The sequence below is a fragment of the Pleurodeles waltl genome, chromosome 5 (assembly GCF_031143425.1).
Source record: "Pleurodeles waltl isolate 20211129_DDA chromosome 5, aPleWal1.hap1.20221129, whole genome shotgun sequence".
Lineage (NCBI taxonomy): Eukaryota > Metazoa > Chordata > Amphibia > Caudata > Salamandridae > Pleurodeles > Pleurodeles waltl.
In genome coordinates this window covers 1,519,138,964-1,519,283,142 of record NC_090444.1, presented here as the reverse complement: position 1 = coordinate 1,519,283,142, position 144,179 = coordinate 1,519,138,964, and positions in this window count along the sequence as shown.

Below are 144,179 nucleotides of genomic sequence, written 5' to 3'. Positions count from 1 at the left end.
AGTTAGAAATGAGGTCTCTGGTTGACAGCCAGTTTGCACTCTGTCTACACAGGGATCCTCACTATAATCAGGCTAAGAGAGTTACACTCCTAAGACAACCCCTGCTCACCCCTTTAGTAGCTTGGCATAAGCAGTCAAGCTTATCTCAAAGTCAATGTGTAAAGTATTTATACCAACACACACAGTAATACATTGAAAACACTACAAAGTGGACACCACACCAGTTTAGAAAAATAGGAAATATTTATCTAAGTCATACAAAAGCAAAATGGCAAAAATCCAACATACACAAGTAAAGTTATGAGTTTTCAAAAAATAGAATCTTACTCCATAGCAATCAATGGAAACATTTTTGTTACACAAAGTACCTGGTTTGCATAAAAAATAAAGCAGCATGAGTGAGAGTGGGTTGAAAAAGTCAGCGATGTGTCGAATCCTTACACGCAAGTGAGACCATGTATTATTTCTTCTCCGGTCGGTAGGCAATGCGTCCTTTTTCTCTCCAGGAAGAGAGTGAATTTCCACATGGGGTACATTTGATGTGCACAGGTTCACATTGATTATGACGCCAAGCAATGGTGGTTGCAAAATCTGGCTGCACGCTGTGTGAGGTTTGCATCATTTTCAGGAGCCGCAAGTGGGTATTGCAGTGTTTCTCTGGCCGTGAATCAGGCGATGCATCAATTTCCCAGCTGCGATGCAGGTGGTGCATCGATTTCAGCTGCAAGGTGGGTGGCGTGTCATTTTTACAGCCACATTGCAGGTGGTGCATTGACATTTTCCCAGCACAGCCTCCTGTGCATGGATTTCAGTCTTTGTTCTACCAGCTTTACTTTGCAAGGGCCTAGGGACTGAATAGGGCAGTACTTGGCAGGGTAGGAGTCTCAGCAGAGAGTTCAGATGCTGGAAGAGGAAGTCTTTGATGGCCCTGTGACTTCAAAACAGGAGGCAAGCTCAGTTTAAGCCCTTGGAGACACTTCACAAGCAGGAATATACCACAAATTCCAGTCTTTGTCCTCTTTAAGGCAGAAGCAGCAACTGCAGGCCAACCCAGCAAAGGACAGACACAGGCAAAGGGGCAGTGCTCCTCCTCCAGCTCTTCAGCTCTTCTCCTTGGCAGACGTTCTCCTTGGTTCTAGAGGTATTCTAAAAATCTGGGGGTTTAGGTCCACTACTTATTCCCCTTCCTGTCTTTGAAGTAGGCAAACTTCAAAGGAAAGTCTCTGTTGTTCACAGGATCCTGCCTTGCCCAGGCCTGGCTTTAGATTCACACCAGGGGGTTGTAGACTGCATTGTGTGAGATCAGGCACAGTCCATTCAGGTGTAAGTGACCATTCTTCCCTCTACACTAGCATTAATGGCCCATCAGGATATGCAGACGACACCCCAGCTCCCTTTGTGTCACTGTTTAGTGGAGATTAACAAATAACCTAACTGTCAATCTCACCCAGACAGGAAATACACAAGCAGGCAGAGTCACAGATTGGTTTAAGTAAGAAAATGCCCACCTTCTGAAAGTGGCATTTTCAAACTGAAAATTTGAAAGCCAACTTTACCAAAATATGTATTTATAAATTGTGAGTTCCGAGACCCCAAACTCCTGATCTCAATCTGCTCCCAAATGGAAACTGCACTTGAAAGATATTTATGCCTTGCACCAGTGAAAACCGAATTTGGCAGTATTTCACTATCAGGACATGTAAAAACATACCAGCACATGTCCTACCTTTAGCATGCACTTCACCCTGCCTGTGGGGCTACCTGGGGCCTACCTTAGGGGTGCCATACATGTATAAAAAGGGAAGGTTTGGGCCTAGGAAATGGGTTCACTTGCCAGGTCAAACTGGCAGTTTAAAAACTGCACATACAGACACTGCAGTGGCAGGTCTTAGCCTTGTTCACAGGGCTACTCATGTGGGTGGCACAACCAGTGCTGCAGACCCACTAGTAGCATTTAATTTACAGGCCGTGGGCACCTCTAGTGCGCTTTACACAGGACTTACTAGTAAATCAAATATTCCAATCAGGGTTAAACCAATCACCAATACAATTTACACAGAGAGAATATGCAATTTGGCACTGGTTAGCAGTGGCAAAGTGTCCAGAGTCCTAAAGCCAACACAAACTAGTCAGAAAAAATAGGAGGAAGGGGGCAAAAAGGTTCAGGATGACCCTGCAAAAAGGGCCAGATCCAAGAACCATCTTCAGTTCAGTAAGTTCAAGAGATCAGACCTGCTAAGTGACCTTCCACCTACATCATATTCTGTGCATGGACACATTAAAAGAGTGTACCATTTGATGAGAAGATGTGTAAAGGTTTTGGATCATGCATATGTAGAGAGAGATTTGTGTGAATTTGGTTGGGAAGATATTGATGGGGTGCTAAAACCTATGAAATTTCTAAAGCCTCTACCCACACAACTTACAAGTACATGTACATGCAAAACCTGTGCTACAAAAAGATGTCCCTGTCAATATGCTCTTCTCAAATGTTCCACATTCTGCAAATGTACCACAAGCGACTGACAAAACAAATAACTAAATAAGTAAAGTGAACTGTGAAAATATCTCTACAACAGGAGTTACAAACATTATTTTTCATATTCAGATCATAAACATTGTTTGGTGTATGCACAAGAGGATTAAATGCATTATTATTTGTTTCATTTCTATGTATGACTCTTCTTTCTCTATTATATCCGCCATTTTGGAAAATAGTGGAAGGGTTGCTCTCAGGAGTTATTTTCTGCCTCTATAGGACTACTTGACCCCCAAAATCTATGTGTTGACATCTAAATGAAGGATATATGTCTCATGGTTCCTGAAGTGCAGCACATCCACCATTTTTTAAAATGTCATCCAGAAAAATTCAGCTCGTATTACCAATATCTACCAAAGCTAAATTACTTCCCTAATGATCCAAAAATAAAAATCAACAATGAAAATCTCTGAACAACAATTTTTTTACTGAGGTACATCAGGGGGGCCGAGAATATTACGGTTAACTGTTTCACACAGGTTATGGTATGACCCAACTTTTTTGAAAAGTGTTTGAAGTTTATCCTTAGTGGTCAGGTATGAATCACAATTTTAGTCCAAGTGCATGCCTACTGATAACCAGGAACATGTAGTTGGACGCTTTGCTCAGATATGGATGACTTGCTTATGTATGCATTAGATGTTTGTAAAATGTAACTTCTGTGTTTAAATTTGACATAGTTGGGCTCCTGAGAAATTTTCCCACTAAAAGTGAGTATATTCCACTGGTTTTCTGTGCATTTCTTTTATATTTAAACCAAAACATACACATCCATAAAAACCTTCTCACAAGTTTACCCACCCCTAGTGGAATATTTGTGAGCCTATTGCATCACTGTTAAACGCAACGGTAGCATGAACCTTGAACTCATATCTATGAGCCCACACAAAGCCACTTTCTGTGGCTTTGAATGTCCTCCTAGCTATAGAGTAAAGCAAGGCAGCACAAATTGTTGCGTTGCCTTATTCTGCGCAAAGGGAGATATATCTTGGACATTGCGGTGGGTGTGCTCACACAACCCCCATGGACTTTGATGCATCCCCAGATTTACAAGAGCTTGTACTCCCCCACAGGTGAGGCACAACAAGGAGAAATATCTTTGTTTCTCCTCATTTGTCATTTTTCTATGTGTGCTGCATTTTGCAGCACACATTGAAAGAGGAAAAATCCTCTCAGGATTGTTTTTGTGTAGGAACGTTCTATTTCCAGCACAAAAACGATCCTGCCTACAATGCAGACACCCTTACATCATGGTGCAAGGGAGCCTGTATTGGCACTAGGCTGCCAAAACAGTACCAGTGTAGTGTGAAAGGTCAGGAATTTGCTTTATGCCATAAATATGGCACATTCCTGCTCTTTCCCTTTAATGCAGGGCAGTACAGTGCAGCAAGGTGACTTGTTGAGCTGCCGTGTACCAAAAGCCCATAAATATGGGTCCTAGTTTTCATATCTAGATTATGCATAAAAGTGCATATATTGTTTCCGTTATTCCCGGTTGATTTGAATGATGTCTCACTGATGCAACAGCTGTATCATTTTATCTGGAATGGAGAATGATTGTGGTATGTTTTGGTTCAGCATGGATAATACAATACACGTCCACTTGCTAATATACTCTACATAGATATTGGCAAATGATTTGGCAAAAACTAGACATTGAGGTCGATTGATAAATTTTTTCATTTTTTTATTGTCAGCATTAATCTCAGATTTGAAATAATGTCAGGAGATAGGACTGTCTTGAACAATTGCGGGTCTCATCTCCACTGTAAATATTAAAAGTTTTGACATTCTCCACAATTTCCTTTTGTCCTCATGACCAAGAACTTTCTATAGTCTTCATCAGAAACATGCAGGTAGGGCGCCCCTGAAAAAAGAGAATTCTCCAGGATACTTCTTCAAAAAGCACTTACACATAATGACCTTAACATTTGGATTAATATTCATTTTTCCTATTTCAGTATGTCCCTTTCAGTACTCTCCTTCTCTTTTCCATCACTGTAAACATTTCCAACATCCAACTTGCCAAAAGGCAGTGGAACTGTTGGTCATGCTAATTATTCACTAATTATTGGTATCTTTCATTGACAACCAGCTTGGCAAATGGCCCTTACTCCTACTTGCACCAGTTCCCACTTTGGCAGTTTATACATGGGTCTAAGGGGGAGGGTGACCACTGTTCAAGCAATAGGGTAGACCACATAGTCACATGTCAGGGTGGGCCACATAATTTAGTAAATTAACCAATGCTTAACCCTGGGTAGCTTGGTACACAAAACAGTCAGACTTAACTTTAGAGGCAATGTGCAAAGTATTTATGGAGTGCACAAACAGTTATAAAGTGAACACACAACACAAATTAAATCCCACACCAATTCAAAAAACAGAATAATCATTAAGAAATTATTTGACACCAAAACGAAAATAAATCGGATCAGTAGAACCAGAGTTATGAATTTTTTAAACATTTTTAGTAAAGACTAGTGCCTAAAAGGTCACAGTGGACTGGTCTGTGCTTCCCTTCAGACTAAGAAGAAAATTGAAGAAAATGTTTTGAGAAGGTAAAGTTCACCAGGGCAAGGCTGCAGGCGGTGACCAAGGAAGGAGTGTGGTCACCAGGGAGCCACTGGACGGAGTTGCGGTGAAGATTTTTGCTTTTGTACTCAGTCACTTTTTTGAAAGTCTAAAATCTCCTGCAAGACAAAGCAGAAGGCTGTACCTCTGTTCCTTTGGCAATGGATGGCTGAACAAGATATGCTGCTGTGGAGAATACGTAGCAGGAGCTGTGTGAATTCAGGCCAACCTGCGATGCACCTTTAGTGGGCAGACAAACAGGATGGTCCCTGTCTTTTCTTGCGTCCAGGACTGGAGGGTCATCACTTGGGAGCTCGGGACTCACTCGGGCTGGGTCCAGGTGAGAGTTCAGGATGGTAGGAACCTTTTATGCCTGTGGCCCTGAATAGGAGGCCAGCAAACCTTGGAGTCACTCTGGTAGTCCAGGGTTCAGGTGAAGAAGCAGGGACTTAAGCATCAGGGCAGACCTCTAAGGGTTCAAGACATGCTTTAGGCAGCAAATATTCCCTCCAGGTGCAGCAAAGCAGACTTGTGGCATACGCAGCAGACCACAACTGCAGGCAGTTCTTCCGCAGGTCTAGAAAGTGAGCTGAAGAGTGAGCCTGAAGGTCCCTTTTTAATACCTGGTGCCTTCTTTAAAGTAGGAGAAGTTTCAAGAGATTTCTCTTCGAAGGACTATTTGAATTTCCTGACTCCCTTACCCCTGGTTCAGGCTGGCTACAGGGTCAATAAAGTGGTTGCAAGTCATTTTTGTGAAGACACAGCACAGCCCATAAACTTGTGAGTGGGGCTATGCCGAGTTCTGCCCCCATCCTGCCAGCAGATGACATATTCAGGCACACCAAATGCCTCAATTGTGTGACTGTCTGGTAGGAATTCACAAAGTCTACCTGCCATATACACGCAGTCATGTGACCTAGGACAGGCTGCAGGCACCAAATAGTTTAGGGCAGAAAATGGCAACTTTCTAAAAGTGACATTTTCAAAATTGCAACTTCAAATCCGACTTTCACATTAAAGATAATTTTTAATTACAATTTCTCAGACACCAAACATGAAATATTTACCTGTTCCCAGTCAAGAGTTAGCACTTACTAACTGTAATAAAGTAACCCAATTTAATTTTTTGGGACAGGTAGGCCTCACAGTAGTGAAAAACAAATTTAGGCATTTCTTACTTCCAGTGAAGTGAGGTCCTCTTAGACCTAAGTGGGTTTCCCATTTTTAGCTTTGTTCTGTATTTCATCTTTTACATGTTTTAGCTGCAGTGCTTTGCAGTTACATTCTACACACTTTGCTTGCGTGATATTATTCTAGTATTAAATTGTACAAGTTGTTTGTTTTAGTTAGCTTTTTCTTGACATTAAATCAATACATTCTGGTCAAGGCTAGGAACACAGTACATGATATCCTACTGCTTGCATCGCCTGTTCAGAGACAGCTTCCAATCCAGTATCTTTCGAGTCCGGTGATGTGGGGTTTATGTTTTCTCCGTGGGACAGTGGCAGTAGTGATGGCAGGTGTTGTCCAGTTGTGTCCAGTTAAAGACAGGGGTGGAACACAGAAAAAATTTGAGTTTTCGCCCCTTCCCCACCTCCCAATCCGCCAACTCAGAAGTGGAGGTTGGACCACCATTTTTTGCTTGGCGGTACGGTGTATCCAAATCTGCGTGGTGGAAAGAGTGACAGGGTAACAATCAATGCTATCAAATTACCCACCAGATGGGAGGAAATTTCTTCTGGATTGTTCAAAAATCAAACCAGCTTTAAGCACTGACCCCTAGATAAATATAGAATACTTACTATGTCCTTATCACTTGGCATGGTATACTAAATAGATGTCTGTGCTAAATGGGATAATGTTTTTGCTGCAACAGATACCATAACCCATGCTACCCCATCGCTCCCTGATGTGCTAAAAGTGATACAAAACAAATATGGGACTGCCTCCGCCGTGAACTTGGGAATTAAACTAATAGGCAACCTTGCCACAGTGTCCTCAAGTTTTTTAGGAAATGTTAAAGGGAAAGCAGCAACACTGGCAATTCGCCAATGTCTCACACAGAAGCATGAGTTACCAAAACCTATTTTAGAAACATATACATCTATAGTTCTTGATAACTTGGGGGTCAGACCAAATAAGCCACAACTTGAAGCTAGTTCTGAGAAGGACAGTACCAAGCAAGGACAAGAGTGTTCTAAGAAATGCTGAGATAACAAAGAAACAATAAAGAAAAAACAAAATCTCACGGACAGTCTCCACAACAGGAGAACTTCAAAAATATATGAAACCATGATACTTTACAACAACCTGACAGGTGTCAGTATACTGATAGAGTCCCTTCTTATTCCTTTCTGGACTCATCTGACAAACATTCTGAGAGAGCGGGGTGGTCATAGAGCAGACAAGAAGAATATGTGGAATCAAAAAAGGACCTACAATACTCACCTCACATCATCATAAAAAAGAAAGAGAAACTTCCATAACAGAAAATGCAATCATTGGAAAAAGGCCCTTTCTGAAGGGTCAACCCTAAAATTTTTGCCTTCTTCCTCCTCTTTTTCTGACCTTATTGTTGTTGGCTCTAGTACTCTGAGAATTTTACCACATCAATGCTGACCAGTGCTAAAGTGCATGCGCTTCTCCCCTAATCTAGGTGACATTGGTGTAAACACAATTGGCATATTTAATTTACTTATAAGTCCCTTGCATAGTGGTATACCATATACCCAGGGCCTGTAAATTAAGTGCTACTAACGGGCCTGTAGCACAGATTGTGCCACCCACACTACTAGGCTCTGAAACCTGTGTCACACCTGCCATTGCAGAGCCTGTGTTTGCAGATTCACTGCCACATTGACCTGGCATTTTAAAGCCACTTGCCAAGCCTTAAACTCCCCTTTTCTTAGATGTGTCACCCCTAAGGTAGGCCCTAAGTAGCCCATAGGGCATGGTGCTATGTAACTAAAAGGTAGAACTTAGTCTTAGGTTGTACATGTCCTGGTAAGGAAAAACTCCCACAGTCTTTTTTCACCACTATGGAGCGTGCTCCGTTTATAGATTAACTTTGGGAATTCCTTAAAAAAAATGTAAGGTGTAATTCATGATTAGAAAGGAGTTGTTGTATCATGTTTTATATCTTTGAAATGGTGATAATAAATCCTCTTTACTCGTAAAGTTAGATTTAACATTACTATTAATTTTAGAAAGTGGACATTTCTCTGCTCTTACAGCTTTATGGGACTGCAACCTGTCTCCAAAACACGTCTGGGGTGGATGAAAGGTACACTTGTCCATTCCCTCTAGACAGCCACAAACACAGGAAGGTTTGGTGTGTCTGAGTGCTCATCTGCATTTTGATGTCTCTTCCTGGGCAGGAAGGGTGAGAGGGGATGACATTCACACCTGAGTAGCCAATACTTGTCCACAAAGGGTTGACTACCCCTCACTGATATTCTGGAGCCAGCACTGAGAAAGAAAAGACACTTGTGTACTTCAAAGACTGTTCTGTGAAGTCACAACCACTTCAAAGGTTCTTTTGGGTACAATTACTGGGTCTCTGCCCCCACCAAATGAGATACTTCTGCACCTACAACTGTACTCTGTCAGACGACCTGCTGTGCTGCATCAAGGACTGTCACTATGCTGGACTGCTGTTTTTGGAAGGACTACTGCCCTGCTGCCTGCTGCTTTTTGACATTTCTGAGGGACAGCTAGACTCTGCCTTGCACCACAAAGTGATTAAGGGCTTGTTGGTTTGCCTCCTGTTGCTAGAAACTTAGAGATGGTAAAGTGACTACCTCAGCTTCTGTGCCTCCTTCACCGAAAATAGACTCAGGTACTTGCATCAGTGAAATCGATCCGTCCCCTGATTGCTGGAAGTGGCCACCAATGCATCAACTCTGTTGCAGGAGTAAAAGCAGCAAATTGCACTTGGGGCCTAAGCAGCACCTCAGGAACCGCTGCATCAATGGACATATCCCCTGCTCACTGGAACCAGCACCCAGAGCATCGACGCAGCACTGAAACCACAACAACGCTGCTATCACTGAAGGAAGATTGTAGGAGGCTGGCCTTGTTTATAGTGGGTACCTTGGGTACTTACACCTTATACCAGGTCCAGTTATCCCTTGTAGTAAAATGTAGTAGTGTTCTAGCAGCTTAGGCTGATAGAAGTAGCTATAGCAGAGCAGCTTAGGCTGAACTAGGAGACAATCAAAGCTCATGCAATACCACTTATAGTTACAAAGTATTTATACACAAAAAAAGACAATACTCAGTGTTACCAAAATAAAGGTATTTATTTGGGTGACACAGTACTAAAAATATCTTAGAGGCAATACTCCTTCTGTAGGTAAGTATTATACACGCTATATACACTAGACACCAAAAGTAGACACGTAATAGTCATAGAATCACTGGGAGAGTAAGAATACTGGAAAGGTAAGTAAATTACCCCACCCCAGAACCCAGAAAAGCAGGAGTAAAGTACTGCAAGTTTCCTTAGGACACACTACACCTCGTTTTTGGGATTTTGCAGCAGCCAACCAAGTCTGCAAATTATTATTATTGGACCTGAAGACCTGCAAAGGAAGGGGACCAAGTCCAGAAGTCAAAAGAAGTTCCAGGAAGGCCAGGAGCCCCTGCCAACCCAGAAGAGGGTGCAAAAGAAAAGTCCTTGGTTAGTCGTAGACTGCAGAATCGCACCCGAGGAAGAGGCTAGTGGGTTCCTGCATGATGCAAAATATGTCCCATGGCATGAAGATCGTTGCAGATGAGATTTCGTGTTGGAAGTCCCCAACAAGCCTTGTCTACGCCAAAAGTGCATTTTGAGTCAAAATGGCAGTGGATAGACCCAGGAGGGACCTGGTGGCCTCAACTCTGTGTGAGGAGGAAGAGGGGTCTCTCAGCACTTTAGAGAGCCCTCAGGATACCATCAAGCACCCCCAGAAGTCACAGGATCCGAGTTCAAAGGAGGTGCAAAACACGGTTGATGCAGCACAACAAAAGAAGGTCCCACGCCACCGGAGAACAACTCAGCGAGTTGTGCGTCACAGGATGGAGTGCTGGGGACCTGGGCGAGGCTTTGCATGAATGAATTTTACAAAGAGTGCACAGAGGCCTCAGGAGGCGAAGAAGATGCAGTACACAGGGGTACCATCATTCTCGGAAAAGGCAAGGTCTTACCTCCTCCAAAGTTTGTCAGCAGGACCTCAGGATAGTCTATGTCAATGATGTCCACCCTCTGTGTCCTTAGGAGCATGCTCATCGTGGTGAGAGGAGTCTCAGGGTACTGGTCGTCATCTTGGAAGATTGTGATAGACTGTCCACAATCCATATACATTCATATATTATTAACCTCAAGCAATGTAGGTTCTCATAATTTTATATAATGAAAATATTTATTTCAAAAATTGGTGACAATGATAAATAACATGCAACACTAAACCCCTACAGTAGACAACCAATCAACATAAAAGACATAATGTAAATAGATACAATAAAAGTCCATAATCTAACACAGAAATAAACTATGTAGCATTGGCTGATGTTACATGTGGATTCGACAAAATATCATCCGGTCCTTTGACTCATAGTTTATTTCTATGTTAAATTATGGACTTTTATTGTATCTATTTACATTATGTCTTTTATGTTGATTGGTTGTCTACTGTAGGGGTTTAGTGTTGTATGTTATTTATCATTACAGTAACACAGGAATCATGGCATGCTCACCTAAAAGTATGTATAATAACCCTTTATTAATAGAAGAAGTGGGTGAAGCAATTCATGAAGATTTGTATGTAGAACTGCAATTAGTTCACAAACAGATGTATTATTTATTAGCAGATACTAAGAGACATATTTATGAAAAAGTGGGGCAGAGCAGCACAGCAAGTCACCTTGCTGTGCTGCACTGCAGTATTGGGAAAGGGTAAGTATTATCCATATCTAAGACAATACGGTGCATTCGCATAATGGGCTGTCCAGCACCAACGCAGGCACCCTTGCACCATACTATCACTGTTGATCACCAATGTTACAAATGGGGTCGCTAGTTGGCAGGGGTGTGCACCCAGTCCAAGTAGGCGCTACCAATCTATACAGGTTAAGTCAGATTTTCACTCCAATGAGTAGAAGTTGAGATATGAATTTTTTAACAATAAAAGAGTTCTAGTTAGTGCTTAGAAGCAAATAGCATTTTAGGGGTCATTTGAGGTCTCAATGGACGGGGGCAAAGTCAACAGCTCAAGCTGACCACAATGGAGCTTGGGCTGGGTGCAGGAGCCACGCAGTCTGGGAACAGAGTACCTTGATCCTGGTTGCAAGCAAGAGATGCAGGGCTGACGATTTGGTAGATGTGTAAATGTCACTCCTGTAGTTGAGAGATGTGTTGATTTTTCCCACTCATTGATGACGATGTGCTGGTTTCAGAAGACGACAGTCGAAGCTGCGATGCATTGATTCTGAAGCCAATGAGCTGGGTTTCTCCTTGCTGTTGAAGGGATGCGTTAATCGTTGTTGGAAAGTAGCCTCTTTCTAGCATCGTTACCCCACTTTTGGCCTGTTTGTGAGTGTGTGTCAGTGTGTTTTTACTGTGTCACTGAGATCCTGCTAGCCAGGACCCCAGTGCTCATAGTTTGTGGTCTAATGAGTATGCCTGTGTAGTGCCTAAGTGTATCACTGAGGATGTGCTAACCAGAACCTAAGTGCTTATGCTCTCTCTGCTTTTAAATTTGTCACTGTAGCCCAGTGACTTCATTTACCAATTTCAATTGGCATACTGGACCCCCCTTATAAGTCCCTAGTATATGGTACCTAAGGTCCCAGGGCATTGGGGTTCCAGGAGATCCCTATGGGCTGCAGCATTGATTTTGCCACCCATAGGGAGGTCAGACAATTCTTACACAGGACTGCCACTGCTGCCTGAGTGAAATAACATCCACGTTATTTCACAGCCATTTTACACAGCACTTAAGTAACTTATAAGTCACCTATATGTCTAACCCTCAACTAGTGAAGGTTAGGTGCAAAGTTACTAAGTGTGAGGGCACCCTTGCACTAGCCAAGGTGCCCCCACATAGTTCAGGGCAATTTCCCCAGACTTTGTGTGTGCTGGGACACCATTACACGCATGCACTACATATAGGTCAATACCTATATGTAGCTTCACAATGGTAACTCCGAACATGGCCATGTAACGTGTCTAAGATCATGGAATTGTCCCACCATGCCAAATATGGTATTGGGTGCCAATCCCATGTATCCCCGGGGCTCCAGCATGGACCATGGTACTGCCAAACTAGCTCTTTGGGGGTTTCACTGCAGCTACCGCTGCTGCCATACCACAGACAGGCTTCTATCCTCCTGGGGTCTGGGCAGCCCAGTCCCAGGAAGGCAGAACAAAAGATTTCCTCTGAGAGAGGGTGTTACACCCTCTCCCTTTGGAAATAGGTGTTAGGGGTCTGAGAGGAGTAGCCTCTCCTGGCCTCTGGGAATGCTTTGAAGGGCACAGATGGTGCCCTCCTTGCATAAACCAGTCTACACTGGTTCAGGGATCCCCCAGCCCCTGCTCTGGTGTGAAACTGGACAAAGGAAAGGGGAGTGACCACTCCCCTGTCCATCACCACCCCAGGGGTGGTGCCCAGAGCTCTTCCAGTGTGTCCCAGACCTCTGCCATCTTGAATGCACAGGTGTGAGGGCACAATGGAGGCCTCTGAGTGGCCAGTGCCAGCAGGTGACGTCAGAGACCCCTCTTGATAGGTGCTTACCTGGTTAGGTGGCCAATCCTACTCTGAGGGCTATTTAGGGTCTCTCCTGTGGGTTTCTCGCCAGATAACTAATACAAGAGCTCACCAGAGTTCCTCTGCATCTCTCTCTTCAACTTCTGCCAAGGATCGACCGCTGACTGCTCCAGGACGGCTGCAAAACCACAACAAAGTAGCAAGATGACTACCACAAACATTGTAGTGCCTAATCCTGCTGGCATTCTTGACTGTTTCCTGGTGGTGAATGCTCTGATGGCTGTCTGCCTTCACCCTGCACTGGAAGCCAAGAAGAAATCTCCAGTGGGTCGACGGAATCTTCCCCCTGCTAACGCAGGCACCAAACTTCTGCATCACCGGTCCTCTGGGTCCCCTCTCATCCTGATGAGCGTGGTCCCTGGAACACAGGAGCTGGATCCAAGTTACCCCGACAGTCCAGTGGTCCTTCTGTCCAAATTTGGTGGAGGTAAGTCCTTGCCTCCCCACGCCAGACAGTAATCCTGTGTACTGCATGATCTGCAGCTTCTAGAGCTTCTTGGTTCTTTTGTAAGGAATCCTTCATGCACAGCACAGCCCAGGTCCCAGCACTCCGTCCTGCATTGCTCAACTCGCTGAGTTGACCACCGGCTTCGTGGGACCCTCTTTTGTTGTGTTGAGATGACCACTGTGCTCAGATTTCTTGAACGCCTGCTCAAGTGCTTCTGCTGCCTGCTCCTGTCTGGGCCCTTTTTGTTGCTGAGCGCCCCCTCTGTCTCCTCCTCCAAGGGGCGACCACCTGGTCCTTCCTGGGCCCAGGCAGCGCCCATTATCTTCAGCTGCAACTCTTGCAGCTAGCAAGGCTTGTTTGCGGTCTTTCTGCATGGAATCAACTCTGCATCCTCCAGCCTGCCGTGGGACATCTTCTGACCAAAAGAGAAGTTCCTGCCAACTTCCGTTGTTGCATAATCTGTGGCTTCTTCCACCCAGAGGTAGCCCTTTTGCACCTTCATCCGGGGTTTAGTGGGCTCCTGTCCCCCCTGGACACTTGAGTGACTCTTGGACTCGGTCCCCTTTCTTTGCAGGTCCTCAGGTCCAGAAATCCATCTTCAGTGCTTTGCAGTCAGTTGTTACCTTTGCAGAACCCCTTATCTAGACTTTACTGTCTTTCTGGGGTGGTAGGGTAACTTTACTCCTACTTTTTAGGGTCTTGGGGTGGGGTCTCTTGGACACCCATTGTGTTTTCTGACACTCCCAGCAAGCCTCTACACACTACACTAGGCCTGGGGTCCATTTGTGGTTCGTATTCCACTTTTGGAGTATATGGTTTGTGTTGCCATTAGGCCTATTGTGTCCTATTGCATCCTATTGTATTCTACAGTGTTTGCACTACTTTTCTGTTTACTTACCTGATTTTGGTTTGTGTGTATATTTTGTGTATTTTACTTAGCTCCTAAGGGAGTATATCCTCTGAGATACTTTTGGCATATTGTCACTAAAATAAAGTACCTTTATTTTTAGTAACTCTGAGTATTGTGTTTCTTATGATATAGTGCTATATGATATGAGTGGTATAGTAGGAGCTTTGCATGTCTCCTAGTTCAGCCTAAACTGCTCTGCTATAGGTACCTCTAGCAGCCTAAGCCTAAGCTGCTAGAACACTAGTAATCTATTAATAAGTGATAACTGGACCTGCCGCAAGGTGTAAGTACCATCAGGTACCCACTATAAGCCAGGCCAGCCTCCAGCTAAAAGTAATGTCTTCATTGCCAAGTATGTCAAACAATGTCTTACAATAATAGACCCTATTCCTATTGAGATTGCACATATTGAACAAATACCATGGGATCAATTAATTATAGAGTTGCTCCCCCTGTATAATCTTGGAAGTTCACTAGGGTATTTTGTGAGTGCATCCACAGAGGCTGCGAAAGTATGTCCTTATATCAACAGTTAAGAATCCAAGTTTCATATGTTATTTCTGTAAATATTCATTTTTGTGGGTTCTAATGCCCTTTCTCCTTCTCTGGGCCTTACGACTCCGCTTAGACTAGTATTATCTACATTTCCTGAATCTCAAGCCCTCCAGTGCTGGAAGTACGGCATGAATGTTGTTTTGTCACGCCTTCATCACTGCGCATTATACTCACACTTTAGCCATCTGAAGGAAATAGGATCTTGCTTCCTCTGGTAACCCCAACCTACTCTCGTGATCTCATGCAGATTAACATAGCAAGCATACTGGTAAACTCATTTTCCAATGTATATTAACCCTACCTAAATACAACCTATTGATCATGCCAGTTTAATCAATAATGCCTGGCAGCATAAATGTGTAACTGATTCTGCTGTTTCTGTTGTCTAAGTGGAAGATTGCAACCACGAAGGAAATCACATCTGGTTAACACCATAATCACAAGCCTAAATCCTGCTGGTATACTCATGATATCATCATTCCAGGAAGATGAAAAAAAAACTGCATGTCTGTAATCCGCCAATAAAATCAACAGACCCCCTCAGTGTGAACAGAGCCATCCGCCATGTAATGCTGTGCTACCAATGTATTTAGTTCGACAAATTATGTATTAAGATATCCTTAGTATAAAAACGCATACCTACTTTACTGAAAATAGAAAAGAATCGTTATCATGCCTGATGCAACGAGATAGATTGGTCATATATATTTCTTCACAAACGTCTGCCTGTGAGCTCAGAATTTTTCTCGGGGCCCACTATAGCTTGTATGGAGTAGATGGATGAATACTTTTGACGATTATTTAACGCTGCACCGCAATAAATAATTTAGATATGGAGATCTCTTTGACATCAACGTCCACAATAGAATCTCAAGCTAAATTAGCTAAATATTCGGATTTTATCATATTGTTGCAGTCATTTACTAGTTACTGGCTTTCTCAATGTAACGTAGGACTATCACATCGGTAGAACTCTTCAGCAATTAAAAACATCATCCAGCAATTTTTAACAAGATGTAAGAAATACTTACCTTTCACGATATTTGAACCAGGATGTCGGGTTTGAGATAGGTATTTCATTAAACATTCGTAAGGCCTCTAACTTTTAACAGTGACATTTCACTTTGGTTAGAATGTTTGCCTAGCAACCATTTCTGACCCCACAGAATCAAACCGTGGATGCAGAGCCTTACAAAGAGGTCTCTGAAGCGTGTTTACTGAGGACGCCCTGGTCTTCCTAACACCCAATTCTTCCTCTTGGGACACTGTGGGGGCAAGCTTCTACTTCCACATGCCTCCCTGAAAACTACGGGTCTCCTGCGTGTGCCATGGTCCCTTGAGGCCCTAATATAAAATATTAGAATTATTTTTTTTCACCCTGTGCCGGGGCCCATGGGGTGTACTACTGCTCTTTCAGCAGCAGTAGTAGTAGTAGTACTGCTGAAGGAGCCCAATGGGTGTACTCTTTTTTTCCTTATAAGAGCCAACGCACTCATGGAGGACTTGTGCACTTTTAATCACAGACCATGTAACAGTCCATAGGGCCATGAAGTCCTGCAGCTTCACTACAGTCCGGCACTCAGATTCTTGTTACCAGGTGGCAACGGTTTTAGAAATTGGGTTTCAGTTTGGCAGAGGTACACACCCTGTCCATGCAGGGACCCCAGTCCTAGTCAGGGTGAGTCACCAACCCACCCTAAATTAACCTGTGCTCACCCCCTGGTAGCTTGGCTCAGAGCAGTCAGGCTTAACTTAAGAGGCAATGTGTAAAGTATTTGTGCAAGACCTCAAACAGTAAAAACAGTGAAAACTCTACACAAAATGATACCACACGTAGTTAGAATCAAAGAGCTTAATGGAATGAACAAAACAAGATCAAAACAAGAAAAATCCAATTATTAGTACCTCGAGATATGTATTCTTCAAGAATAAACTGAAAAATGTAGTGCTCAAAAGCATAAGGAACCAATTGGGGCTATCTGGTCACGCTGGATCAGGTCAAACCTGAAAAGTCAGGCCAACAGCGATGAAGCATAGATCGGATACACTGTCCAGCCTTGCCTCACTAAATCAGTACCTTGGTTCATGGTTGCATCGACATCAAGAGCAAGATGTGAGGAGTGAAGGAGGCGATGCATTGGTGCCGATTCCTGATGATGTAGGCAAAGTGTTGGCTTCAAGCTGCGCAAAGTGGGAGCTGCATCGGGAATGGAGGTGATGCCTTGCGCAGTTGGTGATGTGATGTCCCCTATCCTTACAGCAGCAGTGATGCACTGGCGTCAATGGCAATGCAGTGTCCTCGATTCTTGCAGCAATGGTGATGCATCTGCATTGATGGAGATGTGCCAGTTGTGGCAGTGCACAGCCTTGATGCGTGAATTCTGAACAGAAGCAGCACCTTATACCCACTTCCAAGGGCCCAAGACTGGACTGGCACCACTTGGCAGGGCACGACTCTCAGACAGCACAGTCCAGGTGTTGTAGGTGAACAGTTGGAAGTCTTTTGTGTCCCTGAGACTTCAGAAGAACAGGAGGCAAGCCAGTCCTTCTCACTCAGGCAAAGAAGGCAGCAGGCAGCAGGTCGGCACAGCAAGAAAGCAGTCTTCCAGATCAGCAGTACAGCAGAGTAGCAGTCCTATTAGCAATACTCGTTTGTCCTGGCAGATTATCCACAGGTCGTAGGGAGTTGGTAGGGTCAGAAGTCCAGCTCTTATAGCCAGTGGTGTCTTTGAAGTGTAAGAACTTTCAAAGATGGGATTTAAGGTGAACAGAGGTCCTCCCTTTCTGCCATGGCTTCAATCTCACTACAGGGGTATACAATTCTTTTTGTGGAGAAATGACAGCATATTTGGGTGCAAGTGTGAGGCTGTGGCCAACACTCCCTCCCATCCTGCCCAGGATGGCCCAATAGGATGTTGATGGCCCATCAGACAAACCCAAGCTTGCTTTGTGTGTGGCTGTCTTGAGGAAATGCACAAGCCTGGCTGTCATCCTACCCCAGACATGTTTTGGAAACAGGCTGTATACACACACAGTTAAGAGAAGGAAAATGCCAACTTTCTAATAGTGGCATTTTCAAAATTGTACCATTAAATCCAATGTTACCATTAAGAGGATTTATCATTACAATTCCATAGGTACTATCCCTTCCCAATCAGGAATTACAGCATATGAAATGTAAAAATGAATTCCCATTGTTATCCTACTGGAGGGGTAGGCCTCACAGTAGTTGTAGGAAAGTACCATCTTGCCTGGCATGTTACCCCCATTTTTACATGTATGTAAGTTTGTTTTTGCCTGCTCCAATGGGATCCTGCTAGCCAAGACCACAGTGCTCATAGTGTGTGGCCTGAATGTGTATACCTGTGTAGTGACTAACTGTGTCACTGAGGCTCTGCTAATCAGAACCTCAGTGCGAATATGGCCATGTAACATGTATAAGATCATGGAATTGTTCCAAGATGCCAAATCTGGCATTGGGGAGCCAATTCATGCACCCCCGGGCCTCCACTGTGGACCCCGGGTACTGCCAAACCAGTCTCTGGGGTGTTCTCTGCAGCTACTGCTGCTGCCACCTCACAGACAGGGTTCTGGCCTCCTGGGCAGCCCAGTCCCAGGAAGGCATAACAAAGCATTTCTTCTGAGAGAGGGTGTTACAGCCTCTCCCTTTGGAAATAGGTGTTAAAGGCTGGGACGGGGTAGCCTCCCCCAGCCTCTGGAAATGCTTTGAAGGGCACAGATGGTGCCCTCCTTGCATACACCAGTCTACACCGGTTTAGGGAACCCCTAGTCCCTGCTCTGGCGCGAAACTGGACAAAGGAAAGGGGAGTGACCACTCCCATGTCAATCACCACCCCAAGGGTGGTATTCAGAGCTCCTCCAGTGTGTCCTAGACCTCTGCCATCTTGTTTTCAGAGGTGTGAGGGAACTCTGGAGGCCTCTGAGTGGCCAGTGCCAGCAGGTGACGTCAAAGACCCCTCCTGATAGATGCTTACCTGATTAGGTGGCCAATCCTCCTCTGAGGTCTATTTAGGGTCTCTCCAGTGGGCTTTTCCTCAGATAATGACTCGCAAGAAGTCACCAGAGTTCCTCTGCACCTCTCTCTTCGACTTCTGCAAAGGATCAACTGCTGACTGCTCCAGGACGCCTGCAAAACTGCAAGAAAGTAGCAAGAAGACTACCAGCGACATTGTAGCACCTAATCCTGCCGGATTTCTTGACTGTTTCCTGGTGGTGCATGCTTTGGGGGCTGCCTGACTTCATCCTGCACTGGAAGCCACGCTGAAATCTCCGTGGGTCGACAGAATCTTCCCCCTGCTTCAGCAGGCACCAAACTTCAGCTTCACCGCTACTCTGGGACCCCGCTCATCCTGACGAGCGTGGCCCCTGGAACACAGGTGGTGGACCCAAGTGACCCAGACTGTCCAGTGGTCCAACTGTCCAATTTTGGAGGAGGTAAGTCCTTGCATCCCCTCTCGAGACAGTAATCCTGTGCACAGCATGAACTGCAGCTACAAGGGCTTCTGTGCACATTTCCAAGAAATCCTGCATGCACAGCTGAGCCTAGGTCCCCAGCAATCTGTCCTGTGATGCCAGCTCCCTGAGTTGATCTCCGGTGTTGTGGGACCTCCTTTTGCAGTGTTGAGACGACCACCATGTTCAGTCTTCCTGAACCCATGTCCAAGGACTTCTGCCGGTGCTTCCTGCTAGTGCGTGGGCTCTCTACATTGCTGAGGGACCCCTCTGTCTCCTCTCCCATGTGGCGACATCCTGCTCCTTCCTGGGCCCAGGCAGCACCATTTTTCTCTAACTGCAACTCTTGCAGCTGGCAAGGCTTGTTTGCAGTATTTTGCCAAGGAAGTAACTCTGCATCCTCCAGCTCTCCGTGGGATATCTTCTGCATGAAGGAGAAGTTCCTAGCACCTTCCGTTGTTGCAGAATCTTCAGCTTCTTCCATCTGGAGGCAGCCATTTTGCACCTTCATCTAGGGTTTAGTGGACTCCTGCCCCCCGGACACTTTTGCAACTCTTGGACTTGGTCCCCTTCCTTTGCAGGTCCTCAGGTCCAGGAATCCATCTTCAGTGCTTTGCAGTCTGTTGTGGTCTTTGCAAAATCCCTTATCACGACTTTAGTATGTTTCTCAGGAAATAGTAGCATTTTACTCCTACTTTCCAGGGTCTTGGGGTGGGGTATCTTGGACACCCTTAGTATTTTCCTACACTCCCAGTGACCCGCTACACACTACACTAGCCTAGGGGTCCATTTGTATTTTGCATTCCACTTTTTTAGTATATGGTTTGTGTTTCCCCAGGCCTATTGCATCCTACTGTATTCTACAGTGTTTGCACTACTTTCTGATTGTGTTACTTACCTGATTTTGGTTTGTGTGTGTATTTTGTGTATTTTACTTACCTCCTAAGGGAGTATATCCTCTGAGATATTTTTGGCACATTGTCACTAAAGTACCTTTATTTTTAGTAATTCTAAGCATTGTCTTTCTTGTGATATAGTACCTATATGATATAAGTGGTATAGTAGGAGCTTTGCATGTTTCCTTGATCAGCCTAAGCTGCTCTGCTATAGCTACCTCTAACAGCCTTAGCTGCTAGAACACTACTAATCTAATAATAAGGGAAAACTGGACCTGGCATAAGGTGTAAGTACCATTGGTACCCATTATAAGCTAGGCCAGCCTCCTACAGTAGTGAAAAAGAAATTCTACAGTTTTTCACAACCAGGACATATAAAGCTGAAAATTATTTGTCCTGTCTTTTATTTACTCAGCAAACTGCCCTATGGGATACCTAGGGCCTACATTAGGGGTGACATATATTTAGTAAAAGGAGAGGTTAAGGCTTCACAAGGGGTTTTAAATGGCACGTTGACATGACATTGTGACACTGCATTCACAATGCAAATGGCAGGCCCAGGGCATGTTTTTAAGTGCTACTTAAGTGGGTGGAACCAGCAGTGCTGCAGACCCACTAATAGCATTTAATTTACATCCCCTGGTCACATGTAGTCCATTTTTAAGAGGAACTTGCAAGTAACCTAAATATACCAATTAGATATGTACTAATGAAACCATGTTTTAGGGAGAGAGCACATGCACTTTAGCACTGGTCTGCAGTGGTAAAGTGCCCAGGGTCCTAAGGCCAACAAAACTAAATCATCAATAATGTCAGGTAAGCATGCAAAAAAGTTGGGGTAGACCACTTTAACCGCTCCAGTGCGGGCGTCAGCCACTGACAAACGCCCGCACTACCTCCCTGGTGCGGGCCATGACCAGTGGCTGACACCAGGGAGGGGGTTAAAATGCATTGAAGGATTTTTTTCGAATTAAAAACCCCCTGTGAGACATGGAAGATCTTCTGTGTCTCCCCCACCCGCCCCTTTGTGATCTCAGCACACCGCAAGGCGCGCTGATGTCACTATCTGTTTTCCTGACCGGAGCAGGAAGCGGTCTTGCAGCCGCTTCCTGCTCCAGTCAGGAAAGCAGGCCCAAACAGTCCTTCCCAGCATTTGGGAAGGACTCATTTGAAAGGGGAGATTCTCCCCTTTCAAACAAGTCCTTGCTGAATGGGTTTCCTGGCCCTTCAGCCCAGGAAACCCTCACTAGACACCAGGGTATTCGCTTGGGGGGGTTGGCCCCCTTGGAAAACGGGCAGGCCACTCCCCCAGGGCAATTTTTTTTTTTAATGGTAGGTTTACCCCTGGTGGGAGGCATGATTGTGCCCAATCACGCCCCCCCAGGAGTGTAAAAAATAAATTATCCCCCCCCCCAAAAAAAATATGATGAAATTGACCAGGGGTCGCCCTTGAGCAGGGCAACCCCCTTTGGGGGCAATAATATTTTTAACAGCTGAATGGTTTCCCTGGGGGCCACTATGGCCCCCAAGGAAACCATACAGCTGAAAAAAAAATATATAGATCTATATATGCATATATATATCTATATATAGATGTATCTATGTATTTATATCTATCTATAAAGACGGATATATCTATATATAGATACGTATATTTATACAGATATGTTTATAGTTAGATCTATGTGTGTGTGTGCATATATATATATATATATATAGCAGTTACTTTTGTCAACGCGTGTGTGGTTTCCCTGGGGGCTGTTTCACTGCCAATTTGACTTGGCATTTAAAAGTACTTGCCAAGCCTTAAACTCCCCTTTTTCTACATAGAAGTCACCCCTAAGGTAGGCCATGGGTAATCCATAGGGCAGGGTGCTATGTAGGGAGAAGGCAAGACATGTACCTGTGTAGTGTATATGTCCTGGGAGTGTGAAACTCCTAGATGCATTTTACACTGCTGGGAGGCCTCCTCCTTTCATAGGATAGCATTAGGGCTACCCTCATATACTGTTTGAGTGGTAGATTTTGATCTGAGAGGTCATATTTAGTATGGCCAGAATGGTAAAACAAAATCCTGCTGACTGGTGAAGTTGGATTTAATATTACTATTTTAGAAATGCCACTTTTAGAAAGTGAGCATTTCTTTGCACTTAAATCCTTCTCTGCCTTACAATCCATGTCTGGTTGAGTTAGTTGACAGCTCCCATGTTCATTTCACTCAGACAACCTCACACACAGGATGCTCAGTCACACCTGCAGACATCTGCATACTGAATGGATCTTCCTGGGCTGGGAGGGTGGAGGGTCTGACAAATACATGTCAAAGGACAGTGGCCGGCCCTCAAACAATGGATTGCCAACCCCCCTACTGGGACCCTGGCAGACAGGATGGAACTGAAAGGGAACATGTGCACTTCTAAGCCACTCTTTGAAGTCTACTCCACTTCAAAGGCACATTTGGGTATGTGAACAGGGTCTCTGACTTACCAACTCAGACACCTCTGGACAAGATACCACTTTGGGAAGAAACTCTGAACCAGAACCTGCAATCTGCCAAGAGAACCTGCCTGGCTGCCCAAAGGACTCACCTGATTGCTTTGCTGAAAAGGACTGCTGACTTGCTGTTGCCCTGCAGCCCTCTGGCTCTGCTGAGAAGTGCTCTCCAAGAGTTTGGATTAAGCTTCCCTCCTGTTTTCTGAAGTCTCATGGCCAAAAGACTTCATCTCTGCAAAGAACTCCTTGTGCTGTGATATTTCGATGCACAGCCTGCCAGAAACGACACACAGCCTGCATGGCTGTGAGAAAATCACTGCACGCTGAACCCGAACGAAGCAGCCTGGCTCCCCGAGTGGAGATCGGCGCAGTGCAAGCATTGAGATCGGAACTTCGACGCACGGCCCACTGGATCAACGCATAGCCGAGATGGAACGACACTGCCCAACTTCCTGCAAGAAGAATCGACACAGCGTCTGCCATGCGACAAAAATTTCCTGGCATCGCCCACCGGATCGACACAACTCCTGTGACTTCGTCCTGCACACCTAGGTTTTCTCTGCACCGTCCCCAGGGCATCCAAATATCCCACAACCCAAAGAGGATCGAAGTCTGCGTGCCGGAAATAGACGCAAGGCCCATGCTGCACGAAAAATATTAACACATCGTCTGTGTGCACCCGGAGAAACTGACGCACACCTCCCCGTTTTCCATGCATCTCCTCCTCTGCAGTCCCTCGTGGAAAATTTAGACGCAAACCAGGTACTTTGTGCTTGCAAGAGACACATTGCTTTTAAGAACTTAAGACTCTTTTTATCATTCTCTAAAGTGATATTTCAACGTGTACTTCAAATCTTGATAGTTTTGACCTTACTTTAGCCAGAAAAATATTCTATATTTTTCTAAACCTGTGTGGTGTAATTTTATGGTATTTATACTCTGTTATTGCATGATTTATTGCAGAAATACTGTTACACATTGCCTTCTAAGTTAAGCATGACTTCTCTGTGCCAATCTACCAGACAGTGGCCCACAGGATAATGTGGATTGTGTGTGACTTACCATGACTAGAGAGAGGGTCCTTGCTTGGACAGGGGGTAACCTGACTGCCAACCAAAGACCCCATTTCTAACACCTACCAAACCCAGACATTTCTTGAAATGAAACATCCGGAGGAGCCCACGGAGGTGCGACATGTGGATTTCCCAATGTTTTCTTACCCAGAATACCCTGCAAAGCCGAAATGTTGAATACAAACTCAATTTTGTCTTGCATTCTGTCACACAAACTACAGGAGTATGCTGGAATCCACAAAATTCCTGCAACTCAATGTTTCCCCACATGTCCTGATAAAAACGCTACCCCACTTGAGTGCCTGTACCTAGTGTCTGAGTCAGGAATGGATCACCCCAGGGTCAACAGTTGCCCTCATGTAAGGGCCAACATTCACTGTTGTGTGGTCTATACCTGACACAAGCACTAGGCCTACCAACACAAGTGAGGTACTGTTTTTATCGGGAGACTTAGAGAAATGCTGGGTGGAAGGAAATTTGTGGCTCTTCTCAGATTCCAGAACTTTCTATCACCGAAATGTGAGGAAAAAGTTTTTTTTTTTCAATATTGAGGTTTCCAAAGATTTTGGGTAACAGAACCTGTTAAGAGCACAACAATGTACCCCATCCTGGGTTCCTGTAGGTGTCTAGTTTTAAGAAATGCACAGGTTTAGTAGGTTTTCCTCGGTATGGACTTAGCTAGAGACCAAAATCCACAGCTAGGTACTTTCCAAAAAACAAGTCAGTTTTCAATGTAAAAATTTGATGTTTCCATGTTGCGTTTTGGGGCGTTTCCTGCTGCAGGCACTAGGCCTACCAACACAAGTGAGGTACCATATTTATTGGGAGACTTGGGGGAATGCTGGGTGGAAGGAAATTTGTGGCACCTCTCAGATTCCAGAACTTTCCATCACCGAAATGTGAGGGAAAAGTGTTTTATTTGCCAAATTTTTAGGTTTACAAAGGATTGTGTGTAACAGAACCTGGTGAGAGCCCCACAGGTCACCCCATCCTGGATTCCCCTAGGTGTCTAGTTTTCATAAATGCACAGGTTTGGTAGGACCACAGCTAGGCACTTTTAAAAAAACACGTCAGATTTCAATGTAAAAATGTGATGTGTCCATGTTGCATTTCCTGTCGTGGGCACTAGGCCCACACACACAAGTGAGGTACCATTTTTATCAGGAGAATAGGGGGGATACAGAATAGCAGAACAAATGTTATTGTCCCTTGTCTTTCTCTACATTGTTTGTTTCCAAATGTAAGACAGTGTGTAAAAAAGAAGTCTATTTGAGAAATGCCCTGTAATTCACATGCTAGTATGGGGACCCGCAATTCAGAGATGTGTAAATAACCACTGATTCTCAACATGCCCATTTTGGAAATATAAAGGTTTCCTTGATACCTATTTTTCAATCTTTATATTTCACCAATGAATTGCTGAATACCAGGTATACAATGAAAACCCATTGCAAGGTGCAGCTCATTTATTGGCTCTGGGTACCTATGGTTTTTGATTAACCTACAAGCCCTATATATCACCACAACCAGAGGATCCCAGCACACGTAACGGTTAGTTGCTTTAAAAAATCTGCCATAGGTGGAAACAGTTATAGAAGAAAACGTGGCTGGAAATGGCTCTTTTTTCACCTCAATTTCAATATATTTTTATTTTATCTGTTACTTTCTGTAGGAACACCTTGACGGATCTACACAAATGACCCCTTGCTGAATTCAGGATTTTGTCTACTTTTCTGAAATGTTTAGCTGTCTGGGACCAGCATTGGTTTCACACTCATTTCTGTCACTAACTGGAAGGAGGCTGAAAGCACACAAAACATCAAAAATTGGGTATGTCCCAGTAAAATGACAAAATTGTGTTGAAAACTGTGGTTTTCTGATTCAAGTCTACCTGTTCCCAAAAGCTAGGATGGTGATTTTAGCACTGCAAACCCTTTGTTGATGCCATTTTAAGGGAAAAAAGACATGCTTTCTTCAGCAGCCCTTTTTTACAATTTTTCTGAGCAAAAATGAATTTATTGCTGCATTTTGGCTAATTTCTTGGCCTCCTCCAGAGGAACCCACAAACTCTGGATACCTTTAGAATCTTTAGGATGTTGGAAAAAAAGGACGCAAATTTGGTGTGGATAGCTTATGTGGACAAAAAGTTATGGAGGCTTAAGTGCAAAGTATCAAATAGCCAAAAAAGGGCTCAGCACTGGGGGGGAAGCCCCAGCAGCTAAGGGGTTAAGGCTGTCAGGTATAACAGACAGCAGCTGCCTCCCATTCTCACTGACCCACCCACACTTGTGTTGTGATCGTGATAACCAAGACACTTGCGAAGCAGCATGGGAGTGGCATTCCTGGGGAAGATCCTTACCATTCTTTAGGGTCTTTTCTGGGCCAAAAGTAGGATCTTCTTCCTTCCTGAAAATTTACATTTGCCCTGCCACTGAGGCTATCATTTGAAATTCAGCACATTCACACCCAGACCCTATAGGAGATGTAATCGAAAAGGCACAATTTTCCTTAGTGTGGGATTGTGATGCTGTTATTTCAGTCTGCTGAGTGAGTCTAGCCATCCAGAAACTCGTGCACCTATGGCTGAAAGCATCAGAGCAGTGAATTCCAAACTCAATAATTTCGCCCTTACTGGATCATTTGTATGGTTTAGTGGTATTATGCTCCTGACGTGGAGCTCCAAACAGCAGATCCAACTCCAAGAATTGTCTGGCCCCAAGGACCTGATCACAATTTTCTTCAGCCTTTCAGTAGCATCTTACATTTCTGTTTCTTCCTCCTTTCAGCAGTAGCTTAACAGCATGGTCTGGATGTACCCTCCTGTCCAGCAGTGGTGGTGTTATGACCTGGGATCTTACTGGAAGTAGTACACCTAATTATCATGCTACTCTAGGATCAGTGGACTGCATTCCTCCAACTAATATTATCTGGGTCATTGATGGATCCTAAAAAGGAGCCAAACTCTGCTCCCGGCTTGTCAATTAGTACTTAGGAGTCACCAAGATGAGGAATGTAACTTGCAACATGTCATGAGCCTTTGTTCAAACTGAGCAAGACCATTATTGGTTAAACCTCCAATAGCATTCTTTGTGTATCAGATACTATTTGACTAAAGATTTCCCTGATTGCTTTGATGATAGTGTGGATCTCTTGCTACTTTACTATAAGAGAGGCTAAAAGTCCAAATGTATCCTCAATTTCACATCTCTTCCCCTTAATGTGTTTAGCCTATTGACCTACCCTATTAGCCTCGATTTCCTTTGTACATACATTCCCTGCAGACAATGGCTGATTCTCTGATTTCAAATTGGCAACATAAACCTATTCCAGATCCTGCATCTTAAGTTGAAGGGTGTGATTCATAAATTACTACCATAAAAGTGATACTTCAACAAATCCAAGAGCAAATGTCAGCTGTAAATTCCAGATAACATCTCTGATTGTGTTCCAAAAGCAGGTCATGGAAAGTATGATCTGGAATGTTGAGTAATAGCTGTGGTTAACAACTATTCTTCTTTGGTGGTTGACAGGGAGACCTGTGGACTCATTGAATTCACTGTTTAAAGAATTAAAATCTGGTAGCGTTTTTCATATATGGAATGAAATTAGCAAATCCAGGATGGAACCCTCTGCCCCCTCCTGAATTTAAAATATGCTCAGATAGTTGCATTATTAAGGACTGTCAAAGTCTTCTAGCTTGGAATTAATGGTTTAATTGCTTTCCTTATTACTTTATCTTCTTTGTAGTCTGGGAAGATGGTGTATTGTGTCAACTAGATGTTTTCTTTGCTCTGTAACCCTGGAATTTACAGCTGACATTTGCTCTTGGATTTGGGGCATGTATATTAAAGTGACTGAATCAAATCAATCAAATCATTAACATTTATAAAGCGCGCTACTCACCCGTGCGGGTCTCAAGGCGCTGGGGGGAAAAAGGGGGTTATCGCTGCTCGAACAGCCAGGTCTTTAGGAGTCTCCAGAAAGCGGAGTGGTCCTGGGTGGTCCTGAGGCTGGTGGGGAGGGAGTTCCAGGTCTTGGCCGCCAGGAAGGAGAAAGATCTCCCACCTGCCGTGGAGCGGCGGATGCGAGGGACAGCAGCGAGTGCGAGGCCAGAGGAGCGGAGGAGGCGGGTGGGGACGTAGAAGCTGAGGCGTCTGTTGAGGTATTCCGGTCCCTTGTCGTGGAGGGCTTTGTGTGCGTGGGTGAGAAGTCGGAAGGTGATCCTTTTGCTGACTGGGAGCCAATGCAGGTGTCTCAGGTGTGCGGAGATGTGGCTGCTGCGGGGTATGTCGAGGATGAGGCGGGCCGAGGCGTTTTGAATGCATTGCAGGCGATTTTGGAGTTTGGCTGTGGTCCCGGCGTAGAGGGTGTTGCCATAGTCCAGGCGGCTCGTGACGAGGGCGTGGGTCACGGTTTTTCTGGTGTCGGCGGGGATCCAGCGGAAGATCTTGCGGAGCATGCGGAGGGTGAGGAAGCAGGCGGAGGACACAGCGTTGACTTGCTTGGTCATGGTGAGAAGAGGGTCCAAGATGAAGCCGAGGTTGCGGGCGTGGTCTGTGGGGGTCGGTGCGGTGCCGAGGGCCGTGGGCCACCAGGAGTCGTCCCAGGCGGACGGGGTGTTGCCGAGGATGAGGACTTCCGTTTTTTCAGAGTTCAGCTTTAGGCGGCTGAGCCTCATCCAATCTGCGACGTCCTTCATACCCTCTTGTAGGTTGGTCTTGGCGCTGGCGGGGTCCTTGGTGAGGGAGAGTATAAGTTGGGTGTCGTCGGCGTAGGAGGTGATGATGATGTCGTGCTTGCGTACGATGTTGGCGAGGGGGCTCATGTAGACATTGAAGAGTGTCGGGCTGAGTGATGAGCCTTGGGGTACGCTGCAGATGATCTCGGTGTGTTCTGAGCGAAACAGAGGGAGGTAAACTCTTTGGGAACGGTTTGAGAGGAAGGAGGCGATCCAGTCGAGGGCCTGGCCTTGGATTCCGGTGGAGCAGAGGCGGGTGATTAGGGTGCGGTGACAGACGGTGTCAAAGGCAGCCGAAAGGTCGAGCAGAATGAGGGCGACTGTTTCACCGTTGTCCATCAGGGTTCTGATGTCGTCAGTGACTGAAATGAGGGCGGTTTCAGTGCTGTGGTTGGTTCGGAATCCGGTTTGTGAGGGGTCGAGCAGGTTGTTGTCTTCCAGGAAGGTGGTCAGCTGTTTGTTGACGGTCTTCTCTATTACTTTGGCTGGGAAAGGCAGAAGAGAGATGGGGCGGAAGTTTTTCAGGTCGCTCGGGTCAGCCGTAGGTTTCTTTAGTAGGGCGTTGACTTTGGCGTGTTTCCAGCATTCGGGGAAGGTAGCAGAAGAAAAAGAAGAGTTGATGACGGTCTGGAGGTGCGGGGCGATGATGTCGTCGGCTTTGTTAAAGATGAAGTGCGGGCAGGGGTCCGAAGGGGCGCCGGAGTGGATAGAGTTCATGATGGATTTGGTTTCTTCCGTGTTGATGTGGGACCAGTTGTTGAGGGTGATGGCCGTGGATGCCGGTTCGGTGGTGTTTGGTTGGGTCTGGTGTCCGAAGCTGTCGTGGAGGTCGCTAATCTTGCGATGGAAGAAAGTGGCGAGGGATTCGCACAGATCCTGTGAGGGCGTGACGGCGTTGGCGTTGGCGCTGGGGTTGGAGAACTCCTTGAAGATGCTGAAGAGTTCTCTGCTGTTGTGTCTGTTTTTTTCCAGTCTGACGGTGAAGAAGTTCCTTTTGGCAGCGCGGATCAGGTGGTGGTGTTCGCGGGTAGCGTTCTTGAGGGCGGTCATGTTGTCAGCGGTGCGGTCTTTGCGCCAGGCTCTCTCAAGGGCGTGACAAGTTTTCTTAGATTCTTTGAGGGTGTCAGAGAACCAGAGAGGTTTTTTGGTGTTGGTCTGTCGATGCGTGCGTTTGAGGGGAGCAAGGATGTCTGCGCAGTTGGAGATCCAGTTTGTGAGGTTGAGGGCTGCATCGTTGGGGTCGGTGGTGAGGGTGGGTTGGTTGGCGGCGAGTGCGGAGAAGAGTTGCTCTTCGGGGATCTTGTTCCACTGTCGACGAGGGATGGGTTGGGTGCGGAGGTGGCAGGTCTCGCGTCGGAATGTGAAGTGGACGCAGCTGTGGTCGGTCCAGTGTAGGGCGGAGGCGTGGCTGAAGAAGACGTGTTTGCTGGCGGAGAAGATGGGGTCAAGCGTGTGTCCGGCGATGTTGGTGGCGATGTCTGAATAGCAGAGATAGTTTTTTTCTAGCCTCCTCTTAGGTAGGGTAATCAGTTAAATGACAGTGTTTAAATCAGAAGTAATTGTTAGCTGATGAAAGAGTCTCTGATTATCTTATAGTGCATCCAGATTTTCAACTGAAGTATTTTAGACCATTGATGCTAGAGTGAATAAAATTGTCCGAGAAGTGCTCTCATTTACGGTGCCCCTGTCATCATTACCTCTCTCTTTCTCTGAAACTTATTAAATAGTGCAGAGCATGTCATTTATTGAAGATGGAAAAGCTTGTAGGCAATGAATATCATCAGGGGGACAATCTTGTGCATTTGCACTTGCAGCTTTACTTGTTTTTCTATTAAATGGTCTATTGCCCTCCCAGGCGGCACTTGATGACTTAGTTATTGCTTCATTTAACTTGGGCAGTAATTTCAGATTGGGCTTCATATTATGTTGTTTTTTCTAAATAGAACAGCATCAATCTGAACACATGTTTGAATCAGTGGTACACTCCTTACAGTATTATAGATGTTTACAGTACATCTTGGTCTCCTTAACAATCTAGCCTTGGCATTAAGTGTGCATGAGAAGACCATTTGAATTATCGCCCAGAGTGATTATTAAAGTTGTACTAATAGCTGTCTGAAAAAGTAATTTTTTGCCTCTATGATGTTCATATACTTTAATCCTAATCAAATATGGATGTAGTTTTATAGTAGGTTAAAGCTTCCTGTGGCACTGAGTAGCTCTATTAGGCCCAGAAACCATAACGCCTGAAGGCTCCTAGTAGCACAACCTCAATTTCTAACCTGGCACGTGGAAGAAGGATTTTGGGAGAATAATGAGCCTAGTATTGTAAGTATAAATGGTATCTTATCCTCAAACACGACTAGCACTTTAAAGGGAAGATGATCTATCACCTGCTCATTAGATAACATTTTTGTGAAAGTAATAAGTTTCTGTCATCTGGTGAAGCTCCATTGACTTGTATTGTGGAAAACATAGATATATAGTGGTCTCATTTTAATCTTTTGCTGTGCTACTTCCTATTTTGCTTTAAATGCTAAACGCACTTTAGGCTTCCCAATGTGCTGTGTTTTATTTTTAACAACTGGGATGCGGGGCTCGGAATTTGAGTCATGATACTCACATCTCCTAGCTGTTGCTGCAGTAAGTATTGCAGTCTTTTCTGGGTTAATCAGCGTCTCTTTGACAATGCTCTCTGCCTATTGTGCTCCTTTGGCTCCTCAGACACTTTAAAAAGAAAATTGTTCCCAGAGTGTTCACTGATTCGTAATTCACCCCAACTTTTGTGGAAAGGTGGGAACCAGAATGCCGTAGGTGTTGGAAACTGTTAGCACTGTCAATACAGTTATTTTTATGTATCCCGATACCACTTGCCAATGAAATTGCCTTTTTAGCACCTGTTTCTACAGCAGAAATACTTTTATGATGACTAACTCTGACAACATTACTGTTAGTAACACTACTAACAACACGGGCAAAAAATGTGTAGCACTAGTACCTTTTATTTCTGACTGACTTTGTGTAACTGCAGTGTAAATACTGGCCTTCGCTATGGTGACGTGAACTCAACAGGAGTTTCTGTAGGGCTCTGTATTGGCTTCGACAATGTTCACTTAGTCCTCTGTGAAAGAAAGCATCTTGCTTAAGTGAAAGATGGGCTAGCTGGATCTGTCACATCCGCTGGCTGAGCACATTTTAATGAATATACTGATTGTGAAACACAAATTGGTATGAGTGATGGATCTTTTTGCTGCATTGACTGTGATGAATCTGATGCTAGGCAGCAAAGATAGCTGTGATCCCCACCACTACTACTGCTGTAATTCAGTAACGCTTGTAAGTTCCTCCAGAGCTCTTCTGATCTGTGTGTCTTCTATCTCCTCACTTAGGAGGCCTCAACAACTGTTACATACTTGGGAAAGACATCAGGAAAGAAGACCCTATTTAGTGTCCCACTTACCCATAGATGATCCCCTTGCTGACTAATGGAGCACAATGCAGTTGTGCCTGCCACAGACTATGATTCTACCAGCGGTAGGTGCCTCAAATCTCAAGGGTAGGGGCGGATGGGGGAAGGAAAGTGGGGAATAAAAAAAAAAAACAAAAAAAAAACCTTACCTTTTTCAGCCGCCTCCTGCTGCTTTTGTCTTCTTCCCTTGATGTGGTGTCCCAGCATTCACTGGGACACCAGCACAGGCTCCTCAGCAATCCTGGCGCTTCATTCATGCTAAAGCTAGCAGAAAGCAGCGTCAGGATTGGCCTGAGAGGCTTGGACTGCAGCTCAGACACAACACTGGGGTCTGTGCAATTTCTCCAGCCCGGCTGCTCAACACAGCCGCGCTGGAGAAACCTAAGTGTGCATGTGTGTTTGGCTGGCCTTCCGTGGCCCAGCCCACCCCTCCCTTCACATGCTGCTGGCTGAGCTAGCATCTGAAAGATAAAATGATAATGCAATATTGTTTTATCTTTCAGATCCTGTCTTAGCCAGGGGGGCGACGCTCCTTCGCCATTGTGAATTAGCTGCCCCTGGATGCCACAGACTATGAAGTGGCAGCCCCACCTCAAATGGGGGTGTAATATAATAGACATGTTATGCTTAAAGAGACTGAAGTCTCATTTACAGTTTGTTGGATGTGGGACATCTGCTAAAAAAGGGTCAGATGCCCCATCAGCTAAAACTACATCCCCTCCACTCTAATTAGAATCGGGAAATACCCATGTTTATGATGGAGGAGCCAATGCTGCCTCTGGTGGCAGAAAAAAGAGACTCAGGCTATTGAGCCATTGGTTAATGTACTTCAGTCTATTTGGCCTATTTAGAGCAGGTTCTCCCGAGTAAATGTTTCCTGTTCGGAATCACCGAGGGTGCCGCTGTGGTCCCAAACAAGAAACTAAGGAAATTACACTCATGCACTTTGAGAAAAATTCTACTGTGGCAGGAACATTTATTTTTTGTTTCTCAATAACATACTTCAGCTGTAGGAGTTTGTTTTTGAAAAACAAAATCTACGCTGAGTAGTTACATTAAATATAGTTCTCAATCAGCAAAGTATTGGTGCTTTTAGTGGAGCTACCCTTATGGTGCCTCTGCTGAAGACAGACATCGCTGCCAACCTGGTCACTAAATGTAGCAGTTGGTCTTCCGTCAGGCCAGTGGGATACATCCTGCCATTTCCATGGCCATACGATGGATTGACCGTCCATCATACTCTAAATTAGGCTCTTATTCATTAAGGTGAGCACCCTGATAGCAATACATAAGTAAATGTACAGCATACTTAGTGAAACTAGCCAATCCTGAAATACTGCTTCTAAAAAAGCAGTCTCGTTATTGTCCATCACTTCACATGCTAAATATAATAGTTGTAAAAGCGATGCCTCATTCTTACCTTAGAATAAAATACAAAAACAATCAGATTCCTCAATTTATAGGCACTAAGAGAAACTATATAAACTAAACTAATTCTATAAAAACTCCATGTCCGTTACGTTCCGTTGCTTTAGAAAAAGCTAGATCACTACTTGGACAACATACCAATGTCAACTCTAGGAGTCTTTATTCTAATGCAAACTGTTAAAGGAACACTTACAAAGGCAATGTTTCGAGATAGAATAGGATGTCAGAGGAATTCTTCAAAGCGTTCAATAAATCCTTTCAATCAGTTCAGTACCAAGTATTGTAAACCCTAATTTCAGATGGCAAGAAATCGATTACATTTGTGGCAGAAGTTATGACAATTTCAGAAATCGTGCCAGTAATGTACATTGTTCAGCACAATCTCCCCCAAAAAAGCAATGCAGTCAGTTCATTGTACAGTGGATAATATTTTCACATTTCTTCACTTCAAAATCACCTCTAGATTTTACTGCTATTATTTTTTTTATTTCCTGCAACTCCCTCGTAGAAACTAGTCATATGTAATGACCGAAAATATACTTGAAAGGGGCATGCCGAAAAAACACACAATTTGACAAATATCTTGATCTCGAACCGGGGCCAGGGGAGATAGAAATATTTCGCAGGCTCATAGAGCAGTGCTACCGCAGAGGTTATAGAGGCCTTGCCGGCTTAAACAATAGGTCACATCAATCTTACATGACAGGATCTCAGACAACATTAATTACTTGAATATCAACCTTAAGTGTATGAAATGCAATCATTTGGTTCCAAAACATAAGCTTGTTGATTAACGACAATACATCATATTCTGCTGGGGGTCAAACACATTGTTATCATTTTGATAAAATAAATTCCACTTCCCCCAAAAGAAGGTTAACAGTTGTATACAAAACAATATATTTGTCCTGAAATACAAATCCCTCATTTTGAAACAAATGTACTGTTTTGTTTACTGTAGGAAATGACCATATTTTGCATGGTATTATCCCATATTTTTGCCTTCTGTTGCTCAACCTGTTTTTGTTGGCCATTAATCTCTGTGCACTTTACCCCTCTCAACCAATGGTAAGGTATTTGTGTTCTCGTTTTAAAACAAGATAAAATGAACATAGACCTCATTCCCACATGTAATTTGCTTTTAAGTCCATACTGTACTACTTGTACCTGGGCTACTATATTAAATGCTACTTATAGACTGTATCACTCATTGTGCCACCCACTGAAATAGCCCTGTCCAGCTCGTCTCCAAGCCTGCCACTGTAGCCTGGGTGTGCATTTTTAAAGTGCCCTTTGGCAGGCCTAAACTTTCCTTTTTAATGTCTGTAGGTCACTCCCACGGGAGGCCTTACTGCCCAATAAGGCATGGTGCATGGTATTTAAACGTGGGATATGTAGACATTATTGTTTTACTTGCCCTGGCAGTGGAAAGAAGTGACGTTATTTTTTCACTGTGGCAAGGCTGGCACTCCCACAGCAAAACCATGAGTTACATTTTACTTTCAATTTGGAAGCAACTAAAAAAACGATTAAGTGACTCACTTTTATGGTCATTTAATATTCAACCTAATGGTAAAGATACATTTTATACTACTATTAAGGAAAATGCACTCTTAGAAAGTCATTTGACTATTGATGGTTGCCCCTCTGGTGAGATGTTGTGAGATGTGTATTGGTATCAAACAGTGGACAAATGGGTCTGGATGTTGGGAGGGACTTTACCCTCCTTGACAAGATGGCCATAGGGCTGAGCCCTGCCCTTTCCTGAGCTTCAATACCACCACACTTGACCAACTGCTACACTGGATCCAACGACGAGCCGCCTTCAATTGACTCTAGGACTCTGCTCTTCAACACCCTACTGTCACTGAGCCCTGCTTCAGATCGAGCTTGTAACCTGCTCCGCAGATGACACATCAATGATTACTTTTTTCTCCAGAAAACTTTCTGATTTAGAAAGTAAACTTTCCACTGGGATGAACTGGTTCCTGTTTCCTGTGAGGGGTCTATTTCAGTCAGTCATAACTTTGCACCAGCAGATGTAGTGATACTAGATACATGCAGTTTTGGCACATAGCACATTTTGGTGCAATCTTTATTTGAAACCTGAAAACCCATATCTCCAGCTCTACCTAATGGAGTTTTGTCATTTTTATGTAATGTCATTTATTTAAATATTCTCTATGTTTCTAAATTGTTCTATTATTTGTCTTTTGTTGTTTTCCCACTTTATCACTGTTTGAGTACTGCATAGATGCTTTGCACATTGCCTCTACTCTCAGTTTAGCTGCTCTTTGCTAGAGCTACCATGGGGGTGAGCATAGGTTTATCTAGTTACTTCTGTGATTCACTTTGACAAGGGTAGAGATTATTGATTGAGGTGGTTACTCAACCCCCTGAAGTAATGCTCCAATTTAATACATCTGCAAACAAAGAAAGATTTTGTAGCTCTGGGGCAATGATATTCACATTTTAAACTCGAAGCTTTTTCACTGCCAGAACACTGTCCTTCATCATTGATACATCATAAAACAAGTTTGTACCTAAAATACAGCAATAACATAGATCATTAAATAAGGAATATCACTAACTATGTTATTGTTTTTTTTTTATTCCTTTATTTTAATTTGTTTGGTGAGAAAGTCAATCAATTGTGCTAACTTGTTTTTCTACCTCTCAGTTCTTTAAGGGGGCTTAAGGAAAGTAAAACAATGTGGTAAATATTTGCTTGAAGCACAAAATGCACTAAAGCAGAAGCAAACATAAAAAATGACAGAGAGGGGAAGACTTGCAACAGGAAAAGTTTCCCCACTGAGAAGCAGATTACAATGGGGGCTGATTAAGAAAAATACAGTAGTGTAAATGGGTGTTTATGCTTAATATCATTTAAAACCATTTACTCTGGCTGCCTGGAAGCTTGCCTGTTTAAGAAAAAGGCATTGGCACATTTAGTAAACATACGTGTTTCATCGAAGCAGCCTGAGAGTGTTTGACCATTCCCCACTCATGCCAAGTGGCAGGACCTCTGATCCTCCACCCATTGAAACCCAAGTCAGAACTCTGCCACACCCTTCCACGCTTTAATCTCTCTACGCCTTCCCCATGCTGAAGCCGGCTTCCCTGGCCTACAATGAAGGTGCACTGCATATCATTTCACCAGCACCTCTTCCAGCATATAACCCCTCTCTCCCTCCATCTCACCACATACACATGGACTATGTCCATTCCACCTTGGTCGGTGCTGTGCTCAACAATTACTCAACACAGAATCAAAGTTTGGGACCCTATGTGCAACCTCTCGCTGGACCTTCTGTTCCTCACAAAGGCCTGAATAAAACCCATCTCCAATCTGGACATCACAACAGCCATCCCTCTCAGCTACATAATTACTAGTCAGGACAGAACCAACAAATCTGGAGGAAGAATCACTAGCAACTAAAATAAAAACAACTTTTCTCCCTCACCTTGGCAAACTCCAACAACCACGTGGGTTTGAAACTCATCATCTCCAACAACATCACCTTGGAAGAAGCCTTTCTCTAGTGACCTCCTGGACCAAAAGTTGACATTGGAAACACCAGCTAAGGAACCATTACCCCCTCATACTCAACCACAGTGCCTTCATCCTTTGTGATCTCAATTTCTGCACCGAGGACCACATTGACTTGAACACCAGCAACCTCCTAGAAAAGCTGAACACATTTGGATTTATCCAATGAGTGAAGGACCCCACACTCACCACTGAAAATATCCTCAACCCTTTCACCACATTTTCCACTACTACTGTAGACAATACCACCCCTTTACCTGAACCTATCACTTCGTTGTCCGATTCACCCTACACCTAACCCACCATTGGGAATCACACTTACAAGGACCACCAGAGCCAACTGGAACTCTGAATCTGAGAACCTGGATCACAGAACTCCAAACCCACTGCCCAATGAACAAAGACATCCTCACACAATCTATCACCAACTTCAGCAACTAGATCACCTCAATGCTGTGACTCTCTGTAGGAAAGTACCCTGTTTTTAGCATGTTACCCTCAATTTCTGCCTGATGTCAGTGTGTTTGACTGTGCCACTGGGATCCTGCCAACCAGGACCCCAGTGCTTATTCTCTTGCTCCTCTCAATTGTGTCACTGCATTCTGGTAACCCAGTATTTCAGCCCAAATTGCCATACTGGTCACCCCTTATAAGTCCCTAGTATATGGTACCTAGGTACCTAGGGCATTGGGGTTACAGGGGATCACTATGGGCTGCAGCATTACTTTTGCCACCCATAGGGAGTCCATGCAAAGGATTGTACAGGACTGCCATTGCAGCCTGTGTGAAATGGTGCATGCACCCTTTCACAGCCATTTACACTGCACCAGGTCACTCATAAGTCACCCATATACCCAGCCTTTCAGCCCTAAAGGCTGGGTGTAGAGTACCTGTGTGCGAGGGCACCTTGGCACTAGCAGATGTGCTCCCACATCATCCAAGACCATTTTCCCGGACTTCATGAGTGCGGGGATGCCATTTTATGCATGCACTGGACATAGGTCAATACCTATGTCCACCTTCACAATGGTAACTCCGAATATAGCCATGTAAGGTGTCTAACATCTTGGAATTATACCCCAATGCTGATTCTAACATTGGTTGTATAATTCCATGCACACTGGAGGCTCCACAGTGGACTCCCAGTACTGCCATATCAGCCTTCTGAGGTTTTCCAGGCAGCCCCAGCTGCTGCCACCTCACAAGACAGGTTTCGGCCCTCCTGTTGCTCAAGCAGCTCAAGACCAGGAAGGCAGAACAAAGCATTTCCTTTGGCAGAGGGGTGTTACACACCTCTCCTTTTGGAAATAGGAGTTACAGGCATGGGGGTATCCTCCCAGAGCATCTGGAAATGCTTGTTCAGAGACCCCCAGTCCCTCCTCTGGCATGAAGCTGGACAAAGGAAAGGGGAGTGACTACTCCCCTCTCCATCACCACCCCGGGGGTGGTGCCCAGAGCTCCTCCAGGATGTCCCTGGGTTTTGCCATCTTGGATGCCAAGGGGGTGGGGCACTCTGGGAGCATCTAAGTGGCCAGTGCCAGCAGGTGACGTCAGAGCCCTCCCCCGACAGGTGCTTACCTGTGTAGCTGACCAATCCCCCTTTCAGGACTATTTAGGGTCTCTCCTCTGTCTGTTTCCTCAGATTCAAATTGCAAGACTCCAGAGGGAATTCTCGACATCCTTTACTTCATCTTCTACTGACAAAACTGCATCTGGACCCTCCAGGAACTCTTCAAACTGCAAAAAAGAAGCAAGACAACTTCTGCAACATTGTATCTTCATCTCCTGCCAGCAATTGCAACTGTTTCCAGGTCATACATTCTCTGAGGACTGCCTGTCTACAGCCTGTTCCAGAAGAACAAAGGAATCTCTCTTGAAGTGAAGGAGTCACTTCCGTGCTTCAGCAGGCACCCCTATACAGCGAGGACCAGTGGCTTGGGTTCCTTCTCCAGAAGAAATCTGTGGATCCAGCATCACAGGTGGTGGACTGAAGTGGTCTAGATGGTCCTGACATCCTACTATCCAACTTTGGTTGAGGTAAGACCTTGCCTCCACACGCAAGACAGTACCCCCATGCACGTGTGTTTTGCAGTTGCCAAGGCTTGTTGGCATTCTTCCACAAAGTTCTTCATGCACCGTGCATCTATGGCCCCCAGCACTCCTTCCTGCAACGCACAGCCTCCTGCGAGGTTCCCCTGCGACATGGGAATCCTTTGTATAGCGGTGTATGAGTCTCTATTTGCACCTTCTTTGTCCCTGTGCTGTGGGACTCCTGGGCTTGCTGTCTGGTCTTCTGAGTTGCTGAGAGCCCCCTTTGTGTCCCCCTTCTGGGTAGAGGCCACCAGGTCCCTCCTGGTCCCAGGTAGCACCATTTTTCTCTAAACGCAAGCTTTGCGTGTGTCAAGGCTTGTTAGAGGAATCCAGCGACACAAACTAGACTGCAATCATCCAACTGGTGTGGGACATCATCAGCCTCAACCAGGAACCTACATCCATCTTCTTGGGTGCAGTACTGAATGTTGTTCTTCACCTGTGGTTCTTCTTTTACACTTTCATCCTGGTTAGCAGGGGCTCCTGTTCTCCCTGGACTCTTCAGTGCTTCTTGTTCTTGGTCCCTTTCTTCTACAGGTCTTCAGTTCCAGGAATCCATCATTGGTGTCTTGCAGTCCCTTCTGGTTCTTGCATAATCTTCAATCACATGTTCTTGTGTGTTGTAGGAAACCTACTGTGATTTACTCCTGCTTTCCTCTGGGGTGGGTTCTTGTAGGAGGCTGGCCTGGCTTATAGTGGGTACCTGAAGGTACTTACTCCTTGTGCCAGGTCCAGTTATCGCTCATTAGTAGATTAATAGTGTTCTAGCAGTTTAGGCTGATAGATGTAGCTATAGCGGAGCAGCTTAGGCTGAACTAGGAGACATGCAAAGCTTCTACTATACCACTTATATCACCTAGCACTATATCATAAGAAACACAATACTAAGAGTTACTAAAAATAAAGGTACTTTATTTTAGTGACAATGTGGCAAAAATATCTCAGAAGATATACTCCCTTAGGATGTAAGTAAAGTACACAAAATATAAACACAAACCAAAATCAGGTAAGTAAACAGTTAGAAAAATAGTGCAAACATTGTAGAATACAATAGGATGCAATAGGCCTAGGGGCAACACAAACCATATACTCTGAAAGTGGAATGCGAACCACGAATAGACCCCTAGGCTAGTGTAGTGTGTAGAGGGTCGCTAGGAGTGTAAGAAAACACTAAGGGTGTCCAAGATACCCCATCCCAAGACCCTGAAAAGTAGGAGTAAAGTGATACTACTTCCCCAGAAACACACTAAACTCGTGATAGAGGATTCTGCAAAGACCACAACAGACTGCAAAGCACTGAAGACCGATTCCTGGACCTGAGGACCTGCAAGAGAAGGGGACCAAGTCCAAGAGTCGCAAAAGTGTCCAGGGGGGCAAGAGCCCACTAAACCCCGGATAAAGGTGCAAAAGGGCTGCCTCCGGATAGAAGAAGCTGAAGATTCTGCAACAACGAAAGGTGCTAGGAACTTGTCCTTTGTGCAGAAGATGTCCCACAGAGTCCTGAAGGATGCAGAGTGGTTTCTTTTGAGAAAGACCGCAAACAAGCCTTGCTAGCTGCAAAGGTCGCGGTTGAAGAAGGAGGTCGCCACTTGGAAGAGGAGCCAGAGGGGGCCCTCAGCAACACAGAGATCCCACGCACAAGAAGGCAACACCCACAGAAGTACTTGAACACGGGTTCAAGAAAACTGAGCACGGTGGTCGCCTCAACACTACAAAAGAGGGCCCACTAAGCCGATGGTCAACTCAGCGAGTTGAGCAGTGCAGGACAGAGTGCTGGGAACCTGGGCTAGGCTGTGCACAAAGGATTCCTTGCAAAAGTGCACAGAAGCCCTAGCAGCTGCAGTTCACGTGGTGCACAGGATTACTGTCTGGAGAGGGGAGGCACGGACTTACCTCCTCCAAATTTGGACAGTTGGACCACTGGACAGTCTGGGTCACGTGGGTCCACCACCTGTGTTCCAGTGGCCACGCTTTTCAGGATGAGAGAGGTCCCAGAGTACCAGTGACGCTGAAGTTTGGTGCCTGCTGGAGCAGGGGGAAGATTCTGTCGACCCACTGGAGATTTCTTCTTGGCTTCCAGTGCCGGGTGAAGGCAGACAACCCCCAGAGCATGCACCACCAAGAAACAGTCAAGAAAGCCAGCAGGATTAGGCGCTACAATGTCGCTGGTAGTCTTCTTGCTACTTTGTTGCAGTTTTGCAGGCATCCTGGAGCAGTCAGCGGTCGATCCTTGGCAGACGTCAAAGAGGGAAGTGCAGAGGAACTCTGGTGAATTCTTGCAAGTCGTTAGATGAGGAAAAGCCCACAGGAGTGACCCTAAATAGTCCTCAGAGGAGGATTGGCCACCCAGTGAGGTAAGCACCTATCAGGAGGGGTCTCTGACATCACCTGCTGGCACTGTCTACTCAGAGGCCTCCATTGTGCCCTCACACCTCTGGATTCAAGATGTCAGAGTTCTGGGACACACTGGAGAAGCTCTGGGCACCACCCCTGGGGTGGTGATGGACAGGGGAGTGGTCACTCCCCTTTCCTTTGTCCAGTTTTGCGCCAGAGCAGGGACTAGGGGTCCCTGAACAAGTGTAGACTGGCTTATGCAAGGAGGGCACCATCTTGCTCTTCAAAGCATTTCCAGAGGCTCTGGGATGCTATCCCTTCCATGCCTGTAACTTCTGTTTCCAAAGGGAGAGGGTGTAACACCCCCCTCCCAAAGGAAATGCTTTGTTCTGACTTCCTGGGCTCGAACTGCTTGAGCAACAGGAGGACAGAAACCTGTCTTGTGAGTTGGCAGCAGCTGGGGCTGCCTGGAAAACCTCAGAAGGCTGATATGGCAGTATAGGGGGCCCACTGTGGAGCCCCCAGAGTGCATGGAATTATACAACCAATGTTAGAATCAGCATTTGGATATAATTCCAAGATGTTAGACACCTTACATGGCCATATTCGGAGTTACCATTGTGAAGCTGGACATCAATATTTACCTATGTCCAGTGCACGCATAAAATGGCGTCCCTGCAATCACAAAGTCGGGGGAAATGGTCCTTGACAACGTGGGAGTACCTCTGCTAGTGCAGGGGTGCCCTCGCACACAGGTACTCTGCACCCAGCCTTCAGGGCTGGAAGGTCTGGTATATGGGTGACTTATAAGTGACCTGGTGCAGTGTAAATGGCTGTAAAAGGGTGCATTCATCATTTCACACAGGCTGCAATGGCAGTGCTGTAGAAGCCTTTGAATGGGATCTCTATGGATGGCAAAAGTAATGATGCAGCCCATAAGGATTCCCTGGAACCACAATGTGCTGGGTACCTAGGTACCATATACTAGGGACTTCTAAGGGGTGACCAGTATGCCAATTTGGGCTGAAATACTGACTTTTTTACTTATGCAGTGTCATCCCCAATCTTTTTGCCTCCTGCCTCCTATTTTTTCTGACCTGTTGCTGTTGGCTTTTGAACTCTGAGCACTTTTCCACTGCTAACCAGTGCTAAAGTGCATATACTCTCTGTGTAATATTGTATGTAACTGGTTTATCCATGATTGGCATATTTGATTTACTAGTAAGTCCCTAGCAAAAAGCACTAGAGGTGCCAGGGCCTGAAATCAAATGCTACTAGTGGGCCTGCAGCACTGGTTCTGCCACCCACATAAGTAGCTCTGTAATCATGCCTCAGACCCGCCACTGCAGTGTCAGTGTGTGCAGTTTTAACTGTAAATTCGACTAGGCAAGTGTACCCACTTGCCAGGCCTATACCTTCCCTTTTCTTACATTTCAGACACCCCTAAGGTAGGCCCTAGGTAGCCCCAAGGGCAGGGTGCAGTGTATGGTTAAGGAAGGGCGTATAGTAATGTGTTTTGTATGTCCTGACAGTGAAATATTGCTAAATTCGTTTTTCAGTGTTGCAAGGCCTGTCCCTCTCATAGGTTAACATGGGGGCTACCTTTAAATCTGATTAAAGTGTACGTTCCCTTTGGGAGCGGATGGACATGTGGAGTTTGGGGTCTCAGCTCACAATTTAAAAATGCATCTTTTAGGAAAGTTGATCTTAAGAATGTGTGTTTGAAAATGCCACTTTTCAAAAGTGAGCATTTTCTTGCTTATACCATTTCTGTGACTCTGCGTGTTTGTGGATTCCCTGTCTGGGTCAATTTGACAGTGGGCTGGTTGCATCTCACACTAGACAGTGACACAAAGGGAGCTGGGGTGTAGTCTGCAATTCCTGATGAGCCATCTGTGCTAGGAGGGAGGTGAGGAGTGTTCACTTACACCTGAAAGGGCTGTGCCTGTCCTCACACAATGCAGTCTCTGAGCCCCTGGTGAGTGTCTGGGGCTTGGCCTGGGAAAGGCAGGATTTCACATTCAAAAGGGACATTACTTTCAAGTAGGCCTACTTCAAAGGAGAAATTGGGTATGAGAAGGGCAAACAAAACCACAGACTTTAGATCACTTCTGGAAATCAAGAGGAACCTGTGCCTGGAGAAGAGCTGAAGAGCTGAGGAGAAGTGCTGCCCTGCCTGTGACTATTCCGTGTGGAGCTATTCTGCAGTTGCTGCTTCTGCCTGTGCAAGGGGACAAAGACTGAACTTTGTGGTACATTCCTGCTTGAGTGTTATTGTAGGCGTCAGTCACTTGGTTCTGATGACCAACTAGGTGTTTCTCTGGGGCTACCATTTTTTCCATCACCATTGTGACACTGGCACTTGTGTCCCTGTAGGCCTCAACCTGAACACCATAGATTAGGGGTTGTGCCTTGAACCAATCCATGTTAAAGGGGCAAGCAATAAGGGTGGCAAGGTCAATGCCACCATCTGAGACTAAAACAGCCTCAGTGGCTTTTCTAACTAAACCAACCCCCACTACATTACCCAAAGTGAGCCCAGCCACACCCTTGGACTGGTTATTTCTAGTGTTTTTCCCTCCACCACTGCTATTACTGGGGACACTAGTGGAAGCAGTGGGGTTGTGGTGGTGGGAGCTTTGGTGTTTTTCTTGGGCAAGTGGGGCCACTTGCCCAATGGCTTTTGCTCTTACACATGTAACACCAAGGATTTGTATTCTGTTGGTTGGAAGAGGATTTATACCCACCCCAGAGGACTTTTGTGGGCCTGATGAAGACTCTTGCTTTTTATCTTTGTCCCCACCTTTGTCATGTGACTTACCATCCATCTTCTTATCTTTGTCCCCCCCAGTATGAGCTTTTCTGCTCCCCCTTGTTCTGACCCATTTGTCTGCCTTCTTTCCCACTTCTTGGGGAGAGGTCAGATCTGAGTCTACCAAATACTGGTGCAACAAATCAGACACACAGTTGTTAAGACTATGCTCCCTCAGAATTAAATTATAAAGACACTCATAGTCAGACACTTTGCTGCCATGTAACCATCCTTCTAAACCCTTCACGGAACAATCCACAAAGTCTATCCAATCTTGTGAAGACTCTTTTCTGGTCTCTCTGAATTTTATTCTAGCTGTGTGCTGCCGCTGATTTGGTGCCTGGAGGAAGGGGCGGGCTTTGAGCCCCTTTAAACTTTTACCGGGCTCCCGCTTTGCGGGACGCGCTGGGACCGCTGTGTGCTGCCGCTGATTTGGTGCCTGGATGAAGGGGCGGGCTTTGAGCCCCTTTAAACTTTGACCGCGCTCCCGCCTCGCGGGACGCGCTGGGACCGCTGTGTGCTGCCGCTGATTTGGTGCCTGGAGGAAGGGGCGGGCTTTGAGCCCCTTTAAACTTTTACCGCGCTCCTGTGTCGCGGGCCGCGCGCGGGCCTGTCCTTCGCCCGTCATCGGCAGGAAGAGGCTGGGCTGGGCCCCCCCCCTAACATTCCATTTATTTTTCATCTGGTGGTAAAACTCTCTTGGAATCTGTTAAAGAAGGCGTGGGTGATCAATATTCAAAATGGGAAAAAGAAAGATTAATCCCCAAAAGGGGGAAGGTGGGTCTAGCTCCTTAGCTCATTCTTCTATTACTAGCTATCTATCTTCTGTAATTGGGGCTATTGAATCCGAACTGGAGCAAGTTGAAGAAAGGATTGGGGCTATTCAGGCTCAGCAGCCCCCATTGGAACCTATCTTTTATATAACTACTAATTCAAAGGAGGGGTCATCTTTTCTGGCCTCGTCTATTAACATAACACAATCTGCTCACTGCAATATGCTCCCACCAGTCTTACCTAAACCCCCTGTTCAAAGTGTTAATTCTTCCTTGGAACGCTCCACGGCGCTGTCCCACCCATTGAAGAAGAAGAGAACGGGTGAAAAGACCAAGAATATAATAAAGATGTCAGGCTTGAAAAAGAGAACACATATTTCACCGGCAATTAGCCCCAATGAATCAGTTGTTCTGGTTACAACAAATGAACATCCCAAAGCAATGATGTTTATAGCGACCCTTTTGGTGTAATAGACTCTATACTCATATCTTTTTGTTCTACTCTAGAGGAGAAACTTATTACCATGATTTCTAAAAAACTTGATTGTTTTTGTAACAACGTGCTTAGTACTTTTGCTCAGTTGCCATATTCAGGAGCATTAAGTAAGGGAAAGGTACCGAGCCGGGATGTGGTAATAAAGGAAAACCTACTACCTATACTGACACCTCAAGACGTCGGCACACTCACTGCCAGACCTTTGGCTATATCTGACCAAGGTAATGCTATGATTAAGTTGCCGCCAGTAATTCCAAAAGAAGCTACCCCTCCTGGCTCAAACCGCCCACTATTAAATAAATCCATTAATCAAACAGATGTATTGCATTTACCTCCTGACTGCATACCCTATGTTTTGGTGTTATCAAATGTACCGCCTTTAGACAGTAACAAAAAAGAAGACACCCAAACTTTGATTAGGAAGTCTGTTCATTGGTTGAAATCTAAATTCAAAGTTAAATATCACCCAAATAATAAGATTCTTATGGCACGTAGAGTGAAGCAGGTGGGCCACCAAAGAAATATGGACGACGGAGATTGTGTTGTAATACATTTTGCCAACCCGTGCTCAGTTGATTACCTTTTGGCAAATTTAGATTGTTCTAATTTTCTACATAAAGTGATTCAAATCCACTCGCTATGTCATTTTTAAGACCATTCCCTTTTTCCACAATGTTCTAGTGCTGTCTCTAGCTATCATAGCTTAGCTCCAGTTAGGCGAGCTGCGCAAATAAATGTTCCCATCAGCAATTGTCCTTTGCCCTTTAATTCTCTCGACGAGAATGATTGACTTGAGGTTATCGCAAGTCCAGGTCCCAAAAATTTGTCGAGATTAATGACTGATGATGATCATGATGAATTTATCCAGGAAGTAAGAGTGAACATTTTTGATACCTCCCACTTAAATAATATTGATAGACTGGTGCTACACCCAGGATCAAAGCCATTATCTTTGATTAGCTGGAATATTGCAGGGTCTGATCTAAAATAAATAATCTGGACTGTTAGAGTTTCATATTATCTTTTGACATAATTTGCTTACAGGAAACTTGGACCCAAGATACGTTCTTTCTGGATGGGTATACAACTCTTTACCAGCCGGCAGTAACTTCTACAATGGGAAGAGCACGCGGAGGTCTTTTAATGCTTGTACCTTTACGACTACCATCACTGAAGGCCTCCTTAATTTGGTCCTCTCCTTATTTTATGATTGTTTTATTATCTATTAGGGGGTGTAAAGGTACTTTGATTTAAAAAAATTATAACAATGTTCTACGCGGTCTCCTAAATGGAACGTTAGAGGATGTTGTGGATTTTATTGACTCTTCTACTGAATTGCAGGATGAAGATTTAGTAGTCTTATGGGTCGGTGATTTTAATACTCCTTTATGTTGTCAGGAAAATTTAGAACTGTGTGCTATTCCTACTGAAGGCAGAGAATCGTTAACTCATTTTACTCACTCACCTGAAGGAGAAGCTCTGAACTCCTTTTTATGTAACTTTGATCTGGTTCATGTCAGGGAGAAAGTGGCACTAGATTCTCTAAATGTTCCAACGTTTACAGGGATTGCGAAGGGGAGCACTGTCGATTTTATTCTTATTGGCTCTCCAGATTACCATTTAATCTGTGATTTTAAGATAATTCCTCACTGTGCCAGTGACCACAATCCCTTGTGTATTAACCGAGACCTAATTATAGATCAGGTACCCAGGGATAAGGGATTGAGAAGAAATACTACCTTTCATACAAATTCTGGCCTACGTCTGAATTGGGATAAAATAAACCCAATGACTTTTAATCAAGAAATTATAACATCTAGATTTGACTCCATTAACATATGTTTATCTCAGCAGTCTGACCATGATCATATTGTTCAAGAATTTGAAATATTAAGTAATGCTATTTCGCATGCCCTTGTGGTGGACAGGCCTACTATGGATTTGCCCGTTTATAAATGGTTCGATTCTGCATGTTCAATTGCTCATAAAAAACTAAAAGATGCCCTCAAATCAGTTTCTTTCTCCTGTCACTTAATTAAATCAGCTAGGGCTGAGTATAAGGCCACCTTGGAAAAAAGAAAATCAGAGATAAGGTCTAAGGCATGGGAAGAGCTACAGGCTGCGTCCGATCTGAAGGATTCCTCAAAATTCTGGCATGTGGTCAATCATTCCTATTTCTCGGACAGTAATACTAAGGTTTATGATTGTCTTATTGCTGAAGAAGTTTGGTTGAACCACTTTAGGAAAGTATTTGACCCAAATAATGACTCTCTGACTAAGGAGGAAAATATCAATAATCGGACTAATATAGACCCCAACATAAACACCCTAGCTATTTCATTTGATCTATATGAGATCCTTGGAGCCATAAATCGTTCAAAACAAGGCAAGGCTTTCAGCCCTGACGGTGTCCCCATTGATATCTTTAAATATATGCCTAATCTTTGGGCCCCCCTAGTCACAAACGTTTTAAGAAGTGCTGCTAAAAGTAATATACCTCCTTCTTGGAAACTGGCAATTATTATCCCTATATTTAAAAAGGGCAATAGACAAGACCCCTCATGTTACAGACCAATATCTTTGATTGACTCCACGGCCAAGATTCTGGGCAGTGTGATTTTATCTCGTCTGGAGGATTGGGTGCTACAGACTCAGATTCTATCGCCAATTCAATTTGGCTTTCGACCCGGTTTGGGTACAGTTGAGCAAGTATTAAACTTGCATCTCATTCTTAACAAATATGTAATTGCCAAAAGGGAGCCAATTCATATGGCTTTTATTGACTTATCCAGTGCTTTTGACTTGGTAAATAGGGAGAAGTTGTGGCAAATCATGGAAACCCTGGGATGCGATGTGACTCTCTTGGATCTTATAAAGCGCCTTCATATTGTCTCATATGGACTCAGTTCAGTTTGGCCCATCGGGACAGAGAACCGCCCCCATTTCCTCTTTTAGGGGAGTGAGACAGGGATTTATACTGGCACCTTTTCTTTTTTTTATATATATTAATGGGCTTTATGATTTTTTGATAAAAAATGGGAAGGATGTGCCAAAGATGGGCCAGAGATTGCTCCCAGTTTTATTATATGCAGACGATGCTGTATTTATTGCACACACTGCAAATGGTTCACAAGGGCTGCTGGATCTTTTTTTTAACTTTATGTTGGACCTAGATTTGAAAGTTAATTATTCTAAGACATTTGTTATGACATGTGGCCCCCGAAATACAAAATCCCAAAAAAATTCTATGGGGGGCAATATTATTAATAATGTGAGGGATTTCTGCTACCTAGGTATGCATATAAGTTCCTCTATGCTTTGGAATACTCATCTTATATTTAAGACCCAACAAATGGCAAGGAATACGGAAGTGATTTTTCGTTTTACTCGTAAACTGGGCCATAGACCGTCTTCTCAGATTATGACACTATATAACTCCAAGTGTATCTCTGCAGCCCTATATGGGGCTGGAGTCTGGGGCTACATTAAAGTACCCACTCTCCAATGCACTGAGAATAGATTTATGCGCAGACTATTGATGGTACCTAAGTGCATAGCAAATATCATTATTCACGAGGAGGTGGGTCAATGCTTTTTAGAGGATACAGTCTCTATTGCCCCCCTTCTGCTGTGGATTAGATGTTGGACAAACCCAACGGCAAGTCTTGTGCAGAAATGTATTACTGAATGCACACAGTTGGCTAACTCGAACAGGTTTCCCTGTCTCTCGTATTTGCAAATATCATTTGACAAGCTGGGGCTTAGGTATATGTATGAAGAACCACAACTGCTAACCACAACTGCAAAGTCCTTGCTGAAAGAACGTCACTCTGAGCATACTTTGCACATAAGACTCCATAGCTGTCTGAATCTGAATCTCTAGATCCTTATATCCAGATTGTTACGGCCTTACATATTGAACCCTATTTGACTTGGTTTTCTTGCCCAAAAATATATTCTCTTTTAATCTTCTTTAAACTAAATTTGATTCATTTTAAGGTGGCCTTTCCCAAGCAGTGTATCTGGCAAAAAGATTGACCACCTTGCCCATGTGATGGTAGCTCAAAGCAAAGTTCTTCTCACTTTTTTCTCTTTTGCTCCCTTTACGCCACCCATAGAAATACTTTTATCTTACCTATTTTACGCACATTAAGACCGATCCATTATAAGGAAGCTTTGATATACTTCCTGAAACTACTAAATGTCAAAATTTGTTCTCAGGTTTTACATTTTATTAGATCATCTATTGCTATTAGGAATCGGTATTAATATTATGTAACTTATTAATCTCACCTATGTTGACTTTTAAAACCTCATTTATGTCCAAAATGTTATACTTTATATATGTGGTTTAGGATAGTTTTATTCCATAGGAAGTAAGGGTTTTATCACATTTTAGGGTATTTAAACAGATTATGGTATTATATTGCATGACATTAGTAATTGATCTGATAAGAACATTGGAATATCTGTGAAAGAGGAAGTTGGATTAGATTACTTTACACTCTTTTTGTAGCATATGTAAGATGTGTTTTATTCTTTTTCCTGTCTGTCTGTTCATTTGAAAATGTGATCTTAATTTGTACTCTTATGGCAATCGCCAAACAAAGATCTTTGACTGACTGACTGACTGACTGCAACCATCCATCCGACGTGGGATATATTCTGCACCAACCAGGAACCCGCATCTGTCTTCTTGGGTGCAATACTGACTGTTCTTCATCACCAGTGGTTCTTCTTTTGCACGTTCATATGGTTTTGCAGGGGCTCCTGTTCTCCCTGGACTCTTCAGTACTTCTTGGAGTTGGCCCATTCTTCCACAGGTCTTCAGGTCCAGGAATCCATCATCAGTATCTTGCAGTCTCTTATGGTTCTTGCATAATCTGATATCACGTGTTCTTGTGTGTTCTAGGAAACTTACTGTGATTTGCTCCTGCTTTCCTGGGGTTTGGGGTGGGTTCTATTACTTACCTTTGGTGTTTTCTTACACTCCCAGCACCCCTCTACACACTCCAATTGCCTAGGTGGGAGACCGACTTTAGCATTCCTCTATTTTAGTATGTGGTTTGTGTTCTCCCTAGGCCCATTGTGATTTTCACTATGCGCACTGTTTTCCCACTGTTTTTACAGCTATTACTGCATTCTAGTGGCCATACTGTGTATATTACTTACCACCTAAGGAAGGATAGTCTCCAAGGTATTTTGGGCATTTGTGTTGAGGTACTAGAGATTTTCATTCTCAGGGTAATATAACAAAGAACTTGGCAAAGAAGCTGAAATATGAAAAGACATCTTTATTAAACTCAAATGAGTGAGACTACGTCTCCCAGAAGCTGACCTATAGCAACTGAAAGAGGCAGTCTCCCGAAATGGTCTTAGCTCAGACCTTTTATATCATTTATTATGCCCTAGGCATGCAAGGGGGCTGTACCAGTCACATTCCTAAACAAATGAGAAAAGCTAGAGAGGCAACATGTGAGTAGCCTTTGGGGTTTTCACAGGATTACAGTTGACCATTCACATATTTCACTACAAACGACAAAAATAGAGCCATGATGATGTTCCCACACTTCAGCTAGGACAGCCTCCAATTATTTACCCACGAGGGTTCAGATATCAGCTGACCCCAATAAAACCGGGCACCTCCTCCTCGTAAAGCAAGCCATAAAGCAGGAAACAGGGACAGGTGTGTGTAAGATTAGGCATGGTTTGTGTGTGATGAAAGGTTTATGATGTGTTGTGCCTTGATACTAATCTCATTCGGCCACTGGGAAAGAAACTGGCCGAACAGGTTTGGCTTCAGGCAGTGGAGTCAGCTTGCCCAGGTCACAGAGGAGTCAGCAAAGATGTACGTGTCCTTCAGACTCGTTTTCAGCATTAGACATTGGCCTATGTGAGGGCAATCATAAAATGGCTGTCGTTTAAATGGAACAATATGCAGTATCATATACAAGGTCATTCCATTGATGAAACGCGATAAAAACACCCGTGCATATCGTATTTGCCATTTGCGGCTCTCTGATACTAAAATCGGCATGATAGGGCCATGCCTCCAGTGTGGTTCCGAAATTTAAAGTACCACAGACCCTCCTTTTGCCCTTACATAGGCAACAACTATACTCATACTAATCTGAGTCCGGGTCTATATTCATAAGGCCATGGGGATGTTGCTGGAGCAAAATTCTAGTACTTGGTAACTCTCTTCTGGACAGGTCTCCTCGAACATGAAGTATCACAAAAGGCCACATGTGGCAGGACAAAATAAGGAATACCTCTATCTGCAGTAGGTGGCATAAGATCACACACCCAATAATTAGTGATGTTCACTACTAACTAGTGTTGATGCAGAAGCTGTACAAAAGAATTGCTTACGAATTCTGATCTTCTAACCTGCTCATGTTCAGGAAAAGGGTGAAAAGAGTGCAAAGAAACAATAGTAGGAAAAGACATAGGTTGGGAAGTGGGTGCAGAAGTCAATTGAGTAGAGAAAAACAATCCCACCCATAAATGACAACGTCATGTTTAAAAGACACTAGAAAACACGTTATTAAGAACATATAGACAACGGGAGAAAGTAGTGACCACTATTACAAATGAAATAATAATTTTTCACAACCCTAACCAAAAAGCAAATCCTAAAATTATCTAGTAACATTTTTAGGGCTCCTCTGCATTTCAGTAATTTTTGTATGTTCAGGTGGAACAGTGGTGACTCTCATCAATGCTCTAAGGTGAAAAGGGGGTACTCTTTACACAGAAAATGGACTTTATTCTGCTTTTACTAAACAGAATAGTACTTTAAAACAATGCCAGCAAAACAATCAGTCTCCTAACACCTAGTCTATACAATCAAACGGAAACCTCTTGTGAAACCAACTATGCCCAGAGTCCGTTCAAAAAGCCTCTCTGGCAGGCTTCTATTGTCCATCAAATTTTCTTTTGTTGTTTTCTTTTGCATGGGCCTCTCAATTCAGGCCTCTTCGTGAGAAAAGTACTGCTTAGTTGGAGTGTCCTCCTGGCAAACACCCACAGCTCACTCGAAAGTCTCAATGTTTTAAAGCAATGCACCAGTGTCTCTCCTCTGTGGCAGACACTACAAACAATGTGCTCTTCATTGATCAAGGGCACAAATCATCTCGTGCAGACCCAAGCACCATTAATTGGGAAATAGCTCAAGCTCAGCAGCACTTTCAGACTCCAACACTCATTATTTAGTGTCAGAGGACGCTCAAGCTGCTCTTTCATGGGCACCGCAATATAGTGCCTTTTTCCAAACTTGAAATCTCCGGTGCACTGCCCTTCTTCCGTTGGAGCAAAGAAAAGGGGGTGTGTGGCCAAAACTCAGGCTAAGGAGCTCAAGGGATTGCACACTGTCAGAGGTTACCAGCAAATGACAGGTAGAGTAATGAAACCTCTAAACAGCTCTGCCATCAACAACAGGAATCCTTCTCTTTAGCTCTTTTACACTGAAACTTTGGTTTTGTGATGTCCAACGCCGTCTGATGGAGCAAGTACGATACCATGCGCTGGCGATCGTTGTCCAGCTTTGCTACTTTCTGGGTGCTGAGACTCTAGGGCCAAGACGTCCGTCTTTCATCTGTAGCTGTCACTGATGGGAATTAGGCTTAAATCAATGTCCTGCAGGTTATTATGATATTATGACTTGATACCCGCAGAATCTAGTGACGTAGGAAAGGTGCCACAGTTGTTAGTTTCCTTCAATTTAGTACAAAAACAGTTCATGGTTTTTAACAAGGGGACTGCAAGTAGGTGGTCTGCAATCTTCAAAGGAGAAGCCATACACCATGGGCATAAAATACAAAGACAAAGGCAGAAGGGCAAAACAGGGTCTCTAGCATCTTTAATTGGGTTCTTTCCATTATTCTCTGCCATCTATAGCTACATGAGAATTCTATCTGAATGGTTTTCCTCACACAGTGGCATTGTCTAATGGGGTAAACACATATTTTCCTCAATGATTAAGTCTAGGTGTTCCTCCTTATCTTAGAACATCTCAATAGAGAAATCACATGATACCGATTATCAGGGACATGTAGAAACCTTCCTTTAAAAACTGTGCATCAGGTGGACTATGCAATACACAGGCTAATAGTCAAATGTGCAAACAAAAAGACAAGAACTAGAGGGTCCTGATATTTGCATGATTAGGACACATCTGATCCCACCAAAAATTAAAGTAGCAGGAACAGAAGGGAACCGAAAACCAAATTAAAATAGACATTGAAAATGTGTAATGTTCAAAAAGGTAAACATAAGATATCTCCTATTGAGATGGAAAACTTGTCTTACTATAATATTGAGTCAGTTAACCAGTCTATCGCTACCCTGACAGTCAGGCTGGAAAACATTGAAGCAGGCCTCAGGCAAATTCTTGAAAAACAGTCTGGTCATACCGAAGGGAATTATACATAACATGGGGGTCCCTGGTACATCACTGCAGTCTGGAAATGTGAACCTGAACAATACATCAATAATAATAAAAGGACTGACTGGTGAAAGGAATTCGAAAAAGAGAAATGGGACTAGGACATAGCTAAAATCTCAATAACTAAGCATGATGCGACATTGGTCAGGGGAAGTAACAAAAGAAAAAATCTATAGGAAGAACAAAAAATTATTTGGGTGATAGTCAGGCATGTGACACAACACCGAGAGTACGGGTGATACACAAAGGCCAAAGTTACACAAATTGTAACTCTACCGTTGGCGACTACACCATATACGGTACTCCTAGCTAATGTTTCAGTTCCTTCTTCAGGAAAAAATGAAAACCTGGTTTTCTTTTAAGGAACAAAAGCCATATGCTACTTAGGAAACAGAACATCATTAACTAATGTAATATAGAAATTAGGCCACCTTGAGTCACAGATCTATAATTTCATCCTTAGGTCCAATCAAGGCTACATAAATGTAGGGCTGCCTGTTCCTTTAAGGGAAGGGGTAGTAACGTGACTAACTGCAGGTGACACACTTTGATCCTGTATATCTCTTTTTATTTTCCTTCAAAACCATTATAGCCAAATAGACATGCACTGGTGAAGTGTTGTCTCTTATGTTCACAGCATGAAATATCATTATCTGTGGAATTTAGTAACCAGAACAAGTTCAACCAACTGTTGCATAGCGATGGGCATCGTCATGACTATCCCCTCACAACACAGGGGAGCTTGTAATATTATCAAAAGCAGCAACAAACAAACAAAAAACAAATAAAAAATAATAAAAACGCACAAAACGGCAAGCCATCAGATATACTTGCTGTGTATCAAGCACAAAAAGCATAGACAAAACAATAGCATGTGTGAATAAGCGGTGACACACAACACCATGTCATGTACTTTATGCACTGTAAACCTGCAGCCCAAAACCCAATATTTGGGCCTGTTTAATTTGTCAGGTTTAAAATCCTTACCCTCCTTTTGACAGTAGATCACCAGGCAATGGAAATCTGCTGTCAATTATAACTTTACTGTTTCTCTTCTAACATACAGGACCGGCAAGAACAATTCATGATAGGACCAAATACACGAAAATAAATTTCCATTACTTAACTGTTACTCTCTTGTCAGTTACTTCGCAACATCAAGCCACCTTAGTTTTACCTTTCTAAAAGTAAAAATTGTTACACTGACACTCCATATTAATTTGGCACCTACAATTTCCACTGTGAAAAATAAGTCTTAATTGGCAAATCGTTCTCATTAAGGCATGTAGCCTTCAAAATTTTAGAAAAGGGCTGCATCTTATTTTCTGTCTAAGACTTAATGCAACACTTTGTTTTCTGTCAAATAAAAGCAACTAGCAGGCATCATTTTAATTTTTTAGAGCGGAGACACAAATGTATCAGTTCTGCAGAGCATTTAACATGATGTTGGGACCTTCGAAGAAACCCCCTTTTTTTTATATTTTCCCTTTGGAATTAAGTTCTTTAATTGTATTGATGTTCTTCTGGAGAAACCAGAAATCCCACTTTTAGAGGCCTGTAGGGTCATTCTGCATTTCACAGAGACAAGGCCCTAATTTAAAAGGTCACAAGTGTCAACATGACAGCCTCCTCCATTGTTCATGGGAAAACTAAAGATAGCATCTCAGCAGCGTGACTTGAGCCAGCCTCTGTAGCTCTCCTAGCTTCTGCCACTCTGAATCTGTCAAAGACAGTAGGCCTTCCTATTTTCCTTCTAACCTGCAATAATTCACTCAATTTAAAAAAAAAAAAATTCCTTTTTAGGCGCTAAAAAAATTTATCTCTATTTCCAGATTATTAAACTACATTTACTGTGAATAATTCACAAACCTTAATAACACACATACCAGTTGTTAGAATAAATGCTTGTTGCAATCCCATGCAATGGTACGTATTTCATCAACCTCGAATGAATGAACGTCTCAGTAGGCCCAGCTGAAGTTAGAACCTTCAACCTTGATATTAAAACAAGCCTTTGTACTGGCACATTGACTCATTGAATCATAAGAAGGCACAACCTGCAAAAATATATCAAACCTAAATGTATGCATTTACTGAAGCCTGAGACACTTTAAAAAGTACTCTGAATGAAAGAAAATGCAGTTTAAACAGTGCTTTTGCCCAAAATCGACTTTGATATTTTAGGCATTAAAAAATCAATATCCTACAATTTTCTTGCATAATATGCATTACCAGAATGTCTATTACACAATCCATGAGTCAGCCATTGAAAATATTAACTTATACTTTATAGAAATGAGCTTGTTTGCTCCTGCGCCAAGGGAAAATTGCACATACAAATGTCATTTTAGCGGTGCAACATAACTTAAATTAAATTTTAATGCTAGGAGGTCATAGTATAGGTATTAAGCTTTATAAATATTAAAAAAAGATTTTGAAAGGCACTTATTTTTTTAAATAATTTTTCCATAATTAATAATTTCCTTTAAAAAAAATAAAAACAATTATTCTTTTTTTGTGATAATTCCACATATAAAAGCAAGCTGCATCCCTTGCCTATTATTTGGGATACATTAACTCACAAACCTAAGCGCATAAGCCTAACTTGAAATGCGTCACATTTTTGCGCCACTTTCATTTAAAAGGAAGGTTATGCAAAATTCCACCCGTGTTTAACTGGGAAAGTGCTGGCTGAATTGAACATTCCTATCAAATATACTGCAATTGAAAAGTTTGCCTGTGAACATCTAATACAATGCATCTAAGAAAAATGCTGTAAATGTTTTTTTTTTTTTGCAAAAATAGATAATTTCGGTTTTTTTTTGGGGCCCTATTTATATCTATTGAATGTGTTTTCTAATTTATTATGCATTTAACGGCAGTTTTGTATATGTGCACAATTGCTCATTCTATAAATTAAAGAGCAACATATAGCTATGTTAGCACATCACATGGTTCATTTCTGGATTTTTTCTAAGTTTCTACTTAATATTAATTAACCAACATTTTACTTAACAAAGTGAAAACATCAAGAAGACCCACAAACACACATTGAGCTCATTTCAGATATAAACAGAAAACACTCAGGACACACAATACAGCGCGCTTTAGCCATTTTTCATAAATAGCGCCATCGCAATTTACTTACAGAACCGTTTGCAGATCCTAGTTGTAAGTCATATTTACAAGAGAAAAGAAAACTTTTCTCAATAGTGTTCCAAAAAACTGCAAAAACAGCCTCACGGACATTTATTTCCAAGAATAGCGGACCCATACTTTATTAAACGTGATGGGGCCCACGCCGTGTTTAAAATAGAAGTCATAAGTTGGAGTTCCAATCGGAGGTATCAGACATGAATCCTCCAATCGGGAATCCCTGTTGCCACCAAAACCCAAACCAAGTACCAAATTTGCTACAATTAGGCATCTTCGCTCACTAACCGAGCTTCAAACTTCAAGGGGCTATCTCTATCGATACACTCGCAAATGTACGAGACCCTCGGTTTTTGAAAATTGCAATTTTCAAATAAAACTAAGGACCAATACTAAGAACCAAGAACCAAAAACTAAGAACCAAAGGACCAAAGAACTAAGGACTGGGAGCGACCCACTTATACTTCAACTAAAGCAGATGGAGAAAAAGTCTCTTCATTACCTGCCTACACAAATTGCAATTCGCGTATACAAACCTATACAAACCTATCAAAGCTATACCAAACAAATAGTTGTCCAAATTCTAATTGCCAAGTTCTAAATGACCTAACAGTCTTTTTTTTTTACTTACGCCAAAAAGGTTCTCAGTCAGGGGTGACATCATGTGGAGGATCAAAATCAGGAAGATCAGAAATATACTGGGCTGCATAATCAAAGAATCTCCAGAATCCCTGCGCACAGAGTACCTTCTTGGTAGAATCCTGTTCTGTCCTCCTCAGTAGATTTCAGTCTCCTGACAAGATCACTCCCACAGAAAGTCACTTCTCTGATGAGCCCCACGTTGGGCACCATTTTAAGTACTAGAGATTTTCATTCTCAGGGTAATATAACAAAGAACTTGGCAAAGAAGCTGAAATATGAAAAGACATCTTTATTAAACTCAAATGAGTGAGACTACGTCTCCCAGAAGCTGACCTATAGCAACTAAAAGAGGCAGTCTCCCGAAATGGTCTTAGCTCAGACCTTTAATATCATTTATTATGCCCTAGGCATGCAAGGGGGCTGTACCAGTCACATTCCTAAACAAATGAGAAAAGCTAGAGAGGCAACATGTGAGTAGCCTTTGGGGTTTTAACAGGATTACAGTTGACCATTCACATATTTCACTACAAACGACAAAAACAGAGCCATGATGATGTTCCCACACTTCAGCTAGGACAGCCTCCAATTATTTACCCACGAAGGTTCAGATATCAGCAGACCCCAATAAAACCGGGCACCTCCTCCTCGTAAAGCAAGCCATAAAGCAGGAAACAGGGACAGGTTATTTGTAAGATTAGGCATGGTTTGTGTGTGATGAAAGGTTTGTGATGTGTTGTGCCTTGATACTAATCTCATTCGGCCACTGGGAAAGAAACTGGCCGAACAGGTTTGGCTTCAGGCAGTGGAGTCAGCTTGCCCAGGTCACAGAGGAGTCAGCAAAGATGTAGGTGTCCTTCAGACTCGTTTTCAGCATTAGACATTGGCCTATGTGAGGGCAATCATAAAATGGCTGTCGTTTAAATGGAACAATATGCAGTATCATATACAAGGTCATTCCATTGATAAAACGCGATAAAAACACTCGTACATATCGTATTTGCCATTTGCGGCTCTCTGATACTAAAATCGGCATGATAGGGCCATGTCTCCAGTGTGGTTCCGAAATTTAAAGTACCACAGTGTCACCAAAGTAAAGTTCCTTTCTTTTTGTAACAATGAGTATTTTCTTTCGAGTGTGTAAGTACTGTGTCATTACAGTGGTATTGCATGAGCTTTGCATGACTCCTAGTTAGGCCTTGGCTGCTCGCCCACACTACCCCTAGAGCGCCTGGCTTCTAGACATTGGCTACATTTCACTAATAAGGGATAACTGGACCTTTTATAAGGTGTAAGTACCTTTGGTACCAACTACAAACCAGGCCAGCCTCCTACACTCTCATTCTTCTCGCCAGTCCTCATCCAATATCTCCACAAAACTGGACGAAGTGGACCTGCACTTCGATCTTGTACGTCTATGACACCCAGATATCCCTCTCCCTGTATGAGTATACATCAAACACCCAAACAAAATTAATTGGCTGTGTTTCAGAAGTCATTTACTAGATGAAGACTAACAGCTTTAAGCCCAACTCAGACAAAATGGACGTAATACTCTACAGGAACTACACCCTACTCTGGTCATTGGCCTGGTTGCTTCAGAACTAGGATCAGCACTGATCCAGTTGATCCAAGCTAGAGACATATGAATCATGATTGACAATAAAATATTGATGACCAATCAGGTTAACTTAATTGCCTCCTCCTGTTTCCACAAGTTCAAGTTTCTAAAGAGCATTTTCAAATGGCTACCACTCAACAGACATCAAACAATCAACCAAGCCCTAATCATCAGCCAGCTGGAGTTCAAAAAGATATTTTACATCAGAATCATTGAACAGCTCACCAAGAGATTCCAGGTTATCCAGAACTCAGTGATCAGACACACTCTTAGACTTCCACCCTGCACCCACAAACCCACACCTGAAAGACTTCCATTGGCTCTCTATTCTACTGTTTCAAATTACTCACACACACTTACGAAGCACTGCACAACCAAGGACCTGCACACCTGAACAGCCACATCAGCTTCCATACCCCTACCAGATATTTTCATTCCTTCAGGATGCCGCTTGCCCTTGTGCCCTGCATATGAAGGGCCAGAGACTGCATCTGTGCCTTTTCATACGTAGCTCTTAAAGCCTGGAATGATATCCCCTGCACATTAGAGCCACCAGCTCAGTCCTCGAATTTTGGAAAAACAATGAAAACCTGACTTCTTAAATAGGCAACAGCAAGGGCAGCACTCCTTTCTCTAGGCACCATCCAGAGTGATGTGCTCACATTGCAAATAGCATAACATAACCTATCATAACATAACATAAAAACATAAAATAGCATAACATATTAAGGTATATTAATGTTTTGTATCCTATTTTACAGAGATTTAAAATAATTGCATGTAGGTGTGTGTATTCATTATATATACATATATATATATATATATATATATATATATATATATATATATGCACACACACATGAATTTTCATATCTTGGCATCATTTAATATATGGCACCAGGGGCGCAACTAGAGCTGAACTTCGGGGAGGGCTAACACACCTTGCAGTAGGGTAGGGCAAACACACCAAGGGATGGGACAGCGCAAACATGCCAAGCAATTGTAGTGGGGGGCACACACATTGCCAATCTCATAAAGTTTCAGAATGCATTCATTCATCCACTGCAAAGTCATTCTTGCATTTACCCACTTACCCCTCTGCAATTATACAGACACAAACTCAGCAAGCAAGTACAGAATAAATTGAATAACTGTAACAATGATGATCAGCCCTGTATGACTGGCTGGGGAGCTGCCAAACACCCCAATACCTGTCAGTTACAGTAACCTGGAGATTCTGCACAACAAATAACCTGCTTTAGAAATCTATTGGCTTTAACATATGATCCTCACAATAGGTGAGGCCTATTGCATCTGCTGCATTTTTGCATAGTAAACAGATTGAACCAAAGGCACTGAGCATTACTTTTTAAATGAACCAAACAGGCCTACAACCTTTATCATTGACCTTCTAACAAGGCAGCCCTCAGCAAAATCAACAATCGCTATAAAATAAATGTTGGCAAAACTCCTCTTAGGAAGGACTAACAACAGTTCAAATGTTCTACCCAGTGGATAATTCATGGGGGAAACCAATATAAAAACCCTTGTATACTAAGGTAACTTGGGAGATTCGTTGTAACAAACTTCCATTCTACAGCCTTCAGCACAGTACAATAACAGTTCACCCCAAAGGCCTATTTACTTTAATAAAAACATTTAGCAATAGGTAAGTCAGGTCTTCTTCTTTTGCAACAAATGTAACATATGCTTTCAAAATAAGTAGGGTAGACATACTGTCTTTAATGTAACTTAATAAACAAATCAGATCAGATCATTTCTCAATGAAACAGTCAAGCCTATAGCCTTTATCGCTGGCTTCTCACCATGACCAACTCAGACCTAATGCATTAAGTGCAAGCTTTCCCATAAAGGAATCATCAGGCACAAAGCTGTAAGAGTAAGAAAATGTACTACAATATTCAACCTATCCCAAAAGGGCTTATCAGGAATTGTAACAGTTCACATTTTCTACTGCCAATATGTGACAGAGGGAGTAACCAACACCAAAATGCTTTTCTATGATAGTAATCTGTGAGATTCCTTGTAACAATATATTTGAATTACCTATATACAGTCTTTAACACAGTGCAAAGCCAATTCACCCTTAAAGGCCCATTGGTTTTAATATGTGTGTTTCAGAATAAATCTATTAGGTCTACAGACTTTTTTATCTTTTCATAATAAACAAATTAGATCTATGGCATCTGACATAAATTGTCCCAATGAACCAGCCAAGCCTATAGACTTCATCATTGGTTTGTCACCATAATCAACTGAGGTCTCTTTTTTTATGCATAGACAGGCAACGATCAAGTATGCAGCCATAAGAGTGGCCTAGCAAGGATTATCACATTACAAATCTTCAACCACGTGTTTGTCAGAGGAGATAACCAATGCTGAAAATCTTGATTACTAATATTACCTTTGAGACTACATTTAACTGCATATCTATTTATAGCCTTTAATAATGCACCCAAATGGCAACCCACCCTTAAATGCCTATTGGTGTGAACAAACACTTTTTACAATACATTTGGCAGGCCTACTTCTTTTCTCATAATTTTTCAAATCACCAAATCAGAAATATGGCATCTGACATTAGTGTTCCCAAAGAACCAATCAGGTCTATAGCCTTTATCACTAGCTGGTCAGCAAACCTTGCTCAGCCCTACTGAATTCTGCATAAAGGTTGTCATAAGGCAACCCTCAGGCATAAAGTCAGAAAATTATAAATATTCACAAAACAATATTGATCTCCTACCTACTAGGCATATTAGGGTCATTAAAGTATAACTCTACTTATGGGATTTGACAAAGTGGGGAGCCAACACCGGAAACCTTGCCTGCTACAGTAATCTGTAAGAATCCATGTAACGCAGTACATGTTTGTAGGCACTTTAACAAAGTGTAAGTACAAACCATCGTAATCCAATCATCCTTAGAGGCCTATTGGTTCAAACATATTATTTTCACAATAAATAAATTAGGCCTACTGCGATTTGTCAGAAATGCTCATAATACAAAGGTTAGGACTAAGGCCTCCACTATACCTTTTTCAATTACCTAATCTATATATAATAAAAATAATTTCTCCTCTGGGTGTTGTCCACCTATTTTCTCACCAAGGTACTGCTCCTCTGTTGTGTTGGTGCTATTATGTCACCAAGGTACTCCAATCACTCCCTGTCTCCAAAGTGCAATGAAAGGCTCCCAACTCCCCATTATGCTATTCACACTTTCTCTTAGAGTGTATCCCTCTCAGTGTGCTGTTTTTAAACTCTCTCTCACTGTTACTCACTAACTCTGGGAGTTTCCTCCATTGGGGTGCTGGTCTCTTTTTTTCAGAAAGTGCTTTTCTGTCACACTCATGGTAGGTGACTCGCTCCTTTCTGATGTTGACCCCTATTAAGTGTGATTGCCCACTCCCTGGCTACTACATATGACTCCCCATTGGGGTGTCATTCCCTCCTTTCCTGGTGCTGTCTTGTTATTCTGAGCGGGCTGCTATCTTTCTGGATACTCCCTCCCACCAGGATATGTTCTTTCCTCTGGATTCCCCACTGTCCCTCACGAAAACACACATACTCTTGAGGTGCTGCTCTCACTCTGTGCCCTTACTTCAAGTACTTCTTTCTAAGAGCATTATTACCCTCTCTGCTGTTATTTCCCAGTCACTGCCTATTCCCTGTGAACCTTTAGTGCCGGTGCTGATGTATTTTTATGATACTGCCCTCTCTTTGGATACCACCTTATTTCTTCTGCCTTTCAACTGCTCTCCCATCAGCCTGCTCCTCCATCACTGTACTGTTCTGTCTTTCTTATGAATGTGCTGTTCTTTCTGGGGATGCAATCAACTCCCCTCTCTGTATGCAGCTTTCTTGAAGTGTGCTGCTCCAAAACACTGATAGTACCCTCAATGCACTACTCTACCTCTTAAATGTCGGTGCAGACTTCCTGTGATGCCCATCTGAGGATATTGCTCAGGCTTTCTGCTTAGGGTACGACTCTCTTTGTCCACTGCCCTCTCCTGTACTACAGATCATAGAGCTATTTCCTCTCTCTGAAACCCCTCAGTATGCTGTTCTGACTTCTCCTTTTGTGTGCTGCCTTCTCTCAGGGTACTTCCCCCTTCCTATGAAATACCTCTCTGGAAGCAACTGTCTGATGGTGCTTCTCCACCATAGGGACAGTCCTCAATGCGCTGTTGTCACTCAAGGTGTGATTCTCAAGGTGCTGCTGTCCTCTCCCTTTTTTGCTATTTGTCAGAATGCTTCCACCTCCCTCTGTCTTCTTATCAGGATGACCCACTTGCTCAGTGTCCTATGCCCTCTGCTACCTCGCAGATTACTGTTGTTTCCATCTACAACCCTTAGGTCACTGTTCCACTCAAGATGCTGCTGATCTCTTATTATCCACTTTAACCTTGTTTGTCCACTAGTCACACTCTTTCACACAGTTTCACTTTCATGGAATGGGCTTTGTGTCACAAAGCTGTCACTGTTCTGCCCATGTGTCTAACAAGAAGGACAAATGTGTTGTTACTATGAGCCATTCCTAATTGTAATTAGGCTTTTATTTGTGAAATATAGCATGTGATTTACAGAAATCTAACATGTTCTTTTTTTACATTCTATATGTTATTCAGTTTATTTTATGTGTTGGTTTTAGTCTTGCAACTCTCCACCCATTAGGACCATCTTCCTCTTTCAATCCATTGGCTCTGTCTCTCCACCCATTTCTGGACTGTGTACCTCATTCTACTGTTCCATTTGCTATTAACTCATGGCATTCTCTCTTGTCTATCCCTTGTCTCTCCCCTCATCCATTGTTCTTGCTTGCCCATTCAACCATTCACCTTGCCAAACATGCATCCCTTTGTCCTTGCCTCTTCACTTTCCATTTTGGCCAGTCTCCCCCTCCATACCTTGATCTTGTGTCTGAAAGTATTTATTTGCCTGGGTCTCAACACCAGTTATCCTCAGGTTCTCCACTGATCCATGTCTCGCTACACATCACATGCCATGATTCACACCCCTTCTGTCTTCCTTTAGCCCACACTTTGGCTCTGTTTTCCCACCCATACATTCAGTATATCATCTATACATTCCCTAAACCTGGGCTCTCCACTGGTTGCTGGTAACTCCTTGCAGCCAATGGCCCTCTGTCTTCATCTCTCCACTCCCCCAACCTTCCCTTGCCCTGACCTTCCCTTGCCTCTACACACCCCATGGTCCTCCATCTATTAAGGTCCTTCGCCCTGCCCTTGCCTCTAACCATTCCATGCTCCCTCAGCCACACCATTCCTCGGTTTCCTTACTGTCCCCTTTTCCTCCACCCACCCACTGGCCTGGTATTTTGAGACCATGCACATTTTAAATTACAGACATAGCTGATTTTGTTGCCAAGTTTTAGAAACTTGCACAGCAATGTCTGCTATTGAATAACAAGATAGTCTGTGATTTAGATCCCCTACAGGAAAGTACGTTTAGCTCCAGAGGGAGCACAGTTAGTTAATGTGTTAGCTGTGGCGATCAACATCTAGCCTGCTGGTTATGTTTACATCCTGTCAAGAATGGCCTGGCTAAGTATTTCATCCTTCTGAGGTCAAGAAAGCGAGCCTGAGATATGTAGGGTAATAAATCCATCTGCATAAACTTGAAATATATTGCACTGCATTCGCTCAAGGCCCCCAGTTCCATCTCTGCTGCCCCACAGTGGACAGGGTTTTCCCTTTGACCATCTGCAGGCCTCCTGGCAAGACTGGTCTACCAAATGTACTTAATTCCCCTTTCCTCACTACTTTCACTCCTCACCTCCTCATTCAGTTTCTCTACCCAACACAGCAACTTTTAGGCTCCCACTACACTTTAGATAATGTTCTCTGGTGTGGGCTGAGCCAGTTGCTTATTAAAATACATTGCGCCTCAGGTCATACTTCCAGCCCCTCCCATCAGGCAGCCAACTTTGGTTCCTTAGCTGGTTACTGGGCTCCTAATAGTGAGCTGAAATAGGTGTGCTCATTTTCTTTACTAATCTTGCTGGCACCACTGACCATTTAAATGGTGCCCGAAGCTGAGGATGTGTATTGAAGGCTATGAATGCGGGGCAGTGGCAACAGCAGGGATTCTGGGAGTAGAAACTGGTTTCCAGAATCTTCCACCCTGGTCATTCCTTGTTGTTCCCCTGTTGGATAAACCATCTTCCCAATCCTTGCCCATGTTGCACGGTGACCTAATTGAGGTCAAATTTGTATCCACAAGGAGAAATTGCAGCCTTTCTGTAGCCCAGTCTGAAGAATGCACGGGGGTGGCTGAAGCACTTGAGGGATGATGGTGAGGAATTGGCAGGAGGATTTTTTCCACCAGAAATACTGTGGCTGAAGGTGAGTAACTTTTTGTTCTCATGAATATATTTTACTGAATAGTTCTTGCCTTCAGGATGGGCCCCAAAGCTATGATAATAAGACCCAGATTTATGCTGACCTTGCACGGTTCCAATATCAAATTAGAGTCATTTTTTTATGCTAATATGGCATTGGAAGGGGAAAAATGCTCTGCCACTTTGTAATCGCTTGCTCCACATTATGGCTGCGCCAGGCATAATGTATGCACAAAGGCGTTCTGGTGCTAGGGGGGGCCGTAAAAATGGCGCAAAGGAATCTATGACATTCCATTGTGCCATTTTTTGGCATTTTTTTATGCCTGCTAAGTGCAGGCATTAAAAAGAGACTCCCATTGAATACAATGGGCCTCAGGGTGCTTGGCAGGATCAGCATAATATTTTTTTATGCTAATCCTGCGAAGTGCCGGACTAGCACCACGGTGCCACCATGGTGACATTAGGGGGCGCTAAAGGGCGTAAATCTGCCACTAAGTTCATCACCTCTAGCTTCGGTAAATGCCATGAAAGCAGTCACAACCCTAATGGAGTGGCCACAAATACCCTCTGGAGGGTCTTCCTTTGCCAAGACATAGCACTTCATGATACACCTACATACTCATACCATTCCCATAAATCACAATTTTTCCTTCAGTCTTACCTCTCCTTACAATCCCACAATATTTAATCTTTTCTTCCCTATTTATATTTCCTTTTTTCATCTTAATTCAAACTAGCTCTCATTAACTTATTCCACCACTGGAAACTGAAGGAAATACGTCACTTTCTTTAGAGCATAAGACTAACCTAACAGCTAACAAATTTATAACAATAATTACCAGGCACTAGATAAACTACTAACGCTCGGGTATGAAGCAGCGTGCTACCCACCATTAAGTGCTTCGGTGCCTCGGTAGGGGTAGCGAGCTCTGTAACAATGCACTTACAATAACACTGTGGTGCAAATGATTAATCTATTACTTTGATTTAGATATCCAACATTAAATGAAATCAGAAAAATGGTTATGTGCTGAATAAAAAATATATATTTTCCACTTCATAAGCACATGGTGCGATTTACGACCGTATATCAGGCTCTCTCAATTAGTGTATTCGACACAGACCTATTTATATGAGAAGTTAAGAGAAATCTCCTAAATGTCAAAAAATAGCTGAGCACGTAAACGTCCTAGAACATGTTATAACTTATTTCGCTGTTCTCTGAGACCTTGCTTGTGAAACTAAAGCTTCCATTAAAATATCTCGCGTTTTAAGAAACAGAAAGAAAGTGAATGTCTATATTATGTTTCTTTTTCATTACCCTTTAGCTGGATGCTTCAGGACTGTGGCAGCACTGTAAAATATCGAAACATTTATACTGATTGACAGTAAAAGGTTTCTATTGTCGTGGTGAGAAACGTTGTTCTACCAATGTAAAACTTCTGAACACTCAGACTCTTCATCTGGGAACAACACTTGTAAACACTTTTAAAAATGAATGCACTTTCTACGGAATTGCTTGATGAAAAGATGCCCGTATTTTTCAGTGCACAGTTCGATAGTACACTTGAAACTGTGATTTATGTGCAAAACTGAATGTCCACTATCTCTAGTTCTGTGCGGAAAACTAGAAATGTAGCTAAACAAAATAATGAATCTATATGAATTGGAGCATTCCTAAAGCATGTCCTTCAAATACACGTCTTTGCTTTAATTTAATGTAATTTATTTTGCCTTTGTTTTGGTGATTGACTTAAATTCAGTTATTTTTCTGTTGCCACTTGATATTGATTGTAATTACTTATTTCCACTGCTTATCATTTTTATGTAAATGTAGGAGGCTGGCCTGGGTTATAATGGGTACTTGATGGTACTTACACCTTCAGACAGGTCTAGTTATCCCTTATTAGTAGATTAGTAGTGTTCTAGCAGCTTAGACTGATAGAGGTAGCTATAGCAGAGCAGCTTAGGCTGAACTAGGAGACATTCAAACCTCCTACTATACCACTTATATCATATAGTACTATATCATAAGAATCACAATACTCAGAGTACTAAAAATAAAGGTACTTTATTTTAGTGGCAATGTGCCAAAAATATCTCAGAGGATATACTCCCTTAGGAGGTAAGTAAAATACACAAAATATACACACAAACCAGAATCAGGTAAGTAAACAGTTAGAAAAGTAGTGCAAACACTGTAGAATACAATAGGATGCACTAGGCCTAGGGGCAACACCAACCATATACCTAGAAAGTGGAATGTGAACCACTTAGGGACCCCAGGCCTAGTGTAGTGTGTAGAGGGTTGTTGGGAGTGTAAGAAAACACTAAGGGTGTCCAAGATACCCCACCCCAAGACCGTGAAAAGTAGGAGTAAAGTGACCCTACTTCCCCAGAAACACACTAAAGTCATGATAGGAGATTCTGCTAAGACCACAACTGACTGCAAAGCACTGAAGACGGATTCCTAGACATGAGCACCTGCAAAGGAAGGGACCAAGTCAAACCCCGGATGAAAGTGCAAAATGGCTGCCTTTGGGTGGAAGAAGCTGAAGATTCTGCAACAACGGAAGATGCCAGGGACTTCTCCTTTGTGCAGAAGATGTACCACGGAATGCTGGAAGATGCAGAGTTGTTTCTATGTAGAAAGACCGCAAACAAGCCTTGCTATCTGCAAACATTGGGGTTGAAGAAAATAGGAGGTGCCCGGGCCCAGGAAGCACCAGGAGATCGCCCCTTGGAGGAGGAGACAGGGGAGGCGCTCAGGAACACAGAGAGCCCATGCAGAAGCAGGCAGCACCCACAGAAGTACTTGAACATGGGCTCAAGAAAACTGAGCATGGCAGTCGTCTCAGCACTATAAAAGACGGTCCCACGAAGACGGTGCTCAACTCACAGAGTTGAGCAATGTAGGACAGAGTGCTGGTGACCTGGGCTGTGCTGTGTATGAAGGATTCCTTGCAAAAGTGCACAAAAGCCCCAGCAGCTGCAGTTCAGGCAGTACACAGGATTACTGTCCTCCACCAAATTTGGACAGATGGACCATTGGACTGTTGGGATCACTAGGCTCCAGCACCTGTGTTCCAGGGACCACGCTCGTCACGATGAGAGGGGACCCAGAGGACCATTGAAGCTGAAGTTTGGTGCTGTCAGGAGGTCCAAGTTCTCTGGATCTGCACGATGCTGATAAGGGTCCCACTTCCAGGCAACACCAAAGTCAGATGCCGTTATGGCGCTGAACTTTAGAGGGGCCCGGCCGGGGGACAGGGTAGCCGGGAAGGTACAGCCAGGAGGGAGATCTGGAAAGGAAAAGTTTAATACAGCACATGCAGTAAATGATATACAACAATAATTCACTGTCTCCCAAAGATATCACTAATCTCTATTTCTACCAGAAGAAACAAAATTCTGCATGACTCTTACTCCAGAGATCCAAAACGCAGTATATCAAAGTATGTCGCAAATATCTTGCCTCTTATAATTATAATATTGACTTTTCTTCTGAATTGATCTTACTCAGATCTCAACAAGAAAATGTTAAACCAAGCACAATGTCACTTTCTTCTGCTAATGAATATCATAGAAGCTCAAATAACCTTATGACTTGAAATCAGCGCTTTCACAACGTAAGAAAATTACACCATAGTCTAAACGAAATACACATAAGAAATTGTGTAGCAACTTTAGCAGAAAATGTAACAGAGAATATGGGTACTTTGCGTTACACAGAATAAGCGGAATATACACAAGCAATTGTGTATTCAACTTCAAAGGCAAATGCTGCAAGGAAAATGGTTATTTTGAGTCACACAGAAAATAACTGCCAAAAGAAACAATGTTGTAAAGCAACTTGTTCGGAACGTTGCTTAATCTAAAAAAACTCCGATTTCGGAGTTCGCTGAGAGGGCAAGAATGCCCCAAAGGAAAGTTCTTACTGCCGCGAGCCAGCCGCGAGCAAATGAAGACAGACTCCAGAAACCTCAGGCAGAGACGCGAAAGGGACCCACTCTCCAAAGACGCTCAGAATAGGAAGCGTCAGTTAACCAGGTGTGGCAGGTATTTATAACCTGACCACACCCAAAGTAGTTTTTGGCAGAGGAGGCTGGGAAATGAAGTCTTGCTTGACTTCCCCGTTTCCATGCCCATTGCAACGTGCATGTTCAAACAATGAGAGTGCAGATGTCTTGCTCTAATGTTCACGAGGGCAAATGTTCACGAAGGCAACGGAACCACCAATGGCCCAAGTGTCTGGACAGATGACTTTTACCACACAATGTGCGTGGTTTTACAGAGATGGTGGCTTCAACATATGGGCAATTGCGCCCGCGCACTACTGCAGTCCTGACAGTACACCCTCTCCCCAGGCGTGGGTGCGGACCTGGTTTGTTGGGATAACGAAGATGAAATTGACGTATTAACCGTGGGGCATGAATTTGTGAAGCAGGTTCCCAAGAGTCCTCTTCGGGACCATAGCCTTTCCATGCTACTAAATACCATAAAGAATTGCCACGGAATCGAGAATCTCGAATGGACCGTACTTCATATTCCCATTGATCCTGAACAAGAATTGGCGGTGGACATGTGTTACACTTTGCAATAGCAGGTTTAAGTGATGAAGTGTGAAAAACAGGATAATTCTGTAAGGACGGGGGTAACTTCAATTTGTATGTTACGGGGTTGAGGCATCGAAGAATTTCATAGGGCCCTATGATTTTTGGATGAAACACACTTTTATCTTTAAAAGTCAAATTTTTTGTGGACAACCATACCATGTCTTTCACTTTGTATTCTGGGCCGGGCTGGTGTTTTTTGTCATATTGTTTTTTGTATCTTACCTTGGCTTGGTGAAGATTTTTCTGAAGTTGTAAATAGACCTTTTTTAAATGTGATAGCATCCCCTGTAATGCAGGTATTTCTGGTGTGGAACTTGGTAAATCAACAGGTAAGATGCGTGGGTGTAGACCATAAAGACCATAGAATGGAGTGTTTTTTGTCGAGGGATGACAAGAATTATTATAGGCTAACTCGGCAAGCCAGAGAAGTGTTGGCCAAGAAGAAGGATCTTCTGCTGCGTAACAGCATAGGTATTGTTTTAAAGTCTGGTTTGATCTTTCGGTCTGTCCATCAGTTTGTGGATGTTAACTTGTAGATAGATTAGAATCAATATGTAGGGCCTGGCACAATTTCTGCCAGAAATGTGCCGAGAACTGAAATCCTCTATCGGACAGTATAACCTTTGGAAGACCATGGAGACGTACAATATTTTGCAAAATGAGATTAACTAGGACACTTGATGTGGGAAGTCCGTTGCAGGCTATAAAATGAGCATATTTAGTGAGACTGTCTACGACTACTAATACTGTGTTTACCCGGTCGACTTCAGGGAGACCATAAGTGAAGTCCATTGAAATATGTTACCATGGGTAATCAGGAGTTGGTAAAGGTATTAATAGCTCTTTTGGTTTCAAATGAGAGCTTTTACAACATGTGCAAGTCTCACATAAATTGTCATTTGTTTAATATCTTTGGTAAAACTGGGCCACCAAAAATATCTCTTCATAAGTTCCAATGTTTTTTGAGGTCCTGGGTGGCCTGCTACTGGATGTGTGTGCAACCATTGTAACGCTGTGCGTTGTAACTCTTTCGTGGGTAAAAAGATTTTAGAATTATAAAAGGGTAATCCTTGTCGTATTGAGTAATCAGTGCCTTTTTTAAGCCAAATTGGCCACTCTGTGGCGTGGAAATGAGTACAAATGGAATCAAGGAATTTGTCTGCTGCTATTAAACATATAGCTTTGGAAGGATTAATGATTGACATTGGCTGAGGTTTTTCGTGCACTAATGTAGAATCTTGTCTTGTTAAAGCATCAGCTTTTTTGTTATCACTGCCTGGTCTAAAAGTAACAACAAAATCGAATTCTGCAAAAAATAACATCCATCGTAATTGTCTTGGGGTTAAAACTCTAGCTGAACTCATGAATTGTAAGTTTCTGTGGTCTCAATAGACTGTGATTTGTTGGACTGTTCCGGACAAATAATGTCTCCATTCTTTGAATGCTTCACGGATTGCCAATAGTTATTTTTCTGCGATTGTATAATTTTGTTCTGCAGTGTTAAGTTTTTTGGACATATAGGCCATGGGATGTAATTGACCTGTAGTAGGATGTCGTTGTGAAAGAATGGCCCCAATTGCCACATCGGAAGCATCCGCTTCTACAATAAATGGATCTGAAATTCGTGGATGAGCTAGGATAGGGGCAGTGGTAAAAGCTTGTTTTAACATCTGAAAGGCTTCTTCAGTTTGTGATGACCAAATAAAAGGGGTATTTTTGCGAAGTAATTTCAAAATGGGAGCCACTTTTTGGGAAAAATGATCAATAAAACGCCGATAAAAAATTGGCGAAACCCAGGAAACACTGGACATCTCAAACAGATTTAGGTGTGGGCCAATCAATAACAGTTTGGATTTTTCGGTCGGTCATTTCCATCCCCTTGGGTGTTAAAGTGACGCCCAAAAACTCCACTTCTTCTGTATGAAACTCACATTTACTAAGTTTACAGTAAAGGTGATGTTTTCGTAGAGTACCTTTTTCACATGTTCTTCATGGACTTCTTTTGCACTGGAATAGAGTACAATATCATCAATGTAGACAATGACAAATAGATCTAGATATTCTCTTAAAATGTAATTGAGAAAATATTGAAATGCAGCAGGAGCGCTACAGAGGCCGAAAGACATTACTTGATATTCAAACAAGCCATAGCGGGTTTTGAAGGCTGTTTTCCATTCGTCTCCTTCTCGTATACGGACCAAATGATATGCCCCTCGAAGATCAAGTTTCATATAAATGACAGCGTCCTTTACTTGATCCAATAGTACGGGAATCAAAGGCAAAGGATATTTATTTTTTATTGTGATTTTATTCAGTGCTCTATAATCAATGCAATGTCTCGATTCTACATTGGCCTTGGAAATGAAGAACAGGGGGGAGGCTGCTGGAGATCGTGATGCTCTAATTAACTTGTATTTTAAACATTGGTCAAGATATTCCAGTAAATATTGATTTTCTTTTTCAGAAAGGGTGTAGATTCTACAATTAGGGATCACAGATCCAGGTGTCAAATCAATTTGGCAATCATAAGGACGATGGGGTGGTAGTGTACTAGCTGCTTGCTCACTAAATACATCTGCACATGTGGCATATTGGGAAGGCAATGTTATCATTTTTTCTGCAGCTGTAGCTATCTGTTGAATAACCTGTTTAGTGGTAAGACAAGTGGTGGAGCAGTAGGACGATGAGAAGGTTAGAGTCTCCTTTTTCCAATCTATGTGTGGGTTATGTATTTTTAACCAAGGCATACCCAAAATGAAACCATATTGGGGGGCTTTAATAACATCAAACTGTATTTGTTCTAAGTGTTGATGGCCATTAGAATTATAACATGACAGTTGGATTGACGAAGTGTGAGAGGTGATTGGACCTCCAGCAAGTTCACTGCCATCTACAGCCTGTACAATTTAAGGTATTACCCTTTTTTTACAAATGAGATGTAATCAGTGTGCAGTTTGGGAATCTACAAAATTTCCAGTGGCTCCTGAATCTATTAGAGCAAAAGCCTTCTGCCATTTATCCATAATTAAAAGCTGTACTGGAATACAAAAATGTCTATGGTGTTGATTTGAACAGGAATGTACAGAAGGGATTATAAGAACACCCAAGGGATTCCCTTCTCTATCTCTTTGGTTTACTAGTTTTCCTCAACATTTCCTACCGAAGCAACTTGACTTTTGGTATTAGAAAAATAATCTGTTTTGTTTTTGGGTTTGACTGAACAATCCCTTACGAAATGTTCCTTCTTTCCACAATATAAACACAGACCTTTACGACGTCTTTGTTCTTTTTCTTCTTTGGTTAATGGTTGGCGAAGTGTACCAATTTCCATAGGTTCACTAACAATATCCGAGGAGGTGGAGGAAAGAGAGGGGCAATATCTATCCTGACCCCAAGTACCACGTTCAGGTCTTTTCTTATCTTCTTTTCTTTCAGAAAGTCTATGATCAAGGCTTAGAGTTATATTTATCAGATCTGTGCATGTTTTAGGTTGAGGATCGATTTGAACCAAAACATCTTTTAGTTCCTCCTTAAGGCCTTGATAAAAAAGTGCGGCTCTTTTTGCCTCGGGCCAAGCTCTCTCAACCACCAAACGATTGAGTTGTGAGAGATAAGAAATAAGGTCTTTGTTTCCTTGACGTAGTTCCAATAGTTCTTTATCAGCTGACATGGTAACTTCTCATCATCAGTCAAACACCTTCTCAAATTCGTCAACAAATCGACGCCAATTGTAAAGCAAAGGACTATCATGTCTCACTAGGGAAACTGCCCAATTGGCCGCGTCTCCTGACAAGTAAGAAATTAAAAAGGCAATCCTGGACTGTGGGTCAGGGAAAGCAGCCGGACGACAAGTGAAATGTAACTCCACTTGGGTAAGAAATATGTGGACTTTGTTGGCATCTCCAGAAAATCTCTCAGGAGCAGCCAACGGTATCTGCGTAGGAACAGTGACAGATACATTGGTGGGAGATGGGGGTAAACGCGACAAAGGTGCACCTCCAGGACCGTCCACCTTAGTTTGAAAGTGAGTGACTTTAGTAACTAAAGCTGCAGTTTAATTCCTAGAATCCTGTAGTTCTTTTTGTAATTGCGTTAATGCCTGCATCACTGTATCTAGGGTAGCCATCTTGCCAGCTATCGTGCAGATCAAGATAAGAGAAAACTCGTGGGCTTCCTATTCTGTCAGGAGGTCCAGTTCTCGGGATCTGCACGATGCTGATAAGGGTCCCACTTCCAGGCAACACCAAAGTCAAATGCCATTATGGCGCTGAACTTTAGAAGGGCCCGGCCGGGGGAAGGGATAGTCGGGAAGGTACAGCCAGGAGGGAGATCTGGAAAGAAAAAGGTTAATACAGCACATGCAGTAAATGATATACAACAATAATTCACTGTCTCCCAGAGATCTCACTAATCTCTATTTCTGCCAGAAGAAACAAAATTCTGCATGACTCTTACTCCAGAGATCCAAAACGCAGTATATCAAAATATGTCACAAATATCTTGCCTCTTATAATTATAGTATTGACTTTTCTTCTGAATTGAACTTACTCAGATCTCAACAAGAAAATGTTAAACCAAGCACAATGTCACTTTCTTCTGCTAATGAATATCATAGAAACTCAAATAACGTTATGACTTGAAATCAGCGCTTTCACAACGTAAGAAAATTACACCATAGTCTAAACGAAATACAGATAAGCAATTGTGTAGCCAACTTTAGCAGAAAATGTCACAGAGAATATGGGTACTTTGAGTTACACAGAATAAGCGGAATAAACACAAGCAATCTTACAAGGAAAATGGTTATTGTGAGTCACACGGAAAATAACTGCCAAAAGAAACAATGTTGCAAAACAACTTGTTTGGAACTTTCTTAATCTAAATAAACTCCGATTACGGAGTTCACTGAGAGGGCAAGAATGCAAATGAAGACAGACTCCAGAAACCTCAGGCAGAGACGCGAAAGGGACCCGCTCTCCAAAGACGCTCAGAATAGGAAGCGTTGGTTAACGGGGTGTGGCAGGTATTTATAACCTGACCACACCCAAAGTAGTTTTCGGCAGAGGAGGCTGGGAAATGAAATCTTTCTTCACTTCCCCGTTTCCATGCCCATTGCAACGTGCATGTTCAAACAATGAGAGTTCAGATGTCTTGCTCTAATGTTCACGAGGGCAAATGTTCACGAAGGCAACGGAACCACCAATGGCCCAAGTGTCTGGGCAGATGACTTTTACCACACAATGTGCATGGTTTTACAGAGATGGTGGCTTCAACATATGGGCAATTGCGCCCGCGCGCTACTGGAGTCCTGACAGGTGCCTGCTTTAGCAGGGGGAAGATTCCATCGACCCATGGGAGATTTCTTGTTGGCTTCCAGGGCAGGGTGAAGGCAGACAGCCCCCAGAGCATGCACCACCAGGAAGCAGTCGAGAAAGCTGGCAGGATTAGGCGCTACAATGTCGCTGGTAGTTTTTTTGCTACTTTGTTGCAGTTTTGCAGTCGTCCTGGAGAAGTCAGCGGTCGATCCTTGGCAGAAGTTGAAGAGGGAGATGCAGAGGAACTCTGGTGAGCTCTTGCATTCGTTATCTGAAGAGAAGCCCACAGGAGCCCACCATCTGTGCCCTTCAAAGCATTTCCAGAGGCCAGGAGAGGCTACTCCTCTCAGGCCCTTAACACCTATTTCCAAAGGGAGAGGGTGTAACACCCTCTCTTAGAGGAAATCCTTTGTTCTGCCTTCCTGGGACTGGGCTATCAAGACCCCAGGAGGGCAGTAGCCTGTCTGTGGGTTGGCAGCAGCGGTAGCTGCAGTGAAAACCCCAGAGAGCTGGTTTGGCAGTACCTGGGGTCCATGCTGGAGCCTCGGGAATGCGTGGGAGTGGCACCCCAATTCCATATTTGGCATGGGGGGACAATTCCATGATCTTAGACATGTTAGATGGCCATATTCAGAGTTACCATTGTGAAGCTACATATAGGTATTGACCTATATGTAATGTACATGTGTAATGGTATCCCCACACTCACAAAGTCTGGGGAAATTGCCCTGAACTATGTGGGGGCACCTTAGCTAGTGGCAGGGTGCCCTCACACTTAGTAACTTTGCATCTAACCTTCCCCAAGTGAGGGTTCGTCATTTAGGTGACGTATAAGTTACTCAAGTGCAGTGTAAAATGGGTGTGAAATAACGTGGATGTTATTTCACTCAGGCTGAAGTGGCAGTCCTGTGTAAGAATTGTCTGAGCTCCCTATGGGTGGCAAAAGAAATGCTGCAGCCCATAGAGATCTCCTGGAACCCCAATACCCTAGGTACCTAGGTACCAAATACTAGGGAATTATAAGAGTGTGCCAGTGTGCCAATTAGAATTGGTAAAAATTGACTCTAGCCTGCAGTGACAATTTTAAAGGCAGAGAGAGTATAAGCACTGAGGTTCTGATTAGCAGAGCCTCAGTGACACAGTTAGGCACCACACAGGAAACACATTAAGGCCACAACTAGGAGCGCTGGGGTCCTGGCTAGCAGGATCCCAGTGAGACAGACAACAACAAACTGACACACAAGTAGAAAATGGGGTTAACATGCCAGGCAAGATGGTAGTTCAATACAACCCCCCCCCCCCAAACGAGGGGCAATAAGGCTAACCTTGCCCAGATGAGTCTTCATTGTCTAAGTGGAAATATGTGGAGAGTCCATCTGCATTGGAGTGGGTACTCCCAGGTCTATGTTCCACTGTATAGTCCATTCCCTGTAGGGAGATGGACCATCTCAACAATTTAGTGTTTTCACCTTTCATTTGTTTAAGCCATAATATAGGTTTGTGGTCTGTCTGAACAATAAAGTGAGTACCAAACAGGTATGGTCTCAACTTTTTCAGTGCCCAGACCACAGCAAAGGCCTCCCTCTCTATAGAAGACCAACGCTTTTCCCTAGGAGTCAACCTCCTGTTGATAAAAGCAACAGGTTGATCCTGGCCCTCAGTGTTAAGCTGTTATAGAACTACCCCTACCCCTAATTCAGAAGCATCAGTCTGGACTATGAATTTCTTGGAGTAACAAGGGCTTTTTAGGACAGGTGCAGAGCGCATGGTCTGTTTTAGCTCATCAAAAGCCTTTTGACAGCTAGCTGTCCACAATACCTTTTTAGGCATCTTCTTACTAGTGAGGTCATTAAGAGGGGCTGCAATGGAGCCATAATTCTTGATGAACGTCCTATAGTACCCTATGAGGCCTAGAAAGGCTCTCACCTGTGTTTGAGTTGGAGGGTGAGCCCATTCCATAATGGTCTGGATCTTCCCCTGTAGTGGTGCAATCTGTTCCCCACCTAGCAGGTGGCCCAGATAAACCACTTTCCCCTGCCCTATCTGGCACTTTGAAGCCTTGATAGTGAGGCCTGCCTTTTGCAGGGCCTCCAAAACTTTCCATAGGTAGACCAGGTGCTCATCTTAGGTGGAGCTAAAGACAGCTATTTCATCTAGATATGCTGCACTAAAAGCTTCCAAACCTTGCAGGACTGTGTTCACCAAACTCTGAAAAGTGGCAGGTGCATTCTTCAAACCAAAGGGCATAACGTTGGACTGAGAGTGCCCTCCAATGGTGGAAAATACAGTTTTAGGTTTAGAATCTTCTGGTAATTTAATCTGCCAACACCCTGCAGTAGCCAGTGTATCTATTAGCCCATCTGCCCTGAGTATAGGGTGAGCATCAGTTTTGGTTACTTGATTGAGACCTCGGTAGTCAACACAAAACCTCATTTCTCTTCTACCATCTTTACTGTGAGGTTTTGGGACAAGCCCCACTGGGCAAGCCCATGGGCTTTCTGAAGGCTCAATCACTCCTAAGTCCAGCATTTTTTGTACCTCTTGTTTCATGCAATGTCTGACATGGTCAGGCTGCCTATAAATCTTACTTTTGAAGGGTAAACTGTCTCCAGTATTGATTGTTTGCTCACACCAGGTAGTGGTACCTGGTATCAGTGAGAAGAGGTCAGAGAATTAGCCTAGGAGATTTATGCAGTTTTCCTTCTGCTCAGCAGTAAGGCAATCTGCAAGCACCACGCCCTCCACTAAGCCATCAGCTTCAGTGGTGGAGAGGAGATCAGGGAGAGGGTCACTCTCTTCTTCCTGCCCCTCATCAGTTGCCATGAGCAGGGTTGTCAGCCCTGTCATAGTAGGGTTTTAGGCGATTGACATGGAGCACCCTACGGGGACTCCTGGCAGTGCCAAGGTCTACCAAACAGGTAACCTCGCACTTCTTTTCAACAATAAGATGGGGTCCACTCTACTTGTCCTGGAGTGCTCTTGGGGCCACAGGCTCCAATACCCACACCTACAGTCCTGGGTGGTACTGGGGCAGGGCAGCCCTCTAGTCATGCCATTGCTTTTGGCGCTCTTGCCTGGCCTGAAGGTTCTTACTTGCTTTTTTCATGTACTCAGCCATTCTGGAACTTAGGCTAAGTACATAGTCCACAATGTCTTGCTTTTGAGCTTTTAAAGGTTGTTCCCAACCGCCCTTCACAAGTGCAAGGGGACCTCTCACAGGGTACCTAAAGAGAAGCTCAATTGGGCTAAAGCCCACTCCTTTTTGGGGTACCTCCCTATAAGCAAAAAGGAGACATGGCAACAGGACATCTCATCTCCTTCTGAGATTTCAGGGAGTCCCATAATCATACCTTTAAGAGTTTTATTAAACCTCTCAACCAGACCATTTGTCTGTGGATGATAAGGAGTAGTGAACTTATAAGTTACATTACACTCCTTCCACGTAGCTTTGAGGTATGCAGACATGAAGTTACTACCTCTGTCTGACACCACTTCGTTAGGTAAGACCACTCTGGAAAAGATTCCTAAGAGGGCCTTTGCCACTGCAGGAGCTGTAGTGGTCCTTAAGGGAATTGCTTCAGGATACCTAGTGACACGGTTCACTACCACAAGGATATATCTATTGCCTGAAGCTGATGGAGGGTCAAGGGGGCCAACTATGTTAACCTCTACCCTTTCAAAGGGCACCCCAACCACAGGAAGTGGAATTAAGGAGGCCTTAGGCTTGCCACTAGTCTTGCCACTGGCTTGGCAGGTCACACAGGAGCGGCACAACTCCTTAGTGTCCTCTGACATGTGAGGCCAGTGAAACAATGGGACAAGCCTGTCCCAAGTTTTACTCTGGCACAAATGCCCATCCAAAGGAATGTCATGTGCCAAGGTCAGAAGAACCTCCCTATACTGCAAAGGGATAGCCAATCTCCTGGCAGCTCCAGGTTTAGGGTCCCTTGACTCAGTTTAAAGGAGGCTATCTTCCCATTAGACTTTATGGCTATCAGTAACATCCCCATTCTGCTGTTTGACAGATTGCTGTGTTAAACCCTTTGTGTGGTACAGGTCTGATGTGCCACACTCAGATCTTCCCTAGCAGGCCTCCCTGCACCTAAAAGCTCAGCAGTGTCTGCTGCCAGCTTATCTGGTGTAGTTTCTGCACAGGGAGAGGATTCCTCTTCCTCAAAAGAGGAATCTTCTGGAGAGGGAGGGATAGTGGGCAAGGATTTACCCTTTCTACCCCTAGCTTTTGGGAGCACTTGATCCATTGTTTCAGGATCCAAGCTTCCCTGTCCTCTTTGCTTCTGGGCCTGAGCCCTTGTGAGAGCAAAGATATGCCCTGGAATGCCCAGCATTGCTGCATGAGCCTCCAACTCCAATTCAGCCCAAGCTGATGTCTCTGAATCAGTGCCTAGTAAGCAGTCTAAAGGTAAATCAGTGGCTACCACAACTTTCTTTATACCAGTAACCCCCCTCCCCCCTAACCCCCCAGTTGAGATTCACAGCAACCATGGGGTGGCTAAGAGCGTTATTATGAGCATCAGTCACTTGGTACTGCTGACCAAGTCGGTGTTGATCAGGGTAAACCAGTTTTTCAATCACCATAGTGATACTGGCTCCTGTATCCCTGTAGGTTTCAACCTCAACACCATTTCTTAAGGGAAGTTCCTTATACTTACCCATATTAAGGGGACAAGCAACCAAGGTGGCAAAGTCAATACCACCATCAGAGACTAAAACAGCCTCTGTGGTCTCCCTAACAAGACCAACCCCAACTACATTACTAATGGTGAGCCCAGCTGCACCCTTTGATGGGCTATTTGTAGTAGACTTCACACCACCACTGCTATTACTAGTGGCACTAAATGACGCAGTTGGGGTTGTGGTAGTGGGAGCCTTGGTGTTTTTCTTTGGGCAGGTGGAATCACTTGCCCAATGGCCTTTACTTTTATATAAATAACACCATGGCTTCTTTTGATTGTTGGTAGAGGATTTAGACCCACCACCCCCAGAGGATTGTTGTGGGCCTGATGAAGACTCAGAATGTTTTTTAGTTTTGTCCCCACCCTTGTCAGAAGACTTACCATCCTTCTTCTTGCCATCCTTGTCACCACCTGTATGAACTTTTCTGTTTACTCTTGTTCTGACTCTTCTTTCCCAATTCTTGGGGAGAGGTCAGATCTGAGTCTACCAAGTACTGATGTAACAAGTCAGACACACAATTATTCAAAATATGCTCTCTCAGGATTAGATTATACAGGCTTTCATACTCAGTCACCTTACTGCCATGTAACCAACCCTCCAAGGCCTTCACTGAATAGTCTATATAGTCTGTCCAGTCTTGGGAGGACTCTTTTCTGTTATCTCTGAACTTAATCCTGTATTGTTCAGTGGTGAAGCCAAATCCATCTAAGAGTGCATCCTTCAATACTTTGTAGTTTTTGGCATCACTTTCTCTGACTGTAAGAGCCTTTCCCTACCCTTACCAGTGAAAGCTAGCCACAAGATAGCAGCCCACTGCCTTTGCGGGACCAACTGTACCATACAAGCCCTCTCAAGTGCAGCAAACCAATTGTTAATGTCACCCCCTCCTTGTAAGGAGGGACTATCTGATGCAGGTTCCTAGAATCTTGTTCTCTTACAGGATTACTATTTAAGACACTGCTTCTGCCACCATTGGGAACTCACCCCAACCTCTGCCTTTCCCACTCTACATCTAGGGATTCCCTTTCTAAGGCCAACTGCTTCTGTCTCAGCTTCAGTATGGCCTCTTCCAGCCTCAGCATTCTGGGTTTCCTATCTAGGGTGTCATTCTCAGAGTGGGATGCTTGGAAATCCTGAGACACAGAGGAAATGTGGGAATTGGCAGAAGTGGACCTGTCTCTTACTGGCTGGACTCTAGTTACCTGGCCTTTTGGAGTGAAAGGTGCCCTATTAGTGTGTGACCCCCTCCCACTACCAGTGTCACTAGGTGGCCTGTTAGCTGGCAGGTCTTTGGATGAACCCTCAATTACCAAACATTACCAAGCAGGGGATGTGAGGTGTTGCAACGCAAGGACTGAGGCAAGTTGTGGCATGCCATGTCCGATTTGAGGTAACCCTCAGTTGGACAATGAAGAATGCTCTCTGATGCCAGCCAAGGGCCCAGGACCTTGCAGGAACCTCGTAGGGATCAGGACTCACTCCAGCACTGTCCAGCAGCGGGGCAAAGGCAGGTTGAGTTGAATACGGTCAGCTGGACAGATGCAGGATACATTTCTGGAAATTGTTGTGTCCCTGTAGCTTAGAAAGGAGGCCAGCCAGTAAGCCCTTGGAGTCACTCTGGTGGTTCTGGTTGCAAGGGAAAAGGTCCAGTCTTGCTTCCACAGGCAGAAGGACAGACATTCCAGTGAGAGGGCAGCAAAGCAGTCCTTCCTCTGATTCTTTTACAGGTCTGAAGTGATCAGATGAGTGTCTTATGATGTCCAATATTTATACGTGGTACCAACCTTTGAAGTGGGGGTATTCCTTATACTACCCCACATATTGCTCTAGAAACCTCTTGCCCTTCCCTATCAAGGCACTTAGAAGTCTAAGGTAATCAAAGCCTAGTGTCAGGTTCCTTTGTCTGTTCAGGAGGCAAAGCCTTTTGAAATGTTAGTGAGGCTGGGCACAGATCTGACCTCAACCATCTAGGCAGGATGATCCATCCTGTCCACACCTAATCACTTTTTGTGTCAGTAGAAGAAATATACAAACTCCAGCAGCAGAGCTATTCAGTCATGTGACTTAGAATAGTGGCAGAGGGCACATTTCATTAGGACAAGAGCATTCCAACTTTCTAAAAGTGGCATTTTCAGAATTGTGACTAAAAATATGATTCTACCATTGAAGAGGATTTTAAATTAATTTGAGTGTAAACATTATTTTCATATCTGTTCCCCCACTTAGTTATCACCTATTCAGTGTAATAATGGAATCTAATGTTATCCTATGCTAGAGATAGGCTGTGAAATACTGAACTTTAGTAGTTTTTCACTAAAAGGAAGGTTTAGATCCGGTAAAAAGGCTTATCTTGTGTGGGTGGCACAATGAGCGTTGCAAGCCCACTAGTAGCATTTATTTACAGGCCCTGCGTACATGTAGTACCATTTACTAGTGACAAACAAGTAAATTAAAAATGCCAATTAGGTGTAGCCCACCTGTACATGTTTTGGATAGACAGGACAGGCACTTTAGCACTGGTTAACAGTGGTAAAATCCACAGAGTCCTAAAGCCAACAAAAAAGAATTCGGCAAACAGTAGGGCTGAAAACAAAATGCTTCAGTATTACCACCGGGGGGCATCAGATCTAACAGTTACAAATCAAACAAATGCACTTTAGAACGTTAAGATCCAATTATGTCAAAGACATACTGTAGGAAAGTACAATCTTGCCTGGCATGTTACCCTCATTTTTACTTGTGTGTCAGTTTGTTTTTGCCTGTCTCACTGGGATCCTGCTAGCCAGGACCCCAGTGCTCATAGTTGTGGCCTGAATGTGTTCGCTGTGTGGTGCCTAACTGTGTCATTGAGGCTCTGCTAATCAGAACCTCAGTGCTTATTATCTCTCTCTACTTTTAAAATTGTCACTGCAGGCTAGTGACCATTTTTACCAATTCTAATTGGCACACTGGAATACTCTTGTTATTCCCTAGTATATGGTACCTAGGTACCCAGGGTATTGGGGTTCCAGGAGATCCCTATGGGCTGCAGCATTTCTTTTGCCACCCAAAGGAGCTCAGACAAACTCTTCCACAGGCCTGCCATTGCAGCCTGCATGAAATAGTGCACACACCATTTCACAGCCATTTTCATTGCACTTAAGTAACTTATAAGTCACCTATATGTCTAAACCTGCACTTGTTGAAGGTTAGATGCAAAGTTACTAAGAGTGAGGGTACCCTTCTGTAGGAGGCTGGACTGGCTTGTAGTGAGTACCAAGGGGTACTTACACCTTGCACCAGGCCCAGGTATCCCTTATTAGTGTATAGGGGTGTCTAGCAGCTTAGGCTGATAGAAAAGGTAGCTTAGCAGAGCAGCTTAGGCTGAACTAGGAGACGAGTGAAGCTCCTACAGTACCACTAGTGTCATATGCACAATATCATAAGAAAACACAATACACAGATATAATAAAAATAGAGATACTTTATTTTTATGACAATATGCCAAAAGTATCTCAGTGAGTACCCTCAGTATGAGGATAGCAAATATACACAAGATATATGTACACAATACCAAAATATGCAGTAATAGCAATAGAAAACAGTGCAAACAATGTATAGTCACAATAGAATGCAATGGGGGCACATAGGGATAGGGGCAACACAAACCATATACTCTAGAAGTGGAATGCGAACCACGAATGGACCCCAAACCTATGTGACCTTGTAGAGGGTCGCTGGGACTGTAAGAAAACAGTGAGGGTTAGAAAAATAGCCCACCCCAAGACCCTGAAAAGTGGGTGCAAAGTGCACCTAAGTTCCCCAAGGAGCACAGAAGTTGTGATAGGGGAATTCTGCAGGAAAGACCAATACCAGCAATGCAACAACGATGGATTTCCAGACGAGGGTACCTGTGGAACAAGGGGACCAAGTCCAAAAGTCACGATCAAGTCGGGAGTGGGCAGATGCCCAGGAAATGCCAGCTGTGGATGCAAAGAAGCTGCCACCAGATGGTAGAAGCTGAGGATTCTGCACGAACGACAAGGGCTAGAAACTTCCCCTTTGGAGGATGGATATCCCACGTCATGAAGAGTTGTGCAGAAGTATTTTTCCACAGAAAGACCGCAAACAAACCTTGCTAGCTGCAAAGCTCGCGGTTAGGGTTTTTGGATGCTGCTGTGGCCCAGGAGGGACAAGGATGTCACTAATTGCGTCAGAGGACAGAGGGGGTGCCCAGCAAGACAAGGAGCCCTCTCAGAAGCAGGCAGCATCCGCAAAAGTGCCGGAACAGGCACTACAAAGTGGAGTGAAACGGTGCTCACCCGGAGTTGCACAGGAGAGTCCCACGCCGCCGGAGGACAACTCAGGAGGTCGTGCAGTGCAGGTTAGAGTGCCGTGGACCCAGGCTTGGCTGTGCACAACGGAAATCTTTGTGGAGTGCACAGGAGCCGGAGTAGCTGCAAAACACGCGGTTCGCAGCAATGCAGTCTGGCGTGGGGAGGCAAGGACTTACCTCCACCAAACTTGGACTGAAGAGTCACTGGACTGTGGGAGTCACTTGGACAGAGTTGCTGAGTTCAAGGGACCCGTCGCTCGTCGTGCTGAGAGGAGACCCTGACGACCGGTGATGCAGTTCTTTGGTGCCTGCGGTTGCAGGGGGAAGATTCCGTCGACCCACGGGAGATTTCTTCGGAGATTCTAGTGCAGAGAGGAGGCAGACTACCCCCACAGCATGCACCACCAGGAAAACAGTCGAGAAGGCGGCTGGATCAGCGTTACAATGTCGCAGTAGTCGTCGTTGCTACTTTGTTGCAGTTTTGCAGGCTTCCAGGGCGGTCAGCAGTCGATTCCTTGGCAGAAGGTGAAGAGAGAGATGCAGAGGAACTCTGATGAGCTCTTGCATTCGTTATCTAAGAAATTCCCCAAAGCAGAGACCCTAAATAGCCAGAAAAGAGGGTTTGGCTACTTAGCAGAGAGGATAGGCTAGCAACACCTGAAGGAGCCTATCAGAAGGAGTCTCTGACGTCACCTGCTGGCCCTGGCCACTCAGAGCAGTCCAGTGTGCCAGCAGCACCTCTGTTTCCAAGATGGCAGAGGTCTGGAGCACACTGGAGGAGCTCCGGGTACCTCCCAGGGGAGGTGTAGGTCAGGGGAGTGGTCACTCCCCTTTCCTTTGTCCAGTTTCACGCCAGAGCAGGGCTGAGGGGTCCCTGAACCGGTGTAGACTGGCTTATGCAGAAATGGGCACCATCTGTGCCCATGAAAGCATTTCCAGAGGCTGGGGGAGGTTACTCCTCCCCTGCCTTAGCACCTTATTCCAAAGGGAGAGGGTGTAACACCCTCTCTCTGAGGAAGTCCTTTGTTCTGCCTTCCTGGGCCAAGCCTGGCTGGACCCCAGGAGGGCAGAAACATTTCTGAGGGGTTGGCAGCAGCAGCAGCTGCAGTGAAACCCCTGAAAAGGCAGTTTGGCAGTACCCGGGTCTGTGCTAGGGACCCGGGGAATCATGGGATTGTCCCCCCAATACCAGGATGGCATTGGTGGGGCAATTCCATGATCTTAGACATGTTACATGGCCATATTCGGAGTTACCATTGTGAAGCTACACATAGGTAGTGACCTATATGTAGTGCACGCGTATTAAGGTGTCCCCGCACTCACAAAGTCCGGGGAATTGGCCCTGAACCATGTGGGGGCACCTTGGCTAGTGCCAGGGTGCCCTCACACTAAGTAACTTAGCACCCAACCTTTACCAGGTAAAGGTTAGACATATAGGTGACTTATAAGTTACTTAAGTGCAGTGTAAAATGGCTGTGAAATAACGTGGACGTTATTTCACTCAGGCTGCAGTGGCAGGCCTGTGTAAGAATTGTCAGAGCTCTCTATGGGTGGCAAAAGAAATGCTGCAGCCTATAGGGATCTCCTGGAACCCCAATACCCTGGGTACCTCAGTACCATATACTAGGGATTTATAAGGGTGTTCCAGTAAGCCAATGTAAATTGGTACAGTTGGTCACTAGCCTGTTAGTGACAATTTGGAAAGAAATGAGAGAGCATAACCACTGAGGTTCTGATTAGCAGAGCCTCAGTGAGACAGTTAGTCATAACACAGGTAACACACACAGTGCACACTTATGAGCACTGGGGCCCTGGCTGGCAGGGTCCCAGTGACACATACAACTAAAACAACATATATACAGTGAAATATGGGGGTAACATGCCAGGCAAGATGGTACTTTCCTACACCTTGCATTAGCAAAGGTGCCCCCACATAGTTCAGGGCAATTTCCCTGGACTTTGTGAGTGCGGGGACACCATTACACGCGTACACTACATACAGATCAATACCTACATGTAGCTTCACAATGGTAACTCTGAATATGGCCATGTAACATGTCTAAGATCATGGAATTGTCCCCCCATGCCAAATCTGGTATTGGAGTGCCACTCCCATGCATCACAGGAGCTCCAGCATGGACCCCGGATACTGCCAAACCAGCTCTCTGGGGTTTTCACTGCAGCCTCTGCTGCTGCCAATCCCACAGACAGGCTTCTGCCCTCCTGGGGTCTGGGTAGCCCAGTCCCGGGAAGGCAGAACAAAGGATTTCCTCTGAGAGAGGGTGTTACACCCTCTCCCTTTGGAAATAGGTGTTAAGGGCCTGAGAGGAATAGCCTCTCCTGGCCTCTGGAAATGCTTTGAAGGGCACAGATGGTGCCCTCCTTGCATAAACCTGTCTACACTGGTTCAGGGTTCCCCCAGTCCCTGCTCTGGTGCAAAACTGGACAAAGCAAAGGGGAGTGACCACTCCCCTGTCCATCACCACCCAAGGGGTGGTGCCCAGAGCTCCTCCAGTGTGTCCCAGACCTCTGCCATCTTGAATGCAGACAATGGTGGCCTCTGAGTTGCCAGTGCCAGCAGGTGATGTCAGAGACCCCTCCTGATAGGTGCTTAACTGACTAGGTGGCTAATCCTCCTCTAAGGGCAATTTAGGGTATCTGCTGTGGGCTTCTCTTCTGATAACGAATGCAAGAGCTCATCAGAGTTCCTCTGCATCTCCCTCTTCAACTTCTGCCAAGGACCGACTGCTGACTGCTCCAGGACGCCTGCAAAACTGCAAGAAAGTAGCAAGAAGACTACCAGCGACATTGTAGCGCCTAATCCTGCCAGCTTTCTCGACTGCTTCCTGGTGGTGCATGCTCTGGTTGGCTGTCTGCCTTCACCCTGCACTGGAAGCCAAGAAGAAATCTCCTGTGGGTCAACGGAATCTTCCCCCTGCTAATGCAGGCACCAAACTTCTGCTTCACTGGTCCTCTGGGTCCCCTCTCATCGTAACAAGCGTGGTCACTAGAACACAGGAGCTGGATCCAAGTGACCCAGACAGTCCAGTGCTCCATCTGTCCAAATTTGGTGGAGGTAAGTCCTTGCCTCCCCATGCCAGACAGTAATCCTGTGTACTGCGTGAGCTGCAGCTGCTAGGTCTTCTGTGCACTTTTGCAAGGAATCCTTCATGCAAAGCATAGCCCAGGTCCCCAGCACACTGTCCTGCATTGCCCAACTCGCTGAGTTGAGCACCGTCTTCGTGGGACACTCTTTAATAGTGCTGAGACGACTGCCATGCTCAGTTTTCTTGAACCCATGTTCAAGTACTTCTGTGGGTGCTGCCTGCTTTTGCATGGGCTCTCTGTGTTGCTGAGTGCCTCCCCTGTCTCCTTCCCCAAGGGGCGACCTCCTGGTCCTTCCGGGGCCAGAGCACCTCCCATTTTCTTGAATCCCAATGCTTGCAGCTAGCAAGGCTTGTTTGCGATCTTTCTGTGTAGAAACAACTCTGCATCCTCCAGCACGCTGTGGGACATCTTCTGTGCAAAAGAGAAGTTTCTGGCTTCTTCTGTTGTTGAAGAATCTTCAGCTTCTTCCACCCGTAGGCAGCCATTTTGCACCTTAATCCGGGGTTTAGTGGGCTCCTGCCCCCCATGGACACTTTCGTGACTCTTGGACTTGGTCCCGTTCCTTTACAGGTCCTCAGGTCCAGGAATCTGTCTTCAGTGCTTTGTAGTCAGTTGTGGTCTTTGCAGAATCTCCTATCACGACTTTAGTGTGTTACTGGGGAACTAGGGGAAATTTACTCCTACTTTTCAGGGTCTTGGGGTGGAGTATCTTGGACACCATTAGTGTTTTCTTACACTCCAAGCAACCCTCTACACACTACACTAGGCCTGGAGTCCCTAAGTGGTTCGCATTCCACTTTCTTAGTATATTGTTTGTGTTGCCCCTAGGCCTATTGCATCCTATTGTATTCTACAGTGTTTGCACTACTTTTCTAACTGTTTACTTACCTGATTTTGGTTTGTGTGTATATTTTGTGTATTTTACTTACCTCCTAAGGGAGTATATCCTCTGAGATATTTTTCGCACATTTTCACTAAAATAAAGTACCTTTATTTTTAGTAAGTCTGAGTATTGTGATTCTTATGATATAGTGCTATATGATACAAGTGGTATGGTAGGAGCTTTGCATGTCTCCTAGTTCAGCCCAAGCTGCTCTGCTATAGCAGCCTCTATCAGCCTAAGCTGCTAGAACACTACTAATCTGCTAATAAGGGATAACTGGACCTGGCACAAGGTGTAAGTACCATTAGGTACCCACTATAAGCCAGGCCAGACTCCTACACCCTCTCATCCCAATTTCTTATAGTAATGTTTAAAATTAATGTTCATTGTATGTTGTTAAACTTCTTAGTTGTTCTTAACTATTTTTTTTCCTAACACAGACTTTCTGGCCCTCAGGTGTATCTGAAAAGTCAGTGAGGCTACCACAATCAAATTTGTCCCCTGTATGATTTGTTTCTCCAGTAAAATCTTGAAAATGTGCCATAAACGGTTGTTTCAACTCTCCATATGAAGAATAGTTCAATTAATTGGTACAAAATACCCCTTGTTGGCATGTTTTGTTTTCAAGAGAAAAAACATAAAACTTTTGACAACTATATTTTCAGTATTTAATTGCAGAATAGCATGTACTAAATGAAAAGAGATGTTCAGTATTTAATTGAAGAATAGTCTGTAATTGACAAAAAGTAGTTGTTTTTTTTGTATGGAAGACTATGTACCAGGCTTCTACAATGAATAGCTCATGAGCTAATGGTAGCTTTCCAGCTACCTTTAAATAGCTCTTCTGTGTTCAGCATAGTCAACTCAATTAGAAGCTTGAGCTTGGTTGAATTATTAAGGGTATACCAGAATTAAAAAGCAGGTATTTGAAACAAAAATGTGTGTATTTTCACCACTCATAAGCTAATGTTTGTAGAAAAACGGTTGAGTTTACCAAAATACCTTAAACACTCATATGAGAGTTAAAAATCAAACAATGTTGGGAAAACGTAATACTAGTATTATTATTTGGTGCCCGGGGCATTGCAGCTGTGGTTGTTATGTATTCCCCATGCAGAGGCATTCCACATTGACAAAGCATGTTTACCTCACTGCTAGCAACCATACCTGATGCACTGAAGTGACCACAGCTGGTAATCTTTCCATATGGAGGCCAGAAATGTATTCTTGTTTGTTGTGGTAACTATTACATCTCTAATAATATTACTAGCTTCAGAGGATTTTTATTGAACATAAGTAGCCCCTTTTACAGAAAAGGTTGGAGACCCCTGCTCTACACACTTACCAAATTCAAAACGCAATTGCTTGGAGCAGTCAAAACAAGGTTTTCATTGTAATTGTTGATTAGCGTGTGCTGATCCAGCAAGTGTGTCTGGTCTTAAAATACCCAAAGGATATCCTGCAATCGCAGACGATTGTGTGCTTTCTTCCTGCCTTTCTCTTGATCACAGAATTCTGAACATGGAAGGCAGGTAAGGAGGCCTGGTCAATGCTCTTACAACAAAAGAGAATGAACAAGACAAGATGGGTGCAAACTAATACTAGTAGCGAGGTCAACTGATGCGATTAGTGAGGTCAACTTTCACCCTTATATTTGGTCAAGGATAGCAATGAAGACCCAGGCTAGGGGGAAAAGGGAGCAAGGGGATGGAAAGAGAGACACTCAAGCAGGTTGGGCAGTGAAACATCCAAGCTAGATTTCTGAGCACAGTTTCAAGTCAGACTTATCAAGTTATGTCTTCATCAACAGGTGAGAGAACATAAATTACTAGGAGGTCTACACATCGAAGGAAATGTGTGATACAAATATCACAGAATATGACTTACCCCGTGCAAGCGATTGTACACTGTAACTTGCCTACGAAGTACCAGGGATCCAGCACAGGAGCCGAAAAGAAAAGAAGCAGTCAAAACTCAGTGTTTCCAGGTGTAGGAGGCTGGTCTGGCTTGTAGTGGGTACCAAGGGGTACTTACACTCTGTACCAGGTCCAGTTATCCCTTATTAGTGTAGAGGAGGTGTCTAGCAGCTTAGGCTGATAGAAAAGGTAGCTTAGCAGAGCACCTTAGGCTGAACTAGGAGACGTGTGAAGCTCCTACTATACCACTGGTGTCATATGCACAATATCATAAGAAAACACAATACACAGATATACTAAAAATAAAGGTACTTTATTTTTATGACAATATGCCAAAAGTATCTTAGTGAGTACCCTCAGTATGAGGATAGCAAATATACACAAGATATATGTACACAATACCAAAAATATGCAGTAATAGCAATAGAAGGCAATGCAAGCAATGTACAGTCACAATAGATTGCAATGAGAGCACATAGGTATAGGGGCAACTCAAACCATATACTCCAAAACTGGAATGCGAATAACGTATGGACCCCAAACCTATGTGAGCTTGTAGAGGGTCGCTGGGACTGTAAGAAAACAGTGAGGGTTGGAAAAATAGCCCACCCCAAGACCCTGAAAAGTAGGTGTAAAGTGCACCTAAGTTCCCCAGAGAGCACAGAAGTCGTGATAGGGGAATTCTGCAAGGAAGACCAACACCAGCAATGCAACAACAATGGATTTCCAGACGAGAGTACCTGTGGAACAAGGGGACAAAGTCCAAGAGTCACACTCAAGTCGTGAGTGGGCAGATGCCCAAGAAATGCCAGCTGAGGGTGCAAAGAAGCTGCCACCGGATGGTAGAAACTGTGGATTCTGCAAGAACGAAGAGGACTAGGAACTTCCCCTTTAGAGGATGGATGTCCCACGTTTTGAAGAAGCTTGCAGAGGTGTTTCCGTGCAGAAAGACAGCAAACAAGCCTTGCTAGCTGCAAGGGTCGCGGTTAGGGTTTTTGGATGGTGCTGTGGCCCAGGAGGGACCAGGATATCACCAATTACGTGAGGAGACAGAGGGTGTGCCCAGCAAGACAAGGAGCCCACTCAGAAGCAAGCAGCACCCGCAGAAGTGCCAGAACAGGCACTACGAAGAAGAGTGAACCGGAGCTCACCCGAAGTCCCAAAAGAAGGTCCCACGACGCCGGAGGACAACTCAGGAGGTCGTGCACTGCAGGTTAGAGTGTCGGGACCCAGGCTTGGCTGTGCACAAAGAAAATCCTGGAAGAGTGCACAGGAGCCGGAGCAGCTGCAAATCATGCGGTATCCAGCAATGCAGTCTAGCTTGGGGAGGCAAGGACTTACCTCCACCAAACTTGGACTGAAGAGTCACTGGACTGTGGGAGTCACTTGGACAGAGTTGCTGAGTTCCAGGGATCACGCTCGTCGTGCTGAGAGGGGACCCAGAGGACCAGTGATGCAGTCTTTTGGTGCCTGCGGTTGCAGGGGGAAGATTCCGTCGACCCACGGGAGATTTCTTCGGAGCTTCTAGTGCAGAGAGGAGGCAGACTACCCCCACAGCATGCACCACCAGGAAAACAGTCGAGAAGGCCGCAGGATCAGTGATACAAGGTTGCAGTAGTCGTCTTTTCTACTTTGTTGCAGTTTTGCAGGCGTCCAGAGCCGTCAGCGGTCGATTCCTTGGCAGAAGGAGAAGAGAGAGATGCAGAGGAACTCTGATGAGCTCTTGCATTCGTTATCTAGAGAATTCCCCAAAGCAGAGACCCTAAATAGCCAGAAAAGGAGGTTTGGCTACTTAGGAAGGAGGATAGGCTAGCAACACAGGTAAGAGCCTATCAGAAGGAGTCTCTGACGTCACCTGCTGGCCCTGGCCACTCAGAGCAGTCCAGTGTGCCCCCAACACCTCTGAATCCAAGATGGCAGAGGTCTGGGACAGACTGGAGGAGCTCTGGACACTTCCCCTGGGAGGTACTGGTCAGGGGAGTGGTCACTCCCCTTTTCTTTGTCCAGTTTCGCGCCAGAGCAGGGCTGGGGGATCCCTGAACCGGTGTAGACTGGCTTATGCAGAGATGGGCACCATCTGTGCCCATCAAAGCATTTCCAGGGGCTGGGGGAGGCTACTCCTCCCCAGCCCTTCACACCTATTTCCAAAGGAAGAACCCTCTCTCAGAGGAAATCCTTTGTTCTGCCTTCCTGGGCCAGGGATGCCCCAGGAGGGGAGAATCCTGTCTGAGGGGTTGGCAGCAGCTGCAGTGGAAACCCCGGAAAGGCAGATTGGCAGTACCCGGGTTCTGTGCTAGAGACCTGGGGATCATGGAATTGTCCCCCCAATACCAGAAGGGTATTGCGGTCACAATTCCATGATCTTAGACTTGTTACATGGCCATGTTCAGAGTTACCATTGTGACGCTATACATAGGTAGTGACCTATGTATAGTGCACGCGGACCGTACCGCGGTCAAAAGACCGCGGCGGTCATTCTGTCTTTCCCGCTGGGCTGGTGGGCGACCGCCAAAAGGCCGCCCGCCCAGCGGGAAAGCACCAGCAACGAGGAAGCCGGCTCCGAATGGAGCCGGCGGAGTTGCTGGTGTGCGACGGGTGCAGTTGCACCCGTCGCGATTTTCAGTGTCTGCCAAGCAGACACTGAAAATCAATGTGGGGCCCTGTTAGGGGGCCCCTGCAGTGCCCATGCCAGTGGCATGGGCACTGCAGGGGCCCCCAGGGGCCCCACGACACCCGTTCCCGCCAGCCAGGTTCTGGCGGTGAAAACCGCCAGAACCAGGCTGGCGGGAAGGGGGTCGGAATCCCCATGGCGGCGCTGCTTGCAGCACCGCCGTGGAGGATTCACAGGGGCAGCGGGAAGCCGGCGGGAAACCGCCGGCTTCCCTTTTCTGACCGCGGCTTTACCGCCGCGGTCAGAATAGCCCCAGAAGCACCGCCAGCCTGTTGGCGGTGCTTCCTCCGTCCCGAGAACGCCAGGGTAGGAATGACCCCCTAAGTAACTTGGCACCCAACCTTCACCAAGTGAGGGTTAGACATATAGGTGACTTATAAGTTACTTATGTACAGTGAAAAATGGCTGTGAAATAACGTGGACATTATTTCACTCAGGCTGCAGTGGCAGGCTTGTGTAAGAATTGCCTGAGCTCCCTATGGGTGGCAAAAGAAATGCTGCAGCCCATAGGGATCTCCTGAAACCCCAATACCCTGGGTACCTAAGTACCATATACAAGGGAATTATATGGGTGTACCAGTGTGCCAATGAAAATTGGTAAATTTAGTCACTAGCCTGCAGTGACAAACTTAGAAAGCAGAGAGAGCATAAACACTGAGGTTCTGGTTAGCAGAGCCTTAGTGATACAGTTAGGCAACACACATACAGGGCACATACTATGAGCACTGGGGTCCTGCCTAGCAGTATCCCAGTGACAGAAGGGCTAAAACAAACATGCATACAGTGAAATTGGGGGTAACATGCCAGGCAAGATGGTACTTTCCTACACAACCCCCCCCCAAACGAAGGACAATAAGACTAGCCTTGTCCAGATGAGTCTTCATTTTCTAAGTGTAAATATCTGGAGAGTCCATCTGCATTGGATTGGGTACTCCCAGGTCTATGTTCCACTGTATAGTCCATTCCCTGTAGAGATATGGACCCCCTCAACAATTTAGGGTTTTCACCTTTCATTTGTTTTAGCCAAAGGAGATGGTTTGTGGTCTGTCTGAACAATAAAATGAGTACCAAAGATGTATGGTCTCAACTTTTTCAGTGCCCAGACCACAGCAAAGGCCTCCCTCTCTATGGCAGACCAACACTTTTCTCTAGGGGTCAACCTTCTGCTGATAAATGTAACTGGTTGATCCTGGCCCTCAGAATTCAGTTGTGATAGTACTGCACCCACCCCTAATTCAGATGCCTCAGTTTGAACAATACATTTCTTGGAGTAACATGGACTTTTTAGGACAGGTGCAGAGCACATGGCCTGTTTGAGCTCCTCGAAAGCTTTCTGACAGCTAGCTGTCCATAACACCTTCTTAGGCATTTTCCTGCTAGTGAGATCATTAAGAGGGGCTGCTATGGAGCCATAATTCTTGATGAATCTCCTATAGAACCCTATGAGGCCTAAAAAGGCTCTCACCTGGGTCTGAGTTGTAGGGGGAGCCCAATCCATGATAGTTTGGATTTCCCCTTTAGTGGTGCAATCTGTTCTCCACCAACCAGGTGGCCCAGATAAACCACTTTCCCCTGCCCTATCTGGCACTTTGAGGCCTTGATAGTGAGGCCTGCCTTTTGCAGGGCCTCCAAAACTTTCCGAAGGTGGACCAGGGGCTTATCCCAGGTTGAGCTAAAGACAGCAATACCATCAAGATATGCTGCACTGAAAGCCTTTAACCCTTGCAGGACTGTGTTCACCAACCTCTGAAAAGTGTCAGGTGCATTTTTCAAACCAAAGGGCATTACTGCGAATTGGTAGTGCCCTCCTATAGTAGAAAATGCAGTCTTTGGTTTAGCATCTTCTGCCAATCTGATCTGCCAATACCCTGCAGTCAGATCAAAAGTACTAAGATACTTGGCAGAAGCCAGTGTATCAATGAGCTCATCTGCTCTGGGAATAGGGAGGGTGAGCATCAGTTTTTGTTACCTGATTGAGCCCTCTGTAATCTACACAAAACCTCATCTCACTTTTTCCATCTTTGTTTGAGGTTTTGGTACAAGCACCACTGGGCTAGCCCATGGGCTTTCACAAGGTTCAATCACCCCTAAATCCAACATTTTCTGCACCTCTTGTTTAATGCAGTCTCTGACATGTTCAGGCTGCCTATAAATTTTACTTTTGACAGGCAGGCTGTCTCCAGTGTCAATTCTGTGTTCACACCAGCATGTTGTACCTGGTACAAGTGAAAAGAGGTCTGAAAATTGGCTTAGGAGATTAATGCAGTTGTCTTTCTGTTCTGCAGTCAGACAATCTGCTAACAAGACTCCCTCCACTAAGGCATCTGCTTCAGTGGTGGAGAAGAGATCAGGGAGAGGGTCACTCTCTTCTTCCTGTCCCTCATCTGTTGCCATGAGCAGAGTGAGATCAGCCCTGTCATAGTGGGATTTTAGGCGGTTGACATGAATCACCAGAAGGGGACACCTGGCAGTGCCCTGGTCTACCAAATAGGTAACGTCACCCTTTTTCTAAACAATTAGATGGGGTCCACTCCATTTGTCTTGGAGTGCTCTTGGGGCCACAGGCTCCAATACCCACACCTTCTGTCCTGGTTGGTACTGGATCAGAACAGCCTTCTGGTCATGCCATTGCTTTTACAGCTCCTGGCTGGCCTGAAGGTTTTTACTGGCCTTTCTCATGTACTCAGCCATTCTGGTTCTTAGGCCAAGTACATAATCCCCTATGTCCTGTTTAGGAGTTTCAAAAGGTTGTTCCCAACCCTCCTTTACAAGAGTAAGTGGACCTCTAATAGGGTGCCCAAAGAGGAGTTCAAAGGGGCTGGAGCCCACTCCTTTTTGAGGTACCTCCCTCTAAGCAAAAAGGAGGCAAGGTAACAGGACATCCCATCTCCTCCTGAGTTTTTCAGGGAGTCCCATTATCATTCCTTTGAGAGTTTTATTAAACCTCTCAACCAGACCATTTGTTTGTGGATAGTAAGGGGTGGTGAACTTGTAGGTAACACCACACTCCTTCCACATTGCTTTCAAGTATGCACCTATGAAGTTGCTACCTCTGTCTGATACTACCTCTTTAGGAAAACCCACCCTGGAAAAGATTCCCAGGAGGGCCTTTGCCACTGCAGGAGCTGTAGTGGTCCTTAAAGGTATGGCTTCAGGTTATCTTGTGGCATGGTCCACTACCACCAAGATAAATCTATTGCCTGAAGCAGTAGGAGGGTCAAGGGGGCCAACTATGTCAACCCCTACCTTTTCAAAGGGCACCCCAACAACTGGAAGTGGAATTAGAGGGGCCTTTGGAGTGCCACCAGTCTTGCCACTGGCTTGGCAGGTCATGCACGACTTGCAAATATCTTTGGTGTCCTCTGACAATTGAGGCCAGTGAAACAAGGGGACAAGTCCTTCCCAAGTTTTCGTCTGGCCCAAATGCCCAGCCAAAGGAATGTCATGTGCTAGAGTGAGAAGAAACTCTCTGTACTGCAGGGGAATGACCAATCTCCTGCCTGCTCCAGGTTTTGGGTCCCTTGCCTCTGTGTACAAGAGGTTATCTTCCAAGTATACTATAGAGTCTATCACTGAAATCCCCATGTTGCACTTTGACAGCTTGCTGTCTGAGACCCTCTAATGTGGGACAGGTTTGCTGTGCCACACTCAGCTCTTCCCTGGCAGGCCCCCCTCCACCGAAAAGCTCAGCAGTGTCTGCTGCCAGCTCTTCTGGTGTAGGTTCTGCACAAGGAGGAAATTCCTCTTCCTCAGAAGGGGAATCATCTGTAGAGAGAGGGATAGTGGGTAGGGATTTACCCTTGCTACCCCTAGCTTCAGGGAGCACTTGGTCCATTGTTACAGGATCCAAGTCACCCTGTCCTTTTTGCTTTTTGGCCTGAGCCCTGGTTAAAGCAAAATATGCCCAGGAATGTATAGCATTGCGGCATGGGCCTCCGACTCCACTTCTGCCCAAGCTGATGTCTCTAAATCATTCCCAATAGACAGTCTGCAGGTACATCTGAGGGAACCACAACTTTCTTTGGACCCCCCCCCCCCCCCCCAGTTGAGATTTACAACAGCCATGGGGTGGCTCAGAGTGTTGTTATGAGCGTCTGTCACTTGGTACTGCTGACCAAGTAGGTGTTGTTCAGGGTGGACCAGTTTTTCTATCACCATAGTTACACTGGCTCCTGTGTCCCTGTAGGCCTGAACCTCAACACCATTTATTAGGGGAAGTTGCTTGTACTTATCCATATTAAGGGGACAATCAACTAAGGTGGCAAAATCAATGCCACCATCAGAGACTAAAGTAGCCTCTCTGGTCTCCCTAACAAAGCCAACCCCAACTACATTGCCAATAGTGAGCCCAGCTACACCCTTGGTTTGGCTATTAGTAGTAGATTTCCCATCACCACTGCTATTACTAGGGGCACTAGAATTGCAACAGGGGTTGTGGTGGCCAATGGCCTTTGACTTTACACAAAAAACACCAAGGCTTTTTAGGTTGATTATTGGAAGAGGATTTGGACCCACCACCCCCAGAGGATTTTTGTGGGGCTGATGAAGACTCAGAATGTTTACTTTTGTCCCCACCCTTCTCAGAAGACTTACCATCCTTCTTCTTGCCATTCTTGTCACCCCCTGTATGAGCTTTTCTGTTCACCCTTGTTCTGACCCACTTGTCTGCCTTCTTTCCCAATTCTTGGGGAGAGGTCAGATCCGAGTCCACTAGGTATTGGTGCAACAAATAAGACACACAGTTGTTCAGAATATGCTCTCTCAGAATAAGATTGTACAGGCTTTCATAGTCAGATACCTTACTGCCATGTAACCACCCTTACAAGGCCTTCACTGAACAATCCACAAAATCTGTCCAGTCTTGAGAAGACTCTTTTCTGGTGTCTCTGAACGTAATCCTGTATTGTTCAGTGGTGAAGCCAAATCCATCCAAGAGTGCATCTTTCAAAATGTTGTAGTTGTTGGCTTCATTTTCTCTAACAGTAAGGAGCCTATCCCTACCCTTTCCAGTGAAAGGTAGCCACACAATAGCAGGCCACTGCATTTGAGGGACCAACTGTACCATACAGGCCCTCTCAAGTGCAGCAAACCACTTGTTAATGTCATCCTCCTCCTTGTAAGGGGGGGACTATTGTGTGCAGATTCCTCAAGTCTTGCTCTCTAACAGGATTGCTATCAGGAATACTGCTGCTGCCACCATGGAGAACTAACCCCAACCTCTGCCTTTCCTTCTCTATGTCTAGGGATTCCCTATCTAAGGCCAGCTGTTGCTGTTCAAGCTTCAGTCTGGTCTCTTCAACCCTCAACTTTTTGAGTTCCCATTCTAACAAGTTATCCTCAGGATGGGTGGGATGGGAATGCTTTGACACAGATGACAGATTGGAAACTTCAGAGGGGGACCTGTCCCTAACTGTCTGGACCCTGGTAACCTGGCCTCTAGGGATAAAGGATGCCCTACTGTTATGGGAACCTTTCTCACTGCCAGCATCACTAGGTGCCCTGCTAGGGGGCAGACCCTTGTCAGAACCCTCCCCAGCTTCGTCAGGGGGCTCCTCTGAATCAGACTGGGAAGCTTCTCCCTTTTCTAATCTCTCATTTGATGGTCCAGACTGGTTTTGGTAATCCACAACAAGCATATTGAAGAGAAACTCTTTTGTAGGGTTCTTTCCTATACATAAACCTCTATCCATGAAGAGACCCCTTAAACTCTTGTAGTTCAAACTCTCATAAGTTACATTAACAGTTTTGAGAGTGGAATCTATAAAAGACATGATAGAAAAGGTTTAAGGATAGTGAGAAGAGCGAAAAAGTTTTAGAACTTTTGAAAGCACAGAGAAAAAAAGTTTTCTAACTTTTAGAAAACTTTTAGAAGTATTAAGAGACTTTTCAGAACTTTGTAAAACGTTTTAGGATAGAAAAGCAAACTTTTTGGGTTAAGTGTACATACACTAAACTGTTTGGTATATGATTCTCTTATGAAAAGTACAAAATGACAAAGTCGTAAAGCAGTTGCAAGTACTTATCCCACCACTGCACCACCAATGTAGGAGGCTGGCCTGGCTTATAGTGGGTACCCTGTGGTACTTACATCCTGTGCCAGGTCCAGTTATCCCTTATTAGTAGAATAGAGGTGTTTCTAGCAGCTTAAGCTGATAGAAGGTAGCTATGGCAAAGCAGCTTAGGCTGAACTAGGAGACATGCAAAGCTTCTACCATATCACTTATATCATATGCACAATATCATAAGAAAACACAATACTCAGAGTTACTAAAAATAAAGGTACTTTATTTTTATGACAATATGCCACAAGTATCTCAGTGAGTACCCTCAGTAACAAGGTAAGTAATATGCACAAGTTATATGTACACAAACCCAAAACAGGTAAGTAAGAGTCAGAAAAGTAATACAAACAGTGTAGAATTACAATTGGTTACAATAGGTGAACATTGGTCTAGGGGCAACAGAAACCATATACTCCAACAGTGGAATGCGAATCACGAATGGACCCCAGACCTATGGGAGCTTGTAGAGGGTCGCTGGGACTGTAAGAAAACAGTCAGGGTGTCTAAGATACCCCTCCCCAAGACCCTGAAAAGTAGGAGTAAAGTACACCTACTACCCCCAAAAGAGCACAATAGTAGTGATAGGGGGATTCTGCAAGAACAACAAACACCAGCAAGGCACTGAAGGTGGATTCCTGGACCTGAGGACCTGCAAGGCAAGGGGACCAAGTCCAGGAGTCGCGATAGTGTCCAGGGGGGGCAGGAGCCCAGAAAACCCCGGATGAAGGTGCAAGGAAGCTGCCTCCGAGTGGAAGAAGCTTGGAGTTCTGCAACAACGAAGAGGACTAGGAAATTCTTCATTGGATGGAAAATGTCCCACGTCGCGATGAAGGTTGCAGAAGTGTTCCTCCGCAGAAATACCACAAACAAGCCTTGCTAGCTGCAATGGTCACAGTAGAGCCCCCACAGAAGCAGGCAGCACCTGCTGAAGTACCTGAACAGGCACCTGGAAGATTTGTGAACCAAAGTCCACGCAGAGTTACAAAGGAGGGTCCCACGACGCCGGAGGTCAAACTCAGAGGTTTGAGCACTGCAGGACAGAGTGCTGGGGACCCAGGCTAGGGTGTGCATGAAGGAAATCCTGGAAGAGTGCACAGGAGCCAGAGCAGCTGCAAATCACGCAGTACACAGGTTTGCAGTCTAGTGTGGTGAGGCAAGGACTTACCTCCACCAAACTTGGACTGAAGGATCACTGGACTGTGGGAGTCACTTGGATAGAGTTCCTATGTTCCACGGACCACGCTCGTCAGGATGAGAGTGGACCCAGAGGACCGGTGATGCAGTCTTTTGGTGCCTGCATTAGCAGGGGGAAGATTCCGTCAACCCACGGGAGATTTCTTCTTGGCTTCCAGTGCAGGGTGAAGGCACATGACCCCCAGAGCATGCACCACCAGGAAACAGTCGAGAAAGCCGGCAGGATGAGGCGCTACAATGTTGCTGGTAGTCGTCTTGCTACTTTGTTGGGGTTTTGCAGGCGTCCTGAAGCAGTGTGCAGTCCATCCTTGGTAGAAGTCGAAGAAGGAGATGCAGAGGAATTCTGGTGAGCTCTTGAATTCGTTATCTGAAGAATTCCCCAGAGTAGAGACCCTAAATATCCAGAAAAGGAGGTTTGGCTACCAAGAAAGGAGGATTGGCTACCAAGAGAGGTAAGAGCCTATCAGAGGGGGTCTCTGACGTCACCTGCTGGCACTGGCCACTCAGAGCAGTCCAGTGTGCCCCAACACCTCTGTTTCCAAGATGGCAGAGGTCTGGGACACACTGGAGGAGCTCTGGGCAGTACCTCCCCTCAGAGGTACTGGTCAGGGGAGTTGTCACTCCCCTTTTCTTCGTCCAGTTTCGTGCCAGAGCAGGGCTGGGTGATCCCTGAACTGGTGTAGACTGGCTAATGCAGAGATGGGCACCATCTGTGCACATCAAAGCATTTCCAGAGGCTGGGGGTGGCTACTCCTCCCCAGCCCTGCACACCTATTTCCAAAGGGAGAGGGTATAACACCCTCTCTCAGAGGAAATCCTTTGTTCTGCCTTCCTGGGCCAGGGCTGCCTGGACCCCAGGAGGGCAGAAACCTGTCTGAGGGGTTGGCAGCAGCAGCAGCTGCAGTGGAAAACCCCGGAAAGGTAGTTTGGCAGTACCCGGTGCTAGAGACCCGGGCGATTATAGAATTGTCCCCCAATACCAGAATGGTATTGGGGTGACAATTCCATGATCTTAGACATGTTACATGGCCATGTTCGGAGTTACCATTGCGACGCTATGCATAGGTAGTGACCTATGTATAGTGCCCGCGTGTAATGGTGTCCCCGCACTCACAAAGTCCAGGGAATTTGCCCTGAACAATGAGGAGGGCACCTTGGCTAGTGCCAGGGTGGCCACACACCAAGTAACTTGGCACCCAACCTTCACCAGGTGAAGGTTAGACATATAGGTGACTTATAAGTTACTTATGTGCAGTGAAAATGGCTGTGAAATAACGTGGACGTTATTTCAATCAGGCTGCAGTGGCAGCCCTGTGTAAGAATTGCCTGATCTCCCTATGAGTGGCAAAAGAAATGCTGCAGCCCATAGGGATCTCCTGGAACCCCAATACCCTGGCTACCTAAGTACCATGTACAAGGGAATTATGTGGGTGTACCAGTGTGCCAATGAGAATTGGTAAATTTAGTCACTAGCCTGCAGTGACAAATTTAGAAAGCAGAGAGAGCATAAACACTGATGTTCTGGTTAGCAGATCCTGAGTGATACAGTTAGGCACCACACAGGGAACACATACATGGCACATACTATGAGCACTGGGGTCCTGCCTAGCAGGATCCCAGTGACACAAGGGCTAAAAGGAACATACACACAGTGAAATTGGGGGTAACATACCAGGCAAGATGGTACTTTCCTACAGAACCTTACTATACTTGGCCCGTAAAAGTGTCACAGCTGGACAGAGTAAGTCCGCGAGTAAGGAAAATTGGAAAAATTCAGAATTTGACAAGAAATAGTGACAGACCTCTTAGGGTGTTACATCTCCCCCTGGAGGCCTGCCCATATATGGCCATGATCACCAATGTACCCAGATTACAACCAAATAGTCTATAGACTTACACAGGACTGAAAAATAAGGTAATTTATTGGTTACATGTCAACGCTAATTTCCCATTTTCAATGTCCTCCTCAATAATATTGGGCAGGAGAGTGGGATGGGTGGGTTTGCTGAAGAAGTTCAGTGAAGGGGATTGTATTGTCATACATTTTAACTCACCAGACAGTCAATCAGATTTTTCTGAACTATGGCAAAGTTGGTCCACTGACCAAGGGGTTTTTTCTGTGCAGACTTGCAGCTTTTTACCCTCTTACATGCTCTTTTTTTACTAAGGGGCTGGAAATAGGGCCAAAAAGCCCTGTTAATCCCTTTGTCCAGAACAAAGTCTATGTGCATGCAGATTCCATCCACTTTGTCTGAAGTGGATTGACTTAAAGATGGGGATCAGGATGGTCTACCGGAGGAAGGGAGGTCAATGGCGGACCAGGATATATTCGTAGCCCCTAGCTCCGGTGACATCCGCCTTGAGTCAGTAATAATGCAAAATTAATCACAAGTAGAGGCGGAGAAGTTAGTTAACATTATCAGTTGGAATATAGCACAACTTGAAGCCAAAATGTCCATCCCAGAATGGTGTATTTTATATACGAGCACATGATTTGTGTATTCCAGGAGACGTGGTCCATGGAACCTAAGTATAGACCAAGGTATAAGAGTTACTGGGTCCCAGCGAATAGGGTATCCTCTGGCAGACCTTCAGGGGGCCTATTAATTTGGTTCAGTGTCTCCCTTAAACGTCAAGTGAGCGAATTGGAGAAGGAGTGTCCTGATTTACAGGGCCTACTTCTGTCTACCCATAAAGTGCTTTCCCTACTATTGGTAAACATCTATAGCAGGAGCGCTTGAAGTAGCCGTGAATCAGAAGCTTTAAGTGCCCTGGACAATCTGTTAGGTCATAGAAACAGCACTCATTATGTTTTGATTGCTGGGGATTTCAATACTACATTTGAGCCTTATTCATTGGCCCAGGAGCTCTATCAGGAAGAGGATAGTTTATGGGGCATCCCGCAACTACTGAAGAGCAATGGATATAGACTTACTACAGCTGCAGTTCAAATTGTAAACATCACGCTAGCCCATGGCCTCTGAGCATGTAATGGGTGTTCTAGTTCTGATGTAAATCCCTCTCCTACATTTAGATGAGAGACATGTAGGAGTCACATTGACTACCTCCTACTAGACATAAGCCTTTGGGGACATATGGTAGATATGGCAGTGGTGGAGCATGAGAAAAGGGAACATGACCAACTGGTACTTGTTATTAGGAGTTTGCTACCTGTATTTGGGGGCCCTTTTCCAGGGAAATCGACCAGCATATCATTATGACAAACAGCAGATGGAATGTTAAGTCAGAAACTATTAATTCCTTCCCGTGTGCCTTGCCGCCTATATAGACTACTGGCAAATAAAATGGAACTTATACTCCAATTTGGGAAGGATGAGGGAAGGATATTGGTTGAGCACTTAAAACTATTTGATTGCCTGAAGGAGATATTTGTTAAAGATTCCATGGGCAACTTGAGAAATAAGCGGAAAAAAGTTGCTATAACAGATCTTGCTGAGAAGCTAAAAACAGGCTATTGAGGATCCTCAGAAGGGGGTACAGAGATTTAATTAAGCAATCTAGGAAAATGTACAGGCTGGAGCTGTCTAAGGCACGAAGGAGCTGCGGAGAGAAGTGCTGGATAGCCCTCTTAGAGGCAGCAAGGAATAAGGATGTTAGTAAGTTCTGGAAACTGGTTTCAAATGGATGTGAGGAATCCCAACCCTTGAACACCGCATCAATCCTTCCCGATGAGTGGGTCAAACATTTCAGCTCTCTCTACTCCAGGAGTGATGAGCTAGTCCCCATTGTGAGGAAAGAGAGTTTTCCCTCATTCAAGTTCTCCTTAGTTGAGACCAAGGTAGCAATATCTTCCCTCAAATAGTGAAAAGCTCCTGGCCTCAGCAGGATACTGGGAGAACTCTATATATCAAACCTTGATGTTTGGACACCCTTACATTAATAAAGTTTGGAATGCAGTGGCTGCAGGTGCATCCATCCCTTGCACATGGAAAGGGGCAGAAATAGTTCCCCTGTTTGAAAAGGGAAATCCTAGCAATCCAGCCAACTATTGGCCTAAAAGCCTGCCAGATAACCTTCAAATTGTTTTTGCAAAGCAGATTCTGAATCGTTTGGAGGAGTGTATTGAAGAGAATGGGGCCATCTCGAGTCTGAAGGCGGAATGTAGCCCTGCAGTCAGTACAATTGACTAAGCATTGAGGTTTATGGCCATCAGATGGAAGACAGTGGATATTGGTGGAGGGAGCATATATGTTGCCTTCATCAATCTTCGAGCAGCCTTCGATCTGGTTCCCAGATATAAGCTTTGGTATACAATGAGTAAAGTGGGAGTTCCAAGAAGACTCTTGGACTTAATTGCTCAACTCCACAAAGGGACCTTCGCTAGAATTAGATGTGGCAGGGACAGTCAACTGACAGACCCAGTTACCATTGAGAAAGAGGTGCGCAAGGCTTTGTCCGTGCCCTACACTCTTTCTTCTATACATAAAAAATTGTATTAAGTAGTTAAACAAATGTGTGAATGATTCACCATGGCTGGCCAGTTAGAAAATTCTGGGACTGTTCAATGCAGACGACACCATTATTATGGCAAAATCACCCATGGGACTCCAAAATCTAGTTAACCAATTTTGCCTGTTTTGCAAAGACTTTGACCTTGAGGTCAATGTAAGAAAAACAAAATTTATGATTTGTTCTCAGGGGAAGAAAAAGATGAGAGCTAGTGTGACAATGAATTCTATCACCCCAGAAAGAGTTAATGAGATTGATTATCTGGGAATTAGACTGATGGATTCTGGTAAATGGGATGCACACGTTAACAAACGTGCATACATAATATGTCATAGAGGAGAAGCTCTGGGCTGCAAAGCTAAAACAGCTGTAAGTCCACCATTTAACCCCATAGTGGAAATATACAAGGATCAAGTCAGGGGAGCTGCCCTATATGGGGCAGAACTATAGGGTTTCAATACCCAGTGAAAATATTACAAGATAATGGATATAATTTTATTAGATACATAGCAGGGTTAGGGAAGGGCACCCCACTAGCACCTTTAAGACTAGTTCTTGGGCTAAAGATGATTGTAGAAAATGTAAGCCTGAAAACACTTTTATATTGGATCCGACCCTGGAAGACGAAGGAACTGGAACTTCTTTGTCATCAATGATGTAGTAACATTATAACCATGACAAAGTTTGCAATAGTAGGACAAGTAATTAATTTTGTCTGTTGCCTGGTGTCTTTTGGGGAGAATAGCTCCCATACTGAAAGTTGATGCATGTGGCTTAACAGTGAATGACAATGTACAGTTTAAATGCCTTACGATAGGTGCATTCATAAATGCCTTCAGAAGGCATTCAAATGCTTCTTCTTGTTCTTTATCACAGAGATTAGAAACTCCTTGTTGCATCTGCCAAGAGATGAGGTGTACAATCTTTAAACAATCTCAAATAAACTGCCAATAAGAACTGGAAAATCCCAAGAATCTCTGGATCTCCTTCACAGTTCACAGCACAGGCCACCAGCATGCAGCTTTACTTTGCCCATGTCCATTGGTATTCATTAAAGTAAAACCTGAAATCCATGGAATACAGTCTCTTGTACTTTGAATATGTATTCTTCTGCATTGGCAAAAAGGGTTGCTGTTTAAGCACCTTAGCATGTCTTTGTCATGTCTACAAGACCTTGAAAACCTCAAAATACCACAAAGGTAGATAATGATGTATGTGTCCAATACATCTCAGATTATGACATTCATGGAATGATCATATGCTGAGGGTGCACTGTATTACACAAAGGGTATCATCAAGCAATCAAAGTGTCAATATCAGGTGTTGAACAGAGTCTCCCACTTACCCCCCTGTAAGCTCCTCTAAGATCGATCTTTGAAAAGACTTTTGCTGACTTGATCTGATCTAATCAGACTTAGATTATGGGTAAGGGATTTCTGTTTTGGATTGTTACAGCACTAAATTCTCTGTATCTAAAGAAGCTCATAATTTACCCCTTGTTAGGGATGAAAAAAATTGGGGCTCTAGCTGGTGAAGTGGAATGATTGATGGATCCATTCTCTGTTTAATGTTATGCTCTTTTGGAGAATATTATCTTCCATCACTCTTAGGAGATATATTCTCCCAAGTGTAATTTTCACTTTGGGATTCAAATTGGAGGGGTGGTCATTTGGTGGTGAACTGGCAATTGGTTACCTCCTCTTTTACTTTAAATATCCAGGAAATTATTATTCATCACTGATGCCTATGTTTGATCAACTTTCTTATGTAACACACAGCACATTAAAGAAATACCCGTTTTGAAGCGGTTGTGATGGAAGATTTGTGATAGTAAGGTGATTGTAAGAAAGTGGATTATTATTTGGGGTGGGCGACTGCCACCTCAAAAGATAATGACACTTCTTGCCAGAGGAAAGCCTCAAAGTAACTTAATTAACCTGATCTCAATCTCCTGGAAGCTATGGCTGGAAGCTGAAAGGAAATGTGTATAGTGTGTAAGTAGTTGCAAAACAGTAAAACATTCAAAACACCACCCAGTAAAAATCACAAACCTAATTAGAAAAATACAGTACAATCAATTTCATAAACTGAAGTACACCAAAAAAGGCAAAAATCCAACAAGAGGAACTGGAGATTTGAATTTTTAAACTTTGAAGTGGAAATCAAGCAAAATGACCAAAGCACAAATGATATTATATGGAAGTAGTAGACCAGGACCTAGGCATGATTGAGGATGCCTGCATTAAAGCTATAGTCTGATACGTCAAGTGGATTAGTCCTGATGAGAGTCTGGAAGTCAAAAAGTTTTAAGTCTCACTTCAGAGAGGGACTTTGCCACGTTTTAAAGAAACACATTGACATTTTGTTTAAGTCTAAAGGCAGAATGGAAGTTTTTCACATTCAGAGAAGAAACATCCATGCCAAGCAGGCCACCACTTACACTGTAGCAGCCACCATGGATCTGAAGGCCTGATACCTAAAGCACATTGGTCCTGCTGAAGCTCTGGAACTTTGGAACTTTCTCTATGTAAAATCTTCTAAGACCCAACGCAGAATGGGACTTAGGGGGTCGGCCAACGACCGCGGGAGCACCGCCAACAGGCTGGCGGTGCTCCCATGGCATTCTGACCGCGGCGGTACAGCCGCAGTCAGATACGGGAAACCGGCGGTGTACCGCCGGTTTCCCGCTGCCCAAGGGAATCCTCCATGGCGGCGCTGCAAGCAGCGCCGCCATGGGGATTCCGACCCCCTTACCGCCAGCCTTGTTCTGGCGGTTTTAACCGCCAGAACCTGGTTGGCGGTAACGGGTGTCGTGGGGACCCTGGGGGCCCCTGCAGTGCCCATGCCAATGGCATGGGCACTGCAGGGGCCCCCTAACAGGGCCCCACCAAGATTTTCAGTGTCTGCCACGCAGACACTGAAAATCGCAACGGGTGCAACTGCACCCGTCGCACCCCTTCCACTCCGCCGGCTCCATTCGGAGCCGGCATCCTCATGGATGGGGGTTTCCCGCTGGGCTGGCGGGCGGCCTTCTGGCGGTCGCCCGCCAGCCCAGCGGGAAACTCAGAATTACCGCGGCGGTCTTTTGACCGCGCAGTGGTATTCTGCCGGCGGGACTTTGGCGGGCGGCCTCTGCCGCCCGCCAAAGTCAGAATGACCCCCTTAGTAATTTTTTTAATGTGTGGGGACAATTGAGTGGGATGAATGTGAAATCCAGTCCAACACCATAGAACTGACAGTTGGATACATTTCCTAGTGGTTCTAGTGGTGCCACTGAAGTTGTGAAATTCAGGAGAAAATATTTCCATACTTTCTTGTTGTTTCCAAACAACCACAGGAGTATATTTCTAAGGACCCTAGAACCTCACAGGAAGACACTTAGAGATTCTCAGGGTGTCAGACAGAGGCCAACAGCAGCTGTTTTCACTGATAAGCTGAACACTTAAGGAAATAAAAATCTATTGAAGTTTGCTATATCCCTGCAGCTACACAGGAGGTCAGTCAACTGACCCTTGGAGTCCACTTCTTTCTCCTAATTTCAAGAAGGTGCAGGTCCCGTCATTTTGGGCTCCTCTGAGGTCATAGACAGAAGATACAGTCTTCTTCTGATCTTCTACAGTTCCAGAAAGAGATCTGAAGATGGTGCCTTGTGGTGCCACATTTTTAACTAGCACCAGATATTACAAATGAGGGACTCCTAGGCACTTTCTAACCATAGGGTAAAATTTCCCAAAATCAACCCAACCAACTTTTTAGTAGTTACAGATTGTCCTTCTGTAACCAATCCCACAATGCAATAGTGCACCTTATTCCCAAAATGCAAGACAGGGAAACCCTTCTCCACTTGTGCAAAGCTTGTTTGCCCACCCCTCAGTGTGGCAAGGGTAATAAGCAGTCCATAACTCTGTGATCACTCAGAATCGGTTCTGGGGTAGCGTTCATCCAACTGGGTTTGGTGCCAGTCTTACGTGGGAACAAAGGCTCAGGCCTTTCTATGTGTCACCTCGTACATTTACCTGTGTCAGGAGAGGCCCATTTGAAGCTTATTAATTTTATGGGCCCAACTCTACTGCTCTTCCTACCCAGGGAAGAAAAACACCTCTCTGTTCCTGCACCATTGTCCTTGGGAGCAGTTTTCCCACCTCATTCAGGGCAAGTACAGGTAGGGCAGTGGCTGGAAGATAATGCAAATTAGCCTCCATAGGCTTTAGGCAGACCTACATGTTTCTTAAATATTACGCACCATAAATTGTGGATTGTAAGGTATGCTTAGGGGTGACTTATTTAATATTTAAAATCATGTTTTCCTACCCGTCAAATAAGTGATTTTGTTGTCAATCTATAGCATTAGATCTATGACAGCTGTACTGGTGGTGGGTCGATTCACTACTAAAGAAAGGACCTTCTTTAGTCCTTAACAAAGTCCTTGATAGAAGGTCACAGGTGTCCAGCTGGTTTCCGTAATGAACTACAGGATCAAGCTATTGTATGATGCCAGGTTTTCCTTTCCTATTCAGAGGGAAAGTAGCTCTGCATGCATTAAGGCTCTCTTTTGTATTTTCAAACATATTAGCATATGTCTGCATGAATGCCCCAAGATCCAAAAGTCAAATATAAGGAGTGGAGCACGAGGAAGCATCTTTACTAAGACAAGACAACATAAAGTGAGCTTTAGCTTGATCATTTAAACATTGCTGTGGTTTTGGTAAAAATTTAATTGACATTGAGCCATAAAGGCTTGAAAAGCAATAGAGGTCTTAATCAAACTTTTCAGGCGGCTCCAAAACAGCAGAGGCATATTGAGGTACACTTGTATTGTTGGTCCACACATTATACACACACACCGGTATTAAGATTGGTGTTTTGATTTGGCAAAGTATTTAGATTAACCCCAGCCTCACTGAATGAACCAGGTACTTTAAGAAAACTCTTGACATGCATATTCAAGATCGTCGTGGATCTTGCTGATTGCTTGTGCCATGACGTGTAGGGGACTGGTCTAAGACTCCATCTTGTGAGGATATTGCAAACTGTCAAGAGCTCCAAGCCATTCTCTCTCTCTCACTCTCTGCCTAGATGTCAACTCACACCATTGTATTAGATGAAGGATGGTAACAGAGACGTAGGCTAAGTAGAAAAGAGGTGAGTGAATGGAGAGAAAGAGAGAGAGAGAGAGAGAGAGAAAGTGAGAGTCTAATGCCGGTTGGTGGTTTAACGGCCCCAACTGAATTTCTAGGCACAGAGTCTCAAGCCAGACTTATCAAAGTCATGTGTCCACCTATGAATGAGAGAACACACATTACTATAAGGTCTACAAACTGAAGGGAAGTGCATGATACAAATACCATAGAATGGGACTTACCCATGGTATGCTGTAACTGCCACGTGGTACAAGGAAACCAGCCAAGGAGCTAAAGATGAAGACCACTGCAGCACCTTGAAGGATAGATAAGAAATACAAACTCAACCAAAGAGTCAGAGGGAGGATAATAAGGCACAAAAGGAAAGGAAACTAGGAAACGAAACAAGAGAAAAACTATAAACACGAAGGGAAAGTTAAGCTGGGTGAAAACCTAGTGAGGGGTCGGAACAACTGCTTTGACAGAAAAGTTACCTCAGTGCCTAAGTACTCTGAATGCCACTATTGACCTGGAAGTGTCTGGGGCTGCACATCTGACTTCTAGAAATGTAGTTTTAATTGCTGAATAGTGTAATTTCTAATTTCCTGTGTGACCTCTCTTTCATGTTTGCCTTCTTTTGTACCTCCTGTGTTCCATGGTCTGACAAGAATTACTTCAATTAAGCTATTTGCTACCATGCTCTAGGCATATAAATCTACATGGTGAAAGCAGGTATAATGGAGCTGGTATTAGCAAAGCAGAAGCTCTACAAGCATAGCGTCCAGGCAAGAAAGTGAGAGAAGCTGAGAGAGAATTGGAAGAGAATTGCAATATCCATGTTTTGTTATCTTTTGTGGAGCAGATCATATCCCCATTATAAGAAGAGAGTGGTTGACTGGGCAGCTGTTAGCACTGTTTACCATTAACATGATACTCTATGCAGTTCCAGCAAGTTCCTTATGAAGGCCATCTGACATTCTTGTCCACTTTCCTTTCCCATATATTTAAGTGAAGCACTAGTGAATAGCCTATTGTTCCCCTCCAGGAAGAGATTTTCCCACCTCATCAAAAGTGTAATTTCAGTCACTAGAAAAGAGATAGACTGATTAAAGACAAATTAAATACTACCAACACTTTGAATCAGAGATTTTACACATTTATCTTTGCAGTACATTTATCACAAATGATGGTTATCACAGAATTACCTTTTATGATAAACAGTATAAAGGTATGTGGTTGAACTATGTAGCTATTTTCTAATCTGAACTAGAGTAACAAAAAGTTACTGACCACTAGTAGACTCTTACCAAAGGCCTTGCCATCTTCACAACATTACTAACATAGCTAGTGTGAGCTGTGATACATGTCAAAAACAAATGTTTTCCTTTGACATGTAGCTCTTGCACTATAGTTCACAACAGTTCAAATCTGGAACGACAAGCTTGAAGTCATTCTTTTAAGGTATCTCATTTGGGTGGCACAAGTCTACTCTACAGTCCACATATGACATTTTACCTTATGTCACTCGTGCTATTCCTGCACCGTTGTAATGTGACTATACCAAAAGGTTGGACAAGTCATTCTAGGGTTAGTCATGCATTTTCTATGTTTAGAGAACTCATCCACTGGGGATTGTTTAGTCATTTTCCAGTGCTAAGATTGAACAGTATGCCAGTAATAGAGTCATGAGAGCAAAACATTTGGAGAGGTCACAAGAAAAGTCACGTTTTCTACAGTTGCAATAAAACATGGGGTGAATTGTTAAAAATATAGGCCTTCATAACAACCCTGTAGGTAAATGCCGCCCCATCCTCACACATATCACTCGCACCACATCCATGGCACCCCAAAGACACCCCAGGTTTTCTGAGGAGGAGCTAAGGGTAATGGTGGAGGAAATCATCCGGGTAGAGCCACAGCTATTCGGATCACAGGTGCAGCAGACATCCATTGTAAGGAACATGGAGCTATGGCGGAGAATCGTGGACAGGGTCAATGCCGCAGGACAACACCCAAGAACAAGGGTAGCAAGACACCAGATTGCTGTACAGAGGACTGGTGGCGGACCCCCACCTCCTCCCCACAACTAACAACATGGGAGGAGCAAGTCTTGGCAATCATGCATCCTGAGGGCTTCGCAGGAGTAGAAGGAGGACTGAACTCTTGTAAGTCAAATCTAAACTACTTCATCCCTCCCACCCTACCTGCATGCCATCACAAACTCCTTACCCTACCCTCACCCCCATCACTCCAACACCTCACATATACCCCACTATCACAACCCACCCATCCCAATACCAAGCCCTGCATGCCACATCAATGCATGGACCCTCATCACAGACCTGCATGGACACTCATCACCCCAGCATGCGCAGTAGAGAGACTCACCCAGCCGACAAAATCACCGCTCACAAAAGGGCAAGCCGACAGGGAAATCACAATCATAGATGTAAACACACCCATGCACAATATGGCCCACGCAGATACATTAACAATGCATTTACATCCCAGCAGGACCCCTACTCACCGGACAGGAGGTGCCAGCTACATCCAGTCCCCCCCCGAAGAGGACCACAGTGACGACAGCAGCTTTGCACGCCTGGATCAGGATGACCAACGTGGCCCATCATGGGCCTCTGGACAGTCGGTTCCCATGCCGCAGTCCCAACCCACCACAAAGCCTCTCCCCTCACAAAACACCAGCACAGCACCCACCAAGCAGGCCCATGCCACTGTCCCCAGGACACGTCAATCAGCAGTGTGTCCACCACTACAGGGACCCCAGGCATCCACACAAACCCAGGACGATCAGGGACCTGGGGTCAGTGGCAGTGGGCACACGGTTCAGGGGACAGAGGCACAGGACAACAGGGAAGCTGGGAGGACTGGTGTGCGGCAGTGGGAGGACAGGCCCAGGGAACCCACTCTCCACGAGGCACTCTCAAACATCCTGGGAGCATACCACCATTCCCAGTAGACCATGGGCCAGATACTGGCCAAGCTGCAGGAGACCCAGCGGATGCAGGAGGGACAGTACCTGGGGATCAGGGAGGACCTAACAAAAATATACACCATCCTGGTCACCATTGCAGGGGTGCTGGCTGACATGGGCAAGACCATGAGGGAGGCAGTGGCACAACAAAGGGTGCCTGACACTAGCCAAACCGAGGAACAGCCTTCCACCTCCGCCGGCGCTAGTGGACAGTAGGCCCTGCCAAAGGACCAACTGGCCACCAGCACCCCACCCCCTGCAGAAGGAGAACCACCCCGCAAATGGTCCCTGTGATCCAGGCAGAAGACAGCGTACATTGCCAAGATCCCCGCCAGGAAATAGGACTCTCCTGATAGTCACCCTTCTGTCCCACTCTGTTACCTTGTCCTCCTTGAACTGCCATTGCTCCCCTTCCTATGCCCCCTCGGACAATGCGACTGAACTCTACCCTGGTCTTTCCCCCACCATTACCCCAGCCACTTGCACATATCCCTATACTTATTAGCACCTAAATAAACACCCTTGAAGGAGGCAGGCCTGGCTTATAGTGTGTGCCTGAGGGTACTTACACCTTGTGCCAGGTCCAGTTATCCCTTATTAGTAGATTAGTAGTGTTCTAGCAGCTTGGGCTGATAGAGGTAGCTATAGCAGAGCAGCTTAGGCTGAACTAGGAGACATGCAAAGCTCCTACCATACCACTTATATCATATAGGTACTATATCATAAGAAACACAATACTCAGGGTTACTAAAAATAAAGGTACTTTATTTAAGTGACAATGTGCCAAAAATATCTCAGAGGATATACTTCCTTAGGAGGTAAGTAAAATACACAAATATACACTAACCAAAATCAGGTAAGTAAAGCATTTAGAAAATAGTGCAAACACTAGAATACAGTAGGATGCAATAGGCCTAGGGGGCAACACAAACCATATACTATGAAAGTGGAATGCAAACTACGAATGGACCCCTAGGCTAGGGTAGTGTGTAGATGGTCCCTGGGAGTGTAAGAAAACACTAAGGCCCTCATTCCAACCCTGGCGGTCTCTGACCGCCAGGGCGGAGGTCAGCGGAAGCACCGCCAACAGGCTGGCGGTGCTTCCTGGGCTATTCTGACCGCGGCGGTAAAGCCGCGGTCAGAAAAGGGGAACCGGCGGTTTCCTGCCGGTTTTCCCCTGGCCCAGGGAATCCTCCATGGCGGCGCTGCTTGCAGCACCGCCATGGGGATTCCGACCCCCTTCCCGCCAGCCTGTTTCTGGCGGTTTTCACCGCCAGAACCAGGATGGCGGGAACGGGTGTCGTGGGGCCCGTGGGGGCCCCTGCACTGCCCATGCCAATGGCATGGGCAGTGCAGGGGCCCCCTAACAGGGCCTCATACAGATTTTCACTGTCTGCTTTGCAGACAGTGAAAATCGCGACGGGTGCCACTGCACCCGTCGCACCCCTGCAACTCCGCCGGCTCCATTCGGAGCCGGTTTCCTTGTTGCAGGGGCTTTCCCGCTGGGCCGGCGGGCGGCCTTTTGGCAGTTGCCCGCCGGCCCAGCGGGAAAGCCAGAATGGCCGCCGCGGTCTCCTGACCGTGGAGCGGCCATTCGGCGGTAACCGCATGGCGGGCGGTGACCGCCGCAGTCAGAATGACCGCCTAAGTGTGTCGAAGATAACTCAGCCCAAGACCCTGGAAAGTAGGAGTAACGTACTACTATTTCCCCAGAAACACACTAGAGGCGTGATAGAGGATTTTACAAACACCACAACAGACTGCAAAGCACTGAAGACGGATTCCTGGACCTGAGGACCTGCAAGGGAAGGGGACCAAGTCCAAGAGTCACGAAAGTGTCCAGGGGGGCAGGAGCCACTAAACCCCGGATGAAGGTGCAAAATAGCTGCCTCCAGATGGAAGGAGCTGAAGATTCTGCAATAACGGAAGGTGCTAGGTACTTCTCCTGCATGCAGGAGATGTCCCATGGAGTGCTAGAGGATGCAGAGTTGTTTCTTTGGCAAAAGACTGCAAACAAGCCTTGCTAGCTGCAAGAGTCGTGGTTAAAGAAAAAGGGTGCTGCCCCGCCCAGGAAGGACCAGGATGTCACCACTTGGGAAAGGAGACAGAGGGGGACCTCAGCAACGTAGAGTGCCCATGCACAAGAGGGTAGCACCCGCAGAAGTACTTGAACACAGGTTCAAGAAGTCTGAACAATGCGGTCATCTCAACAATGCAAAACAGGGTCCCACGAAGCCGGAGATCAACTCAGGGAGATGAGGAATGCAGGATAGAGTGCTGGGGACCTGTGCTTGGCTTTGCATGAAGGATTCTGTGGAAATGTGCACAGGAGCCCTAGCAACTGCAGTTCACATGATGCACGGGATTACTGTCTGGAGAGGGGAGGCAAGGACTTACCTCCTCCAAATTTGGATAGTTGGACCTCTGGACAGTCTGGGTCACTTGGGTCCACCACCTGTGTTCCAGGGGCCACGCTCGTCAGGATGAGAGGGGTCCCAGAGTACCAGTGATGCTGAAGTTTGGTGCCTGCTGAAGCAGGGGGAAGATTTGTTCGACCCACAGGAGATTTCTGTGGCTTTCAGTGCAGGATGAAGGCAGACAACCCCCAAAGCATGCACCACCAGGAAAAAGTCAAGAAAGCCGGCAGGATTAGGCGCTACAATGTTGCTACTTTGTTGCAGTTTTGAAGGCGTCCTGGAGCAGTCAGCGGTCGATCCTTGGCAGATGTCAGAGAGAGAGGTGCAGAGGAACTCTGGTGAATTCTTGCAAGTTGTCATCTGAGTAAAAGCCCACAGGAGAGACCCTAAATAGACCGGGAGGAGGATTGGCCACCTAGTCAGGTAAGTGCCTATCAGGAGGGGTCTCTGACGTCACCTGCCGGCACTGGCCACTCAGAGGCCTCCAAAGGGCACTCACACCTCTGGATCCAAGATGGCAGAGGTCTGGCACACACTGGAGGGGCTCTGGGCACCACCCCTGTGGTGGTGATAGACAGGGGAGTGGTCATTCCCCTTTCCTTTGTCCAGATTTGCACCCCAATACCATATTTGGCATGGGGGGACAATTCCATGATCTTAGACATGTTACATGGCCATATTTGGAGTTACCATTGTGAAGCTACATATAGGCATTGAGCTATATGTAGTGCACACGTGTAATGGTGTCCTCACACTCACAAAGTCTGGGGAAATTGCCCTGAGCTATGTGGGGGCACCTCTGCTAGTGCCCTCACACTTAGTAACTTTGCACCTAACCTTCAGCAAGTGAAGGCTAGACATATTGGTGACTTATAAATTACTTAAGGGCAGTGAAAATGGCTGTGAAATAACGTGGGCGTTATTTCACTCAGGCTGCGGTGGCAGTCAAGTGTAAGAATGGTCTGAGCTCCCTATGGGTGGCAAAAGAAATGATGCAGCCCATAGGGATCTCCTGGAACCCCAATACCCTGGGTAGCTAGGTACCATGTACTAGGGAATTATAAGGGTGATCCAGTGTGCCAATTAGAATTGGTAAAAAGGGTCACTAGCCTGCAGTGACAATTTTAAAGGCAGAGAGAGCATAAACACTGAGGTTCTGGTTAGCAGAGCCTCAGAGACACAGTTAGTCACTACACAGGTACAGACATTCAGGCCACAAACTATAAGCACTGGGGTCCTGTCCAGCAGGATCCCAGTGAGAGAGGCAAAAACAAACTTACATACATTTAAAAATGGGGGTAACGTGCCAGGCAAGATGGTACTTTCCTACAACCCTTGAAACAAATACCAATCTGGAGTCAGTCTAATGATTCACAAATGTATTAGTACAACATTATCAAAGCATTGCAACATATGTGTACAGTGAAATATACTACAGGATGACCTTTGGTGGGCAGCAGTACATATAGCAGGAGCCAGAATGGGCACAGAGATCTGAAAATAGAGAATCCAAAGGGAACAGTCAGTGGCCATAGACATTGGGTAAGAGGCTGCCTTGTGCAATGTCCAACAGATTACTGAAATGTTAAGTGAAGTTACAGTGTATTACCTTTGTGTCACTGGAAGTACTGTTGTATTATATTTGTTCAGTTGTCAACATCTTCTTCCTCTGCCTCCTCATCCTCCCTGTCCTCAGGCTCCACCACTTCCTCAAGACCATCTCCAGGCACATCCTCCTGCAGAAAAGGCACCTGGCTTCTCAAGACCAGGTTGTGCAACATGCAGCATGCAACGAGGATCTAGCACACTTTCTTGGGTGAGTAATACAGGGAGCCACCTGTCAGATGGAGGCACCAGAACCTGGCCTTCAGGAGGACAAAGGTTCCTTCTATAATTCTTCTTGTACGCCCATGTACCTCATTGTAACGTTCCTCTACCCTTGTCCTGGCATTCCTCACTGGGGTCAGTAGCCATGAGAGGTTGGGGTAACCAGAGTCACCTGTAAATATAGGGTGACAACTGTTAGACACACACTAACCCTTAGGGGCAATCCCATACCCAGACATCAACATACTGTATACTGGGTGGGGACCTTTGGCTCACCCGGTGCCTCTGGAGCTGGCCCATCACATATGGGATGCTGCTATTCCTCAAGATAAAGGCGTCATGCACAGAGCCAGGATATTTGGCATTCACATTGGAGCTGTACTGGTCCGCCAAACACTCCACCTGCGCATTCATCGAGTGATAGCTTTTTCTATTCCTGTAAACCTGTTCATTTCTCCGGGGGGGGGGGGGTGACAAATACTACATGTGTACCATCAGTGGCACCAATGATGTTGGGGATATGTCCCAGGGCATAAAAGTCAGCCTTCACTGTGGCCAAATCCTCTACCTGGGGGAACACGATGTAGCTGCGCATGTGTTTCAGCAGGGCAGACAACACTCTGGTCAACACGTTGGAGAACATTGGCTGAGACATCCCTGATGCCATGGCCACTGTTGTTTGGAAGGAACCACTTGCCAGGAAATGGAGCACTGACAGGTCCTGCACTAGAGGGGGAATTCCTCTGGGCTCGCGGATCGCTGACATCAGGTCTGGCTCCAATTGGGCACACAGTTCTTGGATTATGGCACGATCAAGTCTGTATGTGATGATAATGTGTCTGTCCTCCATTGTCGCAAGGTCCACCAGGGGTCTGTTCACCCGAGGATGACGCCATCTCATATTCTGCCTCAGCGGTTGAAGCCTCTGGATGAGAACGGTGAGCAGAGAGTCATATTTCCACATCTATTACACTAATGTTGAATAATTTACTTTACAGAAGCAGTATGTGAACTCGAGAGTCAGTTCATGTGCCAATGTCTGCTGTGACGCAGTTAGGTTCCATGCCCTGTGCCCCCCTGAAATGGTGGCTGCCTGACCTGTGAGGTAATTGTGCTGGCATTGTGCGCCGTCGTGGTAGGCGGTCGATGACCACTGCGCAACTTCACATTGGTTATTATTGGGGCCTATGGGTTCCAGGAGCCAATGGCGATGTACGACGGTGGTGATGGTACGCACCACAGGGGACATGACCATAATTTTCTAACTATTCACTCCCTTGCTACCTGACCTCCAACAGGAGAGGACCTACTCTGCAAGTGCTGCTGTGACCTGTGTTTGGAAGGGACAATGGCTCATGTGTCCGGGGAAAGGGCCCCTGCCTTCACTGCGGAAGAGTTGGAGAAACTGGTAGATGGGGTCCTACCCCAGTACACATTACTCTACGGTCCTCCAGACAAACAGGTGAGTTCACTGTGAGCATGATGCATGGGCCATTAATGTATGGAGTGCTGTGGATGTAAGCCACATGTTGGGGGGTGCTGAGGCATCCTGGCCAGTGTGCAGCATGCAAGGTGGTCAGTGTATGTGCGTCAGGACATGGGTGGGAACTGGTGGGTAACGAGTATGATGGTCCGGACGGGTGAGTAATTTCCTTTTCTGCTGTCTTTTCCCTCCAGGTCAGCGCCCACCAGAAAAAGGGTATTTGGCGTGCCATCGCCAAGGAGGTGCGGACCCTGGGGGGCTTTCACAGGCGGAGCACCCACTGTCGCAAGAGATGGGAGGACCTGCACTGCTGGTCAAAGAAGACGGCGGAGGCCCATCTGGGGCTGGCCTCCCAACGTGGAAAGGGTGCCCGTCGCACCATGACCCCCCTGATGTTCCGCATTCTGGCAGTGACCTATCTGGAGTTGGAAGGGTGCTTGAGGGCATCACAGCAGCCACAAGGGGTGAGTACAGAGTCAGAATCATGACTTTGCATGCATTAAGGTGTTACCAGGGTGGGGGATGTGAGCTGTGGGTGCACCTAGGCCAGGGCGAACATGGCAGGGTAGGTGCCTTGTTGGGCAGGCTCTGGAGCACTCCTACCCAAATAGTTTAAGTGCCCATCTACTACAGGGCAGGGTCCTGTTGGTTTCTGGTGTGCAGATGCTGGCGTTAGCCATTGTACCCCATGGGCTGGTGACTGTCTTAGTAAATGGTCGGGCATGGCCTAGTGCATAGGGCTGCTCCCTGTGTGTAGTTTACGCGAATGGTGGTGTTGTTGCTGGCATTGACCAAGTGTGTCCTCTGTCTCCCCGACTCCCCTTTTTGTTTTGTCACCCTGTCCTTGTGTACATTAGCATCATCTGGCAGAGGAGCAGAGGCACCGGCGATGGAGGGAGCTGCATCCCACATGGGCCTGGAGGCCAAATCCACAGAGGGTGAAGGCACCAGTGGGACGGAGGGCGAGGGGAGCACCATGACGCAGACAGGAGGGGGACCACAGACAGCGACTCCTCCTCCAATGGCAGCTCCCTGGAGGTGGCGGACACCTCTGTGCCCATCCGAACAACAAGTACAGCCGCCACCCCCCTACCGTCACCGACCACCCAGCAGCCCTCAGTGTGTTTCCCGTGCCAGCTCACCCAGAAGGGTGGGCATCTCCTTCGCCCCAGGCACCTCAGGCCCCGCCCCAGTCAGTCCTGATGCCCTCAGTGAGGAGGCTATTGACCTCCTGAGATCCCTCACTGTTGGGCAGTCAACCATTCTGAATGCCATCCAGGGTGTCGGGAGGCATTTGCAACAAACAAATGCATACCTGGAGGGCATTCACTATAGCGTGGCAGCCCAACAGAGAGCATTTCAGGCTCTGGCCTCAGCACTGATGGCAGCCATTGTCCCTGTGTCTAGCCTCCCCCTCAACTTCCTCTACCAAGTCCCAATCCCCTCAACCTGAGCCTATCACAAGCACACCTTCAGACCAGCATTCACCCAAATCACCACACAAAAGTGGCTCAGGCAAACATAAGCACCACACTTCATCTCACAGGCACTCACACAAGCACCATGCCAATGCAATCACACCAACATACACTGCCTCCACTGTGTCACCCTCCTCCTCATCGTCCACCTCCCTCCCAGTACCATCTCCACTCACACCTGCATGCACTACATCCTCATCCACTACATCCATCACCAGCACTCCCATCACAACACACCCCTCACTGGCAGTCACCACTCCCACAACCATGCACACTTCCCCTGTGTCCTCTCCCAGTGTGTCTGTGACCCCTCCTCCGAAAGTACACAAATGCAAGCGCCCACCCACCCAACAGGCATCCACCTCACAAGAGCATCCAGCCCATGCATCTTCACCCAAACTCAGCAGAGTGACACCTCCTACAACCACTCCCTCTTCCTCCACTCCCAAACCCTCTCCATCTTCCCATCCCAGTGTGTCTAAAAAATGTTTCCTGGCAAACATTGACCTCTTCCCTCACCCTCCTCCCATCCTTCCCCTCGGGCCATGGTGCAACTTCAAGAGGATCAAAGGGGGCACCCGTCAGGCCAGGCAGTGTGCCACCGACCCCTGCAAAGGAGCAACCTATTCCACCACCTGCCAAGGTGAAGAAGGGGCCAGCATGCAGCATGGCCAAGGAGCATGACCCACCCAGAAAAGCTCCTCCAAAACTCCAGCAGCCAGTGCCAAGGTCCCAGCAGCATCTGCCAAGGTGAGGAAGGGTCAGAAAATCCAAGGCAAGGCACTTCAGGCCTCCAAGACTCCAGGTGAGGGCCTGCTGCCCACCATCAGAACTGACAGCCCCGCCACCCATACTGCGGCAAGCACCGCCACAAGCACCATCACCTGCCCCGCCGCTGCAAAAACAACTGTCAGCAGCAGCATCCCCAGTGGGCAGCCGTCCAAGACTGCAGGAGACGGTCTAGGGCCTCCCTCCACCACTACCAGCACCTGCACCACGGACAGCACTGCCAGCATCCCCGTCGCAGGCACCGTCGCAGGCACCGCCGCAAGCACCGCCACCTGCACCACCACCTGCCCTGCCGCTGCCATAACAACTGGCAGCAGCAAAATCCACAGTGGGCAGCCATCCGAGGCTGCAGGAGACGGCCTGGAGCCTCCCATCACCACTGGAAGCACCCCCACCAGCACTACCACCAGTTTGCAGCCTCAGTCGCTGAAGGATGGAGTTTGGCCCTGCCTCCATGGAGTATCATGCTACCTGTTCCCTGCAAATCTCGTGCCTCAGACACCAAGGTGAGCGAATGTGAACTGCCACACCCCAAGTGCAGCATCACTGGGCACAAAGCCCCCTGCAGAACCAGTGGAGAAATGCATTCACTCCCCCTATCCTGGCAGGATGAAGCAGACCGGACACAAAGCCCCCTCCAGAACCAGTGGAGATGTGCATCCACTCCCCCTATCCTTGACAGGATGGAGCAGACTGGGCACAAAGCCCCCTCCAGCACCAGTGGAGATGTGCATCCACTCCCCCTATCCTTGGCAGGATGAAGCAGACTGGGTACAAAGCCCCCTCCAGACCCAGTGGAGATGCCACCCCCTTGAGAGACTGTGGCCTTGCACTCCCCAGGAGCAAGCAGTGGGCAACCCACCCACCAAGGAGACTGGTTTTGCACTCCCCAGGAGCAAGCAGTAGGCAACCCACTCAATAGAGAGACTGTGGCTTTGCAGTCCCCAGGAGCAAGCAGTGGGCAACCCACCCACTAGAGAGACTGTGGCTTTGCACTCCCCAGGACATCGCTCTGGGAATGGAGCCCCTTCGAGGGGCAGTGGCGTAGTACCATCTTCCGGCTGAGGTGCCCCCCTTCCCCGTCCCCCTGAGGTGCCTGTGTTTTTTCGACCTGATGCCCCTGCATTGTTCACTCCGTATTGAGGAAGGAGTCAAGTGTGGGCTTGGCATTTGCAAAGGACAGTGTACGGCCTTCTGTACATATTGTAAATTTTTGTATATACTGTTTTTCTATTCGTTAACTATATCTGCCTATTTCTAAAATATCACAGATTTAACTCAATTCCTTTTGTCCTTGTGTTCTTCCAGGGGGCAACGGGGTGTAAATGTAATGTTGATGCATGTGTTTGTGTTTATGGTGCTGGGGGTGGGGGTGTTGCGTGTGTGTGTCACTCTCTTTTTTCTCCCCCCGTGTGCTAGGTGCAATACTCACCGTGGTCGTTGCTGCCGCTGCCTCCTTTGATATTCCTCGTGTATGAGGAGGTAGACCAGCATCAGCAGGACCTACAGCTCGGGCTCCATGGCATCCTGGTTCTTCGTTGATTGTCGGAAGGTGAGTGGTTCCAAGGACTGTTTCCGCCATGCTTTTGATGGCGTTGGTACCGCCCCGGAAAAGCTGGCGGATTGGCAGGTTGTAATATGGTGGGCAGTACATTGTCTTCTGCCTGTCTGTTGGCGGTGACCGCTGCCGTGTTTGTTGCTACCGCTGTGGCGGTCGGAGTGTTAAAGTGGCTGTCTGTGTTCGCGGTTTCCACCGTGGTTGTGATCCCATTTTTTTTTTACCGCCGGCCTGTTGGTGGCATTACCGCCGCTTTCACACCGACCACCAGGGTTGTAATGAGGGCCATAGTGTTGTGTAGAGGTAAAATTCTTAAATTTGTAAAATATCATTTGTGAAGTATTTTGTAGGTAAGTTGTGGGTGAGTGTTAATTACCTAGAAGACATATTGTTATCGAAGATCCATTGGCACTTATAGAGTATTTTTTACAGCATACACATGAAGATTTGTAAAGAACAAAAGTGGGGTTGGAGTTGGGGTCATCCTTTAGAACCAAATGCCATCAATGCCAGCATGCTAGTGTTCTCACCAGATCCTCTATAATTAATTTGATAATGTCTCCAAGTTTCCTAGAGCTATGAATTTCCATTCTGCAAGGTAATTTCGGACACAATATGCTAAATTAGTAACGTATGACGAGCATTTTCACTTTTTTGTTATTCTTCTTTTTTACTTAGTTTGTCAATTTCTCCCAGTGAAGTGTGATTTTTGGAAAATATATGGCACTTCTTGCTTTTGGAATACATGTGATTATTTTGACCTACTGGTGGACTCATTCTGAGTTCTGTGATAATCCTAATTTGAATGCAGATGGGATTTTCTGTAGGAAACAGATTAGAACTAGTGCAATAATACCATCCTTTAGGCCTGATTTAGATATTGACAGAAAAGTTACTTTCCCTACAACGGTGATGAATGTCTTGTCCGCCAATATCCAAATCCCATTATATCCTATGGTATTTACATAATGGCGGAAGGGATATGTGTCCCCTTTGTGACAGAGTAACTCATCCACCAATATCTGAATCAGGCCCTTTGTCCCTTTGTCACCACATAGGTTTCATTAAGTAATGTCTGTGGAATGTGAGCAGTGAAAAGCAAACATTTTAGGTTTTGCAGCTGGAAACAGGACAAATATGACTTTTCTTATGTTATCTCCAATTCTGAGAGGCTGATGTGCAAATGATATAGGTGCACCACACCCCAAATATACTGCCCACCATGGTATCAGTATTTAGAAAGTTCAATATTATTGCCCAAAGTAATGAGCCGCTTAGAACTGTGATTTATATACCCAGTCACTTTTCCATATCAATTGTGAGTTTGTTTTTTATGGTTTTTGATTGAATGCATTTTTGAGTCATTGAAGCTTTTCATTCTCTTTTTTTAGCTACCACAATAGGGTCATGAGCTGCAATTGTTGGTTAGTTCTCATTTGTGGTTTAGTGGCATTTCAGTTATTCCCGTTTTTCATTTCTGAATCTTTCTGAAGTTTAGAGTATTGTATTTTTTCCTGGGTTTCCTAAACAAGTATGCCTCTTGCTCTAATAGCTGAAGAATATTTCAAATAGCCTTCTTAAAATTATTTAACAGTTTCAGAATGTTTCTGTTGTCTCTGTTGTGTTGAATTTTCCACACTGAAGCTAATGATTTCAAGAAACGTCCTTGCTGCATGAAGCCTTTAGAGGGTTGAAGAAAACCAGGAGCCTGGAATCTGATTTCGGAATTCTTCAGGAGCAAGGAGTCAAGATTAGTAAGTGAAAGAACACAGAGTTTTCTTACAATGCACCCTCCAACCAGATTGATGCCATTATATAGTAACAGGAAAACGAAATCTCAGCACTCAATAGTAAGCTCAAAAGACTGAAGGTAGAAAGTAATAATGACAGAAACAGCCATGATGTAAAAGGGAAACACACAGGAACGAAAACCAGAACAAGACTAACACTGGAGTAGCTTTGAAAGGCAGTTGCAAACCCTCAGGCAGGTGATTGATGTTTTAGAGCTGGAGTAGCAAGTAGCAGCAGCTAGGTGCCCAAAAGCATGAGGGAAGGCATCCCAAGGTGAGTGAAGCTCACAACCCTCAGCTGTGGGCCTCATGATGCATTTCCTAAAACCTGGAAACCACAGAACCACAAAAGGTACTGCTGACCTCATATACCCAGGTGCCTGAGGTGCTGTGGTTTCAAAAGATAGCTAGACTGAATCTTGTGTCAAAAACAAACGCCTCCTGGAAGTTATCAATAAAACAAGTGTACTTTACATGTATGCTGAAAGGCATAGCACTCATCCAATGACTGGGATTGCTTTGAGTTTGTCTTGGCTTAGAAATCTGAGCCTCAATGATATGCTCCCACTACAAATCCTATGATAGACATTGCACGCTGACCTCTGCCAGGCTGTGCATCAAGCAAGGAAGACATTTTGAGTGCCAGCACAAGGAATGATAGAAGCATCAGGGAAACTTTAAGATATGGGTGTTGCTTGGTTTTAGCCCTTGCACAATGCAGCATAGAAACACTGTTTGCTATGCTGCATTGCATAAAATATAATACAATTGCCCATCTGCATCACTATTTTTCCACACGTTGTTATTGAAACCTCAATGATAGGTATACCTAAAGAATCTTTCAAGCAATCTGGTGTACCTGGTGAATCCAAAATAAGTTGATCGTTAAGAAATGTCTATCCTTCATCTAATAGCTTTCCATAATTGCACATCTGCATATGTGATCCGTAATCTAACTTTTTGAATATATGTTTGAGCTGAGAATTTAACATAAAGTTGCCCATATCTATGATCTTATATTTCTCAGGTCTTTTTCCCAACAATATAACTGTGTATTAGGCCTGGGTGAAAGTAGCCTAATTTCCTTTGCAGAAATTATTGTGAAATACCCAAATATGACCCAAATTATGTGTTAATACTCAAATTGGCAGTCTGGCATTTTGCGCTACTGTTTAGTGCAAATTGCATTCTTAATTCTGCTTGTGTTCCATTCATTCATGTCCATCCTATGATCCTGCAATCAAATGTTCACCCAAATGAAATCTGAAAATCCACAATGTTATTAAATGGGATCTTGGGCATTTCATCTAACATGATTAACAAGAGTAACATGAAATGCTAGAAACTACATCAAAGCATGGCAGCACAAACAGAATTTCACAAAGTTTGAATTTCCACCCAATATCTGGTAGTAATGTAGTGCCCTCTTAAACTGAACTTCTCAGCTTTTTTAACGTAAACATGACTCCATGAAGTCACATATAAAGCTGTTATTAATCCATGGATCTTAGCTAATTGTACTTTGTTGAGCTCAAGAGGCGTGCAGTTGAGTAGGTAGTTAGGGAAGGTTTGTACATCTTTTCATCAATAATTTGACATTATTGTTACTGCACTAAGTGAGGGTAACTGTATATATACTTTTAAGGTCTTTAGTAATCTTAATCCTCAAATATTTTACTACTTTCACTGCATGCTCTGATATAATGTGCGCATTGTAACACGTGATTTTATATTTATCCTTATTTGTCTAATTAAAGGATAACTGTCCATATTTTCTTTCTCATTCATTAACTCGAGGAATAGTCTTTTACTGATCTGAAGTGTGTATTATGACATTGTTCACAAATGTTGACAATTTATTTTCTCAAGTTTGGATTTTAAATGGGAAGATTAACTCTTCTTGCTTTCATTTCTGGGTGAAGAGTTTAGTGTATGTCTAGAAAGTTTGCCTTTTCTGCATGGTCACGACAGATGCTTTACCTTGTTTTGAACACTGTTTTAGAAGGCTTTGGTACCATGTGCACCCTGTGCTCCTCCTTTAAACATGACTAAATTGGCTTATTCCTGATTGCCACGATTAGCTTCCATAGTGTATGGTATAGAAAATGCACCCAGGGCCTGGAAGTTAAATGTACAAACATATCTACAGTCCCACCCTGTGTAGCCTAATGGCTGGGATATAAAGCTGCAGTGTACCCTGTCAAATTATCTCTTTTTGACAGGCAAAGATCTGCCTTTTATGGGGGGGCGAGGCCAAGATGGCGACCGGAGTAGATGCTAGAGAGTGTGCTCTGCTCTCGACCCTTAAATAATCCTCATTGTTATCTCGCCTGAACTTCCTTGGTGCCTCCTAAGGGGTTCGTGCAGGGTCCAGGGGGACCGTGACACAGGCTGCTGCGGACATGCTTCAAAAAGACAGCCGGGGCTGCATGCGAGAAGCGGTGCACCCTGGCAGAGTGAAGCGGCTTACGGAGGTGGAACGCTACAGCCGGCGAGCTGAGCCCCGAAGGCGGTGAACTTCCAGACGTAAGCGTGTCTGTTTGGTGATGGAGTAGCGCCCGGCAAGGATCAGCGGGGTGATGCTGCGGGCGCGCTGCGTGGGCTGCCCGAGCCGAAGGGCGGAGCTGCGCGGCCCACTAGAATGAGGTGGTAGAAGGAGCCGGAGACGGCATCCCTCCGGAGAGGGGCACGGAGTGTGATGGCGCCGGGGGCCTGGGCCCAGACGATGAAGACTCCACGAGCCTGAGTGCAGAAAGTAGACGCTGGCGAGGCAGCACTGCGGGGCGCCCTAGTGATGAATAACCAGCCGAACATCCAGTGGGGCATGAATTGGACGACAACAGAACACTGCACAAGTGACTTTTTGGACTAGGGGCCGGCCCACGCTGACGCACCTTAGCGGAGCAGACCACCCTGGAACTGTGATCCTTTCTCTGCAGGGATGATAGACTTGTGTCGGTGAGTGGCCTAAGAAGGAGACAAAGTACAACAAAAGTAAAGACACGTGAAGCAGGCACTCATAATTGAAAGTTGGAGTAGTTGCCTTCCATGGGCTCCTGCAAGTAAGTCGGCAGGGAACGCGCTGCTCACCTCCCAGAAGTGCTGACAATCAGGGCGGAGATGCGGAAGCAAATCCTCTAAAGCTTCATTCCAATACCAGCGTTGGTGCTCACCACATTGCCCATAGTGTCAAGGGCGCAAATAAGTATAGGCAGGCTGCACAGAAGGCGGATGTAACCCGCTGAAGACCCATAAAACGTGGGCGACAGCATAACCAGTGGTACGGTTGCCCATCATCATGGTCAAACCAAAACAGACGCGACCACCAACAACTGCTGCAGACGAGATGCTAATCTCCAAACCCGCTGCTAGTGACCAGGCAGCATCCCTCCGGCAAATGAATGGCACATTACGATCCCACTCCTCTCAGTTCAACAAATTATTGCAAGCAATCTTGGACACTAAAACGACCCTGGAAGGTAAGATAGACTCACTGGCGCTTGAGGTGAATCTCCTGAGAACAGATCAACATAAACAAGAAGACAGGGTGTCAGCAAACAAAACCTCAATCACAGTAGTTTGACCAGAAATTGCTGCAATGCAGAGTCAGTTGCAGAGTCTGGAATCAGAAGTATCAACAATGAAACGTAGAGCGGAGGATGCAGAGGGCAGATCATGGAGGAACAACGTTTGTTTTGTAGGGTTCCCGGAGCAAGCAGAGACGCCCAATGCAGAAGACTTTCTGGAACAATGGCGGAAGGATACAGTGATGGCAAACCAAATGTCGCCTTCCTTTGTGGTTGAATGCGCTCACCGGATCCTGGGCAGGCTATCACGGCCAGGGGCGCCGGGCCGCCCTTTGATTGCGTGGTTCCTCAAATTTCGCGATCAGGACCAGATTCTCCAGAAGTTCAGATCGCAGGGCCCCTTGCACTTTGATAACGCCAACATTACTGCATATCCCAACTATACCATGGAAGTAAAGCAGAAGCGAGCATCCTTCACGAAGCTTTTACGAGAATGGAACATGAATTACTCACTATTGTTCCCAGCACGTCTCCGGGTGGTGGACGGAGAGAAAACACACATCTTTCCTTCTACGGAGGACGCATGGACTTGGGTGCATGCTAAAGGATTGGTTTCACCTCAAACAGATGTAACCAAAACTAGTGATTGAATCACACCTCAACCACGGCACAACAAAAAAAAACGGAATCGCTGCGCATCCGTCCAGAGAGCAGGCAGCTGCGAGCCAAGCACAAGCCTTAATGGAAGCTAACCAGTTCTCCTCTAATCAATATACCCCTCTTCAGGAGGACACAAATATTGACTCGAACGTATCACAGGGCGCTCCAGCACATCCACGTCCCCACCAGCCTTGAACTTACCCCACGAGTAGCAGACAACCTCTAATGTTGCACGGCATGAGTGGCTTTGTGGGCTCAGCACTGACCGCATGATCTGGGCCGCTGACTTCCTGGCTCCCTAGACAAGATACCACATGTAAAGCAAGGAAACCGCATGGGGGGCTGACGGGGAGGATGCACTTTCCTAACAACAGTGACTCCGAATTTGCTTGCTCGGTGTTCCTCATGGGGTCTGTCGCTGAATCACAGGCACAACAACTAACCACACAAACACGATGGAATAGACAAACAGACTAGAAGAAAGGGCTGTAGGCCCAAGCCACCCCTGCTTCTTTTACCCTTGCCCCCCATACCCTATGGGTTTCCTTAAAGACACAATTGGCACCATTGCCCAATGTTGCACCTGTTGTGTGTATACGTCATATGCTTGGCGTTGCCTGGCGAGTTTGTATTTAGTTTGTTGTTATTATGTTAGCAAATGCCACATGACACCGTCTCAACTGCAGCAAGCAGGGGGGACTCAGCACAGGATAGGCAAAGCTCCGACCGTATTTCTCATCACAATATTAAAATCACATGAGCATTGATGCTTATAATATACTAACCTGGAATGTGAGAGGCATGGCTACTCTCACTAAACGTATTAGGATTTATAATTACTTAAAATGGTACAAAATACATATAGCGATATTACAGGACATGCACCTCACGGAGATAGAACTACATGCTCTGGACACTAAATTGCGTGGGCAGCAATTTGGTACAACCACATCGACATACGCCAGAGGGGTACTGATATGGGTGGCACCAGTGGTTCTTGTAGTTGGTGCACTGGATGGCAAACCGCTCAACATAGCAGGGATATATGCCCCCAACACGAAACAAGGTGAATTTCTCCTGTCAATCAGGCTCACGCTATTCAAAGACCCAACGTCCAGTATCATATGAGTGGAGACCTAATCTGCGTACCGAACATCGATATGAACAGGTCCCACCGGCCATTAATAGGAGCCCCTAGCAGACAAACAACCAAGGCACTTCAGAAGTGGATATCCAAGAGGGGTCTAGTTGATGTGTAGCGACTTACCCACCCCCTGGACAGGTAATACTCCTTCTATTCCCCGGTACACCAGTTACACACCCGCATAGACCTATTGCTCAGCTCTGAAGAACTGGTTAGCGCTTTTAGGGAGGCATCCTATATGGCTAAATCCCTATCAGACCACTGTCCTCACGTGGCCACTGTACAATGGGGGGGGGACCACATGCCCGAATACCCACATGGCAGTTGCAATCAGACATGCTGCTGGACCTTTCATTCCATCTAGAAATGGCTGAGCATATTTCTACATATTTTGAACTAAATGGGGGAACGACCGCAAAGCAAGCAATAGAGTGGGATGCTCATAAAGTTGTAGTAAGAGGCTGTTGCTTGTCAGCGGCGGAGGGTCTGCGACGCACATTATCGAGAGAATTGACACAAGTAGAAACAGAACTACGGGCGTGGAATGTGCAGTGGCACAGGGCACAACTACATCTGATGCCCTACTTGAACCACGCAAACGCAGGAACGAAGCGGATATGCTCCTGCGGAAATTTGACTTCCGTCATTACATGGCTATGTTACACTCAGAAGGTGATTGATCAGGTAGATTCCCAGCATGGCTGGTTAGGGGTGAGACACCACACACTCCTATCAGAGCCATTAGACTTGACACCAGGACAATAGTTAACGTGCAGGCAGACATCAACAATGCTTTTAAACAATACTATAGCACACTATATGAGGGGAGACCTGTCCCCCCAGAGACAAGGATAACAGATTTATTTTGCTCACTTTCTCCCGCTCAGCTCTCTCTATCACAACAGCTAGAACTGGAAAGACCCATTGATGCAGAGGAAATAAAATCAGCAATGCGACACTTAGCTCAAAACAAGGCACCGGGCGGCGATGGCTTACGGGTGGAATATTGCCAAACTTTCACGCCAGTTACTTAAACCGTATCAAGAGATGCTCCAGGAAGCCCAAATAAAGAGGCAACTTTTGGATTCCCAGCGCGAAGCGTTAATATGGTCCTACCCAAACCAGGCCGGGATCCATTAGATGTTCGATCCTACAGGGCTTTATCGTTACTAAACCTAGACGTTAGGATATAAGGCAAGATACTTGTGAATCGGCTACTGTCGTTCATGTCACACCTGATACATGAAGACCAATCAGGTTTTATTCCCGGTCAGAACACCTTCTTGAATGTCCGAAAACTATTGCGGCTCACTTCAGCCACCCCAGAATCAGACTATGACAGGGTTGCGGTGTCCTTAGATATTGAAAAAGCATTTGACACCCTTGGATGATGCGCTAATATACCTACAAAAATGTACAACTTCACTCCTGGACCTATTACAATTACTGGAGCACTTCAGAGACATATCGGGACTACTGGTGAACTGGTCAAAATCCTGTGTATTCCCAATGATACCAATTTCAGAAAACCTAAGACCTAACTCCAGGATGCACAGAATACCATTGTGTTACTCCACATTCAAATACCTTGGAACCTAGATGAATTGAGGAAAGGCAATTTAGGACACGCTATCAGGTCCATTAAGGGCTCAATACCGTTCTGGAACTCATTACCATTGTCACCATTGGGCAGGGTAGCTATTGCGAAGATGATAGGGCACCCAGAATACTATATCACTTCACAGCCCTACCAATAATCATCCCCCGATCCTTCTTTAAAATGCTGAACAGTCTATTGACAGACCGAATATGGAAAAGAGGTCACAGCTTAAGTGGCCATTGCTTTGGATACAGAACCTTCCCAATATGGAGATTGTGCCGGTGTATGAAACACTGGGGCATCCTAATGTGCTGGGATGGCTACAAGACAACACAAATCCCCCGCAGCATACAAACATCTTGATGACTGTGGCTAGAGGGTGTCAGCATCGCTGTAGGAGGCTGGCCTGGCTTGTAGTGGGTACCAAGGGGTACTTACACTCTGTACCAGGTCCAGTTATCCCTTATTAGTGTAGAAGAGGTGTTTCTAGCAGCTTAAGCTGATAGATGGTAGCTATAGCAGAGCAGCTTAGGCTGAACTAGGAGACATGCAAAGCTCCTACTATACCACTGGTGTCATATGCACAATATCATAAGAAAACACAATACACAGATATACTAAAAATAAAGGTACTTTATTTTTATGACAATATGCCAAAAGTATCTCAGTGAGTACCCTCAGTATGAGGATAGCAAATATACACAAGATATATGTACACAATACCAAAAATATGCAGTAATAGCAAAAGGAAGTAATGCAAGCAATGTAAAGTTACAGTAGATTGCAATAGGAGCACATAGGTATAGGGGCAACACAAACCATATACTCCAAAAGTGGAATGTGAATAACGTATGGACCCCAAACCTATGTGAGCTTGTAGAGGGTCGCTGGGACTGTAAGAAAACAGTGAGGGTTAGAAAAATAGCCCACCCCAAGACCCTGAAAAGTAGGTGTAAAGTGCTCCTATATTCCCCAGAGAGCACAGAAGTCGTGATAGGGGAATTCTGCAAGGAAGACCAACACCAGCAATGCAACCAAAGTGGATTTCCGGATGAGAGTACCTGTGGAACAAGGGGACCAAGTCCAAGAGTCGCAACAAAGTCGAGATTGGGCAGATGCCCAGGAAAAGCCAGCTGAGGGTGCAAAGAAGCTGCCACCAGATGGTAGAAGCTGTGGATTCTGCAAGAACAAAGAGGACTAGGAACTTCCCCTTTGGAGGATGGATGTCCCACGTCATGAAGAAGCTTGCAGAGGTGTTCCCACGCAGAAAGACTGCAAACAAGCCTTGCTAGCTGCAAGGGTCGCGGTTAGGGTTTTTGGATGCTGCTGTGGCCCAGGAGGGACCAGGATGTCGCCACTTGCGTGAGGAGACAGAGGGGGCGCCCAGCAAGACAGGGAGCCCTCACAGAAGCAGGCAGCACCCGCAGAAGTGCTGGAACAGGCACTACAAAGAAAAGTGAACCGGAGTTCACCCGAAGTCACAAAAGGAGAGCCCACGACCCCGGAGGACAACTCAGGAGGTTGTGCACTGCAGGTTAGAGTGTTGGGGACACAGGCTTGGCTGTGCACAAAGGAAATCCTGGAAGAGTGCACAGGAGCCGGAGCAGCTGCAAATCACGCGGTACCGAGCAATGCAGTCTAGCATGGGGAGGCAAGGACTTACCTCCACCAAACTTGGACTGAAGAGTCACTGGACTGTGGGAGTCACTTGGACAGAGTTTCAGAGTTTCAGGGACCATGTTCGTCGTGCTGAGAGGGGACCCAGAGGACCGGTGATGCAGTCTTTTGTTGCCTGTGGTTGTAGGGGGTAGATTCCGTCGACCCACGGGAGATTTCTTCTGAGCTTCTAGTGCAGAGAGGAGGCAGACTACCCCCACAGCATGCACCACCAGGAAAACAGTTGAGAAGGCGGTAGGATCAGCGATTCAAGGTTGCAGTAGTCGTCTTTGCTACTTTGTTGCGGTTTTGCAGGCGTCCTTAGCAGTCAGCGGTCGATTCCTTGGCAGAAGGTGTAGAGAGAGATGCAGAGGAACTCTGATGAGCTCTTGCATTCGTTATCTTAAGAATTCCCCAAAGCAGAGACCCTAAATAGCCAGAAAAGGAGGTTTGGCTACCTAGGAAGGAGGATAGGCTAGCAACACAGGTAAGAGCCTATCAGGAGGAGTCTCTGACGTCACCTGCTGGCACTGGCCACTCAGAGCAGTCCAGTGTGCCAGCAGCACCTCTGTTTCCAAGATGGCAGAGGTCTGGAGCACACTGGAGGAGCTCTGGGCACTTCCCCTGGGAGGTGCAGGTCAGGCGAGTGGTCACTCCCCTTTCCTTTGTCCAGTTTCGCGCCAGAGCAGGGCTGGGGGATCCCTGAACCGGTGTAGACTGGCTTATGCAGAGATGGGCACCATCTGTGCCCATCAAAGCATTTGCAGAGTCTGGGGGAGGCTACTCCTCCCCAGCCCTGACACCTTTTTCCAAAGGGAGAGGGTGTAACACCCTCTCTCTGAGGAAGTCCTTTGTTCTGCCTTCCTGGGCCAAGCCTGGCTGGACCCCAGGAGGGCAGAAACCTGTCTGAGGGGTTGGCAGCAGCAGCAGCTGAAGTGAAACCCCAGGAAAGGCAGTTTGGCAGTACCCGGGTCTGTGCTTGAGACTCGGGGGATCATGGAATTGTGTCCCCAATGCCAAAATGGCAATGGGGTGACAATTCCATGATCTTAGACATGTTACATGGCCATGTTCGGAGTTACCATTGTGACGCTGTACATAGGTAGTGACCTATGTCCAGTGCACGCATGTAATGGTGTCCCCGCACTCACAACGTCCGGAGAATTTGCCCTGAACGATGTGGGGGCACCTTGGCTAGTGCCAGGGTGCCCACACAATAAGTAACTTAGCACCCAACCTTTACCAGGTAAAGGTTAGACATATAGGTGACTTATAAGTTACTTAAGTGCAGTGGTAAATGGCTGTGAAATAACGTGGACGTTTTTTCACTCAGGCTGCAGTGGCAGGCCTGTGTAAGAATTGTCAGAGCTCCCTATAGGTGGCAAAAGAAATGCTGCAGCCCATAGGGATCTCCTGGAACCCCAATACCCTGGGTACCTCAGTACCATATACTAGGGAAATATAAGGGTGTTCCAGTATGCCAATGTGAATTGGTGAAATTGGTCACTAGCCTGTTAGTGACAATTGGTAAAGAGAGAGCAGAACCACTGAGGTTCTGGTTAGCAAAGCCTCAGTGAGACAGTTAGGCATCACACAGGGAACACATACATATAGGCCACAAACGTGTGAGCACTGGGGTCCTGGCTAGCAGGGTCCCAGTGACACATAACAAACATACTGAAAACATAGGGTTTTCACTATGAGCACTGGGCCCTGGCTTGCAGGATCCCAGTGAGACAGTGAAAACACCCTGACATATACTCACAAACAGGCCAAAGTGGGTGTAACAAGGCTAGAAAGAGGCTACTTTCTCACACAAACCCCCCCAAACGAAGGACAATAAGGCTAACCATGGCCAGTTGAGACTTTATTGTCTAAGTGGTGATAAGTAGAGAGTAGCTCTGCCATAGACTGGTTACTCCCTTTATCATCCACTATATGGTTACTTCCCTGTGGGGATGAAAACCACCCTGTTTGAAGTTTTTTAGCTAAGCAACAATGTGAAGATATATTGTCAGAGTTTCTATCAGTAAGTTTTAGTTTAGAACAGTGGGAATTGTCCACTGGGCCTATTTCTAGTGATGAGAATGCCAGACAGGGATGCTGTCTCAGTAAAGCCATAGCTGGGCAAAAACTTTGTCCATATGGCTGGAAGAGAGAACTGCGATGCTGTTTCTCTTGATTTGGAGCAGGGCAGGGATGCTGTCCTATGAGCTCCACACTAGGGCAGGGTTGCTGTCCTAAGTGTTGTGAGGCAGTGCGGGGTTTCTGCACTAAAGTTTCTCTGGGAGGGTTGGAGGGATGCTCCATGTTAACTAAAATGGTGCTCTTTTTCTCACCAATATTAGTTATCCCACAGAGAGGTACTTCCACCTCTATGCCAGCTGATGATTCCCTTGGAACAGGTGCCACCCCAGGAGAGATTTCTCCCACCACAGGAATTGTATCCTGAATGGCAGGGTGGTTAGGGGATACTGTGATACCCTTTTTACCTGTTGTTGGAGAGGGATCCTGAGTTTTCAGGCCTTCTCTCCTTTGCTTTTTCATTTCAGTAGAAATGAGAGGGAACAATTCCTCAGGGATACCCAGCATGGCTGCATGGGTATAAAACTCTACATCAGCCCAACCTGAGGCCTCTAGGTCATTACCTAAGAGACAGTCTACAGGTAAACTAGGTGATACTACCACCTGCTTAGGCCCAGTAACTCCACCCCAACTAAGCTGAACTATAGCTAAGGGAAGAAACTTAGTGGAGTTATGGACATCAATAATCTTATACTGTTGTCCAATGATGTGTTGTTCAGGAACCACTAGGTTTTCAGTCACCAAAGTGATACTGGCACCTGTGTCCCTGTAGGCCTGGGATCAACACCATTTATTGAAACTGTCTGCCTGTACTTATCCATTGTAAGAGGACAAGCAGCCAGTGTGGCAAGGCCAATGCCACTAGGTGTGACAGAAACTGTCTTGGGATTGACTACCCCTGTTTCTATGATGGACCCATAAGTGAACCCAACTACACCCTTAGTTTGACTGTTGCCAGCAGTCCCACCACTATTACCACTACTGCTAGGGGCACTAGAGCTTGATGTATTAGTGGTGGTAGGCTCAGGGGGTTTTCCTGGGCAGGACTTATCCCCTGGCCTATGGCCTCTGTTTTTACACACAAAGCACCAAGGCTTTTTAATGTGTGCAGGTTGTGAAGAAGAGGAAGAATTTGTTTTATCCCCACCCCCTGAAGAGTGTTTAGGATTTGAAGAAGGATCTTTGGTTTTACCCTTATCCCCATGCTTATCCTGTGATTTCTCACCATCTTTCTTCTTGCCATCCTTGTCACCACCTGTATGAACTTTTCTGTTCACTCTTGTTCTGACCCATTTGTCTGCCTTCTTTCCCAATTCTTGGGGAGAGGTCAGATCTGAGTCCACTAGATATTGGTGTAACAAATCAGACACACAGTTATTCAGAATATGCTCTCTCAGGATCAGATTATACAGGCTTTCATAGTCAGAAACTTTACTGTCATGTATCCACCCCTCCAAGGCCTTCACTGAATGGTCAACAAAGTCTACCCAGTCTTGTGAAGACTCTTTTCTGGTTTCTCTGAACTTAATCCTGTGTTGTTCAGTGGTTAAGCCAAATCCATCCAAGAGTGCATTCTTTAAAACTGTAAAATTATTGGCATCACTTTCCTTAACAGTAAGGAGCCTATCCCTAACCTTTCCACTGAAAGATAGCCATAGGATAGCAGCCCACTGCCTTTGAGGGACCCCCTGTACAACACAGGCCCTCTCAAGTGCAGCAAACCACTTGTTAATGTCATCCCCCTCCTTGTAAGGGGGAACTATCTTATGCAGATTCCTAGAATCATGCTCTTTCACAGGATTACTATCTGTAATACTGCTGCTGCCACCATGGGGTCCTAACCCCAACCTCTGTCTTTCTTTTTCTAAGTCCAAAGATTCCCTGTCTAAAGCCAGCTGTTGCTGTTTAAGCTTCAGCCTGGACTCTTCCACTCTCAATCTATTGAGCTCCCTTTCTAACATTCTGTCATCAGTGTGGGTGGGTTGGGCATGCTTTGACACAGAAGAATGGTGTGAATGAACAGGGGGAGAAATGTCCCTAACAGTTGGCACTCTAACAACTTGGCCTGCAGGAATGACAACCTCTGAGACAGGATTCTGCCCTCCTGGGGTCTGGGCAGCCCCAGCCCAGGAAGGCAGAACAAAGGATTTCCTCTGAGAGAGGGTGTTACACCCTCTCCCTTTGGAAATAGGTGTGAAGGGCTGGGGAGGAGTAGCCTCCCCCAGCCTCTGGAAATGCTTTGATGGGCACAGATGGTGCCCATCTCTGCATGAGCCAGTCTACACTGGTTCAGGGATCCCCCAGCCCTGCTCTGGCGCGTAACCGGACAAAGGAAAGGGGAGTGACCACTCCCCTGATCAGTACCTCCCAGGGGAGGTGCCCAGAGCTCCTCCAGTGTGTCCCAGACCTCTGCCATCTTGGAAACAGAGGTGTTAGGGGCATCCTGGACTGTTCTGAGTGGCCAGTGCCATCAAGTGACGTCAGAGACCCCTTCTGATAGGCTCTTACCTTTCTTGGTAGCCAATCCTCCTTTCTTGGTAGCCAAACCTCCTTTTCTGGCTATTTAGGGTCTCTCCTCTGGGGTATTCTTCAGATAACGAATGCAAGAGCTCACCAGAGTTTCTCTGCACTTCCCTCTTTGACTTCTGACACGGATCGACCGCTGACTGCTCCAGGACGCCTGCAAAACCACAACAAAGTAGCAAGACGACTACCAGCAACATTGGAGCGCCTCATCCTGCCGGCTTTCTCAACTGTTTCCTGGTGGTGCATGCTCTGGGGGCTGTCTGCGTTCACCCTGCACTGGAAGCCAAGCAGAAATCTCCCGTGGGTCGACGGAATCTTCCCCCTGCTAACGCAGGCTCCAAAAGACTGCATCACCGGTCCTCTGGGTCCCCTCTCATCCTGAAGAGCGTGGTCCCTGGAACACAGGAACTCTATCCAAGTGACTCGCACAGTCCAGTGATCCTTCAGTCCAAGTTTGGTGGAGGTAAGTCCTTGCCTCCCAACGCTAGACTGCAACCCTGAGTACTGCGTGATTTGCAGCTTCTCCGGCTTCTGTGCACTTCTCCAAGGATTCCTTTGTGAACAGCCTAGCCTGTGTCCCCAGCACTCCTTCCTGCAGTACTCATTCCCTCTGAGTTGGATTCCGATGTCGTGGGACCCTCCTTAGTGACTCTGAGCCAGCTCCGGTTCACACATTTTCTAAGTGCCTGCTCAAGTACTTCTGCGGGTGATGCCTGCTTTTTTGAGGGCTCTCTGAGTTGCTGAGCGACCCCTCTGTCTCCTCCGCCAAGGGACAACATCCTGGTCCTTCCTGGTCCCCAGCAGCACCCAAAAACTTCTACCACAACCCTTGCAGCTAGCAAGGCTTGTTTGCAGTATTTCTCCTTGGAAACACTTCTGCAACATCCATCATGCCGTGGGACATCTTTCACCCAAAGGAGAAGTTCCTAACTCTTTTCGTTGCTGCAGAATCTTTGGCTTCTTCCACCCAGAGGCAGCCTTCTTGCATCTTCATCCGGGGTTTCCTGGGCTCCTACCCCCCTGGACTCTATCACGACTCTAGGACTTGGTCCCCTTGCCTTGCAGGTCCTCAGGTCCAGGAATCCGTCTTCAGTGCTTTGCTGGTGTTTGTGGTTCTTGCAGAATCCCCCTATCACGACTATTGTGTCCTATTGGGGCAGTAGGGGTACTTTACTCCTACTTTTCAGGGTCTTGGGGTGGGGTTTCTTGGACACCCTGACTGTTTTCTTACAGTCCCAGTGACCCTCTACAAGCTCCCATAGGTCTGGGGTCCATTCGTGATTCGCATTCCACTTTTGGAGTATATGGTTTGTGTTTCCCCTAGACCTATGTTCACCTATTGCATCCTATTGTGATTCTACATTGTTTGCACTACTTTTCTTACTGTTACTTACCTGTTTTGGGTTTGTGTACGTATGACTTGTGTATATTACTTACCTTCTAACTGAGGGTACTCACTGAGATACTTTTGGCATATTGTCATAAAAATAAAGTACCTTTATTTTTAGTCACTCTGAGTATTGTGTTTTCTAATGATATTGTGCTATATGATATAAGTGGTATAGTAGGAGCTTTGCATGTCTCCTAGTTCAGCCTAAGCTTTGCCATAGCTACCTTCTATCAGCCTAAGCTGCTAAAAACACCTCTATTCTACTAATAAGGGATAACTGGACCTGGCACAGGGTGTGAGTACCACAAGGTACCCAATATAAGCCAGGCCAGCCTCCTACAAACACCCACTGTCTCCTATACCAGAGTCTTGCCTATTGGGGGTTCGTAAAAGATTGGCAAAGTGAAAACAGCTACACAGATGCATTGACTTAGCATTCGTGTTATTGAAGTGCCTATTGGCAATGCCGTGGAAGGCACCGACCACACCAGACACACAGCGCTGGCTAAGCGACCTGTTGAAATGGACTATAGCAGAGGCACGGGGTCTTCACTCGCTATTAGACAGGGGAGTAAAGATAAAAGGAGTTGAAACATGGTTCACATACATATCCTCAATTGAAGCCAAAGATGACACCCACACCCCCTGAACACATGAAGGAGGTCACTGGGTGTGCAGCACCCATGCAACAAGGACACAGTACACAAATGACAGTCGGCATACACAAAAGAATAACAGGGATCTCAAGTAAGGCACTACACTTTCGCTCTGATCGGAATGAAGGCCCTCAGTAAAAGAGGGAAGAAGAAAAAGGAAAAAAACAAAAAACTGATGGAATAGTACTTGCAGTCATCGCCTGCGCGCACCATTATAGCCCACAGTGTACGGTACTATCACTAATAATTAACAGAAATGCCTTACAACATGACTACCTCCGACATAGGTCTGATCTCACAAATATGACGGGAACAAGGAAGAAGTATGAGCCCACCCCTAATTACACACCACTACAGCAACCTCCCCATAATATCCAAAGCATGGGTGGCTGAGTAACAGACACAGACAGGAATTGTTAATCATGTAATTGTGGCACAACCAAGTGTCCCTCTTTTTACCCCCTCCTCCTTAGTACACATTAAGTCATGTCATGCTCGCTCCTTATTCTGCATAATTATCCACCAAATGTATATAGTATTAGACTGACTCGGTTGTCAATGGCATATGTTGTCAAGTTGTTTTTTTATTTCTTTTTGTTATGTTAAACAATAAAAAGACAAAACAAAAAACAGATCTCCCTTTTATCTATTAGTAAATCACCCTTATCTAGGATTGTAGCCGACAAGGCAGGGTGGATTGTATTTAAATGTTGGTCAGGAAGAAATGTGATACTACCATGACCTTACAGTGACAATGCCCCAAAAACTATTTTCGCTATGGCATGCTTAGCTGTTCTATGTGAAAAACAAGAGCATAGAGTTAAATACTTATATTGATAACTCAGTGATGGGGCCAGCTAGACAAATAATGAACCACTATTTAATAGTTAATAAATATCAAATTCAATGGTGAAGTCTGCATTTTAATGAATATTAGGAAAAGTAACTTTTAGAAAGTACACTTTTCTTGCTTGAGCTTCTGAAGGCTATTAGCTTGAGAGTCAGCCAATTCCCTGCCTGTGTTCAATCTTGAATGATGTGGGAACAAGAAGTGAAATTCCTCTCAGGAGCTAATTAATAAGGTGACCTGAATTTGCATGAATGACTCCTCTAAGCTCTGCAGAATTGTCAGGGTGGGGGCTGTGGGTATCTGGTTGTTACTGCATTGTCATATTCTGCCTGAAATGTCTGTTTGACCGATTGTAAAACTTTGACTCACATCAATGGAAGTTAACAGGATGCCAGGACAATTCCTATGTATCTCCGGTCTGGGTATTTAGAACCCTGCCTTGGTCCTGCCAGACTCCTGGTTCCATGTAAAACTTGGTTTTAGTGCTAGATGTGGAAGGACATTGGTGATTAGCATAATTCAGTTCCTTACACACCCACAACTCTCAGAGCTCAAATTTAGAGTGGCTAAATACCATTTGAAAACGTCCTGGTTCATGGTAATTTGGGCCGGTTTGCAGTAAGACAAACAGGAGCTACTAAAAAATGGGTAGGGTTTTTCCTTGGAACTTATACTCTGTTGACTAGAGAGTGCCCTGGAGTCACCCTCGCTTACTAGCAAGTGCCAGGCATACATGTGGCATCCCAAAGAACCCTATAAGAACACTGCCTCGGCCTGTGGAAGAACAGAAGTGGACTAGACCTGCTTCTGTGATTTTAGAGGAGCCCTGTAGGACTGCACCTGTTCCCCCTTGATCCTGGGACAAGGATATAGACTCTAAGGTTGGCTGACCTCTCGTGTGGCACAAGGGACACAACACACTTCAAGAGACTTTTTTCCCAAAGTGCCCAGTTGACCAATGATAACTACACTTGGATTAGACTTTGCTGTTGGCCTCAGCCTCATTGTGAGAAAACAGGTCTTATTGCAGAGGCCCCCTAACTTTTTGCTGGTGTTTTCCTGACTCTGATGGTACCTGGGTCCTGCTAAACAGTCCCAGGGCCAGTGCTCTGTGTAAAATGAGTACGCAAATTAGGTTGTTTATAATTGACTTTGTAAACCTACCTAAAGGTCCCTAGTATATGGTAGGGCATGTAGGTTTAGGGACCCCAGCATAGTAGTGCACCCATAGGTGCACTGCTGAGGTGCCCAGTGTCATTTTAAACGCAGGCCTGCCTTGCTGGCTGCTTTTAAATTAAAGTAACATGCAAATTCGACTTTGTTATTAATAGTACATCCAAAGTCTTAAACCACCTTACTTTTACATATAAGTGACCCCTAAGGTTGCCCTATGTGCCCCTAGGGTTAGGTGCCATGTAACTATAAGCAGGGACCTTATAAAATAGTTTTGTAAGCCCTGGTGTGGTAAAATAGCCAAATTCATTTTCCCTCACTGTAGTGAATGGCCTCCATAGGCTAAAATGGGGAGACTTTCTTTTAATTAATAATATCCCCATAAGTGCTAGATACCTTGAGTTTGGTATCAAATTAATTGCTATAATAAATCCCACAACTTACAGTTGTTGGCTTTAATATAACTAGTTCAGGTGAAGAGTTTTAAAATGCTACCTGAAAGTTGCCAACTTCAGCTCTGTAGTGCCCTTCTCTAATTGGCCAGCCTGTGGCAGCCTGGCCAGGCTGCCTTGATGAGGTGTGACGTGGCCTGGGCTGAACACAAAGGATTTTCCTGGGGGAGGAGATCTGCCTCAGCAGATGGTGAACCAAGATGGGGGGTGAGCAGCCAAACTGGTCTTCAAAGGCAGGGAAGGACATTGGGAGCAGGTCAGGACATCCCCTACTTCCTGGAACCCCAGACAATTAGGTGCCCTCTTGATTAGATTAGGAGAGGGCAGGAGAAGGGTGTGTTTAGGATCTTTAGCCACACCAGTGGGTGCACACAGCCAGATCTAAACTCCAAAAATCACTTTCAGCCATGCTGGATTTTTGAAGAAATGTGATCCCTGGGATTGATTTTTTCAACACTTCCCAGGAAGCGGTCATCAAAGGGGGAAGTCGCCTGCTTGTGATTGGACAACCAGGTTCCCCCTGCTTTGTACCCAGGAGCAAGGATAACTATGGCAGAGCTGCACCCAAACCTCAGATCCTTACAGGGAACAAGACAAAGAAGAAGAAGAACTGCTCTGCTGGACCCCTGAGCTGCACTCTGAAGGACTGCACCAGCTGTATACTTTGGCTTCCCCACTAAAAGGAGTTTGCCTGTCTTCTACTGCTTCAAGAAGGGACTCCCTGTGTGTTACAGGTACAAAGTAGCTGCCCAGAGTCCCCTGCATCACGTCCTGCATGCAGAGCCCAGCTGACCAGCGTCCAGTGGCCATTTAAGGATTCTGACCAGGTGCATTCTGGGAATTGTAGTCCCAACACCTAAGGAGCAACTCAGAGCTTCTGGAACCTTGGATCAAGTTGTGGACACTTCAAGGACCCAAAAAAGACCTCTGAAAGAAGATCCAGAAGTTTGGAGACATTTGGAGCAACTTCATAAGTTGAAGAGGTGCATTTTGGGAGCTGTAGTCCCAGACCCCAAGAGGCAAACCAGAGCCTCTGAACCCTTGGCTGGTGCTGTGGACCACTTTCCTGAATCAAGAAACACTTCTGAAAGTAAGTGTAACAGTGTTACCTCGTGGGTGGCCTGAACTCTGGACTTTGTCCCTGTCCAGTGTGACCTTTTTTAACCTTTTGAGCGCTAGTTTCTTCTATGCGGTAGAATATACAAATTTGTTTAAAATTCATACCTCTGGTTCCCCTTATCTGATTTTAATCCTTGTGGTGTCATTTTAAAGATAAAAATATGACCTATTGTTATAAATTGGTTGTGGAATTTTATTGTGTTTTGTGTTTTACGTATTTACTGTTTAGTGATTTTTAAATGCTTTATACACTAGTCTCCTAAGTTAAGCATTGTCGCTCGTTGCCATTCTACGAAGGGTTGAGCTGGGTTTCATTTATTAAGACCTAACTGGACCTAAGTGGGGGTTAGTGGCCTATTGCTAGGTGAAGATACTCACCTGCCCTTACCAATAATCCACTTTCCAACACTCATACAGTGTTAGTCTTTAAGTGCCTTTCCCTGAAGTTCTGCAGACTTTAGAACTGTATTCTTTTGGTTGGTGTGGCACCAGAAGAAAGTTTAGAAACTTTTGAAAACTGTTGCCCCTTAGTCTCAGAGGTTCCCACCACAAAAAGCATTCAACTGGCAGTTCCATGCCGTCACCCAAAATTTCAGCTTTGTCCTAGGCAGAGACGTGTGAACATTTAAAAAAATGATAATGTTTATTTCTGTATTTGGACTTAGACATTTTTTTGATAAAATGGTGAAAAGCTCTAGAGTGATAGCAGGACCAACATGTTTCTAATGTGTAGCCTACGGTTTCAGATGAAAAAAGGGACAAAGGCCCTCATTACGACCCTGGCGGTGTAACACCGCCAGGGCCGCTGTAGGCGGGAGCACCGCCGACAGCCTGGCGGTGCCCCGCGGGGCATTCTGACCGCGGCACTTTGGCCGCGGTCAGAAAGGGAAAACCGGCGGTCTCCCGCCGGTTTTCCACTGCCCCTTAGGACCCTCCAAGGCGGCG